Source organism: Oncorhynchus mykiss, chromosome 6 (genome assembly GCF_013265735.2).
Source record: "Oncorhynchus mykiss isolate Arlee chromosome 6, USDA_OmykA_1.1, whole genome shotgun sequence".
Lineage (NCBI taxonomy): Eukaryota > Metazoa > Chordata > Actinopteri > Salmoniformes > Salmonidae > Oncorhynchus > Oncorhynchus mykiss.
In genome coordinates this window covers 40,460,067-40,603,256 of record NC_048570.1, presented here as the reverse complement: position 1 = coordinate 40,603,256, position 143,190 = coordinate 40,460,067, and the positions used below count along the sequence as shown (strand labels likewise).

General features: G+C 42.3%; 8 protein-coding genes and 1 long non-coding RNA gene across 27 annotated transcripts in view; 2 read left to right on the top strand and 7 right to left on the bottom strand.

Annotated features, from left to right (window-relative positions):
* Positions 1-34,620, bottom strand: part of fbxl17 (F-box and leucine-rich repeat protein 17) — a 317,791-nt gene extending 283,171 nt beyond the window's left edge. The window contains exons 1-6 of one of the 4 annotated variants that reach the window (XM_036980121.1): positions 34,385-34,620; positions 28,799-29,286; positions 28,176-28,529; positions 27,850-27,972; positions 27,227-27,484; positions 26,856-26,987 (exon numbers count right to left, since the gene is read on the bottom strand). In XM_036980121.1, the coding sequence (XP_036836016.1) occupies positions 26,856-26,987; positions 27,227-27,484; positions 27,850-27,972; positions 28,176-28,529; positions 28,799-29,266 (1,335 nt within the window). In that variant the 5' untranslated portion in view covers positions 29,267-29,286; positions 34,385-34,620. The remainder of the gene's footprint in view (positions 1-26,855; positions 26,988-27,226; positions 27,485-27,849; positions 27,973-28,175; positions 28,530-28,798; positions 29,287-34,384) is intronic. The other 3 variants (XM_036980122.1, XM_036980120.1, XM_021606509.2) reach the window with 3 other exon arrangements.
* Positions 34,621-41,639: 7,019 nt separating this feature from the next.
* Positions 41,640-58,407, top strand: LOC110525965 (dual specificity protein phosphatase CDC14A). Of its 14 annotated transcripts, none has more exons than XM_021606502.2 (17): positions 41,822-41,927; positions 44,223-44,313; positions 48,178-48,253; positions 49,552-49,644; positions 49,811-49,887; positions 50,118-50,184; positions 50,317-50,379; positions 50,466-50,553; positions 50,861-51,091; positions 51,220-51,358; positions 51,614-51,776; positions 51,902-51,999; positions 55,417-55,461; positions 55,740-55,862; positions 56,173-56,320; positions 56,713-56,778; positions 57,061-58,407. In XM_021606502.2, exons 1-17 carry the CDS (start codon positions 41,822-41,824, stop codon positions 57,079-57,081), a joined length of 1,695 nt encoding a protein of 564 aa, XP_021462177.2. In that variant the 3' UTR covers positions 57,082-58,407. The 14 variants fall into 14 exon arrangements, 13 of the variants coding, with proteins under 13 accessions (XP_021462180.2, XP_036836009.1, XP_021462181.2 ...); XM_036980117.1 differs by having other exon boundaries at positions 56,173-56,395; XM_021606505.2 differs by lacking the exon at positions 56,173-56,320 and having other exon boundaries at positions 41,640-41,927.
* A 6,456-nt stretch (positions 58,408-64,863) lies between these two features.
* On the top strand, positions 64,864-69,936 carry LOC110525962 (zinc finger protein 367). Its single transcript, XM_021606495.2, has 5 exons — positions 64,864-65,217; positions 66,110-66,260; positions 66,760-66,879; positions 67,016-67,154; positions 67,265-69,936. Exons 1-5 carry the CDS (start codon positions 64,900-64,902, stop codon positions 67,515-67,517), a joined length of 981 nt encoding a protein of 326 aa, XP_021462170.1. The 5' UTR covers positions 64,864-64,899; the 3' UTR covers positions 67,518-69,936.
* Positions 69,413-75,419, bottom strand: slc35d2 (solute carrier family 35 member D2). Of its 2 annotated transcripts, XM_036980113.1 has the most exons (12): positions 75,129-75,419; positions 74,907-74,940; positions 74,584-74,670; positions 74,338-74,405; positions 74,063-74,134; positions 73,893-73,961; positions 73,604-73,706; positions 72,859-72,951; positions 72,683-72,750; positions 71,330-71,408; positions 71,004-71,086; positions 69,413-70,889 (listed from the first exon to the last, which is right to left on the bottom strand). In XM_036980113.1, exons 1-12 carry the CDS (start codon positions 75,263-75,265, stop codon positions 70,742-70,744), a joined length of 1,041 nt encoding a protein of 346 aa, XP_036836008.1. In that variant the 5' UTR covers positions 75,266-75,419; the 3' UTR covers positions 69,413-70,741. The 2 variants fall into 2 exon arrangements, with proteins under 2 accessions (XP_036836008.1, XP_021462171.2); XM_021606496.2 differs by lacking the exon at positions 75,129-75,419 and having other exon boundaries at positions 74,849-74,940.
* Positions 75,420-78,974: 3,555 nt separating this feature from the next.
* ccl27a (chemokine (C-C motif) ligand 27a) lies at positions 78,975-82,283 on the bottom strand. Its single transcript, XM_021606494.2, has 3 exons — positions 82,143-82,283; positions 80,309-80,426; positions 78,975-79,455 (listed from the first exon to the last, which is right to left on the bottom strand). Exons 1-3 carry the CDS (start codon positions 82,240-82,242, stop codon positions 79,356-79,358), a joined length of 318 nt encoding a protein of 105 aa, XP_021462169.2. The 5' UTR covers positions 82,243-82,283; the 3' UTR covers positions 78,975-79,355.
* Positions 82,284-83,717: 1,434 nt separating this feature from the next.
* avp (arginine vasopressin) lies at positions 83,718-85,666 on the bottom strand. The gene is made up of 3 exons (XM_021606493.1): positions 85,491-85,666; positions 84,723-84,927; positions 83,718-84,539 (listed from the first exon to the last, which is right to left on the bottom strand). The coding sequence occupies exons 1-3, from the start codon at positions 85,608-85,610 to the stop codon at positions 84,394-84,396; spliced, it is 471 nt and encodes a 156-aa protein (XP_021462168.1). The 5' UTR covers positions 85,611-85,666; the 3' UTR covers positions 83,718-84,393.
* Positions 85,667-97,144: 11,478 nt separating this feature from the next.
* Positions 97,145-102,600, bottom strand: LOC110525959 (RING finger protein 37). 2 transcript variants are annotated; one of them, XM_036980111.1, is made up of 7 exons: positions 102,445-102,600; positions 101,312-101,379; positions 100,446-100,547; positions 99,585-100,318; positions 98,669-99,441; positions 98,318-98,509; positions 97,145-97,679 (listed from the first exon to the last, which is right to left on the bottom strand). In XM_036980111.1, the coding sequence occupies exons 1-7, from the start codon at positions 102,545-102,547 to the stop codon at positions 97,408-97,410; spliced, it is 2,244 nt and encodes a 747-aa protein (XP_036836006.1). In that variant the 5' UTR covers positions 102,548-102,600; the 3' UTR covers positions 97,145-97,407. The 2 variants fall into 2 exon arrangements, with proteins under 2 accessions (XP_036836006.1, XP_036836007.1); XM_036980112.1 differs by lacking the exon at positions 97,145-97,679 and having other exon boundaries at positions 97,759-98,509.
* A 10,804-nt stretch (positions 102,601-113,404) lies between these two features.
* LOC110525957 (leucine zipper putative tumor suppressor 3) lies at positions 113,405-127,220 on the bottom strand. Its single transcript, XM_021606490.2, has 7 exons — positions 126,927-127,220; positions 123,905-124,342; positions 123,522-123,689; positions 123,250-123,378; positions 122,983-123,174; positions 122,544-122,774; positions 113,405-116,179 (listed from the first exon to the last, which is right to left on the bottom strand). The coding sequence occupies exons 1-7, from the start codon at positions 127,035-127,037 to the stop codon at positions 115,313-115,315; spliced, it is 2,136 nt and encodes a 711-aa protein (XP_021462165.1). The 5' UTR covers positions 127,038-127,220; the 3' UTR covers positions 113,405-115,312.
* Positions 127,221-127,348: 128 nt separating this feature from the next.
* Positions 127,349-133,786, bottom strand: LOC110525958. Its single transcript, XR_002473848.2, has 2 exons — positions 133,590-133,786; positions 127,349-127,781 (listed from the first exon to the last, which is right to left on the bottom strand). It is a non-coding gene; the product is annotated as an uncharacterized LOC110525958 (long non-coding RNA).
* Positions 133,787-143,190: the final 9,404 nt, after the last annotated feature.

Genomic DNA, 143,190 nt, shown 5'->3' with positions numbered 1-143,190 from the left:
CCCACGTGGGTGATTGAAAGACAAACTGTTTTGCCGGTCGTCGTGGTAACACTATGAAAGTTTAGATGCCAAACACTATATAAGTGCAAAGATGAAAAAGCCTGGAAGGAGGAGAGATGACTAGAAACAATTCGGTTGACCGTTTTATGTGTGGATTAATTGTCGGAGTAGAGGGCCTTGTGCATTTAAGGTAAAATAACAACTCAATGTTTATATCCCAGGACAAATTAGCTAGCAACAGCAAGCTAGCTAAATAGGACAAATTAGCTAGCTAGCTAAATTGCCATACATGTTTAATGCTTTTCTACCTGTCTAAAATTAATGTAATTGGTTCAGAGTTTTTGATACTTTAACCTGCGTGTCATGATCGCGTTTGTTGTAGGAGGACAAAACATTTTTATGCGTGCAGCCGGTTTGGGTTCCGTGTTAGTATTCTATGCAAATTGAAAATACAATGCCGCCTCACTGCGACGAGATTGTTGTGGCGCATTGTGTTGACGAGAATGTATGAACCCAAATTCCAGTAACAAGTAGGCATAGAGAAGGTAAATGCCGCCACATTGTAGCATGATAGTGGCACTTGCGTAAGGCAGGTAGCATTGTTAGCGCAACACATGAACCAGCGGTGGAGCATCGTAAGTGCAAGGCACGGATGCTGATATCGTTCATTACGATAAATAACCTATAGGGTCCTACTAGAGGACTATGAAGTTTGAAATGAAATAAGTGTGCTAATATGGATGATTGTTAATGGAACTATTGATAGCTTTAAAATTCAAAAGTAGCAGTAGCAGTTTTAAGGCTAATATTTCCAAAGATACTGTGATGCACATTAATGTTAGAAACGTATCATTCGATTACCGTGATTGTGATAATTCAGTCAATTTACGTGGATCTGTCCATATCATCCAGCTCTAATATACATACACACACACACACACACACACACACACACACACCAGATAAGCCTTAAGGGAGACTACAGCGCAGCCTCATGTCAGGTGTGTGGTACAACTCCAGATGAACCCGTCCTAGTGCCACCCAGCCGGTGTCTGTCTGGGGGAATGACTAATAGGAATTGATAGGCATGAACATGTTAGGCTTATAGGCTTTAAATAAAAATAAACATCAGATCTGTTAGAGGGAGCTTAATGGAAGAATCTACAGTCGCTGAGTTCTCTGAAAGACAGTGGTGTTTAGGTATAGTTGGCTGCAAGTATGTGTGTGCGTGCGTCCGTTGCAAAAAAAAGATATACTGCGCAGACACTTCACTCTGAGCGAGGGGGTGTTACTCAAAACCACCATCATTTAAGACGGTGAGGACCCATATCTATTCTAAGTAGAAAGTTTGATAAAAAAAAAGTTATTCCGTCCCTCCACTCAGTCATAAATCATGTTCAAAGTGCAGACTGTCAACACTGCTCCGTTGGACCACTACAGAGCTCACCGAACGCCGCAGACAAATGTGAGTGTGTGTCTAGGCTGTTTTAACTAGAGAAGGAGACTACAAGGCCTCCTGACACATTTACGTCTTGACGGACATCTGTATGACAAATTAGGCACAGACAGAACCTTCGTAGTTAATCTGTTAATTCACAGAAATCCATGAATTCAAATCAGAGTGAATCCTTAAAACGAAACAAACTAAATATGTAGAAAATGATACTGATGAGGAAAGGTTTTCATCCGACACCAGTCTCATTCTGCGCATTCTGTTCCATTCTGTTCTACCTACAGTACTGTTACAAAAGGCACACATGATCAAAAAAATGGACTATTACATTAGACGCCCACCATGAGCCTTTCAGTAAGGGCATTTCCATCTTAAAGGAACCAACATGTGAAGTTCAAATGAGCATGTCAAAATTGGGTGTGAAATGAAAGCTAAGAGACTATATTTGAGAAATTAATGGAAATACAGCGCAGTCAGGAAGTTATTCAGACCTAGACTTTTTCCAGTTACATTACAGCCTTATTGTAAAATTAATTAAATTGTTTTTCCCACCTCAATCTACACACAATACCCCATAATGACAAAGTAAATAAATACAGGTTTTTAGATTTTTTTTTATAGCAAATGTATTCAAATGTTGTTGTTTTTTTAAATATCACATTTACATAATTATTCAGACCCTTTACTCAGTACTTCGTTGAAGCACCTTTGGCAGCGATTACAGCCTTCTTGGGTATGACGCTACAAGCTTGGTACACCTGTATTTTGGGAGTTTCTCCCATTCCTCTCTGCAGATCCTCTCAAGCTCTGTCAGGTTGGATGGTGCACAGCTATTGTCAGGTCTCTCCAGAGATGTTCGATCGGGTTCAAGTCTGGGCTGAAGGACATTCACTGAAGGACATTCAGAGACTTGTCCCGAAGCCACTCCTGCGTTGTCTTGACTGTGTGCTTAGGGTCGTTGTCCTGTTGGAAGGTAAACATTCACCCCAGTCTGAGGTCCTGAGCTCTCTGGCACAGGAAATCATCAAGGATATCTCTGTACTTTGCTCCATTCATCTTTCCCTTGATCCTGACTAGTCTCCCAGTCCCTGCCTCTGAAAAACATCCCCACCACATGATGCTGCCACCACCATGCTTCACCGTAGGGATGGTGCCAGCTTTCCTCCAGACGTAACGCTTGGCATTCAGGCCAAGAGTTCAACCTTGGTTTCATTAGACCAGAGAATCTTGTTTCTCAAGTTCCCGAGAGTCCTTTGAGTACCTTTAACCAAACTCCAAGCGGGCTGTCATGTGCATTTTACTGAGGAGTGGCTTCTGTCTGGCCACAATAATAAAAGTCCTGATCGGTGGAGTGCTGCAGAGATGGTTGTCCTTCTAGAAGTTTCACCCATCTCCACAGAGGAACTCTGGAGCTCTGTCAGAGTGATCCCCGTGTTCTTGGTCACCTCCCTGACCAAGGCCCTTCTCCAGAGATTGCTCAGCTTGGCCGGGCGACCATAACTAGGAAGAGTCTTGGTGGTTACAAACTTCTTCCATTTAAGAATGATGGAGACCACCATGTTCTTGGGGACCTTCAATGCTGCAGATATGTTTTGGTACCTTCCCCAGATCTGTGCCTTGACACAAACCTGTCTCTGAGCTCTATGGAAAATTCCTTCAACCTCATGGCTTGGTTTTTGCTCAGACATGCAGTCAATTGAGGGACAATGTATGTGCACCTACCCAAATCGTGTCCAATCAATTGAATTTACCACAGGTGGACTCCAATCTAGTTGTAGAAACATCAAGGATGATCAATGGAAACAGGATGCCCCTGAGCTCAATTTCAAGTCTCATAGCAAAGGGTTTGAATAAATACGGTATTTCTGTTTATTTTTTGCAAACATTTCTAAAACCTGTTTTCGCTTTTTCATTATGGGGTATTATGTGTAGATTGATGAGGGAAAACATGCATTTAATCTATTTTAAAATAAGGCTGTAGAGTAACAAAATGTGAAGGGGTCTGAATACTTTCAGAATGCACTGTATACAGTTTAACCATTTTCCAAACAAAAAAATAGGAATGAGCAAAGGCTATGATTTCAAGTCACTTTGACGAAAAAGGGTCTTAGAAAACATCTACCAGAAAAAGTCTTAAAATGTATTAAAAATACATCAAAACGGCCTCCCGAGTGGCACAGTGGTCAACTAGCTGTGCCACTAGAGATTCTGGTTTCGAGTCCAGGCTCTGTCGCAGCCGGCCGTGACTGGGAGACCCATGAGGCGGCGCACAATTGGCCCAGCGTCGTCCGGGTTAGGGGAGGGTTTGGCCAGCAGGGATGTCCTTCTCCCATCGCGTACTAGCGACTCAGGTGGCGGGCCGGGCGCAGTGCACGCTGACACGGTCGCCAGGTGTACGGTATTTCCTCCAACACATTGGTGCGGCTGGCTTCCCAGTCGAGTGGGCATTGTGTCAAGAAGCAGTGAGGCTTGGTTGGGTCGTGTTCCGGAGAACGCACGGCTCTCGACCTTCACCTCTCCCGAGTCCGTACGGGCGATGACACAAGACTGTAACTATCAATTGGATCCCACAAAATTGGGGAGAAAAACAGGTAAAAAACACACACACAAAAAAGAAATACAGTGCCTTGCGAAAGTATTCGGCCCCCTTGAACTTTGCGACCTTTTGCCACATTTCAGGCTTCAAACATAAAGATATAAAACCATATTTTTTTGTGAAGAATCAACAACAAGTGGGACACAATCATGAAGTGGAACGACATTTATTGGATATTTCAAACTTTTTTAACAAATCAAAAACTGAAAAATTGGGCGTGCAAAATTATTCAGCCCCTTTACTTTCAGTGCAGCAAACTCTCTCCAGAAGTTCAGTGAGGATCTCTGAATGATCCAATGTTGACCTAAATGACTAATGATGATAAATACAATCCACCTGTGTGTAATCAAGTCTCCGTATAAATGCACCTGCACTGTGATAGTCTCAGAGGTCCGTTAAAAGCGCAGAGAGCATCATGAAGAACAAGGAACACACCAGGCAGGTCCGAGATACTGTTGTGAAGAAGTTTAAAGCCGGATTTGGATACAAAAAGATTTCCCAAGCTTTAAACATCCCAAGGAGCACTGTGCAAGCGATAATATTGAAATGGAAGGAGTATCAGACCACTGCAAATCTACCAAGACCTGGCCATCCCTCTAAACTTTCAGCTCATACAAGGAGAAGACTGATCAGAGATGCAGCCAAGAGGCCCATGATCACTCTGGATGAACTGCAGAGATCTACAGCTGAGGTGGGAGACTGTCCATAGGACAACAATCAGTCGTATATTGCACAAATCTGGCCTTTATGGAAGAGTGGCAAGAAGAAAGCCATTTCTTAAAGATATCCATAAAGAGTGTAGTTTAAAGTTTGCCACAAGCCACCTGGGAGACACACCAAACATGTGTAAGAAGGTGCTCTGGTCAGATGAAACCAAAATTGAACTTTTTGGCAACAATGCAAAACGTTATGTTTGGCGTAAAAGCAACACAGCTGAACACACCATCCCCACTGTCAAACATGGTGGTGGCAGCATCATGGTTTGGGCCTGCTTTTCTTCAGCAGGGACAGGGAAGATGGTTAAAATTGATGGGAAGATGGATGGAGCCAAATACAGGACCATTCTGGAAGAAAACCTGATGGAGTCTGCAAAAGACCTGAGACTGGGACGGAGATTTGTCTTCCAACAAGACAATGATCTAAAACATAAAGCAAAATCTACAATGGAATGGTTCAAAAATAAACATATCCGGGTGTTAGAATGGCCAAGTCAAAGTCCAGACCTGAATCCAATCGAGAATCTGTGGAAAGAACTGAAAACTGCTGTTCACAAATGCTTTCCATCCAACCTCACTGAGCTCGAGCTGTTTTGCAAGGAGGAATGGGAAAAAATGTCAGTCTCTCGATGTGCAAAACTGATAGAGACATACCCCAAGCGACTTACAGCTGTAATCGCAGCAAAAGGTGGCGCTACAAAGTATTAACTTAAGGGGGCTGAATAATTTTGCACGCCCAATTTTTCAGTTTTTGATTTGTTAAAAAAGTTTGAAATATCCAATAAATGTCGTTCCACTTCATGATTGTGTCCCACTTGTTGTTGATTCTTCACAAAAAAATACAGTTTTATATCTTCATGTTTGAAGCCTGAAATGTGGCAAAAGGTCACAAAGTTCAAGGGGGCCGAATACTTTCGCAAGGCACTGTACATCAAAAGTAAAGACCTCTTTCAACTAATATGAACACCTAGATTTAGATTTAGAAGAATGTATTTGCTTTCTGTAAGTTTAAGAAACATTCCTTGTAATTCCGCTTCCAAAAACCAACATATCTTAAGACAGGCCTATTTTCTCATTTTGATCCCTCGTGAGGGAGGGAGGATAATGGAAGTTCACAGAAGTACCCTACCAATTAGTTAGTGTTTTTACTGATATCAAGTTAAGTGATTCAAACACATAACTTTGTTTACAAATCATTAACAAAATTACTGCAATTGAATTGGCTACAATAGGAAATCATAGTATTCCAAACCACAGTTGGGTCACCTGCTACTGTCCTCCCTTCCACTGGCATACTGTTATGTTCAGCTCATAGGGTCTCCTGCTACTGTCCTCCCTTCCACTGGCATACTGTTATGTTCAGCTCATAGGGTCTCCTGCTACGGTCCTCCCTTCCACTGGCATACTGTTATGTTCAGCTCATAGGGTCTCCTGCTACTGTCCTCCCTTCCACTGGCATACTGTTATGTTCAGCTCATAGAGTCTCCTGCTACGGTCCTCCCTTCCACTGGCATACTGTTATGTTCAGCTCATAGGGTCTCCTGCTACTGTCCTCCCTTCCACTGGCATACTGTTATGTTCAGCTCATAGGGTCTCCTGCTACGGTCCTCCCTTCCACTGGCATACTGTTATGTTCAGCTCATAGGGTCTCCTGGTACTGTCCTCCCTTCCACTGGCATAATGTTATGTTCAGCTCATAGGGTCTCCTGCTACGGTCCTCCCTTCCACTGGCATACTGTTATGTTCAGCTCATAGGGTCTCCTGCTACGGTCCTCCCTTCCACTGGCATACTGTTATGTTCAGCTCATAGGGTCTCCTGGTACTGTCCTCCCTTCCACTGGCATAATGTTATGTTCAGCTCATAGGGTCTCCTGGTACTGTCCTCCCTTCCACTGGCATACTGTTATGTTCAGCTCGTAACAGAGTTTTTTCTCTTTCTGTCGTCTGGTGGTCAAAGGAAGACTGAAAACAGTCTGGACAACCCCTCCCTCTCAATCTCCCTCTGCCGCTCTCTCCAGTTAATGTCACCTCTCCCGGCTCTTACTGACACCTACCTTCTTTCCATTTACTGTAACAAGCATCCTCACCCACTGAGCACCGGCCCAAAACGGACGCCCATGGAAGTTGAAAAGTACTTGAAATTTGGTCAGTCCGCCCTGTCCAGAGCAAATCTGAACCAATCATAGACAGCACATTACAGTACAGTAGTGTTCAGTACAGTATAATGTACTTATCTACTTTATTGTACTCTGCTGTACTGTCATGTCCAAACTTCTGAAACATAGACGTCTATGGTTGGTTCAGATTTGGTCTGGCCCGGACTTTGTTTGGGGGCGGAGCTCGTTACAATAACAGACAGTGTGGAATAACACCCAATTATGCAAAATAATGATATTTGCATATTTCTACCTTTGCGTAACTACTCAGGATACATCACCATGAAGTGAATGTTATTCATATCCATAATTATGCATTTCTGTATAGTACAGATCAGGGACCCATGATGTCATTCCGTTATCAGATGTAAATCCACTTCACCTACTGTAGTTCCATAATCCCCCCCAAAAACGTACCCGTTCTTCCTGCAGACATCTTTCAATCTTTATTCAGAGTAGAAATCTAACGGAGTTTTAGAAAAAAGTGGCCACATAAAAAAAAAAAAACGTAGGACATTTTACTATTCTTCTGTTACCAAACTTTGCATCGGCACAGTTTTTCCAGTAAATGTGTTTTTTTGTGTGTGAAATGCTATATAAAATTGTTTAAAGTAGCCCCTGTGCAAAGAGTTGTATGGTTTGTTAAACTTTTAAAGCAATGTTTTTTTTGGTTTGGCATATATTATAAAGTGAAAAATCGGAGTCACCGGAGGCAGAAACCCTTGGAAGCTGGTAGAGTAGACGAGACAGTACGCCATACAGATTCCTCTTCTATTCATTTGGAGACAGTGGGCCAACGGTGGGCAGTGAACTGAATGGGCTGACTGGACACTTTCTAACCATTCAGATTCTCATCATGTGTTCTTATGGGATGAACTGAAGAGCTCTTTTTATCGACCTTCACTCTGTCTAGTCTAGTTCTACCGTCACCCTGAGAGTCATACATATGCTAGGTTGCACTGAGACCTGCCACAGAGTATCTGCAATGCAAACAGACTACACACTTTGCACTGGCAAAGTAATTGAATCTCCAAACTTTTCAGAGTTGTCTTTCCTCTCCCCCCTCGCCTCCCCACTTCTCTCCTCGCCTCCCCACTTCTCTCCTCGCCTCCCCACTTCTCTCCTCGCCTCCCCACTTCTCTCCTCGCCTCCCCACTTCTCTCCTCGCCTCCCCACTCACAGCTCAATCACATCCCAGCTACAACCTTCTATTAGTCCCCCTGGTTCAGAATCAGCAAGTTTCAATCGGAGTGCGAGCGGGTAAGAACCCGTAACAGGACGTTTGGGAAAGACGACGCAGACACACATGCAGTAATATCAGCTCTCTGTCCCAGACTCCCTTAAAGAGACCTGAGAGTTGCAGAGGGACGAGAGGGAAATAAATAATCGGCTTTATTGCTCAGAGACGGGGGAAGAGAGAGAGAGGCCATGAGAAGACAGAGAGAAAGAGCAGAGAGGCAGAGAGCCAGTGAGAGGAAGAAAGAAAAAAAAAATGGGGTGTGTTGAATTTGTCATTATCATAATTATTTTATTGAGAGAGAGAGAAACATGCACAGACAGCCTCCCAGGGTCGTGCAGTAACAGACCCGGCAGTGAAGGACTCTAATAAATGAGCTTCTTAATTCCTCCTGTCAGCAAACCTCACGGATTCCTGCTCACTAATATGCACACGGCTGACGAGAGAGAGAGAGATTTCCAACCTGACAGGAGGAAAGCAAGTCCTTCCTCTATACTCTCACTCCTCCTCCCTCTCTGATCATGAAGGAAAGGTTCAATTAGTGTGTTCACCACTCCTTGGTTCCGGTAGCTGCATCAATTTACAGATGACGCTTAGCAAAGTGTGTGTGTGTGTGTGTGTGTGTGTTACCCTGCAGAGGCATGCTGCTGTTCTCTCTCTGATGATACCTGTGTCACTCCGAAAGGATAATGAGACCAACAGGGATGAGCGGCCTGCTGCCTTCACTCCTCCAGCTCCCTCGCTCTCTCGCTCACCCCCTCCTGTCTTTGTCCAACCTAATTTCCTCTTTCTGTCGCTCTCTCGAGCTCATTCCCTGTGTCTGACTTTCTCTGCAACTCTCTCTTTGTTTCTCTCGCTCTCTTCATTCACACTCTCGCTCTCTCCATCTCACGCAGTCTTACACTGTGTTATGTTATTTTCTGTCACTATCCATCTCTCTCTCTGTCTCTGTGCTGGTGTTAAGTCAACTAATAGAGAGAGTAGTCAAGTGGGTGTGAGGTAACCACACAGAGAAGACACTAGGCGTTAGAGGGCCATAAGGTTTGAGTTTGTTGCAATATAAGATTCTAGCCTAATCAGCTTCACATCCCTAGTGCCCTAAAGCAGCAGGCACAATCTCTTCTTACTCTTCTCCACGCCCCTTGCAGTCATCACATTTAGCTTCCTTTAAATAACATTTAAAAAGGGATTCAATTAGGATCTACACAAGCTGCTCCACATTTTCAAAGTGATTGTTTGTTGTTGAAAATCATCCAAATGATTAAAAAAACACTTAAAATAAAGATGTGTTGATTGCACATTTTGCCCAGCATCGTCCGGGTTTGTCCGGGGTAGGCCTTCATTGTAAATAAGAATTTGTCCTTAACCGACTGCCTAGTTAAATAAAGGTTACGGTTTTTTTTATATATATATTATTTTTTTAAATAAAAAGGTCTTCACAACCCAAACGGAATACTTAATGGAAGTACCTTTGACAGCCAACACAGCTGTGAGTCATTTCAGGTTGATCGCATTCTTCATTTCAACGGTCCCATAATTCTTCATTATGAAGCTTACCGATAGTCCCCAGTCACGTGGGGTTTGTTTACAAGCACACAACGGCGTGAGATGGGAGCCTTGTCAGTCACGGTCTGAATTGTTCCAAATGCTTTGCAGTTGTGCATTCGGTTCGCTAATTTAGTAGCTAGTTAGCCATCTACCTGTGGTTAGCTTCTTGCAAAGTCAAGCTTTGTAGCAGTATAAATGCATATAATTCTCTGCACTGTCAAGTCGCATCGAATTGAATAAACGTGTTTGTTTTAACAGAAAACCAGAAGAAAACAAAATGCCCCATTTGTCACATCCCTAGTGTGTGTGTGTCCATGTACGTTATCTGCATGCTGTAGATGTGGCAATCCTACACTCCTCTGGTATATTTTTATTTAACTAGGCAAGTCAGTTAAGAACAAATTCTTATTTACAATCATGGCCTACACCGGCCAAACCAAACCCGGGCGAGGCTGGGCCAATTGTGATACAGCCTGGATTCGAACCAGGGTGTCTGTAGTGACGCCTCAAGCACTGAGATGCAGTGCCTTAGACCACTGCGCCACTCGGGAGCTGGTATATCCAGCTTTTCAGAGAGATGACAAGAAAGGGGGAAATAGGCAGAGGATGCATTTTCTTTACAGGGACAGGAGCACAGGGTGGATTATACACAGGAGGAATATACCGAGGAAGAGAGGAGATCAATGCAGAGCGGTACAGGAGAAAGAGAGAGAGAAGAGAGAGAATACAGTAGCCTTAGGCCTATTAGATACTACAGCATTATGGTAGTGGGCATAGTACTGACGGTATAGTACCTTATTCTCTAATTGAATCAAAGGAGAGAGGTACATTAGTTGGTCTCTCAGCTAGAACTGCTGCCATCGTTACTTCCCAACAGTAGAGCTAACACAAACCTTCACCTGCCACTGGTTCATATTTATGGCATTTTCAGACCATCTGACTGCTGTGGCTGTCCAATAAGCTGACGCACGCGCGCGCGCGCACACACACACACACACACACACACACACACACACACACACACACACACACACACACACACACACACACACACACACACACAGGCTATTTAAGCAGTCATGGTTCATATTTCCTTCCCTGACTCTCTGTCTGTGAAAGTAGGCCATCTCCTGCAGGTAATGGGGCGTGGGTGGGGGCCGAGGATTTAGCCACCTGCATCTCAATGACAACGTCATCTCTATGGAGATTTATCTACATGTAAATCAGCTGCTTTCACTCTGACACACACACACACACACACTAACACCACGCCCACGATCCACACAAAATGCACCCAGCTCTCTTTCATCTGTGCCCTATGGAGCAAATTCACTATAACCAAATGCACTTTTAATTGAGGGAACTGATTCAGCTTAACCCAAAATAACCTGGCGTAGGTAAGAGACGGGCTGAGGGGAGGAGGAGGAGGAGAGAGGGATTAGGGGAGAGGAAGAGTGACAGGTGACACCCCCCCCCCCCCCTTCGTCTCTCAGAGGAACAATTTGAAAAGAAAGACAAGGTGAATAAAGGTGAGAGAAACAAAGTTGGTAAAAGGAGAACAGTGTCAAAGAAAGCGCAGGGCTGGCACGCCTTGTAGCTTTCCACTGCCACGGAACAGCTTTACGTTCACGTCAGTGACGTAACGGTAAAAAATACAACTAAATAGGTGGGTAAACGCAAAAAAAAAAAGGGGGCTTTCGTCCCGAGTAAAGTAGCGCCCCCTATATTTCCAATGCATTTTTCTGCTAAATTTGCGTTTACCTTCCACTACACCACTGGTTCACATGGAAAGCTGGTGGTGGTCACTCATGATGATTACCTTGTAGAAAAAAAGGCAGGCAGGCAGTAAATCACCACTCGGCAAACTACAGCGTCTATAAAGCCAACAGCGCCTAGGAACTGGAGGCCCGGCTGGAAGGGTTCCTGTAAGAGATATATGCTACAGGGTTATCTAGGTACACTCTCCCTCTCTTTGACCCCCCCCCCCCCCCCAGTCCTACACAGCTGTTAATTAGCCTGGCTAAGTGCTCCATTAATCGATTGGTTGTCCAGATGCTATACCTCATAACGGGTGTTACACTCTCCAGAGAAATATGAGGCTCAGGAAGTCACACCGTCTCTGGTGAGTTAGTAGTCCTTGGTGGGAGCAAAGGAGTATGGGTAGACGGGCAGTCCTACGTAGGTCAGTATGGTGGACCAATGGACGATGAAATGACCACCCCCTCCCCTCCCTTGCAATGCGCAGCATGTAACCTACGGACAATACAGTATAGGTAGACATCCCCAAAGTGACAATTGTACAAATGAGTGACCATGGATTCCTCAGAGTTCAGTGTCAGAATATCTGAGAACAGTGTGTATGTGTGTTCCAAACATTCTACGTTACATTTCATATCTGACAGCAAGCGTAGGCCAAACTTTCCTTGCTGTCAATCACCGGTTGGTAGAACAGAAGGCCTACAGACAGCCAACCAGTCAGCCCTCCACAGTCCAGCCATTTAAAACATTGTAGGGACCTTGAAAGTATGTCTCTTCTCGGGAAGCAGGGTCCTTGGAAGAAAAAAAGAAGGTTTCTGAAGCCAAGTTCTCTTTCAAAAGATAGCCTGTCTTGTATGTTACTGTGAGAGAGCGAGAGCGAGAGAAAGAGACACGAAAAGACAAAAACTGGGACAGAGAGAGCGAGAGAGAGACCGATTACCGTGACCTCGTTAACCCCTCTGGCTCGTTAGCGTCTCGTTAAGGTGTTAGCGCTCTCCTGGCCAGTCGTCTGTCACACCTTCATTAAGCCCATCGACCCACACAGCTTATTAAACACATTCATTACAGCCCAGATCGAACCAATACCAGGCGGCCAGCACAGAAGCAAACACATTAGCAGAAGGGGGTGTTCCCACGTTCACTGTTGGAGACGGTGGAGATACGGAGGGAGGGAAGGAGGAGGAAGACAACACACACTCACTCAGACAGGCACACACCTCTGCTTCACATCTATCATTAGTAATGAAGCCAGTGGTTAGAGCCACTCTGGCCTCTCAATCAGCAGGCAGACAGGAGAGAGAAAGAGAGAGGAGGAAAGAGCCGGAGAAGTCCCGAAGAGAGAAAGAAGACAGAGAGGGAAGACGGGGTGAGAGGAGAGCAGACTTTACACGTCTCTTTACCTCCTCCTTTCTCCTCTCCCATGACCCTACAGATTCCAGTTTACCCAGAGCCATTTATCACCGACCATCACATCCCAGAGCACTAAAGACTTCCATCTCACCGTCAGGCTAAGGGCGCTCCCAACTCCGGGTTTAGATGATGATGTCATCAGAGCTGCCCTTGTAAAACAAAAGGAAAACCCATCACAGGGTGGATACGTGGGTGAGGGATGGTGTAAAGGGTGGGGGGGGGGGGGGGGGGGGGTAGCCCATGAATCATTTGGACACCCCCTGGCACAGGGTCAGGACCCCGTGACTGTCTGCCGGCCAGAGGACAGATGGGAGGCCCGGAATGACTCAGAACTACCAAGCAAAGACACAACAACTGTAACTAAATCTAACTTGAATCCTAATCCGTTCCATAAATCCTTGGATGTAACCAACTTTCCTTTGAATCATGCATTTATGTTGATAGTAGTTTTGGATGAAAATGTGTTTTACTCCTATAATACTACAGTGATACTCCTACTACTAGTGATGCTCCTACTACAGTGATACTCCTATACTACTAGTGATACTCCTACAGTTATACTCCTACAGTTATACTCCTACACTACTACAGTGATACTCCTATACTACTACAGTGATACTACTACAGTGCTACTCCTATACTACTACAGTGCTACTCCTATACTACTAGAGTGATACTCCTATACTACTACAGTGATACTCATATACTACTACAGTGATACTACTACAGTGATACTCCTATGCTCCTACAGTGATACTCCTATACTACTACAGTGATACTCCTATACTACTACAGTGAAACTCCTACAGTGATACTCCTATACTACTACAGTGATACTACTAGTGATACTCCTACAGTGATACTACAACACTACTACAGTGAAACTCCTACAGTGATACTCCTATACTACTACAGTGATACTACTATACTACTACAGTGATACTACTACAGTGATACTCCTATGCTCCTACAGTGATACTCCTATACTACTATAGTGATACTCCTATACTACTACAGTGAAACTCCTACAGTGATACTCCTATACTACTACAGTGATACTACTATACTACTACAGTGATACTACTAGTGATACTCCTACAGTGATACTACAACACTACTACAGTGATACACCTACAGTGATACTCCTTTACTACTACAGTGATACTCCTATACTACTACAGTGATACTCCTAGTGATACTCCTATACTACTACACTGATACTCCTATACTACTACAGTGATGCTCCTATACTACTACAGTGATACTCCTACAGTGATACTCCTATACTACTACAGTGGTGCTCCTACAGTGATACTCCTATACTACTACAGTGATACTCCTAAACTACTACAGTGATGCTCCTACAGTGATACGCCTATACTACTACAGTGATGCTCCTACAGTGATACTCCTATACTCCTACAGTTATACTACTACAGTGATACTCTTATACTACTACAGTGATACTCCTATACTACTACAGTGATACTCCTATACTACTACAGTGATACTCCTACAGTGATACTCTTATACTACTACAGTGGTACTCCTACAGTGATACTCCTATACTACTACAGTGATACTCCTACAGTGATACTCCTATACTACTACAGTGCTACTCCTATACTACTACAGTGGTGCTCCTACAGTGATACTCCTATACTACTACAGTGATGCTCCTACAGTGATACGCCTATACTACTACAGTGATGCTCCTACAGTGATACTCCTATACTCCTACAGTTATACTACTACAGTGATACTCTTATACTACTACAGTGATACTCCTATACTACTACAGTGATACTCCTATACTACTACAGTGATACTCCTACAGTGATACTCTTATACTACTACAGTGGTACTCCTACAGTGATACTCCTATACTACTACAGTGATACTACTACACTGATACTCCTACAGTGATACTCCTATACTACTACAGTGATAATACTACAGTGATACTACTACAGTGACTCATATACTACTACAGTGATACTACTACAGTGATACACCTATACTACTACAGTCATACTCCTATACTACTACAGTGATACTACTACAGTGACACTACTAGTGTACTACTACAGTGTACTACTACAGTGATACTCCTATACTACTACAGTGATACTCCTATACTACTACAGTGATACTACTAGTGTACTACTACAGTGATACTCCTATACTACTAGTGATACTCCTACAGTGATACTCCTATACTACTACAGTCATACTCCTATACTACTACAGTGATAATACTACTACTACAGTGATACTTAATAGAATACTAAAGTGATACTCCTATACTACTGTGATACTCCTATACTACTGTATATTCTAGTTAACAAGCTATGCTGCAGCAACCAGTGATACAGCACACAATCTGTTCATCCTCAGGGTTGAGTCGGTCCACTGTCCCAGAGAATTTCCTCCCCATTATTTATGTTGGGAGATGTTGAAAAATGTGCTTCGGTTCCACTTTGTGCTGCTAAAAAGCCAAAAGATGAACTTAAGGCCAAATGGCTGCTTATTTTAGGCATGTTTCCCGTCTTCATATACTGAAAAGGGGATTTTTTTTTTATTACTCTCTGTAGTCATCGAAGCAACACTGATATCCTGTTCAGAACCATTCTTACGGCGCCATCTGCAGGTCAAGGTATGATACAACAGCCTCAGCTACCAACACACTGCTGTGGATGTACAGACTCTCAACTCAATTCCTTTCTTTTGAGCTCCCAGCAACCCTTTACCCAGATGTTAACTGTAGGCCCACCTGTAAACAAATAGGCCTATCAGCTATATAAGAGTTTTAATACAGCTATAAACAAGCTCAAGTGGACACAAGGTGTTGGATTGAAAAATATCGTCGATCACTGTCAGTGATGTTTAGTGAATTTAGGTATTTCTGCTTTATATTATTGACAGGGCACTAGACAAATCATTCAAGTGACTGAGGCGGGTATCACGAATAAAGAGATGTAAACCACTTAACAGAGACAGAGGTTCACAGAAGACCTGGCAACGGTAGGCGGTGATAGAAAACCTTGGTGTTTCATCGTTCAAAAGCAACTTTGCGAGCTGGGTCCATGTCTGTTCTGTAACAAAGAGAAAAACAGCACAGCCTTGCCTTGTCTGATCTATGCTCAGAAAGAGTCCACCCGCTACAGAACAAACACCAAACCTTAACCTGAAGAGCCGCTCTCTAATCTCACACACTAGGCCATCTCCTGTCGCCACAAGGGAACCTTTATAAACCACGGTCCTTTCTTCCAGCCAGGGTCTTTGTCTGAGAAGGACGGTCACCGTGTAATCCCCTGAACATCTTTTAAGGGAAAGTTCACTCCACAGACACTCATATCTACAGGCCAGACCTGACATTTACAAAACTCCTCGCCTGGCGTCTCTCCATTGCTTCTGTCCTCTCCTGTTCCGGCGTTTTGTTGTTGTTGAAGGCCAGACGGCGAGGTGAACATACCGACAGCAGCGTGTCTGGATCCAGACAGCCAGGCCGTCAATGGAAGCACAGCAAACATTCAATAATGGACCTGATTACTTGTGAACCTGAGAGATGATCAACTGGATGACCCCCAAACATGGTCCTCGCTCATAACCACGGGACACAGCTTTCACATGCTTTCTGAGGGATGCGTAGCTAGACGTCACCGAGGGGGAAGGCAGAATGAGAAATAAGATGAGGTGAAGGAGAGAGATGGACAGGAGAGAGGGGGAAGTGTAGCAGCGAGGGTATACGAAAGAGGGCGAGAAGTAAAGGTAGAGCCAGTGGAGGAGAAAAAAAAAGGATGTGGCAGGAGAGCGAGAGAGAGAGAAAATAGTGGCAATTTCCACCTCGAGCACCTGGGGAGTGGGGGGACGTTTGATAGCCTGCTCCCCTGTGTTGCCAGATCGTCATCATTACAGGGACCAGCATCCCTACAGCTCAGAAACACAGCAGCTCTAACTGGTGGTTACCTCACAGATGGACAATCACAGCGAGAGGGTGGGGGAGACAGGGGCAGAAGAAAGGAAGAGCCGAGAGGAAAGAGCGAAAGAAAGCGAGACAAGAGACGAAGAACAGAGAGACTGGGCACATAGCAGCACAAATCATGTAATGTCTATATGGGAGAAGACTACGGTCATCTCATCTATGGTCTGGAATGGATGCATGTGGATAATGTAAAAAAAAAATTAAAAAACTTCACACTAACCAAACAACAACAACAAAAAACACCACTTGGAAACACGACGACACTGTTCTCTCTCCTCCTACTGACTCAAAGGCACATTTCTAAACCTTCCTTTCATATCACAATTTCATTCTGACAAAAACATCTAAATACAATTGTTGCATATATAGGAGGGCTGTAACGAAATTTCAAGACCAAGAAATAAGTCATAAATATTATAAATAATGGTAATGTTGGAGTCAAGATCAAATTGACAGCAGTTTCCCATTATGTATATCATTTGTATGAAACGGCATATTATTGATTGGTAAAACGATTTTGGATGACGTCAACATGATTGTGTCATCTTCGTCCCGCTCTCAATCTGAACGGCACGGTCACGACACAAGCTGGGCCGCTGGTGAACTCTCAGCCATTCACGCGGGTAGGACACCCCGCCCATTGTGACCCCACATCCAACAGGTCACTTCCTGTCCCTAGTAATACTTCAGGCCCAGTTGCGTGTCGTGTCATCCCAACATGCTCAAGCCAAAGTAGACGGATCCTCCATGTCACACAGAAAGGAGAACGCCACTGGAATGCTTCCTCTGGGAGGGAAGACGGCTGTGGAGAGCGTTCCTCCCGTCTACAGGTCAGGATGTTTCTACTTATCTCTAATCAATCCAAAATACTTCCCGGGACAACTTCTCAGTGGGAGAAAATTCTGTCTGGCTTGCCCAATATTTCCCATGTGTCTCCCAGTGTTTAAACTAGCCATGGGGGTGTCATGTCAGAACAGGTCTCCCATAACTGACAGCACTTGTTACCACTTCCTGTTCCCCGGTTCTCCCTTTGTTCGAGCTAGTTAAGTCTGATGTAGCATAAATACACAGATCACTGACTAATCATCCTGCCCTGGACTGTTATTGAACCATCGTGACCTCTAAAAACACTTCTCTGGCTTTAATTACACTGTAATGTTCACAAGCTGTCAACCTATCAGGGAGGGATATGAGGTGTATGTGACTGACCAATGGCTAAACAGACGCCAGTCATAGTGACACCACGTCACCCTGAGTGTTACGTGGTCCCTGTTCGGAGTTCTGTTCACACAAACACAGCCGTCACACGCCACCGTCTCCCAGGCGACGAGGATTAGCCAAGATGGACAGATTTCAGGGAAAAAGGAGAGGAAATATGAAGGGAAAAAGGGATATATGCAAGTAATTAGAGCTAAATTGAGGGCACATTGTAATCTATTGCAGGTCATCTCCAATTCCAATTACACATACACACATTTATGCTAATTAAAACTGGTTAATCAAAACCGTGTGTGTGTGTGTGTGTGTGTGTGTGTGTGTATATATATATATATATATATAAATAACAGACAGACACATGTTCCCAGGAGCGAGTCCAAGACAGACAGTTCCCTATGGGGAATTTTCATGGTAAAAGCCCCATGAGCACTAACATGTGAAGTTCAAGTTCATAGGAGCACATCACATTTGATGTCAAATGAAAGCTAAGAGTTCTACATTTTTGGTAAAATAAGGTATGTACAGTACATCAAATGTTTGACCATATTCCATCCTAAAAAAAAAAATAAGCAAGAATAAGCAAAGCCTTGATTTCTGGTCAAGTAGATGGAAAAGGGGGTGTTGGAAAACATTGAGTAGAAAAAGGTCTTAAAGAAGGTTTGAGAAACACATCAAAACACAATAATGTTGAAGACCCCTTCAACTATATAATATCAGCATTTCTATTGAGTTTTGCAGAAGACATTTGCCTTCTGTAAGTTAAATAAATATTGCCTAGTGTCATAATTCTGCTATTAAAACCCACATAACTTGAAGATAGTTGCACATTTCTCTCCCTCGTGGAGGGGGAGGATAATGAAAGTTCACAGAAGCAGTAAGATGCAAAAAGGCAGACGTAATAATTCGTTAGAATGATAACTATAGTGTTTAATGATAATTTGATTTAGGATTTATTAAGTGATTAAAACCTGTCATTCTGTTACCAAATCGGTAACAGAGTGACCCACCCGTCAAAAAAAATAAATAAATAAAATAAAATAAAAATCAGTAACAGTGACTGCAACTGAATTGGTTACATTGGAAATTCATAGCATTCACAAACCACAGTTGGGTCACATGCTTCTGTCCTCCCTTCCACTGGTATACTGTTATGTTCAGCTCATAACTGTTTTCTTTCTATTTCTATTGTGTGGTGGTCACATATTTTTGGGGGTTTTAAAGTCTGGACAACCCCTCCCGCTCTTCTCTCTGTGCAGTTAATGTCACCTCTCCCGGCAATAACACCTACCCATAAGCCCCTCTCTCTTTCCATTGACTGTAACCAGCCCTCTGCTCATTGAAGACCGACCAACAACGGAAGTCCACAGACATCGAAAAGTAGTGGAAATTTGGTCAGTCCAAATCTAAGCCAATCATAGATGTCTGTTTCACAAGTTTGGAAAGCACAATACAGTCAATTATACTGTACTCCACTCTACTGTCCAGTAATAAACTCTACAGCACAGTACTCTACTGTCCAATCTTGTGAAAGACATTTATGAGATGACATTTTTCTACCTTTGCATGTAGTTATTCATTATGGATCACCATGAACAGAACGACGTTAATAGATATGAATTTCTGTATTGTACAGATCAGGGACCCATGATGTCATTCTGTTACTATTATCCTGTTACCGGGTGTTAATCCACGTCACTTACTAAGTGATTCCTCATGATACAAAGACAAAAAAAGGCCACGATTTTGGAGATTTTTACTAAATGCAATCCCATAGATGACTAGTCCTTTGGAGGTAGAATTGTTGACATTTGTATCTAAAAACATAATTTTTGAAATAATTAAAGTTGGCACATTTGCGCCATTTTGGCCTCACCCAGGCCCCCTTCCAGACTCCATAACGGTTCATCTGTAGGTGCTACAAAGCAAATATTGGTGTCCTATGAAGCTTTACCACTTGCTGTGTAATATGAGTTATATGTTTCCATCTATTTTTCGACATAAATGTATGAATATAATAAAATACACATGCATTTAGAAAATATATATTTTTTATTTTTTATTTGGCACATTTCATTATATTACTTTCACATACAAATATATGTCAACAATCCTTCCTCCAAATGACTATTCTATGGATTACATTTGAAAATCACAACAACAAAAAATAGTATAGTTTTGTGAGGAATCCCTCTACTGCAGTTCAATAACCAAATGAGATGTTTTCAAACTCAAGGTGTCATATCATAACTGACACCCCATTCTTTCCGTAGATATCGTTGAATCTTAATTCGGAGTAAATATACAGTGGGGCAAAAAGGTATTTAGTCAGCCACCAATTGTGCAAGTTCTCCCACTTAAAAAAGATGAGAGAGGCCTGTAATGTTCATCATATGTACACTTCAACTATGACAGACAAAATGAGAAAAAAAAATCCAGAAAATCACATTGTAGGATTTTTTATGAATTTATTTGCAAATTATGGTGGTCATAAGTATTTGGTCACCTACAAACAAGCAAGATTTCTGGCTCTCACAGACCTGTAACTTCTTCTTTAAGAGGCTCCTCTGTCCTCCACTCGTTACCTGTATTAACGGCACCTGTTTGAACTTGTTATCAGTATAAAAGACACCTGTCCACAACCTCAAACAGTCACACTCCAAACTCCACTATGGCCAAGACCAAAGAGCTGTCAAAGGACACCAGAAACAAAATTGTAGACCTGCACCAGGCTGGGAAGACTGCATCTGCAATAGGTAAGCGGCTTGGTTTGAAGAAATCAACTGTGGGAGCAATTATAAGTAAATGGAAGACATACAAGACAACTGATAATCTCCCTCGATCTGGGGCTCCACGCAAGATCTCACCCCGTGGGGTCAAAATGATGACAACAATGGTGAGCAAAAATCCCAGAACCACACGGGGGGACCTAGTGAATGACCTGCAGAGAGCTGGGACCAAAGTAACAAAGCCTACCATTAGTAACACACTACGCAGCCAGGGACTTAAATCCTGCAGTGCCCGACGTGTCCCCCTGCTTAAGCCAGTACATGTCCAGGCCCGTCTGAAGTTTGCTAGAGAGCATTTGGATGATCCAGAAGAAGATTGGGAGAATGTCATATGGTCAGATGAAACCAAAATATAACTTTTTGGTAAAAACTCAACTCGTCGTGTTTGGAGGGCAAAGAATGCTGAGTTGCATGCAAAGAACACCATACCTACTGTGAAGCATGGGGGTGGAAAAATCATGCTTTGGGGCTGTTTTTCTGAAAAGGGACCAGGAGGAAAGAATGAATGGGGCCATGCATCGTGAGATTTTGAGTGAAACCCTCCTTCCATCAGCAAGGGCAGTGAAGATGAAACGTGTCTGGGTCTTTCAGCATGACAATGATCCCAAACACACCGCCCGGGCAACGAAGGAGTGGCTTCGTAAGAAGCATTTCAAGGTCCTAGAGTGGCCTAGCCAGTCTCCAGATCTCAACCCCATAGAACATCTTTGGAGGGAGTTGAAAGTCTGTGTTGCCCAGCAACAGCCCCAAAACATCACTGCTCTAGAGGAGATCTGCATGGAGGAACGGGCCAAAATACCAGCAACAGTGTGTGAAAACCTTGTGAAGACTTACAGAAAACGTTTGACCTCTGTCATTGCCAACAAAGGGTATATAACAAAGTATTGAGATAAACTTTTGTTATTGACCAAATACTTATTTTCCACCATAATTTGCAAATAAATTCATTAAAAATCATACAATGTGATTTTCTGGATTTTTCTTTCTCATTTTGTCTGTCATAGTTGAAGTGTACCTATGATGAAAATTACAGGCCTCTCTCATCTTTTTAAGTGGGAGAACTTGCACAATTGGTGGCTGACTAAATACTTTTTTGCCCCACTGTATCTTTGAATCTTAATTCGGAGTATATATATATATATATATATATTTAACAGAGTTTTTGAAAAACGTGGTCACATAAAATGAGGGAGATTTTACCCTCATTCTGTTGCCAAACCTCATCTGCACTGTCCTTTGAGTAAACGTGTTTTTGTCACATTTTCAGGGGAAATTGTTCAAAGTAGTCATTGTGCATAGAGTTGGATGGTTTGTTCAACTTTGAAAAATCTGTGATTTATGTTTGGCAAAAACCTTTTATTCCCCCAGGAAAGGAGAGGAAGGAGAAGCAAAGGAATAGGGATAACAAAAAAAAAAATGTGTCTAAACGTTTCTAAAATTGCGATACTCCTGTGCAATTGTAAGGAACTAATGGAATATAATTATTCATGTAGAAGAATGGAGTGCGATCCGTTGAGCTGATAAGCCTGCACAATACTTTGTCTGTATTGACAAAACTCTCAGCTCAACTTCCGGGACGTCCCTCTCCTAGCCGAGGACACATTCATATGACAAGAGGAGGAGTTTGGTATTATATAAGTCTTTGTCCTCTGAGGCAGACAGAGAGAAGACAGAATATGAAAGGCAAAACAACAAGAGCTAAAAAAAAAACATCTGAAAACTGACTGAAACAATGCCTACAATGGCAGAGATTCGCTATATATGGACAAGATAAATAGAGTATGAACACACTCCATTTTATTCTTTACTTACACAGGTGAGGTGATCCCATTAAAAAATGTTAAAAAAAAAACACTTTTCTAGTCTGAGAAAACTTCTGGAAGATTCTCTCTATTCCTCCTCCCACACAGCAGCCTAAGCAGAGAGAAACATTCAGCAGTTCAAATCAGCCAGTTCACCTAAGTACTGTGTGGACACAGAGAGCTGTCAGGGAGATGGGGAGAGAAAAGGAGAGAGAGTGGGTGGGGGAAAGAGAGCGAGAGAGAAATAGAGAGCAACAAAAATATATAATTTCTTTTTTTAAAGATAAAGACCCAACCATCAGAGCTTCACCTGAGAAATCACCGGAGCCCAAAAATAGTAATTCTCAGCGTCTGTACAGACTCCACTGGCCAACACCCACAGCCAGCCCAGGCTAACTAGCTGAGATCTGACAGGGAAACGGAAGGTGAGAGCAGTGACTCTAGCCAGTCACACAGGCCATAGAAGTCATTATTCCTCGACTTCTACACACGGAAGAATAGTCCTCCTTACAACACCCAATATAGTTTCTTATTTTTCATTTTTTTAAATAGCCTAGCTAGAAAGAGAATTGTGTACTTCATCAGCTTAGTGTGACAGACTCCCTTCGCGAAATGATTCACTTTTCTTTCTTCTAAACTGTTAAAGACTTCCAGACTAGATACTGTATGTTGATGAGAGCAGGAAGCCTCGAGCCAAAGAAGAGAGAAACCACCATAAGTCGATCAAGAGAAAGAGAGAGAGAGCACAGAAAAGTACTCCGTCTTTTTTAATTATTAAATTAGAAGAAGGCCAGAAAGGAGGGGAGGAGGAAAGGAAAGGAAAAAGGACAGAACACCAGAGTCGAGGGATCATCTCCATTCCTCACTGATTGAAAGGGACAAGATCCTGTTACATTACATTAGGGGAAGGGGGGGGGGGGGGGGCGCAGGAAAAGAGAAGGAGAAAGGGAGGCAGTGGGAAAGATGATGCATGCGAGCGAGAGAAAGAGAAAGAGAAAGGACCTGTCAGTGAGTGAATTGGGGGCCGTTGTGATAAAAGATGTTTCGTAAAGGCTTCAGATGTCAGAGTAGACCTGCCGGTGCCTGGCCTCCTAACCCCACAGGACAGAGGGAACTGTACACGCATCTCCCGCAGACGGACAGAGAGAGAGAGAGAGAGACAGAGAGAAGGGAGGGGGCAGAAGACCAGGGATAAGAGAGAGAAGAACTGACAATGCTTTCTAAACTATGACCTCAGAGGAAGATGAATTTGTCCTGTGAAAAATGAGGTGAGAGAAAGAGAGAAGGATAAAGAGAAACCGAACATGTCCTATTCTCATTGAGAGAGGCCTACACTGCTACACACAGCAGATAAGAAATATTCCACTAGGAAACAAGTCAACTAAATTCTCTCATCAAAACACTTCATAAGCTAGATTCCGTAGGGCACATATGACTTAAGTCAAAATATGTTTATCCTCAGTCTCACACTAAAAGTCTGTAAATGTAAAATAGTTAATTTATGTTTTCGAACTAAACACAGGAGAAAACATGAAAACCAGCAGCCAAATTCGAATCCCGAGATATAGAGATTACTCCTTAGGCCTACAAGACAACTGTAAACAAATCACAATTTTGCCCACTTTCCCTTCTTACAGAGATTAAATCAATTCTTTAATCTGGTCCAAAATGTCCAATTAGAAAAGGGAATTACTTATCGAGCTATTGCATTTGATTCCTCAAAACAGTTGGAGAGAGAAACTCTAGCAGGCAATGCTGTGAGAGAATGAGAATCCTCTACGGAGAGGAGAGAGGGTGGAAAGTGTTCCTGTCCTTAATACCAGGCAAACTTAATGACAATATCAGGCCAAAGCAATGAGAGCGGGTAGACATAACAACTCCTAAAAATATTCACCACCCATTTTTCCGACGGCATGATATGAAGAGGAAGCCAGAAAAACGTCACGCAATCTCACGTCTGAAAAATGACTGTCTGAAATTGATACTGCCGCGTTGAAATATCATTAGCACCTAAATGAATCGCTCACCTCGCTATAATCGCTATTTTCATAACTATTCAGATGATGAACGGCATTTTAACAGACTGAGCCATTGTTAATAACTTTAAGTGGACTAATTCATCAGGACCATAATCACTCAGAGGAGAGAGAAATATTTTGAGGAAAAGAAGACCAAGCCATTAGGCTCGAGAATAAAGAGGGTCGGATTATGATGAAACGCTATTCAATACACTTGGAAACAGAACTCCTTTGCACATCTCAATGCATACAAATCCAGAGAAGCTTTTCATGGAAGTGACAAATGTAGAGGATTCTAGCCAGCCTCTGTGGCTTTGTTAAAAAGAGCACACTTTATCTAGCTCCGGCAACCTTGGTTGGCCACGCTCAATAGTGAAGTGCCACTGACCTCTAGCGGTGAAGGGAAGGCACTGTCAGGGATCGTTCAACAATCACACTGGGGAATAAGTGCATCACTGGGGGAGACATGTCAAACTGGGTGGGTTATGGGCAATTCCACGGTCGTGGAATTACGCTGAGACTCCGATTTCGCACTTTAAAATGTATGCCAAACAAAAACCATTGATTTCAAAAAGTTTAACAAACCCTACAACTCTATGCACAATTACTACCTTGAATAATTTACATAGCAACAAAAAAAATAAACACAATGTACTGGAAAAACTGTGGTGATGCCAAGTTCAGGAATAGAATTTGGGTAAAATCTCCCTTAGTTTTACCATAGTTACCAAACTTTCAATCTGCACAGTTCTTCCTATGAATGCGTTTCTGTAAACTTTTCAGTGGAAATTGTTAAAAGTAGTACTTGTGCTTCCGTGGAGGCTGCTGAGGGGAGGACGGCTCATAATGGCTGGAACGGTATCAAACATGTGGATTCCATTGGTTGATACCATTCCAGTGACTCCATTCCAGCCATTACTATGAACAGTCCTCCCTTCAGCAGCCTCCACTGTTGGACATAAAGTTCTATGGTTTATTAAACTTTGAAATCAATGGTTTTTGTTTTGGATACATTTTAAAAGGGGAAAAAAATCTGTTTTAGTGTAATTCCATTACCATACAATAGACAGTCATCAAGCATTCTAGTCACTGAGGCTTTTTGATAAGCTAATTTAGGAAAAAAGTGGACACTTCAAATATCCAACAGGCTTTCAAAGCCAGAGATTCGGGTTGTCGGGATGTCCAAATCCCCTGCAGAACATGAACACAAGCCAAAATGTGTGTTCAACCGACGACGAGATGTATCACTGCAGTGTTCTAGTGTTAGCAGGCCGCTGTCAGAACCAGTGACTACTGGTACAACACAGACACCCAACTAAAATGAACAAGATTCCACCACAACCAGAAATGCAAAGTTCCGATCATTTTTCCCAAATTCTCAGGTTTTTACAGAATATCTGGTTGGGAGATTCCTGGAATCAGGAGGGAATGAGCTGGAAATCTGGGAATCCTCCACATGAAGCTAGCTCAGGGACCCCAGCCAGAGTGAGTGTGAGTGTGTGTGTGTGTGTGTGTCCAGGGATTATTAATAGTATAGCTGGTATTGCCAGCTGGCACACAAACCAAGGGGTGCAGAATATCCATCTTCATTTTGTTGTGTAAGTGCAGACCCCCTGTGTTGGAGGACTTGGCCCATCCTCACACTGCACTCTAACAGGGACTGTCCACAAAACACCCTGGCACCACCAGCAGACACACAACAAGCATACTTCAAGAAATCAAACCTACACAACCAAAAATGCATGCAGTCCTCTCCTTCAGCATAAGCCTCTTCGCATATTTTCAACAGATTTGACTTGGAGTTTGGGGTTTGCCTTTCATTTGAAACAGATGGATCACGATCCTTCGATGCCAACAGCAAAAAAATACACCACAACCCCTCTATCCAACACACACACACACATCACCCACCTAGGCTGTTTCACATTACACATCACAGAGACGCCACTTAACGGTCCTCTTGTAGCCTTCAGGGCCCCAGACAGACAGTGTGTGTGTGATCCACACCCCCCCTCCCCCCCCTCCCCCCTCCCTAGATTTAAAGTCAAACATGTAGGCAGCGTTTCCCCTAACACTACAGAGACAGGGCGGGCCCTCTTACCTTGTTTTGCAGTCCAACAGGTGTCAATAGGAACATTGTGTTGTAGCCTAAGAACTGGGTAGGGTACTCACCAGTTTGTTCTCCTGCATGTAGATTCTCTGCAGCTTGGGACATCCCTTGGACAGAGCCACCATCCCCTCATCAGTAATACTGTAGCACTGACCCAGGTGGATGTCCTTCAACTCTGAACTGTGTTCTCCTAACTAGGGACACAAGAGAGAGAGGGAGAGAAGGGTTATAGATGACACACTCTGTCTGCCTGATAAACATGTTATAAATGCATTGTACAAAGTGTTAATGCATCAGATTGGTGGGTGAGTGAGTGAGTGAGTGAGTGAGTGAGTGAGTGAGTGAGTGAGTGAGTGAGTGAGTGAGTGAGTGAGAGAGTGAGTGAGAGAGTGAGTGAGAGAGTGAGTGTGAGAGTGAGAGAGAGAGAGAGAACCTTTTTGAGTGCGTCGTCTGTCAGTTTGTCCTGGTTTCCAACATGGACCTTGGCCAGCAGAGGACAGTGTAAGGCCAGGGAGCTGAGGGACAGGTCACTCAGCTGTTTACAGCGGTAAGCTGTGTACCTCTGAAGGCCCGGGCAGTGGGCTGCCAGGGAACACACACCGTGGTCCTGCACGCCACGACAGTCAGAGATGTTTAACTCCGTCACATTCTGCCTCCGAGACGCTATCTTCACCAGGAGGTCATCATTTACCTGAGGGGGGTGTGGGTAAACAATGAACAATACAAAAAAAATATACACACAACATGTAAAGTGTTGGTCCCATTTTTCATGAGATTAAATAAAATATCCCAGAAATGTTCCATATTCTGTCTGTAATAAAGCCCTTTTGTGGGCTTGACTCCACAGTGGGTAGGCCAATGCCTTACCAGGCCCACTCATGGCTGCACCACTGCCCAGTCACGTGAAATCCATAGATTAGGGCCTAATGAATGAATTTCAATTGACTGATTTCCTTATATGAACTGTAACTCGGTCAAATCTTTGAAATTGTTGCATGTTGCGTTTATATTTTAAATTAAAATGTTACAATAAAATGTCTCAAATGTTGTACTCACTTGTTGTAGGCCACTGAGGTCAATTTGCTTCCAGAACTGGAAGTCTAAGCAGAGGTCCCTCCAGTACTTACAGACCAGCGAGGCACACAGACAGCGCTCTTTCACCGACAGGTGGGAGAACACCTGAGAGGAACAGAAAACACATTAACAGGTTGTGTATCCAGCCTGTTGTTTGGCAATAACACAGAGTACAAGCAGTGGAGCTAAACAGACCGGTACCCAGGCTACATCCAGCCCATTTCAGTTAGCTTCAGTTAGAATAAAAGCTTTTGAAAGCATCCAATCAGGCCTCCCAAATGAACTGCACTCTAGTGGTGACCTCTGACCTTAAGCAGGATGGAGGAGGGGAGGCGGTTGATGCTGGATGTGTCAATCACGTCACTGCCTCTCCCCTGGCAGTCGTCATGGTGATGCGGACAGCAGGGGGAGGAGTCAGAACTCTGGGGCAGCGGATCACCATGGAGAGCCATCCCACAGCAGCCCTCGACAGACGAGGATGAGGAGGAAGAGGATGAGGGCAGGGGGCAGAGGTGGCAGTGGCCAGTCCCGGAGTTAGAGGAGGCATCCCCACTTCCTCCTCCTCCTCCATCCTCCACACCTCCCTCAGGGACAGGGAAGGCACATCGCGGCTGCTTACAGGGTGTGCACCTCTGCACCTCCGCACACTTCCTCTTACACACCTTGGAGGAAAGAAACAAGGATCAGACACAGATCACAGAGAACCACATGGAAAGGAATTCGACAGAGATGACATCAGAAGAGATACCAGGAAGTGTACGGTACGGGAGCAAACTGTTCAGATAGTGTCTGTTGATTTTCATCCTTCCCTTCTGAAATCAGGGACTTATTCAAACCTGGGACATCAAGTGAGTGGACTCTGGCTAATCAATGACATGAATTAAACAATTAACTCAGCAGCACTAGGAATAAACCCTTTCTAGTTTCTCACCATCTCAGCGTAGTCACTGGCACTACCAGGCACAGAAACAGCCACAGCTATGGGCACTGGAATCCCTGCACTCCGGAACAGCGCTGGCGGTGGAATCAGCTTAGCCGGCACGGCCGACAGTAGACTCCTCCCTTGGCCCTCCCAGATGGCTAGTTCCCTTGGCGACAGCAGGAACTTGGCACAGTCCTCAGGGGAAGTGAGAGCAGCGTACCGCCCAGCGAGCTTTGAGGTGCTTCCGATTCCGGTACCACCTGCGTTGCTGTGACAACGTCCTCTGCCTCCGCCGTTGACCCCGGTCTCAAATTGGTCGCTGTCGTCGTCGTCGAGGCCCCCGCTGTTGCCGTGGACGATGAAGCAGAGCATGCAGGGCCCCTGCAGGAAGCAGTTCCTCTTCTTCTTCTTCCTGTGGTGCAGCTTGCGTGTCCTCTTGTTCAGGCGGTAACCATTTTTCGAGAGAAGATGGCCCATATAGATGACTCACGGAGACTCTGGGTAAGGGAAGAAAGAAGGACATAAAATAATAGAATTGCACATGTCATTTCCATGTAAATGGACCCATGAGCACCAATGTGAAGTTCATAGGAGCATGTCAAATAAAAATGAAAGCTAAGAGTCTATGTTTCGAGAAATGAAGGCATATAGACATTTTTCAAACATATTCCATCCTAGAAATTAGGAATTAAGCAAATAGTTTGTTTTCTTGTCAAATAGATGGAAAGTGGTTCTTAAAAAATATCTACCAGAAAAAGTCTTTAAAGTTATTGGAAATACATCAAAACACAATCATTTTGAAGTAAAGACCCCTGCCAGCTAATAATATAGTATATATTTAGTTTAAATTTTTTATGCCTTCTGTAAGTTTAAGAAACATTGCCTTATGTCTTGAAATTCCGTTACTAAAAACCCACTTATCTAAGATATTTTCACATTTCTCTCCCTCATCAGGAGGGAGGATAATGAAAGTGCACAGGTAAGTGCACAGGTATTGGTAGATCTATCAATTAGTTATGTTTTTGCTGATATTAATTTTGTTTATGAATTATTAAGTGATTCAAACTTGAAATTCTGTTACCAAATCAGTAACGGAATTTCTGCAAATTGGCTACAATGGAAATTCATAGTAGTCACAAACCACAGTTGGGTCTCCTGCTACTGTCCTCCCTTCCACTGGCATACTGTTATGTTCAGCTCATAGGGTCTCCTGCTACTGTCCTCCCTTCCACTGGCATACTGTTATGTTCAGCTCATAGGGTCTCCTGGTACTGTCCTCCCTTCCACTGGCATACTGTTATGTTCAGCTCATAGGGTCTCCTGCTACTGTCCTCCCTTCCACTGGCATACTGTTATGTTCAGCTCATAGGGTCTCCTGCTACTGTCCTCCCTTCCACTGGCATACTGTTACGTTCAGCTCATAGGGTCTCCTGGTACTGTCCTCCCTTCCACTGGCATACTGTTATGTTCAGCTCATAGGGTCTCCTGGTATTGTCATCCCTTCCACTGGCATACTGTTATGTTCAGCTCATAGGGTCTCCTGGTATTGTCCTCCCTTCCACTGGCATACTGTTATGTTCAGCTCATAGGGTCTCCTGGTATTGTCATCCCTTCCACTGGCATACTGTTACGTTCAGCTCATAGGGTCTCCTGGTATTGTCCTCCCTTCCACTGGCATACTGTTATGTTCAGCTCATAGGGTCTCCTGGTATTGTCATCCCTTCCACTGGCATACTGTTATGTTCAGCTCATAGGGTCTCCTGGTATTGTCCTCCCTTCCACTGGCATACTGTTATGTTCAGCTCATAGGGTCTCCTGGTATTGTCCTCCCTTCCACTGGCATGTTATGTTCAGTTCATAACTTTTATTTACCTTTTGGTCATCTGGTGGTCAAAGCAAGAACTTCAAAAGTCTGGACAACCCGTCCCCCTCTCTCTCTCTCTTCAATTAACATCTCCTCTCCCAGCTCGTATTGACACCTACCCATGAGCCCCGTCTTTCCATTTACTGTAACCGGCATTCTCACCCACCGAACACCGACCGACACAGGACGTCCATGGACGTTGAAAAGTAGTTGAAATTTGGTCAGTCTGCCCTTGTCTTGATTTCAACGTGCAGAGATATCTGGACCGGCCTTCATTTGGCCCAAACATCTAGACGTCCATGATTGGTTTAGATTTGGTCTGGTCAGGTCTAGGTTTCACAACTTTGGACAACAAAGTACAGTACAGTTAAGAAAAGTACATTATAATTCAGTACAGTCCTGTGCTGTACAGTAATATAGAGTGGAGTAGAGTTAAGTACAAGTACACAGTAGAGCTTGAGCACACTATAATGTACTGTACTGAACTATACTGAGCTCTAGTGCGCTGTACTTTGATATCAAAACTTGTAAAACATAGATGTCTATGATTCGTTCAGATTTAGTCCGGTCCAACCACATTTGTTCTTGTTTGGTGGCGGAGTCCATTAAAATAATAGCAAGTGTGGAGAATAATACCTAAATACGCAAAGGATATTGTATATTTCTAAATTTGTGTACCTACTTAGGACACATCACCATGAAGAGAATGACATTCATATCCATAATGATGCATTTCTGTGTAGTACAGCTCAGGGACCCATGATGAAATTCTGTTACCCCATTCTTTCTGCAGACATCTTTGAATCTTAATTCGTAACAGATATTTAACTGCGTTTTTGGAAAAGGTACAAACTGAGGGGTATTTTACTGATTAATTTGACCAAACCTGCACAGTTCTTCCAGCAAATGTGTTTTTATCAAATTGTCAGTGTATTTTATTTAAAGTACCCATTGTGCATAAAGCTGTATGGTTTGTTCATCTATGAAATCAATGGTTTTTGTTTGGCATAGATATGAATTATAAAATCTGAGTCTCAGCGCAATTCCATTGCCATGGAATTGACCATGACAGTTAAAATGCCAGATATGTCTTGCATTGATTAAGAGCTAAAAAACCAAATAATGCAGAAAACAACACATAACGACTTCAGAAAGTATTCACACCCCTTGACTTATTCCACATTTTGTTGTGTTACAGCCTGAATTCAAAATGGATTAAATAGATTGTTTTTCCCTCACCCATCTACACACAATACCCCATAATGACAAAGTGAAAACATGTTTTTAGACATTTTAGCAAATGTACTGAAAATATAATACAGATATATCTAATTTACATAAGTATTCACACGCATGAGTTAATACTTTGTAAAAGCACATTTGGCAGTGATTACAGCGGTGAGTCTTTCTGGGTACGTTTAAGAGCTTTGTACACCTGGATTGTGCTATATCTGTCCATTCTTCTTTTCAAAATTATTCAAGCTGTCAAATTAGTTGTTTATCATTGCTAGACAACCATTTTCAGGTCTTTCCATATATTTTCAAGTAGATTTAAGTCAGAACTGTAACTCGGCTACTCAGGAACATTCACTTTATTCTTGGTAAGCAACTCCAGTGTATATTTGGTCTGGAGTTTTAGGTTATTGTCCTGCTGAAAGGTGAACTCATCTCCCGGTGTCTGGTGGAAAGCAGACTGAACCAGGTTTTCCTCTAGGATTTTGCATGTGCTTAGCACCATTCTCTTTCTGTTTTTATCCTGAAAAACCCGATCTTTAACGATTACAAGCATACCCATAACATGATGCAGCCACCACTATGCTTGAAAATATGGAGAGTGGGACTCAGTAATGTGTTGTATTTGCCCCAAACATAACTTTTTACTCAGGACAAAAAGTTAAATTGCTTTGCCACATTTTGCAGTATTACTTTAGTGCCTTATTGCAAACAGGATGCATGTTTTTGAATATTTTTATTCTGTACAGGCTTCCTTCTTTTCACACTAGGTTAGTATTGTGGACTAACTACAATGTTGTTGATCCATCCTCAGCTTTCTCCTATCACAGCCGTTAAGCTCTATAACCGTTTTAAAATCAACATTGACCTCATGGTGAAATTCCTGAGCGGTTTCCTTCCTCTCCCGCAAATGAGTTACGAAGGACGCCTGTATCTTTGTAGTGACTGGGTGTATTAATAAACCAACCAAAGAGTAGTTCATAACTTCACCATGCTCAAAGTGATATTCAATGTCTTATTTTTACCCATCTAGCAATAGATGCCCTTCTTTGTGAGGCATTGTAAAATCTCCCTTGTCTTTGTTCACTGCTCAACTGAGGGACCTTACAGATAATTGTATGTGTGGGGTACAGAGATGAGGTAGTCATTGAACAATCATGTTAAAACACTTATTGGACACAGAGTGTGTCCATTAGCTTAATCAAAATGCCACAAAGTACTAGCCTATGTAACAACATATTACTACAAATGTTGTAACTAGTGTGAGCTAATTAGGGTACAGTGCCACATAGGTATAAAAGCTGTTACGAAAGTGTTACCAAAACTCTTGCGAAGGCTGCTGAACCAAAATGTTTGCCTTACAAATTAAATAAAGCAATCGACAGCCTTAAGGCACTAGACAAGCTGCCACTCTATGTTCACAGCAAGTCAAGTTCCAAAACATTCCACTGTTCCACTGACCTGCATTAGATCTCATTCAAGCCAACACTGTAACATAACATCTGCACTATATCACCATAATAGGAAAATATGCCATTACATGAATTTCAAGAACTTCAAAAAGTGACAGTAACACAATCTTTCCCCCTGCTATTATATATGTGTGTGGTCTTTCATCACAAGTCATGGTCAAACACAACTATGATACTATCTGTGCCTAAATATAATGGAGCAGCTGGTGGTCAGTTCCTCGAAATAGAACGCTACTGTAAGGTCCATCTCGACGCACAACAGTGTTTCCTGTATATGCATTTAGCAGCTGCTATTATTGGTCAAGCACAGACAGTGACAATAGTTGGCAGTGTAGGTCTCTATAATATCGCTGTTTGTGTATTAAGGCAAGCAGCTACTTAATGTTTCCTACAACGCATTTGATTATTCTTAAGGTAGTTAGCTAGTGTTTGTACAGTGATGATAATGCCCAATAGACAGTGAGTGAGTAAGATGATTTCTGCAACTATTGGTTTCACTAGCTAGGAGGCTACATTGTAAATACAACTTTTGCGAGAGCAGAGATTAAATTGTAACGTAGCACGGAAGACTTGTAAACGAATTAATCAGAATAAACTTTACCTTCCATCAGCCTTAAATCATTGGTATATATATTGCGATATAGCTTACTCAATGATATCCATTGTGAGTTTATTTGCATTACCATTGACATGGCGCAAGCAGGTTTTGGACTCCGATGCTTTTTTGCAACAATGTGTATCATTACAGTGCCTGCCTTTACAACTGACTTGTCATGTAAAACACTTAGCCTGGGGTTTAAAATGGAAGAATAGCAAGCAAGCTATTACTATTGCTTTATAGAAAATGAAAATAACTTGTTAAATAATACATATCCAGCAATAGGCTACATGGTAAAACTACGGGATAGTAGCTAGTAGTAAAACAGTGGCTAGATCAGCTGGGTTTTAGATAGATAGCTAGTTAGCAACACGGATACTAGCTGAGGATGCATAGCTAGCTTCTAGCTACATTGTATTGCTGCTCACCAGTTCACGCTGTGCTCCCCCCTCCGAATGGTGCTCTCATAATCCACGCGTGCAACACACGGACGAGTATAGCGTTAAAATTTCAGGGCACAATAATGTGAAATTGGCAACAATTCAGGTAAAATATTCTTTATGGTGTTTTGGTCTCCAAAGAAAACACTTCCGGACTAAATAAATGCAGGGAGAGGAAGACGACAAAAACGCGATTTACAATCTGTTATTGGTGGAGCCAAATGTCAGTCTTTGCCCAGTGTGACCAATCCGTGATGTAGTCAACTTTGGACTGTACTGTGTATAAAAGGGGGTAGCGAATGACAATTGGAAATAAAATTGTGGAACGTGGTTGCAATCGGTTCTCAATTTGAGCCGGATCCGCACCTCTCAATTTAGGACTGTTCCGTTCCGGAACCCATTTGCCAGGATTCGATACCTCTCTTGGCATGAAAAATAATTGTCACCGTTTGTAATGTAAACATTTGATTAAAAACAATCAGAGTTAATTCAAGTTGCCTCCTCCTTCCTAATCCTCCTGACACCTAAAAAACGTCATGTGAAAACTTGCCTGATATTCTATGAATTGATTCGAGTAACGGCTCGATTACACAGACAGGATTATTGCGTTTTGGTACACCAGAAATACATTCATTTCCAATGGAACGCTGCGTTTTCCTTACAGCGTTGCAGAGGCAGTTGCAGTACATTTTGTGTTGTGCATACTTTGGATTTATCGAACATATGCATCAAACTGTATGCGTAAACTGCTTGACATAAATGGTAGCAGAAGGTGAATGTTGAACTTTTGTTGCACACATATCCAGATTATGCAGAGTAATATTTTACGCATAGAGGCGTTAGGCCTGCCAAGTTTATGGTTTGCGCAACATTGTAGCCTATAGACCAATGCATGGCCATTACTGTGGTGAGAGAGCGAATCACGCCTGTATCTCTCACATAACTAGAATGACATTCACTATTCACTTTCTATGATCTCTCTGCTCTGATAGACGAGCCAACTCCCATCTCTCCAGCGTTGCACTTATAGAAGGGCTCACGAGTGGTGCAGCTGTCTAAGGAACTGCATCTCAGTGCTAGAGGAGTCACTACAGACCCTGGCTTGATCCCGATCTATATCACAACTGGCTGTGATCAAATAAGAATTTGTTCTTAACTGACTTGCCTAGTTAAATAAAGGTTCAATTTAAAAAATCATAGATGCGGGGAAGGTGCTAGAGATGCCGCAGCACCCCTGATGAATTGAAATACATTTGCCAAAGTTATAGAAGTACTGCTGTCTGTTCAGAAATAAATTAAATAAATCAGAAGACTACACCAGGAGTAGGCCTATAATTTAGCCATCTGTCCTTCTTCTGTGGGTTTTATGCCGGACTACAACCAACTGGATGGGTTGAAACCAAAACAAGGTAAAAAGTAAATCCATATGTGATAGGGAAACTAACTTAATCCACCCAAATAAAAATAGTACATTAACAAAACAAAACTCCCACTTCCTTCTTTCAACTCTCTATAGCTCCCTCCTCAGGCTCTAGGGCCTGAGAGGGTTGTACAGTTTGTGACAATATTTCATGTAACTCCTTCACCGAGAAATCTTTCAGCCCATGGAACTGCTCTGCCGCTTCCACAATGATTTCTATCTTCCTGGACCTTCTTTCCACCTTGGCAGAGCTATTTATCACCATAGCTATAAAGGCCACAAAGTACACCTTCTTCACCTTTAAAATGTCAGGGTCCTGCTGGTGAAAGGCAACCTCTGCAGCCTGCAGTGAAGGCCTATCCACCACCAAACCCTCAACCCTTTTAATAGCTGCTGCATATTGTAATATTTGTGTTGTGGAGAAATGACCAGGCAGGAGATACAGTTAGTTTTCATTTAGTCAAAACCCCTCGTGCTCTACAGTTCCCGGCACCCCAGTGCGCATGTGCATTTCCTATTAGGTGTAGTAACGTAACACTGCCGTAATGCATTACTGCTTAGTAACAGCACAGTAACTAATATAAACAGATGTAGATCCCAGATACTACACTCCTCCCCCATAGTGTTTAACTCCCAGAGAACAAGGTAAATATGTTAGGTAACTACTAATGCAATATCTGAACAATGCATTCTTAAACATTTTTCAACTACTGGGTTGAAGCAGACTTTTCAGAGCCCAGCACAAATCCAGGGGATTATTCTGCCCCGAAGATGGAGTTTGTGTCCTAATAACTAACCCAGGTAATGTCCTTTTTCTTTCCTTTTATCTAGGACATATTAAAGTGTTTGTTTTACTGTCCGTTACCACCTTAACCAGCTCAACTCACAGGTCAAGCTTTTTAGGTGCCCTTCGCTGTCGAATAGGGTATCTCCGCTCCTCCTGGGCTTCCTGTGGTGGGCCAGGTTCGGGTGGAAGGTCAGGCTCTGTCTCTCCCGTACGTCCACAGTCAGGAGAATAGTCCTGGGGGTCGTTATTGTTCTTGTTCTCTCGGCATGTCTCTGCTGGGGCGTTGGACCGTAGCAGATGATCCACACATATGATATGCACTGGATAGCCCTGACTTTGGCCACCTCATTCTCTTTCACCCTTGTGTGGCATTCGAAAGACGTGTCTGTCACATTTTCATCACTTTTATAACACATACTATTGTCTTTTTCACAACTTGGACATCTCAGCTTCTCCCTTCTGCAAACACTTGAAACATGACCAAAAGCTTTGCAATGATCACACTGTATTGGACTTGGGATAAAAGCTTGGACTCTGTAGTTACTATACCCTAACTGCACTTGAGTAGGGAGAGACTCCATATCAAAAAACAAAAGAACAAATAACCTCAATTTTTCTTCATTCACCACACAATCGCGGGAAAACACAGATTGGAAAGCAAATGGCTCCTGCTGAAAAGAGAAAACTAACCTGCTTGTTGGCTACCAAATTTGTTATCAACTTCCAAATAGGCCTATTAAGTGAACAGCCTTGTTTTACAAAGTAAAACAAAGTAAAACAAGCAAGAGGCTTTTGACAATGGCATCAGTCATCTCCAGTGGGTGAGTGGTGAATCAGTGAAACTGGAAAGCTTTATTATGGTTATAATTTCCTCCTCATATTGTACAATATGTGTGTCTCCACATTCAGCCCCATCGGAGATATTAGTTAAAGATATAGGAATCCCATTGGGCGATGAATGGAGGAACAAAAGAGGAAGAGGCCCAACTAGGCTGAAAATCTGTTTCCCTCCAGCAGGTGGCGTTTTTTGTTGTTTCGCCCACCGATCAAGGAGTTTTTGTATGGAGGTCAAAGAGTTTCGAATTGGGTCCCAAAAAAATGGCTAATGGTCGTCTTGCGCCGAACTGTGGGTGTGCAGGTCAAATCAAAGGCACTGCTTCGATATTAAGTTGTTTTTTGACGAAAATGAAAACGTTTCAGTTTGTGACTTTTATGAGGTTGGAGCAGTGGTGGAAAAAGGTCCCAGTTGTCATACTTGAGTAAAAGTAAAGATACCTTAATAGAAAATAACTGAAGTAAAAGTGAAAGTCACCCAAAATACTGATTTAGTAAAGTCTAAGTGTTTGGTTTTAAATATACTTAGCCTAATAAGTACTTTTGGGTGTCAGGGATAATGTATTGAGTAAAAAGTACATTATTTTCTTTAGGAATGTAGTGGAGTGGAACAGATACCCCCCAAAACTACTTTAAAGTATTTTTACTTAAGTACTTTACTAGGTTGGAGTAATAACATGTTCAACTACTTAAGACATTGGCTTGAATCAAGGTTGTGCCTTTAGATTTGAGAAAAGTAACAACTAAGGAAGAATGTTTCACTTCTCTCACTGACCTGACCCTGACCTGGTCTGTTTGGTCTATTTTGCAAGTGTTCCAAAAAGTTTTGTGATGTTGGACTCCCGAGTGGCGCAACGGTCTAAGGCACTGTATCTCTCAGTGCAAGAGTTGACAGTCCCTGGTTTGAATCCAGGCTATATCACATTTGACTGTGAGTTCCATAGGGTGGAGTTTGGCCATAATTGTAAATAAGAATCTGGGTTTAGATGTGTAGTGTTTGTAACACAAGATGGAGGACAGCCTGTCTCTCTTCAGAGATTGCATATATTTTGACCTTTTCATTCAAGACAGGATAAATATATTGTTCCAGGTGACATATAACTCCAGGTTTAGTTACTTTTTCCTCAACTTGTTTCTCTAACTTTATAGCAAGTCAAGCTAGCTTGCGCTGCAGACCAGCTAGCTATTTAGCTAAAAGCTAGGCTAGATTGAAGATACCATTGTAACTAGCGACCTCCACTTAATAATTATCATCAAATACCATGGGGTGACCTGGGGTGCTCTGAGGTACCCGAACGCATGAAAAAAAAACCCGTTATAATTAAAGCATTGCATTATTTGTTCGACTGCAACTTCTGGGGTAGCTAGCTTTAAATCAAATCAAATCAAATGTATTTATATAGCCCTTCGTACATCAGCTGATATCTCAAAGTGCTGTACAGAAACCCAGCCTAAAACCCCAAACAGCAAGCAATGTAGGTGTAGAAGCACGGTGGCTAGGAAAAACTCCCTAGAAAGGCCAAAACCTAGGAAGAAACCTAGAGAGGAACCAGGCTATATGGGGTGGCTAGTCCTCTTCTGGCTGTGCCGGGTGGAGATTATAACAGAACATGGCCAAGATGTTCAAATGTTCATAAATGACCAGCATGGTCAAATAATAATAAGGCAGAACAGTTGAAACTGGAGCAGCAGCACGGTCAGGTGGACTGGGGACAGCAAGGAGTCATCATGTCAGGTAGTCCTGGGGCATGGTCCTAGGGCTCAGGTCCTCAGAGAGAGAGAAAGAAAGAGAGAATTGGAGAGAGCATATGTGGGGTGGCTAGTCCTCTTCTGGCTGTGCCGGGTGGAGATTATAACAGAACATGGCCAAGATGTTCAAATGTTCATAAATGACCAGCATGGTCAAATAATAATAAGGCAGAACAGTTGAAACTGGAGCAGCAGCACGGCCAGGTGGACTGGGGACAGCAAGGAATCATCATGTCAGGTAGTCCTGGCGATGGTCCTAGGGCTCAGGTCCTCCGAGAGAGAGAAAGAAAGAGAGGAGAGAATTAGAGAACGCACACTTAGATTCACACAGGACACCGAATAGGACAGGAGAAGTACTCCAGATATAACAAACTGACCCTAGCCCCCCGACACATAAACTACTGCAGCATAAATACTGGAGGCTGAGACAGGAGGGGTCAGGAGACACTGTGGCCCCATCCGAGGACACCCCCGGACAGGGCCAAACAGGAAGGATATAACCACACCCACTTTGCCAAAGCACAGCCCCCAAACCACTAGAGGGATATCTTCAACCACCAACTTACCATCCTGAGACTTTAGCTTGGTACCTAGCTAGCACCAATACTTTTTTGTTTAAGTTTTTTTTTTTTAGCTAGCACCAATACAACCAGCCTGAAAACAATGACCAGTAGAAACTGCAGTCATTTTCATTATTCTTAGCAACGATTTAGGAATCATTGTAAGTAAGTATTAGCTAGGTAGCCACTTGTTGTTCAACTATTGAAATTGAACTTCAGTTCATGAAAATAAATAGCTAGCCAGCTACTTAACCCTGTTGCCCAAAGCTACCGCTATAAGCAGCCAGCTAGCTTTATCAGGCTAGTGAGGCTCGACCGGACCAGGTTATATGTTGTGAAGCTAGCCACAATAAGGATTAGGCACAATAGTGGAATTTGGGGTTTGCCTTCAAAATAAAAGTACGTCTTTGAAAGTTGTGCAGAGGTGACAATTGGTGGAATCATGCCATATTTAGACTAGATAATGTTAAACAAGGTTGTGACAGATGAAATACGAGTGATAGTGTAATCCATGTGTAATAACTACGTAAAAAATGCATGAACGCGTTAAATTATTATGTGATGTGCAGTCATATTCAGGTCCTGATTGGTCAACAAGCTAATTTGACATGTATTTTTTTGACATGCGAAGACCCAAAAGCCGTTCCATAATTGCATGCATTGTAATCTTTTGCATACTGGCATAGAGCTGTAGAGCATAGGTGCTTGCAGAAGTTGCACACATGGTGGAAAAAGTTTGTTGCCTAGGGTCCGGGAAATTGTGGCCTTTTATAAACTGTAGCCCTGGCTATGGAAACACAATTATCCTAATATATCATACGGGTGTATACGCTAGTCTGGTATAACACTGATGTTACAATGTTATATCACATTAAGCATCACCAATTCAAAATTAAATTTAGAATCGGCTTCCTATTTCGGAACAAAGCATCCTTCACTCATGCTGCCAAATATACCCTTGTAAAACTGACTATCCTTCCGATCCTTGACTTCGGCGATGTCATTTACAAAATAGCCTCCAACACTACACAGCAAATTGGATGCAGTCTATCACAGTGCCATCCGTTTTGTCACCAAAGCCCCATATACTACCCACCACTGCGACCTGTATGCTCTCGTTGGCTGGCCCTCACTTCATATTCGGCGCTCCAGGTCATCTATAAATCTTTGCTAGGTAAAGCCCCGCCTTATTTCAGCTCACTGGTCACCATAGCAGCACCCACTCATAGCACATGCTCCAGCAAATATATTTCACTGGTCACCCCCATAGCCAATTCCTCCTTTGGTCGCCTTTCCTTCCAGTTCTCTGCTGCCAATGATTGGAATGAATTGCAAAAATCACTGAAGCTGGAGACTCATATCTCCCTCACTAACTTTAAGCACCAGCTGTAAGAGCAGCTCACAGATCACTGCACCTGTACATAGCCCATCCAACTACCTCATCCCCATACTGTTATATATGTTTTTCTCCTTTGCACCCCAGTATCTCTACTTGCACATTCATCTTCTGCACATCTATCACTCCAGTCTCTATCACTCCAGTGTTTAATTGCTAAATTGTATTTATTTCGCCACTATGGCCTATTTATTGCCTTTACCTCCCTTATCTTACCTCATCTGCACACACTGTATATATACTTTTTTTTATATTGTGTTATTGACTGTATGTTTAGTTTATTCCATGTGTAACTCTGTGTTGTCATTTGTCGCACTGCTTTGCTTTATCTTGGCCAGGTCGCAGTTGTAAATGAGAACTTGTTCTCAACTAGCCTACCTGGTTAAATAAAGGTTAAATAAATTAAATAAACAGTCGAAAAGCAGCATAATAATAATAACAGTAACTACTGAGGGGCAGGCAACGTCTTACGTCACAGAAAGGGATTCAGAAACTTGCCCTGCTCACAGACGTCACCAAAGGAAAAACTGAGCAAGAGCGAACAACTGCGCTTCGGATGACACCCTAGCTGGAAAGCAAGGATCGACATTATAAAGCACCGAAAACTAAAACAACCGCAGGGCAGACAGATCTCACTGTGCCATTTGGAGATGCTCGCAGTGCATGCATAAAAACAAGAATGAAGCGCAAAAGCGAAAAAAGGCGACCTGAGTCGATGAAAAAGCGCCGTGCAGCTCAGAGAGAGGAGGCGGAGCTAAAGTCAGATATTCACATTAGTGTATCAGGTAAGAAATTGCGGATGAACCCTTCGTAGATTACATTGAGCGAGTTTGGAACATAGACCGTAGGCTACGCTGGCCTTGCAGTGTCTGAATGCAGATTTTATGATGTTGCTGACTATTAGACCTACCATTGATTTCCCTGCAGCTTTTTATCTAAAATGGCGACACCATCGGTTCCTAATCATAAGCTATAGTATTGACTTTGCTACATATTATGCGTGTCAGCTACCTCAATTTATGCATTTTCATACCCTTCAGGCACGTCAGTTAAGAACAAAGTGTTATTTACAATGACGGCCAAACCCGGAGGACGCTGGGCCAATTGTGCGCCGCCCTATGGGACAATCACGACCGGTTGTGATACTGCCTGGAGTCGAACCAGGTTGTCTGTAGTGACACCTTTAGCACTGAGATGCAGTGCCTTCGACTGCTGCGCCACTCCGGAGCCACAGACTATGTGCATCACAGGATGCAGAATTCCTGTTTACCCCAAAAAAGAGGATAGGCTACAATACATGCATTTTGCCTGATTCAAAAGGCTGATCATGTGGCTGTTTTTATAAGCCAAACCACACTAAAGGAAATTGTCTCACTTGTTATTTTTCAATGAGAATGGGCGAGCTTTTTGCACACAAACAATGGGTGTACTGTAGGCTATTTGTCGGGTTACCTCATAATGCATGATAGGCTAGTCTACAGCCGTGTATAACCAACCAAACATTGTCGTTTTGTAATAACTTGGTAAGAAAATGTTTGTAATCAATTCAAACCTTACCGGTTGTTCCAACTATCCCTCACTTGAGGACTACAATGTAAGTGTTCCGTCAAAGTAGAAGATGCATTTCTATTGGCCGCGCGAATCTATTCTCCTAGCAACGGCTTGGGCATCGTTCCAATTAGAATCTCGAATGTCTTCCCAGGCAGAATTTTAAAAATGAGGGGATTCGATTAATATAGCCCGGGCACCCGATACGCATGTTTTTAACAGGGGGAAAGTTGATTGCATTCGTTTTGGAACGGGGCAACCACCCGGGCGTACGCCAGGTTCAAAGTCCACGGCGAAGTCAGCTCAAAACAAAGGGGACGTTATTAAGCACGATAAGTAATGAGTAGGATTCTCTGTTTTCACATGCAAACGTGATTGTTTTTGATAAAAACGTATTATCTGCATTAGTTATAGTTCGACAATTCAAAGATATAAGCTATTTGATGGAAATGGGATGTATGTTTCTGGACGGTTCACCATGTTGCATTGTTAACAACATGACCGAGTGGCTCAGATTACTGTTAGATTTGAGAAGGGCGCTCCTGCCTCAGTGCATTGGACGTTTACGTCACGGGCCGTGGTATGGTGCCCCGTGGTTCAACATAATCGAATCCGCCCAGTCCTTCGTTCAGTGAAGTAGAATGATTGGCATGCCAACCCTGCAACAGTGTAGCGTTCACCGTTTCATTGAACCAATAACGTTGCGCGAGAGCATTACATTGTTGCAGTGGGTGGTGCTTATGATTTTATTTCAAAACTATTTTTGAGCAGAGTACGTAGCCTGTCTATGCGGCCTGTTATTTTTTGTCACTAAGCAAGTTGAGGGTTAATTTGTCATATCAGTATATTTTTTTCAACGGAGACAGACACATTTATAGACCTTGCCCAGCGACGCATTATGCTACTTCAGAAAAATATTTGCTTCACTTTCTTTTAGTATTTGAGGGGTAGAAAATACCACATTTTGCTGTTCGCTTCTGTGGGGCGTTTTAGTTTCATGGGATAAAGAAAATATATTTTTCTTTAATGAGTGTGTAGGCCATTGTGCTGGACTGTATGTTAGACGTTTTCGTTATTATTTAGGCGCGTTTATAGTAAGACTGCAGTGAAAACAAGCCGTTCAACTTGACTTGCAACTAATTCAACTTGACTTTAAACTAATTGTTGGCTAAAGTCGCTATCAGAATGACCGAGGACAATGTCACGAAAAGTATTGAAATCATTAAAGGTAAGTGCTGTTCTGAAAGCAAACCATATATTATCTACTGTAAATTGTTGCACTATTGATATCCGTCGGTCGAAACATTTCCGGGGGAAAGGAAATTCAAATTCAAACTGGCATGTGCCATTTGTTTTGCCCGCAAAGTGCGGCACAATTAACAAGCATTAATTTGTAGCTAACGGTACTTTGCATGTTTGTTTGACTGTCCATAATCAAATCAAATCCATGATGAAACTCGAACAGAACACCCCCTCCCCAAGACCACGACTGTGTGCCAAAAAAGCTTTTAAAACCCCCTTCTATTTTTCAGATCAACTGTATTTCGCAGTACTGCAGCAGAAGATAAAAAGCACAGCTGACAGACATTGCTTCTGCATAGATGATGAGCTGTCATATGAAAAGTAAGTGCTTTTGTATTACAGGACGTTCATAGGCCATATGAGTGATTCCTCGTGAAACCAGGTGTGTAGTCATTTCTCCAAACATTTGCAAAACTTTTTGTTTTGCCACAGAAACTAGCATTTCTATTGGAAAGGTTCGGCAAACAGGCCGGACCTACCCAAATCTGGCTAATAGAAACAATAGTTTTGGTTGCAGAACTGAACATTTTGCAAATGTTTGTAGTAATGATTATACCCCTGGGAAACCCAGCCCTGGTTGGATTTGAGATGACTCATGAATTGGAGCCCTGCCAAGTGGTCACTATAGCTGGCACGGCCACAAACTCATGAAATCCGCTTTTAAATCTTAACCACACTGCTAAGCCTAATCATAAATTAAGACCAAAAATCATATTTGTGGTTTCATACATTTTTACAATATAGACAATTTTGACTTTGCAGCTTAACATTTATTTAACATTTGTATGTAAAAGCATAATTGAGAAATTATAAATAAATGTTGGTATTTTTGGCCTTACCCAGGCCTCCTCCTGTGTATGACTCCATAATGTTTCATTTGTAGGTGCTACAATCAAAAATATGTAATATGAAGCCTTACCGCTTGCTCTTTAATATGAGTAGTATTCATATTTTTTTTTTTTTTTTTACATTCGTTTATGAATATTGAAATATGTTTGTGTGTGTACACATACTACCGGTCAAAATAAACACCTGTGTGCCTTGAGAGGAGCTGAGGATATGTTTATTGTGGAGGTGTGTCTGTGAGCGTATATGACTGTTCCTGTCTTAAACCATACAAAATATATACTTTTACATTTGAGAAAATAAATGTTTACATACAGTGTATATATAGAAGAAAAAGAAACGCACATCTATTTAGGCGAGGTGCTGGCTAGCGGAGCAGAAAACTTAAGAGAGCCGCACACTCTAGGAGCTCAGATGCAAAAATGTAATTACCAACGTTTCGACAGCCAAACTGTCTTCATCAGGGTATAATCACAAACACTGCGGGATGACTCGTTTATATAGTGTCTGTAATCATGGCCAAGAGTGGCCTAATATCTTTGGTTAATTCTCAAATATTAAAATGGCATACAAAGAACAGCATACAAACAACAAATGGATAGCATACGATCATAGATTCATTTTAGACTACACAGGCTTACAAACAATTACAATGGCAAAGTCACAATAATCACAAGAATGGCTTCAGATCAAAGTCTACTTTGAGACCGAAGGGAGCAAGGGTCTTTAAGTTAAAGATCTAGGCGGCCTCTCGTTTTAACAATAAATGATCAAGGTCACCCCCTCTCCTAGGGAGGGTGACATGTTCGATGCCAATATAACGCAGAGACCAAATCGAGTGGCCGGCCTTCAAAAAGTGGGCCTCAACTTGGTAGGTCAAGTTTTTGCACCTAATGGTGCTACGATGCTCTGAGATACGTACTTTTAATTTGCGCTTTGTTTTACCCACATAATTTTTTACCACAAGGACAAGTTATAAGATAAATAACTGCCTTAGTGGAGCACGTAATAATACCTTTGATTGGGATCGATTTCCCTGTTTGTGGGTGTTTGAAGAATCTACATTTATAAGTGCCATTGCATTGAGCACAGCCATTACACTTGTAATTTCTATCCAGTAGGGGCGCAAATAGACGTTGTTCAGGAATATCTTGGGGTGGTAAATCATTGTGTACCAATTGGTCTCTGAGATTTCTGCCCCACGAGAATACGACCAAGGGAAGGTCCGAAAACATTACCGAGACTATCATCGGATTTTAGAATGTGCCAATGTTTGTGAACGATTCCCTTAATTTGTTCAGAACACTTTGAATAGCGGGTAGTTAGAACTCAAGAATGCGTCTTTTTGCGAGACTGACCTTGAAAAGGTCTCGTTTTGTTTTGAATATTAATCTGATCATTTTTGTAGCCCCTCTCCTTGAACTTTCTTTGCGTCTCAGACATATTTCTGTCGAAATCTGATTGTTTTTTGCAAATTCTTTTGATTCGACGAATTGGCTGTAGGGCAAACTATTTTTCATGGGAAGTGGGTGACAATTATCAGCTCTCAACAAACTGTTACGATCAGTAGGTTTCCTGTAAAGATCAGTGTATAGAACATTATCTTCACAGACGATCAAGAAAACTGATTTGACGTGTATCAGATTGCATAGTAAATCTCAAATGATCAGAACAGGAGTTAAGAAAAGCATAGAATGCCTGGAGCTGTTTTGCATCACCCCTCCATAGAACAAAACTATCATCAATATACCGTTTCCAAATAATGATGTTAGGCAAGAAAACATACATACATACATACATACATACATACATACAGTATATGCCAAGACTACAGAATGAAATGTGAAAGTGGATGGCATTTAATCTAATGTGCTATCTGATATACAGTACCAGTCAAGTTTGGACACACCTACTCATTCAAGGGTATTTTTTAAGCTGTGCTTCAATAGGTTGGTCGTAGATGGAAGGTTGTGTTGCCCAACAGAGATCTTCCTGTCCTCTGAAGAATGTATGGTAGAATAGATGCGTTGTAGTAACGTCTTGTGTTTGGTAGAAGAGATACTTTGTCCGTCCCTTCCTAGCCCACGTTTACAGCTGCTGCTGCTCACTCAACGGCTAGGAGGTATCACTTCTTTAGTGAATAAGAGTTCAAAGTTCATACCAAGTTGCCATACTTTAAGCTCACGCTGAAGTTGGCTTAGTTCTGTAGTTTGATATTAGCCCTTTTAACATATGGACCGTCGTCCTCGGGAACACAAATGTTACATTTTCGTAAAGGGCTTATATAGTAGTGGAGAGAAGGGCGTGTTTCATAGTTTACAACCAATGTCTGTTACATGGGCAGGGCCACTGAGTTGAGCCTAGTTCACTTATGAAAACCAATTCTCTCATTTAGAAACTAAAATTACGTTTCATCTCTTCACAAATAGTTTCATATTTAAACATTTAAATTGCACAACAATTCCATGTGAATCTGATAACTTGAATGTGTAGACTTTCCAAGATACAGTTTATGGCATCCTATCATCAGTAATAATGTCTCAGATGACAACTGATCTGATATCATATTCTTTAAGTACCAATGCATATTTTGAACTGGTTGGATTACCGAAATATGGTTCTGGTCCCCAGCCTTTTGATGTTTTCAGACTCTATGTTAACAAAGGGCTTTCCAAGAGTAACTCTGTAGAGTAGAGAGAGAGAGGAAGGGGGGGGGGGGGGGGGATTTATGGGGGTTATAAACCTGACTAACAGGCCAACTTCATGACAGTGCCCTTCCAAATCATGTCCAATCAATTGAATTTACCACAGGTGAACTCAAATGAAGTTGTAGAAACATCTCAAGGATGATCAATGGAAACAGGATGCACCTGAGCTCAATTTCGAGTCCCTTAGCAAAAGGTCTGAATACTTATGTAAATAAGGTATTTCTGTTTTTTATTTGTAATAAATGTGCAAAAACTTCTAAACCTGTTCACTTTGTCATTATGGGGTATTGTGTGTAGATTAAGGGACACAAAAATATTTTATAAATTTTAGAATAAGGCTGTAACGTAACAAAATGCGGAAAGATTCAAGGCGTCTGAATACTTTCTGAATGCACTGTACGTGTTGAACATTAATGAATAGCAGATGTGGATGTCCAAGTATGAATGTTCATCAGCAAAGAGGATAGTTCACACACAGTGTAACATATGTCTCCACCCATTAGGTCTTCATCAGAGGCATAGGCCTGTTTAGGAAAGCTGATTTATTGATTGACCTGCAATGTTCTGAACAGTCTAAAGAAACTTCACTTTAACAGTCAAACCTGCCTGTGCCTTGTTCTCTCTTCTCCAGCTTCTATGCAGACTTTGGCCCGCTCAACCTGGCCATGTTTTATCGCTTCTGTTGCAAGCTCACTAAAAAGCTCAAGGTAAAGGAACTCTGTAACCTTACACATACACACACACACGCACTGACAGAGGACTTGGTCAATTGATAGTCAACTGTTCTCTCAGCCTAACCAAACAGAAGTTATGTCACACTAGTCAGAAATGGGTAATGTTTGTAGATTATTGAAGAGAATGTTGGAAGGGTTTTAGAACTCATGATTTGCAGAGCATTGTACTTTTTCGCCATCTTTGATAAGGGGGGGGGGGGGGGGGGGGGGGGGCGGTTGGGGTGGGTCCTCTTCAGACAGACAACTCTCCCAACAAATCTCGAGGCAGACATGCCAGAATGTCGGGATTCGAAACCAAAGTTTGCAGGCAAAACCTTTTGCAGTGGATTTAGTGAAGGTAGTTGATTCAAACTAGCCACTTGCGAAATGCACTCATTAAAAAATAACCTCTGTGATCTCCGTCTTGCTAGCTACTATTTAGTATTTTATTCAAGCGAATAAGGTCGTGACGCAGTTCCTCTATGCCAAACTGAAGTTCTATTGTTAAACCGGAATATTATAACATTTTGGGAGGAAACTCGGCATGTCTAGAGAGACTAAGAGCATTGAGTTCAGAGATCTCCTAATCCAGTCCTGGACAACTTAATGACAGTCTGACTTATAGCAGGCCTAGGCCTATTGGTGTAAGACAATCTCATATGGAAAAGTTGTGACAAAAGAAAAACTTTTTTTTATACTGTTCTGACTGTCGTAGTCAGGGATCAGGATTGTTTTGTGTAGTGATGTGCAGTATGAGCGTCAGGTAGCCTAGTAGTTAAAAGCGTTGGGCCAGTAACCGAAAGGTTGCTGGTTCAAATCCCCGAGCTGAATAGGTGAAAAATCTCTGTGCCCTTGAGCAAGGCACTTAAAGATGCACTATGCAGAAATCACTCCACCATTTCCTGGTCACTAAAATTCTAATAGTTCGCCTCATTTCAGTTTGTGACAAAACAAGCAAGTATAGTATAGAGAATCATTGTACAGTCTAAACTGCTGTGAAATATATTTTTCAGAGCGGAAAAATATTATACTTCCAGCTGTTTGAAGCTGGTGTACAAAACTGAAAGTAAAAGATGCAAAAAAGAAACATAAAATAGCGCACATACAGATCTACCACTTCGTAGACTTGTTTTCATTGAGAATAACAGATCTATAACACACATTTCTATGTGAATTTGGTCGGGTCGCCCAAAAAGTTACATATTGCAACTGTAAGTCACTCTAGATTAGCGTGTCTGCAAAATTACTTAAATGTAATTGGCTAATTGTTATTTTGTTGTCGTCTGGAGCAGTCATGCACACTAGCAAAGAAGAAGATAGTCTTCTACACCTGTGGAGATCAAAAGAAACAAGCCAACGCTGCTTATCTCATTGGTTCATATGCAGTAAGTATTTCTCCCTCGGCAGAGACGTCATACTGATTGATAGCCCTGAACCAGTGATAGATTGTGTGTTACCGGGTAATAAAAGTGCTTGTGAATCTTCATTATAATGTCGCTGCTGTTCTCCGTTAGTCGGTCCTCCGTAATGCTGGCCTGTGTTTGTTTGAAGGTGATGCATCTTCAGAAGACGCCAGAGGAAGCCTACAGCCTACTGGTGTCCAGGAACTCTACCTACTTACCCTTCAGGTAAACACACACACAAATACATGCATACATATACAAACACAGAACTTCTAGAGAGAGAAACTCCTCAAGAGCACACATTAGAAAGTAGTGCCAATCACAATTGATCAACGTCGTATTGTTAAGATTTTATGACCCTGTATTTATTTAGTCCTTATAAATGTGATATGAATGCTTTATGCAGATGGATTTGAATTGTTTCTAAATGTAATTGTTTTGTCTGTTTTGAACAGAGATGCCTCTTTTGGAACCTGCATGTACAATCTGAACATTCTAGACTGCCTGTGCGCCATATACAAGGTACAACGCTTCAGTCAGTCCGATGTTAGTCTAACAAGTTCATTTGCAGCTGCACATTTTATGAAATGTAACACATTTTGCATAGTGTTCCATGCTCCAAATGAAATGTACTCCCATAAAATGTATCTCCAGGCTCTGCAGTTTGGCTGGCTTGATTTCTCCCAGTTTGATGTGGAGGAATACGAACATTACGAGGTACGTTTATCGCTATCGTACTTCAGAATGCAACTTGGGTAAACACAAAGGATTCGTAATTGTCTGTCTGTGTCTCTTTGTTGCAGAGAGCAGAAAATGGAGATTTCAACTGGATAGTTCCTGGAAAATTCCTAGCGTTCAGCGGTCCTCATCCAAAAAGCAAAATGGAGAACGGTAGGTTGAAACCCTCCAGATTAGCTTTCTTCAATCTGAGCTGTAAGGACATGTTTGCATTTTCTATGTTTTAATACCAATGTGGAACACGCTGCCACATTGATCTTTTCCCCGCTAAGAATGACTGGCAAATGAACTCCCTTACACTGTGTAGCCTATACTTGCAAAGTGGACATCGAAAACATGAAGCATTTCAGTCACAGAACTTACAGGCGTACACTCCCCCCTACATGCCGTGTACAAATATATGTGACTCCAGGTGTGCAGAAGTAAAACAATTTCTACAAAAATATTTTGTTCTCTCCAGGTTACCCTCTTCATGCCCCCGAGGCCTACTTTCCTTACTTCAGGAAACACAATATCACAACCATCGTCCGTCTCAACAAGAAGATGTATGACGCCAAGCGTTTCACCGACATGGGCTTCGAGCACCACGACCTCTTCTTCGTGGACGGGAGCACGCCAAACGACTCCATCGTCAGGATGTTTCTCAACATCTGTGAGAACGCAGACGGAGCTATTGCTGTTCACTGCAAAGGTACATTTACTTCATTACATTCACGCTCCAGTCCTAATGAATGGGAAAGATTGGCAGCGTCACTCTGATCAAACACTACATATCCCAATACAGATCAGATACACAATACAGATCCTAATGTTTTTCAGCTGGTCTGGGTCGAACAGGCACCCTGATAGGCTGCTACATGATGAAGCACTACCGCCTGACTGCGGCTGAGGCCATCGCCTGGATGCGGATCTGCCGGCCCGGATCAGTCATCGGACCACAACAAAACTTTGTGGAAGAGTATGTGTCTGATTTTCTCTAGATTCAATCCATTGTTGTGAAGGTTTTTGCTGTATAGATCAGTGGTCACCAGCTGTAGTCCTGGAGAGCCACAGGCAGACAAGCTCCAACCCAGCACTAACGCACCCAATTCAACTCAAGTGTTTCAGTTCTGGGACATCTTGGATTGAGTTGAGTATCAATTGTTGAATCAGTATCAAAGATGTTTTGTAGGGAGTTGTGCAACTTGAATTCTGTTTTCCCGTTATGCTGCAGTAAGCAGAGCAGTCTGTGGTCGGAGGGCGACGTGTTCCGGGAGAAAATGAACGAGCAGGAAAACGGCAAGCTGGCTGTCACCAGGATCCTGTCGGGGGTTGATGACATCACCATCAATGGCAGCAACAAGAACAAGATGTCAAAGAAAGAGGAGGCGGAACTGGTAAGAGTTTTGGAAATCCTGTCTGGTTACTTTGATGTCAAGAAAGGAGGGAGGGAACAGTGAGTTAATGGATTCCTCTGTCTGTGTACCTCGTTTTTTTACACGTTTTCTTACATCTCCCTCAGTATAATGACGATGAGGAGATGAATGGCATCACGCAGGGTGATAAACTGCGAGCCCTGAAAAGCAAGAGACAGGCCAGAGCATCCACAGGCTCCCTATCGTAAGTATCCCATCTACCTTCAACTCCCATCATGCATCACACTGACTTGTTTCAGGACACTGAAATAAGTGAACCCCAAATTCCCTGCATTTGGTTGAGTTATTGAATTGATTAAATGGGTTTATTTTGTCCTTAAAGTTCATAGAATTGTAATTAGGGGAGGGGGGTAGGAACTGGCTTTGTAGTCATGTTATCCAAGTCATTCATTGTATTGATGTTCAAAGAAAGTTGAGGTTTCATTAGGATTCTAACTTGAGATCATTTGGTATTGTAGTTTCCTTTTTTGATGTCATTTCATGCTCCCCCATTCATTCTTGGGTGGCAAGGATTTGATTTTAGCCGAATGATAGTTGGCCCATTACCATTACATTACTGTACTATGGGTTGTAAATACAGGTTTTGGGTTGCAATAACAGTCCACTTGTTGTTCTGTTGGTGCCATGCATTTGGTCTTGTAGTCATCATGGTTTATTTTTCATTGTCTGCCTCAAAACCATATAATAGCTGCAACTCATGATTCTAACACTGATTGACTATTGTTGATGATGAGAAAGTTGGCTATGTAGAATGACTGAAAGTAGTGTCTTACAAGCCCATATGGGCTGGGCACATGGCACTATTTAAATGAGCGCCAGATTTACTATTTTAATGGGCGTCATGTTCCACTGAGAATCCAAATGCGAATGTTGTGGAAAATGTTGGTGCCCACATGGAGGACAGTTTGTCGACCTCTGTGAACACCTACGGCTGTGGGTTTTGTTATCCCGTGGCAGGCAGGCGGTAGTATACTGCTGGAGCCTCTTAGGCACCGTGTGGCCAGAATGCTGTCTGGATTGTCTGCCTTTCAAAATGTAGCAGAGAGAGCAAGACAGAGAGGGGGGAAAAAAACTGAGAGAAAAACTGAGAGAGGAAGTGAGGTTTTGTATCATGGAGGTAAGTGCATGTCACTTCTTGTCTGACTAGCTTCCTCTTCCCGTATAAATGGTCGCCATGCCAATGGATGTATGGCTTTTGGGTGACTGCAGTACGATATGGTGTCCTGTGGGTGGATAATGTGATGAATGATTTTGGTCACCTGCTCGGGCACGTGCTGCTTTGATATGCACAGGCTAGCAAGGGTGAGAACTGGGAATCTCCAGTAGACAGGGATTCCGAGGTCTACTCATACTATTGATTGAGACAGCTGCTCAACAGAATGTGGTTTCTCCATCGTCACGGATACAGTGATATGCTCTGAGATTGGCCATTCATGGAACCCCAAACCTTGCCCTCCTATTATTTTACTCCAGCATAGTCTAGCTACCATTTAGTTTTTCTCTGTGAAAGGGACTGAAATGGATAATGCAACATTGACTGTGGGCACGTGTGATCTATTTTTACCTCCTATGCATGACTCACAAAAAAGCATGATTTAACCTTTTGAACATGCATGGCCTCTGTATTGTACCTAATATGTTGTAAGTGTTGGGCCAGGTTGAATGTAAAATGGCTGTTCTTTTTCCATTGTGTTAGTGACTGGGTCAGTGCCTTCCCACTGTCCGAGCCTTGCTTCTTCCTGCCTAAAAATCCTCTTCTCTACTGAACCAAACCCACATTTATCTTGCAAGAATCCCTCATTGACTCTTGTCGTAGTAAGGGTCCAATCACCATAGGCCACTTTCATCAGCGTATTGTATTCATGTCTTGAGAATGATGTTGCTAATTATTTTCATGAAAGTCTCAGTTTCTTTCCGCCAGTATCTTTCACGGGCACAGTTTATGTTCTAGATTCCAGAGTGTATCCTGCACATGACTGTCAAATGCACTTGGTGTTCGCTGTGAGAACACTCCTCGAGACGACATTTGGGCTTCTGGACTAAGAGGTGTATAAGCCCAGTTATTTTTAGGTGATGTATTTACACAGTCAAACACACGTTGTGTGAAGCTTTTCTTCTGTTGTCCAGGCCTATGGAGGTGCCTTTGTTCTTGCACCGTGTCCTTGATTGCCTTCTCCATTGATGTCCGTCTTTTAGAGTAAACTGGAAGCAAGCTTTGGTGTTTCCTTACTGATTCTCAATGTTGAACCATACTTAGGGCTATAACAAACACCGGAGTTGGTAGACTCTGAAATGCGCCACTAGACCACCATTTGGGGAAACCGTTTTAGCATGCTGTGGAAAACAAGTTGTGTAAAATCAATGCAAGAACTTGTGGAGGTGGTGAGACTTGAATTGGTGAACTTAGCAGGTACCTTTTCTGCTATGGTGAAAAGACTTTACTTTTTATTTTATTTTGTAGCCTGGGTGCCTAACTGTTTCAGCATTTAATAATGCCACTTTGCTGCCTTGTCAAGCAAGATCACAACCAGTTGGCTGAAGTGGAAAGGGTCTGGTGCCCAGGCTAGTGGATATGTACAGTAGGACTCAGGACGGGGCGTTGCTGTTGGGTAAGCCTGACCCAGTTCCAATGGAAAAAAGAACGAGTGAGATTCTCTCCTCTGGATGTCTCTCTGTCTATGCTTCTTTCTGTCATGTTTTTGTTTCTGTTCTGTTTGGATGTTTTCCCCCTCCTCCTTTAGATGGTTGGTAGCCATGCTGCTCTCGTCCCTGTGTAGCCTTGCCCTGTGGTGGATTGTGTATGGCTTCCCTTCTTCCATCCTGCATTTCTGTATAGACGGGTTAGGATTTCACTGAGCTCTCCTGTCCGCCCGTCCCCCAAAACTCTTCCCCCTTCCGGAGTCTAACTGAGAATGCTGTAAGTGTGCCCCCTCATCTAAATAACCCCCTCAAGAGTTTATGTGCCGGTGTCCCCCCTCCCGTCCACCATCCTCACCTTTCTTTACACTTCTAAATATCCTTCAGAGTTCTGGTACAAGTTTTGTCACAAACTGGCTGCAACCAACTTTTTTTTTGCAAACGAGGAGAGTAGGGATCACGTTTCTGTGATGTGTTACTTAGCCTTTGTCAGTCTTGGAGAGTTTTGGAAATGCTTTTTTTTGCTTTTTAACTTCAAGCACTGCCAGTAATAACCGCTTCCTGCTTATATATTTCACTCCTTGAATCTCTGTTTTGGAATCATTTTACCAGTAGCTGCATATCAGCAAAGCCAATGCAAATCACTCCCACCCCAACAATATTGATCCAATTCCTAATTTAAGTGCTACAACCAGCTTATATTTGACCTCTGGCAAGCCTCCAGCACCTGAATAACCAACAAAGTGCTTATTTTGCCTCACATTCAACTTTGCATCAAACTCTGAGCCAGGAGAAAATGTAATGCTCACCATCTTAGAATGTTATGGATTATTCTGCGGCTGCTGCCTGTTTGCTCTCTCTGTCTCTGCATCTCCAAGCTGTGTGGTCTCGATCTCCTCCTGTCTGTCTTTCTCCCTCCCTTGCTGTTGATGTTGAAATATGGTGTGTGTTTGTGTGTTTACAGACAAGAAGAAAAAAACATCCACAGCAGGTCATCGCAGTCTTTAAGGTACTTAAACGCTTCCTGATTGAGAACTCAACTAGACCGATTGTCCGGCTGCACAATATGGGGCCGCTTGTTCACTTGCTGTCGGCGTGGTGTGTTAAAGAAACCCCCCGCCGTTGGCAACTGAAGGCCGTCATGTTCGCCTGTTTCTACGTGTAGCATCGGTTTACAAATTACGGCCGGCACTCTGTTCAGAGGGGCTAAATACTCTCGGCCGGCAGGCGCTTGACAATCCTACCAGTCTGTCCGTTCTCTAAGTATGTGATCTCGCTCTGCTCCAGGATTCTCCTTCAGTCCAGTGGGCAGAGCTGTAAAGCTGTGGTGAACCCCTCCCATCTCCCTGATGCCTCCGAGAAAAGGAAGAGAACCAGAACCTCACTGCCTGCCAATAGTGTGGGGGGCAGGTTAGTGTCAATGTCTCCAATAAGCCGTACTATTGAATTCCAACTAGTACTTTCATCGACAGCAGTGCAATATTAATGTGAAAGTCTGTATACGGTGTGGGTAACTCAAGTTAGGATTTGTCAGAGGTAATGCTGATCTAGTTTGCTCTCTTTCTCATATTTGTTAGCTGAATATTCTGTCAAATGTTTGAAGGTTATATATACTCAGTCATACAGAAAATAGTTACTTCTGTGAAGTAAACTGGACAGAATGAGCCTTAGCCATACATGGTTTATGATGACTCGATGAACCCCTTCCCTCCTCTGCCAGCTCCCTGTGCCACTCCAGACTAGCCAGGTCTCTAGACAGCATGCATGTAGTGACCAGTGACAGAGAGCCAGTGTGCCGTGAGCCCAGTTGTTGCCGTAGAGACACAGTCAACCTGCCCAACCTAAACATGCTGCAGGCCCCTCGGAAGGCAAGCCCCTCCTCAACCCTTTCTCTGGGCTCAACCTCACTCTCTCCTACTCTGCGGGTCCCCCACACACCAAGGGTCTGCTTAACTTTACATTTCATATGAGCAAACGCCTTCTATATCTGTTTGTACTCTAGGCTTCCGACACTCCGGCTCAAACACTTGAACAGTCTCTCCAGCTCTTTACACTCCCTATGGCTTTTTGCATGTCCTGCTGGAATGGATGATTCAGGAGTATGACTGGCTATCGCTTCTCTGGGCTTTTACTGCTCACACTGTGTCTCCTTGCTCCTTGGCTGTTGGTGATTCTGCTGAGAAGTCATTGGGGAATCAATCATATAACCCTTTCTTTTACCTTTCACCCTTTTTTACTTTTTAATTTTCACTCCTAACAGACGCACTGTGTCCAGAAGACGGAGAACTCGATGCTCTTTACAATCAATGCGCTTAACGAGACTATGGTATCCGTTTCCCTTTTCTATCCCTTTTGTATGGCTCATTGCTCAGCTATGCTGTTGTGTGTCTCCAGACAACCTGCACTCTTAATTGCCCACATCTCTAAGTCCTTTATAAGATTAGAATAGACTGACTGCATGCATAGTAGAGTCTTGCATATTGTGTTTTTGTAACCCCTCTTGAGGGTCTTTAATGAATAGAATACATTGTAGTATTGTTGCGGTGTATTATCTGAATGTCCCATTTCTCTCTGCCTGGGTGTAATTGTGTGCTTTTTGTCCCTTCAGTCACTCCATACCAAAAGCTAGAGCTCCTCTACTGCGCTGAGCCTCCGGTCCCGGAATTCTAAGAGTGGACTCCTGTAGAAGTCTACCCTACAGCTCCTAAAAATGGAGATTTTGTTTTCATTTCTTAAAAGGGACTGTTTTTTTTTTTTTTTCTTGAACCAGTCCAGTCGATTTTTGATAAAGGGATGATGTTCGATGAGGAAATGATGCCTCTGATTGTGAATGGGAAGAACGAGTTATCAGATATGATTAAGATGTAAACCATGTTTGGTTGGTTTGGAATTAATTTGCCAACTCTCTTTATCAAAAGGCACTTCTTTTATTGTATATTTCACTGTTTATCGTGGAAGAAAATTTAAAAAAGGTTGTGTGCATCTTAAAATGAAACCCTGTTCTCTATACATTAGTCCTGGCCATAAGTAATGGGAATAGAGTTCCATTTCACACATTTGTTGCCTGCTTGTTTACATACTAGTAGAAGGTTGCCATAGCAATCCAGGCTGATCCTGAACCATCAGACTGTCAATCTGCTTTTTTGGTGTAGGTCCTCCAGAGGTAGGCACCGTCCACTTTTCTTAACCTGTTGTATGATCTAGATCAGGTCATGTCCAGCTGTTTGGAAGTTGAGGTGTTTTGTAGATGAAATCATTTGTGAAAAGCTCATGTCGGCCCTCTTGAACATGTCGGAAAAGCTCATGTCGGCACCATGTCTACTCTAGGGGGTATGCTCTTTGGGGAGCATCTTTCAGAATGTTATAGACAGAAATGTAATGCACAGAAGTAATACAATGCCACCCTCTTTTTTTTTTTAAATAATCAATGGTTTTTCCAGAGTTGTAAATCCTAATTTCGCTTGTTGTATTTCACTTGGCTCTATTCAATCCGTATCGCGGGAAGTTCAAAGTTCCCGATTGATTGAAATTGAATGGCAATGTTCCCGCGTTAGCAGACACTGCATTCACGGTAAACTCTGCATATGTCCGTTCAATCAGAAATGATCTTTACGTTTCTAGCGCTTCAGCGACGCAGACTGAATAGCACCCTTAATATGCTCCAGCTTTCTTTCATTCTCCAGTGAAGCTTCTAGTTGGTTGTCTTTTTTTGTTGAGCTGCTGTACTTAAACTGTAAATAAGTCAACATTTTGATATACTGAAAAATGTATTTGTACTTTGTAAATATTTTTGTACTTGTTATGATCAACCATGCTATCAATTGTAATCAGTCTTACATACAAAATGGTCCTAAAGGGGCCTCATCTCATTCATAATTATCGTGCATTATATATCTGCTCGGAGCACATGGAGTATACCAGCTTTCTAAAATTAAATGCCACTAATTATACTGACCATTGTCTTTGATCATTTTTGGTGACATCCTGCTCATGTGCTACCACAGCAGCCAAATTAATTTTCAGTTTATGGACACCCTTGGCAAGCACCATTCACTACTCACCATTTTCAAGCTTTATACTTTTAATCTTGTATACTTTGTGCTACATTAGAGCCACTGAGAACAGTAGCTTGATGGTGATTGATGACCACAGAATAGTCAATTATTCATGTTCATAGTGTGTGCTGTGGTGAATTATCTGAATGTTCAGTCTGCAGCTGTGTATCTTCGAACTCACCACTGGGGGACATATAATGTAGAAAACCGCTAACTAACTGGTTAGACTAAGTGTGTGAAGGACAAGAGACCAACATCAGTGGTGTGCAGTAGATCACCTGCTGGGTGTCATCGAATGGTGGCAATTTAACATGTAGAATCAGAACATTACTGCCAATATTCTGAGGATGCGCATCGACTGTGCAAGGCCTGTGTTAGTGTTGGTATGTTGTGTCCTTCAGAAGAACAAAGACAAGGCAAGCCATCTGCAACAGTACATCTATTGTCACAGGACTTATTGAACATTGCCTTCTGTGCTTCCATAGGAACACAAGGCGGGAGGAGAAATAACACCCAAATGTGTTAGAATATATATATTTTTAAATGTAAGTGCAACCCATTTCACCAGGAGCCAAATGCAAACAAAAGGAATTCCTTTGTAGTTTTGGTAAAAATAAGTAATCTCCCCACATGCTCCTAGAAAGAAGTTTCTTCACCTCACAAAATGGTCCCCACCAAATGTGTTATGGTTGTCTAAAAATAATTTTGTCAATTTTTTACCAAGACACATTGCCTTTGGTGTTCACTTAATAGAACTGCTCTGCTCTGTAGAAAACTAATATAAAAAAGCCTCTGCCCATACAGTGCCTTGCGAAAGTATTCTGCCCCCTTGAACTTTGCGACCTTTTGCCACATTTCAGGCTTCAAACATAAAGATATAAAACTGTATTTTTTTGTGAAGAATCAACAACAAGTGGGACACAATCATGAAGTGGAACGACATTTATTGGATATTTCAAACTTTTTTAACAAATCAAAAACGGAAAAATTGGGCGTGCAAAATTATTCAGCCCCTTTACTTTCAGTGCAGCAAACTCTCTCCAGAAGTTCAGTGAGGATCTCTGAATGATCCAATGTTGACCTAAATGACTACTGATGATAAATACAATCCACCTGTGTGTAATCAAGTCTCCGTATAAATGCACTTGCACTGTGATAGTCTCAGAGGTCCGTTAAAAGCGCAGAGAGCATCATGAAGAACAAGGAACACACCAGGCAGGTCCGAGATACTGTTGTGAAGAAGTTTAAAGCCGGATTTGGATACAAAAAGATTTCCCAAGCTTTAAACATCCTAAGGAGCACTGTGCAAGCGATAATATTGAAATGGAAGGAGTATCAGACCACTGCAAATCTACCAAGACCTGGCCGTCCCTCTAAACTTTCAGCTCATACAAGGAGAAGACTGATCAGAGATGCAGCCAAGAGGCCCATGATCACTCTGGATGAACTGCAGAGATCTACAGCTGAGGTGGGAGACTCTGTCCATAGAACAACAATCAGTCGTATATTGCACAAATCTGGCCTTTATGGAAGAGTGGCAAGAAGAAATACATTTTTTAAAGATATCCATAAAAAGTGTTGTTTAAAGTCTGCCACAAGCCACCTGGGAGACTCACCAAACATGTGGAAGAAGGTGCTCTGGTCAGATGAAACCAAAATTGAACTTTTTGGCAACAATGCAAAACGTTATGTTTGGCGTAAAAGCAACACAGCTGAACACACCATCCCCACTGTCAAACATGGTGGTGGCAGCATCATGGTTTGGGCCTGCTTTTCTTCAGCAGGGACAGGGAAGATGGTTAAAAATGATGGGAAGATGGATGGAGCCAAATACAGGACCATTCTGGAAGAAAACCTAATGGAGTCTGCAAAAGACCTGAGACTGGGACAGAGATTTGTCTTCCAACAAGACAATGATCCAAAACATAAAGCAAAATCTACAATGGAATGGTTCAAAAATAAACATATCCAGGTGTTAGAATGGCCAAGTCAAAGTCCAGACCTGAATCCAATCGAGAATCTGTGGAAAGAACTGAAAACTGCTGTTCACAAATGCTCTCCATCCAACCTCACTGAGCTCGAGCTGTTTTGCAAGGAGGAATGGGAAAAAATTTCAGTCTCTCGATGTGCAAAACTGATAGAGACATACCCCAAGCGACTTACAGCTGTAATCGCAGCAAAAGGTGGCGCTACAAAGTATTAACTTAAGGGGGCTGAAAAATTTTGCACGCCCAATTTTTCAGTTTTTGATTTGTTAAAAAAGTTTGAAATATCCAATAAATGTCGTTCCACTTCATGATTGTGTCCCACTTGTTGTTGATTCTTCACAAAAAAATACAGTTTTATATCTTTATGTTTGAAGCCTGAAATGTGGCAAAAGGTCGCAAAGTTCAAGGGGGCCGAATACTTTCTCAAGGCACTGTATGTTGTTGGTTTCCAGCATATTTTCTAAAGGATAGGATACCTACCCTCTGAGTCTTCTCTGCTCTCTCAGGGTGACTAGTTTTCCCCCCTTTCTCCCCCTTCGACTGGGGCGCTGCAGGCTGCCAAAGTTGAACTCCAGACAGGAAGTGATATCACTGGCAGACCTGCACAGACTGGAGAAGTGGCTGTCCTCTTCTTCAACAGACTCCGCCTTTGTGTTCTAGTGGAAGAAATGCCAAATATGAGCAACAATAGAAGCACATCAAACTTAAACACAAATAAATGCCTAATTGTGTATCCATTTATGGTCCTGCCAAAGGTCAATCTCTGCAGCACTAATCTGAATCACCTCAATGTGTTTGGACTTTATGCCTTGGAGGGCACCTTGCTGTCCAGTTTACGGAGGTTAAGCTCAGCTTCTGCAGGGCCTTCCACTCGTCCAGAGACACTTCTCCCTCTGGCTCTGATGGTCTGTGATGAATGGGAGGGATGTATAATACACACATTACCAGTACTAAAAATATAACTATACATCTGTTGCACTATGCATCTTCCCAGTATCAATCAATGTTATTACCCCCAGAAATTGTTGAGTGCATTTGTTGTATTCACTGGTCCACCCACCCCATTTATCGTGTGTGTGTGTTGGTTATCCTATCCTCGTCGGGACCTAAAATCCCCAATTGTCCCCACAAGTATAGTCAAACAAGGAAAACTCTCCCTCATGGGGACATTTCAAAGTCTATTTTAAGCTTGGGTTAGGTTTAGGGTTAGTGTTACCATTAGGGTTAGAAGGGGTTAGGGTTACGGGTTATGGTTATGGTAAGTTTAAGGGTTAGGGAAAATAGGATTTTAAATATAAATTAATTGTAGGTCCCCATGAGGATACAATATGTGTGTGTGTGTGTGTTTTGGTTTTGCTATCCCTGTGGACCAAAAGCCCTCACAAGGATGGTAAAAAATTGACATTTTGGAAAAGTGGAGACATTTTACCGGTCCGCACAAGGAAAAAGTATATTTAAGGCTTATGGGTTAGGTTTAGGGTTAGGCTTACAATTAGGGTTAAGGTAAGGCTTACAATTAGGGTTATGAGTTAGATTTAGGGTTAGGAGTAAGGGTTACATTTAGTTTTAGGGTTTGGGGTTAAGATTAGGTTTAGGGAAAATATGATTTTGATTGGGATGAAATGTTACGGTACCCACAAGGATAGTGAAACAAATGTGTGTGTTTATGGTGTGTGGTGACTCCACCTCAGGTGGGATTCCTCCTGCATCAGGAGTCATGTCCATCACTACAGAGGAGACAGTAACCAGGCTAAATCATCCATCACCAATTTTAAAATTGCACTTTGTGCATTCCACTATTACAACTTCCAAGAGTAAGTTGAAAGGTGGATGGGGGGGGCGTAGTATGCTTAGCCTAGCCTACATAGGCTATATGGAGGCCACACTTGCACTGCAGAAGAACTACTGTAGTGTCATGTTCAAGAGGAAATTAGAACAGCACATGGAACAGATGTTATATTTACATAGAGGAACTATTGGTGCAATGGTCTACTTTTGTGGAGGAGAAAAAAACATTTTGGGGTGCTGCAGCAAACTTCCTTTAAAACTGCAAAATGTTCTCTATGCTGAAAATGTACACGGCTCAAAAAAATAAAGGGAACGCTTAAACAACACAATGTAACTCCAAGTCAATCACACTTCTGTGAAATCAAACTGTCCACTTAGGAAGCAACACTGATTGACAATAAATTTCACATGCTGTTGTGCAAATGGAATAGACAACAGGTAGAAATTATAGGCAATTAGCAAGACACCCCCAATAAATGAGTGGTTCTGCAGTTTCTGCAAGAGGAAGGCATTGATGCTATGGACTGGCCCGCCCGTTCCCCAGACCTGAATCCAATTGAGCACATCTGGGACATCATGTCTGCACCACAGACTGTCCAGGAGTTGGCGGATGCTTTAGTCCAGGTCTGGGAGGAGATCCCTCAGGAGACCATCCACCACCTCATCAGGAGCATGCCCAGGTGTTGTAGGGAGGTCATACAGGCACGTGGAGGCCACACACTACTGAGCCTCATTTTGACTTGTCATTAAGAACATTACATCAAAGTTGGATCAGCCTGTAGTGTGGTTTTCCACTTTCATTTTGAGTGTGACTCCAAATCCAGACCTCCATGGGTTGATAAATTTGATTTCCATTGATAATTTTTGTGATTTTGTTGTCAGCACATTCAACTATGTAAAGAAAAAAATATTTAATAAGAATATTTCATTCATTCAGATCTAGGATGTGTTATTTTAGTGTTCCCTTTATTTTTTTGAGCAGTGTACTTTAAAACGTACCTTTTTCTCTCAGCTGTCAAGGGGGTGCCACTAAAAAACTGTGACCACGTGGTGAGGGAGGCTCCCACCAGGCGAGTGAAGAGCCCGGACACAATCTCACCTGTTTAGAAAGCCCTGACACAATCTCACCTGTTAGAAAGCCCTGACACAATCTCACCAGTTTAGAAAGCCCTGACACAATCTCACCTGTTAGAAAGCCCTGACACAATCTCACCTGTTTAGAAAGCCCTGACACAATCTCACCTGTTAGAAAGCCCTGACACAATCTCACCAGTTTAGAAAGCCCTGACACAATCTCACCTGTTTAGAAAGCCCTGACACAATCTCACCTGTTTAGAAAGCCCTGACACAATCTTACCTGTTTCAGAAAGAGTTGATATTAAAACATTTGCCATACAACCTACGTTCACAATTTATGCTTACATTTTGCTCATATTTCATCACACAAAAAAAAACATATTATGCATGGGATCTGATGTGAGGAGGCACACCAACCAGAAGGGGAAAAGGAGGCAACAACACACACTGTCTGTTGAACTTTATTTCCTTTACACATGTAGGCCTACATGTCCGCACATATCCCATAAGAGCCATGTGCATATGCACCCAGAGTAAAGTAATGAATCTGTTTTCATTATCGTTTTAAAAACGTTACAATGCCAGTCTTACATTGGACAAACAGTCCTCTGATAAACAACAGGTTCATTTAATTTAATAGTCCTAATGTAATAATATAGTAATAATTGTATAGTGTAGGACTATTCTACTAGGCATAGGTTAAATGACTGACTGAAACCTTTTTTCAGTTTCATTTCCTCTCTGGTGGCTTGATTATGCCTACCTACGTAACTTTGGCGCCTTTGACTCACTCGTTCCCTTTAAATCGTTCCAAACAATGTAATAATATAAACATTGGCTACTTTATGCGAGGGAGAGGCTTCTGATCCGAAGCGGTCCAATCCCAGTCCACTGTAAAATTAACCGCCCTTCATTGCTATTGGTTTAAGCATCTCAGTGTCTGGAGCGGTTTTATGCGTTATGCACATTGGTTCAATCTGCTGTCAATCTGTAAAGGCGCGCTCTAGAACGGTTCAAACATTCATTGGATAAAAAGTAGCAACCAATGAGCGAACTTTGAAAGTTCCGATGATGACCATTGGTTACTGTGTTGCTCTCGTTCGGATTTACCTCATGCTTTGACCCTTGTAATAGGTTATTTCCCATACATGTGGTAGGAGGATTTAATTTACCTTCAACTGATTTGTCAAATGAACCGCCCAGGCGCGATTTGCAACGCGGGAAAGACTTACAGAAGTAGGAGCTGTATCCACATTGACCTTGTGAACATCGGACTTTCTATTTTTGTAAATTAATGAATATTTGTGCAATTTTTAATAGGGAATTGTGGCGCGGTTTTCTACGTCGCTGGAAATGAAGAATATTTTCACTCCTGATTGAGTAGCTGAATTTGGTTGGACACTTTCAGTCGTATAAGCTGCCTAACCCAACTTCTGTTAGAAGGCTATTTTGCTAACGTTAAGCTACTTGATAAAAACGTGTTTAGCCTATCTTTGGATGACAAAGTGATTCCTGAACACCATTGTGATACAATTTGAGATGTTATCAGTTTTGAACAAATCGGTCTTCATCTCAGCGATGGCCGAGAACAAGCACCCTCAAGTCATTTTTTGCAGCGACTCCCCAAAGAGGGTCCTGGTGTCTGTGATCAAGACCACCCCGATCAAGCGCAGGAAGAGCGGGTCCCTGATGCCGACCAGCCCTGGATTCAGCGACTTCATGGGGTGCCCGTGGGGGTGGGGGGAGAACGCCCATAATGTGAGTCTGAGCCCAGGCTCGGTGAACGGGGCTGCCTCACCTACCGGGACCAACACCGCCAGCGAGGCTGACCTGGCTGCCTCCTCTGACCAGTTTAAGGTAGGATAAGTTGGAAGTTGTTGTTCATGTTGTTTACCCTAATAACGTTGTGTTGAAGTTGAAATCATATCTAGTAGGCTAGGATAGTTTTACTGACTAGAAAGTAGCCTATACATATAGCCTACTTAGACGTTGCATTAATTGTGTGTCTGTTAGTACACCGTAATAAATGCATGAGCATTTGCATGTAACTTTCAGTTGTTTGTTGTAGTTAATCTTTTTGCAATGAATGATAGGTTACATTGTTTCAATTTGACAATATAAGATGATCATGTTACATTCATCGGAAAGGCCAGATACAAATTAACTTTAGGCTACACTGAATCATTGAATGACGCAAAAAGAGAAATGTAATCGGTTTTTTTTTTAATGAAACGGCAACTAGGAAAAGTGGGTTTTTAAAAAACGCCCGCGCTCACGGTGTGACATGATGAATTTTAAAACCCAGTCACTTCCTACAGTAACATCTGTCACACGTTATGTCACCTCGCGCGGCAAAAAAAATTGTTACCGGATGTGCATGCAATGAATGAATGCATGCACCTTGCTACAATGTTTAACTGCTTGTGGCCCTGGCACCATTCATTTGTACCAGACAAACAAATATCCCTATTTGACAGTGATCATCAAGTTGATTTATATAATGTGTGGCAGCAATGATTTGAAGTTGGAATTAGACATTGAGGGAACTTTTGCTTTGAATGAAGCCATTCATAAAGCATCGGTATAAGACGACATAACAACTAGTTACTGTTTTAGTAAAACAAACATTGTTACTGGAATAATGCTGCATTCCAAACAGAAAGTATGATGTTGTAAGCCACCATGAACTATTCAGAAAGTAAAGAAAGATGCATTTGTTCATTTAAACTGTAGTTAACTTTGTTTCCAGGACGGTATTCGGCGTGGCCGCCCGCGTGCTGACACTGTCCGTGAGTTGATCAACGAGGGGGAGAGCTCCTCCAGTCGCATCCGCTGCAACATCTGCAACCGTGTGTTCCCCAGAGAGAAGTCCCTACAGGCCCATAAGAGAACACATACAGGTGAGAGCAGAGCACAGATGGCCCTGACACACGGACACCCAGCCTACCAGGACACTATGCTGTTCCCTGTGTTGCAACCTGCATTTGGGGCAACACCAAGACTCCAGCCACCCAAGTCATCGACTGTTCCTTTGGCTACCACCCGGCAAGCGGTACAGATGCACCAAGTCTGGAACAAACAGGACCCTGAACAGCTTCTATCCCCAAGCCACAAGACTGCTAAATAGTTAGTTAAATAGTTAACCAAATAGCTACCCGGACTCTCTGCATTGACCCTGCACATCGACTATGTACTGGAACCTCGTGTATATAGCCAAGTTACTCATTGTGTTTATTCTTTGTGTTAATATTTTTATATTATTTCTGAACGTTTCTCTCTGCATTGTAGGGAAGGGCCCATAAGTTAGCATTTCACTGTTAGTCTACACCTTTTGTTTACGAAGCATGTGACAAATAGCATGTGGTTTAAGTTCAACTCCCCGTCTGTGTTGTCTCTCAGGGGAGAGGCCATACCCGTGTGACTACCCTGATTGTGGCAAGGCTTTTGTCCAGAGTGGCCAGCTAAAGACCCACCAGCGCCTGCACACTGGAGAGAAGCCCTTTGTCTGCTCTGAGAAAGGTGAGCACACAACTAGATCGTCACTTTTGCCCCTTTACATAGGTGGTACCTTGAGACCTTTCATATAGATGGGATGCAGAATCTACCAAATGGAAAAGCATTGACACTAACTCGGATGTTACTGTTATCTCCGCAGCCTGTGGCAGTCGCTTTACCCACGCTAACCGGCACTGCCCAAAGCACCCGTATGCCCGATTGAAGAGAGAGGACCCCAAAGAGGGACCAGGCAAGGCCCAGTCTGTGGACAATAAGGCTGTGGCAGAGTGGCTGGCAAAGTGGGTGGCTCTGTAGGGAGGAAAGGCAGATCAGACGTATAGTACAAACTCACCCTATTCTGCACACCCCAATACTCACCATATCCCCCCTTGTCTCTGTGCTGTGGCAGGTACTGGCAGACCCGTGAGCAGCGTGCCCCTGTGCCCACCAAAGGGAAAATCCAGGGCAAGGGTGGGGTGGAGGACCAGGAGCAGCAGGACCCCCGGGAGTTTCTCCAATCAGGCGAGGAAGAAGAGGAGGATCCAATGGAGGAAGAGAAGGGCAACGGGGGTGGGGCTGCCAGACGGCGTCTCCAAGAGCAACGGGAGCGTCTTCATGGTGCCCTGGCGCTCATTGAGCTGGCTAATAACCTGTCTGCCTAAATCCCCGCCCACATCCCAGTCCTGAAACCTTTCCCAGTCAATCCCCTTCTGCCTCCCTACGCAATATGCTTGGGATAGAAGTTTGCCTGTAGGGAAAAACATCTAGGATAAGCTCACCCTCCCCAAATACTTAACCATTAGTGGGGTGGGGGGGCTAAGCTGACCTTAGATTAGTATGTGGAGGGAACTCCTCCACCTGCAGTGTGGGGCAGGCACAAGCTTAAGCACCTTATCCAGCTTCCAATGTTACCTTATTGGGCTGCTATGATTGTAGATGTCATTATTTGATGAATGTTTTACTCTCCTCTGCCTTCTAAAGAAAGGAGGAGAGAGGAACTTTGAATGTTTTTTTTGTTTTGTTTGCACTTTGGCGGTAACGAGTTATTTGCTGTCTTTTACTTCGGAACTTAAGCATATTGTGTGCTTGTGATTGTGTGAAGCATATTGTGTGCTTGTGATTGTGTGAAGCATACTGTGTGCTTGTGATTGTGTGTCTATTCATATAATGGATGTATATGTGGATTATAGCTCAGATGGAAGGAGTGGTACAGGGTGCGTTCAGACGTAGGATGACTTAGGTGTATCTAAATACTCTGATCTGAACTGTGACAGGATACAGTAGGTGAAAAAGAAATGCTGTGCAAGCCTATCAGGGGATTTTGCTTCTACCTGTCTAGTTCTTTCAGATCAGTGCAGATGAAGGAGAGTAGATGAGGGGAGAAAGTCACTGTAGAGACTATTGGGATGCAACCCACTGTTAGAAGAGGTGGTCATTGCAAGTCCACTCTAGAGTAGTAGCTAGGCACAAGCTTTCACAAGAATCCAAGCTCTGACACCTTCACCTGTCAAACGAATCCCTCCCAGACCTGTAGCTCTAACCCAGGGGAGGGACAACTTGGGTCCTGGAGAGCCGCAGAGTGAGCAGATTTAGCTCCATCTCAGCCCTTAACAAACCTGATCCAAATGGTAATCTTATCATGGCAGTTTAGACCACAATCAGTCGACCCGGGTGTGTTAGAGCTATGGCTGTGCAGGCGTTGACCGTCCCTGCTCTAACCAAATCACATCGCCGGACAGAAGGAAGAGGAAGACATGCAGAGCCAGGATATGTAAAGTCAGGAGTGCTGCCATCTTTTATATTAAAAGATGCTAGCTGGTTGGAGATACGGACGTGGCAGCGTTCATTGGTGGTGTACGTACAAGCCTTCTTTGCAATCAACGCTTCCATAGGTATTTATTTCATCATGTTTATTTGACCTTATTGATGACAACGATTTGCTATCACAAGCTTTCTCCGAGTACGGACATACTGAATAAATCCACTGAGCAGTATTGATCATGTCCCTCCTCGGTCATTTAGTATATCCATGTCAAGTAATAGCAATTAGAATGTCACACCCCTTTGCAGCAGAACTAGTATCTATCTGCTATTAAGTTTTGCCTTTATGGATTACGTTTTCAATGTAACGTTTCCACTTATCAGACCGGTCTAGAGAAATGTCTAGAGGATGTAATGATTGCTTGGCTTTGGCGTTTTATTATTTGTTAGCAACACTACATCTTTTAACATTGTGTAAAAGTTTTATGATCAACGGTCAATTGTTTTTAAATATATGTTTTGGTTGTTTGATTAGGTTTGTGCTTCTCGCAATACCCAGTTCCTTTATTGGCCATATGTGATTCAATATGTTGTATCCCACTGGGACACAAACTGGTTGAATCAATGTTGTTTCCACAACATTTCAATTTTTTATTTTTTTATGCAATGTTATGACGTTAAATCAATTTGGAAAACTGTTTGGATTTACAAGAAGTCATCAACATTAAGGAATTTTGGTTTGTATTTTTTTCACCCAACTTTTAACCAATGACATGGTAAAAACAAAAAAAAAAGGTTTCACATTGAATTCACTTTACTTTACAATTCAAACAAATGTAATTAAAAGTAGACGTTGAGTGGACCACACTGTCCAGTGAGATAACGTGTCCTATACATCTTTTGATGGAGTACAGGCTAATCTGGACAACAGTCAAAGCACCAAATTATGTGTTATTATACCCAAGTATAATGTATATATCTTGTTTTTCTAACTCATTGTTTATTATTTGGTTTCAAAATGTTTCGTCAGTTAATATATTCCCTAACTTGTTTGTTAGAGAAAGAGAAGGAGAAAAATGACTGCACACAATCTACAGTACAAGAGCTTGAAGTTCATGTGTAGATGATTGTGAAATTCACTTTCTCTCCCACTGTGTTAAACAGACCATAGTCAGAATTGGTGTGTTTTAGGCCTTGATAGGAAATGTTCTGACTTGCTCTGTGGAGATGACATTGTTGGTGTTTAAAGCCGAGATTCTCTTTATAGGCAGTCCACTGTTGGTACTAGTTGGTCTTCAATAAACACCATCATTGATCATGGTCTAGGAGCTAGTTTCATTTCTTCACGTTTATAGTTAGGTTCATTGATTGTTAAGAGCTGCATCACTAAACTATAGTTTAGTTCTCATTGAACATACAGCTCTATACACTACACTACAGTATGTCTTTCAGTCACACACATTGGTTTCAAGAGGTGGTTAGTAACTACTAGTGGTCATTGCTATTTACATGTGTAATAATACATATAGTATTGCTATTTATATGTGTAATAATACATATAGTATTGCTATTTGCATGTGCAATAATACATATACTATTGCTATTTACATGTGTAATAATACATATAGTATTGCTATTTGCATGTGTAATAATACATATAGTATTGCTATTTGCATGTGCAATAATACATATAGTATTGCTATTTACATGTGTAATAATACATATAGTATTGTTATTTGCATGTGTAATAATACATATAGTATTGTTATTTGCATGTGTAATAATACATATAGTATTGCTATTTGCATGTGCAATAATACATATAGTATTGCTATTTACATGTGTAATAATACATATAGTATTGCTATTTACATGTGTAATAACACCTATAGATTAGCTAAACCCTTGACAAGACAATTGAATTGCAGGTTTCAACTTGCAACACAAAATAATGAACATTGGTCAAAAATATGATTATAATTTAACATAATGATCATTTAAGTCTACAAAATGTTATAACTTTTGCTCCACTATGGAGCCGATACCAAAGGCAGTGTTTACTGCTTACAGTACAGAAAAAGACTACGGCATCATGTCTCACCTGGTTCATCACAGGTTTATTCACTTATTTCACAGGGAGTCTGTCTATGGAATCTTCCATCATGGGAATGATCAGCTGGTCCTGGTTTCCCTTTATTCCGCTTTCATCGCTTTGGGATGGTTTGCTGCTGCTGTGGAACGTCAGGTAGGAATACACAAGTCCCCCTGATATACTGACGAGAAGAGAGAACTATAGAGTTGGACTTTGGCAATAACTTAAACAGAATGGAATAGCAACAGTGTTCTTGAGCTAATGTGTCACGGCTTGGAAACTCATCCGCTCTTACCAAATATTTAACCCCAGGAAGTTGGTCCATGAAAACAGGTAGTCTCCACCTAAAAACATGCCGATGTAGGCCACAGCAACGTTCTGCGGAAAACAATTGATCTTGATACACTAGTTTCCTTGGCATTATATTCATGGATATGTGGACTTGTGAGAAGGACATGATCAGAAGAGGATTGTGCATTTAAAAACAGTGCATTTAAAAACATCCCCCCCCCCTCCATTTTGTGCTCACTGAACCTGACCCAGCTGTGTCAACACAGCCCCGAAAAGTTAGGAACAAACATATTGACCCACATGTTACTGGTCCACATGTGTTCTTCTTACCTTAATTGCTCCCACCACCGTGGTGGTCAGTGCAGAGTTGTAGTGGCTACACAGCACTATGGAATACATCAGCACAAACCTTAAACAGAGGCGCAACATTTTTATCATGGTATACTTACATTTCATATGATTTTTAGGATTATTATTTATTATAATATAATAAGACCCCCCCTTTTGTTTTTTTTTAACATAGATTTATTTTTCAAGTTCAAATATACATTATAGAACACCATGTGAACGATCATACTTTCTGGAAGAAAACGGAAACATCCGTAAAAGGACCAAAATAAGTAATAATGCTAATAATTACAGGAGTTTATTTCAGTATCATTAAATGAAGGGAATTATTCTACAAACACATGTCCCCCTTTTTGTCTATTATTGGGCAAGGTACAATCTGTTGGGAGTCCATTTCGACAGAAAAGTACCGATCTTTAGTTGTAACCTGGCTGTCATATTTTCCATAATTGTCCTTTTTTCCCCCGTTGACTTACAGTTGGCGGCTGTGGTTTAAGCCAATTAAACATAATAATTTTCTGTGCAATCACTAACAGTGCCCTTAATATTAATATGTACAGTTGTTTTTTTTTATCTTCCAGGTTACAAGGTATTATACCCCTAATAAAATGAACGTTGGTTCCAGTGGCAACTCAATGTCTAGGAGTGTCTTAACTTATTGTTTTTAATGCTCTTCCAGAACCCTTGTAACGTTGGACAGTACCAGAAGATGTGTGTGTGGTCTCGTATTTTTCCACACAGCGACTCCAACATCGTGCCGAAGCTTTTTGATCAAATGTTCGATGTCAACAAAGGTGTTTTAAAGCATCTCATCTTCACTTACCAGTCAAAATCCCTCCACGCTGGGCTACTATTGCATTTGTGACTGCTTTCACAAATTCATTTTTTAGTTCACATTTCCCTTTAACATCCCACGTGTGTTCAGAAGTGGTCATTTGAAACCTTTTATGTAACTGAGACACCTCTTTTTTGGCTGCTACTTGCCCTTCCAATATGTTTATGAAATATTGCTCTACAATGAATGGTAGTAGGGGCCTTTTGTATGACTTTTTTAATATGTTCTAAGATTTGTTAGGGGAGGTTGTGTTGGCAACGATTGAGCCCAATGGGACAACATCATGGCTAAAGTGGGACGTGTCTCAGTGTTCTGCTCCGCCTCCAGTTGTTGAGGAAGGATATCCTCATGGAGACTACACTTCCTTGAGACACATCTTGCTCTTACAATGTTGAACCACAACATATCAAATTACAGAAGTTGAATAATCCCCCTTTAACAGCCATATAAAAAGGGATACGCTGCCAGTTTCGTTTTGAGTCATTTGTACACTGACTTACCCCATGAGGCAGGAAATAAGGAAGCAGGAAACAAAGGGGGCATTCAACCAGTGTTCATATGTGATGGCCTGTCAACGGAAAACAAACACACAGACAGCGGGTCAGACAGACAGACAGACAGGAATGAACTGATCTAAAAGCGATGCTTATCCTGAGAAAACAAGAAATCCATTTACCTTGTCTAAATCCCCAGTAAATGCACTTGCCAGAAGAGTTGGGATGACGATGATGAATGCATTGTAAAATAAGATCCCATATTTTCCAAGACCCTTTAAAGAAATAGAAAACTTTATTTCATGTGAATCCGAATTACACAAAACACTTCGCAATTCAACTCCTCAAATGTTCAACCATAAGAGGATAGTGTTGCTGGAGCGTAAAGATCCAGGGATCCACAGTGGAGGCAGGTTACGCATTTTGCAGTGTTTACTTTAAGGGTGGGCATCCAAACAAATGAATCAACGTCACGTAGCCTGGCCACGTTTAGGTGAGTCGTTATCTTGCAAATTCAGACCCTATACATTGTGAGCGATAGAACAAAGGTGACTCTTTCAGCAACACCTCACTTCACCTTTCCTCACTTGGCTGGAATGTAAACATGCAGGATGTAAATGTATCGATTGTTGCAAAGCTAAGGGCTAAATTCATTCAACCTGTCGTGGAATTATGTATGTATTCTCCTGTGCCTGTTTAAGAATCTCTTAATCTGAAAACGGGAAGTATCTACCTGTAAGGAGAATGTAGTCCAGGTGCTTGGTATTGTCACAGTACCCAGACCCATTCTGGGAATTGTTTTATTTGACGACGGGGTAAAAAAAAAAAAGAGGTATGTTTACGTGCTTAAATCAATTCTTTATCCCTTCTTAATCGCCCTGGTCTACATGTTAATAGGGAAAACAAGTGGAGGACTTGAGGTCCTACCTCAGTTCCAAGCTTCTTCTTGGTGTACACACCACTGGCAGCAGTGAAGACATCATTAAGCAGAATGAACGTGTAGCCCTCTGCATCAAAGGCCAAGTCAGAGCTATTGGAGAAAATCAGTGGTGCATTTGAATCATAGTGGTAATGAAGATAATCAGTGATTCATTTGAAGTACTATAGGTGTTTTCAGAGGTAATATCTGAGGGAGGGTAGCTCACCGGACAGGAACATGTTAACCGTGTGAAAGTGTATTAGTAGCATATCAGGGTTGGCAATCTGTTGGACCTACCTGGCAGCCACCAAAGCTCCAAAAATGATGGCCAGAACACTGTAGATAAGACGATTAGGGAATGTTTTTCTGGAGAGGAAATGTAAATGAACATGTTAATACTTTAAGGCCGAACTGTAAAAGATTTGCAGTTATTACAGTGCAGTAGACGTGGAAAAATGGCCACAAACCTCAATAGCCTTGCTTCCATGATCATTGTCATCAATATGGTGAACTTCCTTAATACCGTGAACATGGGTAAGCTGTAAAAGGATCAATGGATCAATCAATCAATCATTCATATTTGATCTGCTTTTTTATAAATGCATTTGTCACAAAGTGCTTGGCGCCCAGGCCTAAGTCCCCTATGAGTAGGGAGTGTTGTTTACATTGTACAGACTGTAATTGAGATGATATCTGAAACTAATGCATTAAGTTTCACTCATGCATTTAGACTCCATTGTACCTTAACTTCTTTGTACTAGCCAGTCCTGTTATGTGGTTTCCAACATACAGCAAAGGTAGGGGGAAGATCTGTATGTCCATAATGTATTAAATGAATTAAATCAAGATTATTATATTGACATGTTGGCAAATGGCAAAATTATGTTGTTTTTTTTTAACATTGGCTCCTTTTGTGGCTCATTGTGGTTCACCTTTGTTGTATGCATATGTGACAGACAGAAGATGAAAATAAAGGGAAATCACTTACTTTGATGAGAACACTTCTGTCAAAGTCTTGGAAGTGAACTGTTTGGTTCATTTTAGCAAAATAGAGAATGAGGATTGTAGTAGTCATCTGTAAAAAAAAAAAAAGAAAGAAAGAAAAAAAAAAAAGAAGGGGGATCAATGTTTATGAATAGATGGCAATTCCACACTCAATGATGTAGTTGATGTTACGCTACTGATAATGGTCAGTTCTTATTTCATCAACAGTTTGATTTTGGTTATGATACGGGAAGGTAACCTGATCCTACATCTCTGTGGTGCAACTTCTACCTCAAGAATCGTGAATTGAGATACAGTATAGCCTACCTGGCCAATTCCTAGAAACATGTAGGAGGGAAATCTAAAAGCAAGGAAAGTAATGTTATTGGATAATCAAGATGTCAAGATGTAGCCTATAAACAATACAATACAGAATGTAACCCATGCTAACTGGCTGCCTGTTTGAGCCTCAAATTGTCATGTTAATTTAGCATGTTTTTGTTGAACCTCTCTCTGTACACAATAATTGCAGTGACGAAACGACCTTACCTGTAGTTTGTGAGAATCGTTTTGTTCACAACAATGATCAAAAAAGAACTGACAGCGTAGAACGCAGCAGATAAAAACTTTAACAGTCCGGAATGTTCGGGTTCTGGAAAATTAGCTGAGGTAGACATGGCAGACATTAGTTCAAGAATAGTTGTTATCGCAAAAAATATATAATGATCTCGGTTGCTTTCACTTAGGCTTTGTCGCGATCATTTGGTAAAAGGGGAGGACGTTAATTAGAGTGGGCCGGGACCGTTCAAACAGGCTGAAATTTGCGAAGGGAATTACATAATTCTGGAAGATTATAAACAATATCTTTACTTTTCCTTTTTTGCATGGGAGGGAGGAGATATCCGTATAGTGCCAAATATAGACGTTATGCCATTTTGCTGAATCATACTGCTTGATTATTCACTATTCATTTTCATGGATTGTCAAAATTGTCTTTTGTTTACCCTATAATATAGACCTAATCTCTTGTAAGTAAAATTACATGGAATTTCAATGACTGCCTGAAGTACGACTAAGCATAACACACACACAGTCACACAGATAAGGATTGATGTAAATATAATAAATCAAGGGAAAGGGAAAGGGGATTATTTGGATACTGTGCTGCTATGATTATTTTATTGCACAATGACACAGTAGTTTACGATTTATGACCTATTCCAGCTGTACAATTCTCACTGTCATTATTCATCTTCAGAAGGAAGGCAAGTGGTTGTTAATTCCTTTAGGGGGCGCCATTGTGTCATTTTGTTTTATATTGCTACTCTTGCAGCCTGTAACTTTGCACCTCTCTTTTTGTAGCCTGGGATCAGATATCTGGTCTAGTCTGGTCCCAAATGGGATATCTGATCTGGTCCCAGGTTAGATCAACCTGTAGGCTGCAGGCTGGCAGAGAGCTTGGGAGTCAAAAGTGTTTGTCCCCTCCCTAATATATCTCTTTCGATCTGTCTGTCTGAGTCCACACTTGTATTTTCTCTTGACGATCTAGAATGGGATAAAGAAGGATTGGACTGTGCTGCAATGAATCTCAATATTCACCCGGAAGTGAAATGGAAATTCAGTGAGTCCATTTGAGTCTACACAGGTTTGTAGGCAGGCGATAGATAAGTGAGTTGAGCTGAGCAATATGCTAAAAGGCTATGTATTCCTCTGCTCAGTGTCTCTCCCAGGGCCGACTCCAGGTATAAGCAACATAAACTTTTTACATTTTATGAAAAAAATTGGAACTCATTCGGTGTCTCAACTTACTGTGGAGAGTTAGAATAGTAGAATACGTAAGGTGCACCATGACACAGTAGTTCATGATTTATTACCTATTCCAGCTGTAAAATTCTCACTGTCATTATTCATCTTCAAAAGGAAGGCAAGTGGTTGTTAATTCCTTTAGGGGGCGCCATTGTGTCATTTTGTTTTATATCGCTACTCTTGCAGCCTGTAACTTTGCACCTCTCTTTTTGTAGCCTGGGATCAGATATCTGGTCTGGTCTGGTCCCAGGCTAAGAGTTAGAATAGTAGAATACGTAAGGTGTAAGTTTGAAATTTGGATGTGCATCAGCCAGGGGGACCCGCATTGATTTTGCTCATCACGCTCACTGAGATATCATTAATATGGCATAAGTCATGGCAAAATGGGTAGAATTGCAGGACATTCGCCACCCGACTCATTCTCTTAGGGCCTCCAAAAGGCTAGAGCCAGCCGTGGTTTCTCCTCCCTTTCTCTCTACTTCCTGCTTCTCCAGCCTCACAGACTTAATTAAGCACAGCCTCCACATCTCTATCCCTGGAAGGAAGAATGGAATACCAAGGTGGGTCTAAATAGTGACTTCCTCTCCTCTCCGTCTAGATTGATGTGAAAGACATGGACACCTGGGTATCCATCTACCGTATTGCTTTCACATGTTTTGTTGATCATTGCAGATGAAGGAGAGGAGGCATTTTTTTTGTCATTGAATATATTGTTTTGTTGCTCATGCACTGCTAAATTTGGTCATTTTGGTCCTGGAGGTAAAGTATCTTCCTAATTAGTAGACCTGTGTTCTCCTCCTTCACACGTGTAGAGTAATCACTCTGAAGCAGAGGTTACTTATCTTGTTTATCCGGTCTTTCTCCTCCACCCCTAGCAATAAATCTATGTGCTTTGGCAAAGTTGTGAATGAGTTCTGTTAAGTAAGGGACGCCATTTTACTCACAAGCAGCTGGCTTTGCTATGAAGGTCACCTTCTTCCTGGACCACCTCAGCATTTTCACAGGTCATAGTGACCCACAGAAACACACCACAACCAAATGTCACTCCTCTGAGTGCCCAGATACACACGTAAGTTGCGTTTATTCATATGTGTGGTCATTGATGTTTTCTATGTATACATGGCTCTACTGGTGTCTGTACGTGCCTCTGTTGTACACCAGAGCTGGTGTGTTAGCAGACGGATTGTGTGTGGTCTTGGTTTAAGTGCTGTTGCTAGGTTGTAAGGCAGTGGTCACCAACCCAGGTCTTGGAGAGAGAGATTGTTGGGTGTTTGTCTCAGCCCAGCACTAACACATCAGCTACTCAACAAATTATCAAAAACCTAAATTAGCTGAATCAGGTGGGTTAGTGCAGGGCTATAGCAAAAGCCTGCACACCTCTTCAGAATGAGCGTGACTGACTGATCGCAACGCAACCCTTACGGAAAGACTGCATGATTTCACACGTGACAAATCACAGGTTTTGCCCATGTACAATTTTATTTCAGATGTGAAATTTCTGATGTGAAATCATGTGAAAATGTGTTTTTGGAACACTTTATATGTGATGATATTTCAGATAACCTTCCACATGTGAATTAACATTTTCACATGATGCCCTGCAAACAAAAATGAGTTGTTAGGATGTCTCCGGAACATAACGAAAAAAACACAGTGTTTTCAAGTTACATATTTGAATGTTTATACATAAATTATCATTCAAGGTGTCATCACCTGGGATTTGAACTCACATCCTCCTGGTTCACAGAATTCCAATATTCCTGCTTTGCCACCATGTCTGTGTCAATCACTGACTTCATCTGTATTCCTACACTTTGGCCTTCAAAGTAAATCTCAGCTTTGTAGAACACGCTCAAGAAAAACTATTATATTTATCATAGTGATTCAGGAATAGCATTAAAACAGAACAATATGCTCCACCAACATTAGACAACTATACAGAACCCCTCAAATTGATGGCAGTCTTTTGCTAAGTGCAGAGATGTATTATAGGTAATGAATGTGCACTTTGTCACATGTAAGGAGAATAACATGTTTTCAACTTTCACTTGTGAAATTGCATGTGAAATAAAATGAGCATTTTCACATATATGTGAAAATCAGATTTGCATTTTCACGTATAAAACATTTGCACGTGAAAATCGTAGTCTCTCATGTGAAATAGCATTTTCACATGTGAAAAACTTTCACATGGAAATCGAATTTTCACTTTCACATGTAAAAAAACGTTCAAATGTTGTCACGTGTAGTTTCCTGGTATCACGTTTAAATGTTGCATCCCAAATGTTTTCACAAGTGTAGTTTCCTGGTATCACGTTTAAATGTTGCATCCCAAATGTTGTCACGTGTAGTTTCCTGGTATCACGTTTAAATGTTGCATCCCAAATGTTTTCACAAGTGTAGTTTCCTGGTATCACGTTTAAATGTTGAATCCCAAATGTTTTCACATGTGTAGTTTCATGTTATCAAATGTTGCATTTACATGTTGTCACATGTTATGTAAAACACTAGATCACATGTGAAATTCATGTGGCTTTTCTACAAAGGAATATAATTGCAGGTTATACAAAAATCAACAACACAAGAATGTTTTGGGATAAGTATAGATTTTATTTCAGATATCACAGCTCTTGATTATTTATACAAAGAATAAGTAGAAAACAGTTTTGCGAATGCTATAGATTAGTTGGTGGATTACATGTTGACATGTATTAGATTTTTATTACACACACCACAGGTTTCTGCCTCACACACATAGTAATGCTTTTACAAAACTCCTCCAAAACACATAATGATATCCAAGGAAAATGTCTAAAAAGACATGAAAGAAAAGTCAAGCTGCTGCACATTAATCTCAGTTAACCTAGAAGTAAAATGTTGCATAATTTTGTCAGGTGCCAGTTATGTTTACGTAGTCTGTCCACAAGGGGATTAGCCGCACATTAAAAAGTTCCCTCACTTCACAGAGCACTAATGCCTTTTCTGTTTTCCGTCCTTTTTTCTCTGCATCCTCTTCAGCTTTCTCTTTACCTTCGGGTGGGCACATAACTTCTTCCCTTTCACGTGCAGCCTATGGGAATGGAGGAGAAAAGACAGTCATTGTCTCAGGTCACCATCTGACATAGAGGGTCTTCAAAGGTCCTGAACTGTCATTCTGAAAAATACATTTTCTTTCATGGCTAACTACCAGGAAAGTATGAAAAGACAGGCTGAGTGAGCAGGGAGCTTATGTTCATGAGCTCGCCTTTACTGACAGCTCTTTGAAACGCCTATGCCAAGTAACTTGGATGCAGTGAGTAGCGTTGCAGTAAAATGATCCCCAGCAAATTTGTTGATACACAAAGCAACTCAAATAACATTGAAATTGCATCAAATGATACAAACAAATGTCATACACATCTCCTTTTTGGCATGTCATTTGTGATGCGATTCACAGCAGCACTGACAAGTGAGTTGACTTGACAACTGCGTATGTTTTGAACAACCCCCCCTTTTTGTTCCACGCTGGCTGAAGACCTAGCTAGCCCAGAAGCTAGCTAACGCCAGACACAGATGAAAGGGGAAACAAGGCGGTAAGAGATACGAGAATATCATGTTGCCATTGGTGTATTAAAATGAGAATTAAGGTGATGTCTACTTGTCCCTTTAATGATGAAGCTAAGTGTTTGACATGGGGGAGGGGACCAGTAACTTTATGATAAAAGGTTATCAATGTAGAAGTGACAGTCATTTTTCATACTTTGATCATCATACCTTCGAATATCATCCAATTTCATGAAAAACATCATTTTGACTGTTCTGAACTTCAACATAATTTATATCAGACAGTGGAATACTAACACCATGACAGTTTTCAATGATAGTAAATGTGTAAGTGGGATACTACAATTAGTCTACTCTAGTCAGTATTGTGATGAACTCACACGAGTGCGTTGATCTCACAGGCACCATTGTTTCTCTGCATCTCTGCTCTCTCCACCTTCCTCAGCACATTGGTGGGAATGTCCATAGATGTCGTCACACAGCATTTAGGAATGCCCCCTGCAATGTTTACCATCAATTGTAAGAGTTGCAGTAATAGTGGCCTAAGTGATGGTAGTGGTAATTGCAGCAGCTCTACTGGAACTTGTCGTGGTGTACAGATGTAGGATCTTAATTTGATCACTATTTTGTTGCTAAGAATTTTCCCGCACAGCAGGAAATGCAAACCTGTAGTATATTCAAGGTTTAAAAAGGCTTCAATAGTTAGTAATTGTAGTAATGTATCAACCCCCTACAAAAAAAGGTCCATTAATTACTGTATAATCCACATAATAATTAACATTACCTGTTGCTGCAGGATTATTTCCCTGCTGTAGCAAACTGGCTCAAATCAAGATCATACATCTGTAGTAGTGGCTTCAGTAGGCATGGTAATAAAATGATATCAGCAGTAGTAATAATAATAGTAGTAATAGTTGTAGTAGAACAGGTAGGTTTTTCAAAGAACAATGAGTTGGAGAGGTAGCTGAAGTAGTAGTTTAGGTTGCTCCAAGAATCACAGACTAGTAAATTCTCCTTAAACTAAAGTGACCTGTGTTGTTTTAAACTGTGACTATGGAATGACAGTAGAATGACAACCTAGTGGTTGATGAATGTCAACTGAAAGTAAGCGAGTCACAACAGATAAAACCCACAAATGATAATCCTGCCTGTGCCACCAAATAAACAATTTTTGGCAATACCATTCAGGGAACATAACTGCCAATCTCTCTCTCTCTCTCTCATTCTTTCTTTCTCTTTCTCTTAATCGCATGTGCGCACACACACACACACACACACACACACACACACACACACCACAAGCTTCAGCATGAATACTAACATTTCCACTGAGCTCTTGTGTCTACTGTCACACAGCCCCAAAAAATGAACATTCAAGGCAGCTAGCTACTTATTGAGTCCTATGCAAAGGAGTGATGGTTTGATGACCGACCAATAGGTAAAAGTCATTGGTTACTAGATCACTGCTGTTCTGATTTGTCAAATATCAATATTTGTTTTTCTAGCAAGAACTACTGCAAAATGTTCTGATGATAGAAGTTCAAGTGGCAGGGGGCCATATCCTAAAAATGTATTAATTTATACTGGTCCCTTTGATCAATTCTATACATGAATAAAAGATTCTGCATGTGAATTTGGCCAGAGCATTTGTATGGTTTAAGATACAAAAGATTATGACCGCATTCCTGAAAGCTACAACTCTAAGGAATACCTACGTGCCTTCTGTTTCCATCTCTGATACTCACAAGGACTCTGTTAGAAGGGAGTGTGACAAAAAAACGAATCTAATGACTGAGGGAAATTAATTCAAAGCATACTGTACTTCCTTCAGACTGGAATTTGGCATTACCTGATTTGTGTTATTTATTGCGATTCTTAGTTTTCAGATTATTTTAAAATGACCTCATTACTTTTAAGAGGCTTTTGAACAAAATAATGGTGAGCAAGCTTTGCACCTTTTCCTTTTCAATGATGATCAAATGATTTGGTTGCACCTCGTTGGTTGAGCGCCCTCCACTTGTTTCCTAATTCGTTTCAGCAACATTTAATTTGAAGAAAAGTGCTTTATTGGTGGTTGCGTTGCTTTCTTATACAGTTCGTCCAAAGAATAATCGCACGTGGAAAATGTCCGGCCCCTCTGCAATTGACCTTTTGTACATCTGCCCCCCCCTAAGAATATAGTTGAATAGACCTGTTTTACAGTGTCTTCCTTACCTTCAGTGGTTGTGATGGCCAGAGCACACAGAAAGAGCAGCATCACCATCACTCTAAGATCCATGGTGACAGCGGGAGTGAGAGAGAGAGTGAAACTCATCAGAATTTATACCGAATTCCTCCCCCCTCCTATCGCTGTGGGTTGTTGGTATTGGTCTGGCAGGTTTTAACAGGTTCGATTACTACTACATTTAACTTAATGAAAGACTACAACAACCTCACAATGCTTTGTGTGAGCCATCATGTAGAATTGATAATAGAATATAGGTCGGAAACCAAAAACAGAGATCTAGGTGGAGCAGCCGGGTTAAAGCCAGGGTAAACGTGAGGGCAGTGCATACCAAACCAACACAGTAAATAAAGGGGGCTATACTGTCAATATAGCGCAAATAATGCAATTTAAGGTTGAGCTGTGTTGTCAACAGGCGTTGATAGAACTCACATCTTTTTCAGTATGTATTCTGTTGTTCCATCAAAGAAAGTATGAAAACACCCCTCAGTGAAATTGCTAATAAATCGATTTGCTGATAAATTGAAGAGTTCTATACTCCAACGCTATACTATTCCCAGAAATCTTCACATGGTAGAATTCCCACTGGGGAATTCTATGGTGTGATACAGTCAGTAGTTGATTGGTTTGTCTGGGAAAACATGCTCAGTAAGAGCAGAGCTATCAAAGCATAGATGAAGAGAGTTTGTTTAGCACTGTGACAGACCTGCTAAATCATCTCAACACTGGTTTGACAGTAGTAAACTGCTAATGACTTGCATATGTTCCACCCCCCTCTCTTTCACCACCAGGCAATTTGCAATTACCTTATTGCAAAATCACATATGTGACGACCCTCCCACTCTGTCTGCCGAATTCTTTCTCTTTGCTATTGTTTTCCTTAATAAGATGGGTAGTCAGTGAAATGGAACACACCTGGGCTCGGGTGTGTCCCAGGGATAAATACACCTTTCCCCCATTCATTAGAGAGACTCTCTCCATGCAGACACACTGTATTTTTGGTTGTGGCATTTTGTGGCTTGTTTATTTTGGCACCGCTCAACACCCCACATTATCACTACCTTTGCACGCAACCACTCACTTACGCTACTGATTACTGCCTACACACGCACCATTGTTAATTGTATATAGTTTACTTTATTTAATAAACATCTTTTTGTTATTCCGTTATCTCTGCGTTGTCTCCCTCTTTGTTACGGGCTACGAGCCGGTTCGTGACACATAGGTGTCTTCTCAAACCTCCTCAGACCCTTTATAATGAATTATCCAGGTATTGGCTGCACATACCATCCTAGAAAACTTATACACACACACACACACACACACACACACACACACACACACACACACACACACACACACACACACACACACACACACACACACACACACACACACACACACACACACACACACACACACACACACACACACACACATTGTAGAACCAGTCAAGACGCATCCGTTTCTTTCAGTAAATCAAAGCTATGAGACAGGTATAATTACTCTGTAGAAGTACAAAACCTGGCTTGGAACTGGGTACAAAAGACAACCGACAAGTTTGGTTGGTAGTGATTTCTTGATATCTTTAATTCAATTATACAACAGCAGTGATTCTCAGTAAATGGTGATTCATAATAGTAATATCTGTAATGCACTGCATTAATGTAGTGATCTACAAGCACTTCACATACTAACAACAATGATTGTTGAACATTAATCTGATCATTCTACAACACTGCAAGAAAACTATTTATTTCCTACATATTTAAATATCTGTATTTCTGTGGTGTATACATGACCTATTTATATTGAGGCATTAGGAAAAACAATGCCTTGTAGAACTTAAAACGTATATATGTAATGTATGTATGTGCATATACGTTCTTAGGTGGAAAAAACACTCTTTTGTTGACAGTTCATAACTTGTATCCATTTTATCCTGTTATTTCTGTCAGTTTAACCATTTTGCCTGATTCCAAATCGACCGCTGGCCCCTAGCCTAGGTACTGTATAGATGTAAAAGGTTTTGATAGTAGTGGTCAACAATATGGCAAAATCGCCATCACTAGGCAAGGTGGAACAATTACCATATTGCTAAAACCTATCCAATTACTTGAAGTTCCTTCTGAAAAAATAAAGTAATTCATTTCAATCTTTTCAGATCTACGAGAAGTGTCAAAGGCTAGTAAGGGTTGATTTGGAATTAGGGAACATGTAAATGAATCTCTGGAGTTACTGTTAGTATTCACTTTGCCCCCTGGTGGCAAAGTGTAGCAGGCGCAGCAGCAGTTCCCCCGGTGAGTCACTTGTGGCGCCAGCGCTGTGATCCGCAGGAGAGTGGTACTGACTCTCCGACAAACAGTCTGGATCTAGAAAACAGCTCTCTGTCGACATACATACAATGATGAAAGTTAGAAAGCGAATAAACATAGCATTTATTGTGCAAGTATACACCGGTATGTACAGACAGACAGACAGACAGACAGACAGACAGACAGACAAGCGCACAACCACACACACACAGACGAAAGACAATAGACAGAAATGAACAATGACACCTACTGTACCTGAGTCACAGCAAACACCTGGTGCAGCGCAGCGTCCTGCATCAGATCCACAAGGTCTCCCTCCTGTCTGGCATGGGGTGGGCAGGTAATTCTCCTCAAAGCAGCGTGCTGTCTCTGAGGAGCCCATCCAGCAGCCTAGCCCCTCCCCACAGCAGATACTGGGGCCAAAGCAGCGGCCCTGGTCCCCTGGTCCACATGTCATGCACTTCAGGCGGAGAGACCAGTTAGCTGTCTTTCTATTGTTTTTATGCTAGTGGAACCTCAATGTGTCATTTGTTTATGATTCAATTATTGATAATAGTTGGTATTGGAAATACAATGATCCATAAAAAATGTTTTAAATGTTTTCATTGTTGTAGGCCTATGTGTGTTTTCAGGAGCACTGGAAGCACAGATGTACTCCAAGAAGAAGAAAAAAGAATAGCCTACAATTATGTAGGTTCAATCTAAATTCCATTCTGCATTTATTATGACCGTGTAAATACCGAATTGTATTAAAAAATAGGCTCTATATTGATGAGTTGTCAACATAACAGTATGACCATTAGAAAAAACATAACTGTAAAATGCATTAGGTGAAATAAATTACTGCACCCGGTCATTTTCAAATGGTCATTATCCAAACCTTTAGGCCTATGGATTATAATGAAGTTGTGTGGTGCGTAGTCTATCTACTCTGGGGGGAGAAAACAGTGCAAAAAGCATAGTGTAGCCTATATAGAATAAAAAAGAGGACTCGGAAAATAGAAGTCTGTAACGTTGGCCTACCTGTCTGATGCCGGTGTCCTGTAACGCGCGCTTCCCGCCTCTGGGACAGTTCTGGATGTAGCACGCAGAGGAGAACGCTAGGAGTCCGATGACGCACAGTAGAAGCGTGGAATGTGGCATTGCAATTGTGCAGAAAAAGCGCACCTATATTCCTCTTGCTGCTTCACGGATGACTGACAGATATTCGATGCTATCCGTTACTTATATGGGATGGGTTTGTCATTCAAAGTTGTTTGACGTCAGAGTTTTTTCATACATTTGCCTTTAGTGATGGAGTTAGGGTACTCGGGGGTAACTAGCCCCCAGGGGTAACTGCCAACCCCCTGTAATTCACATTAAGACCACAAGATGTCACCAAATTATTTCCCCAACATTTTCCCTGGCTGCCACTGCTCTTGCTCAACAAAAAATGTACTCTGTGTCATCACAACTTTTGGAGATATTTCAACAAAATGGTAAGTTAATTTAAAAAAAACAAATTTGAAAAAGTTGTAGTTATATTCCAATGAAGTTAGTTCTATATATATATATTTGTAAATATACAAGTAGGAAAGCCTTAACATAATAATCCACTTGTTTAGAGAGGAAAATTTAGATAATTTGTTTGTAAACTTTCTAGCTAGCAACTTCACTAGCAGTAAATGCTAGCCAGCTAGCTAGTTAGCATAAGCTGCTAGGAGTGCTAGCTAGCAATATTACTACCAGATCGTCTGAGGTAAAAATACATTTAAAAAAAAGATAAAGTAACTTAATTGCAGTTGTAAATGTTTCCACTAATGACTGACAGTTTTACACTAAATGCTACTTTATAGCCTTTCAACTATTTTACATAGCTTTTTATGTCATATAGCTAGATAGCTACCTACGTTTTTGAGCTTCTTGTTTATTTTTATTAATTAACGTTTCAGTAACAGTACCGGTTTTAGCCAGTCGGCTAATTTTCAACTGAAGTCCCTGAGCAGGTTTTCAGAGAGAGCTCTTTCCTTTTTTCAGTCACAGGTGGGGACTGGATAAGGTGTGAGCAGTGAAGTGAAGTGAGCAGGCTCATGAGTTGTGCTGCAATTTTACTTGGGGGAAAGATGAACGGCCCAGCCAGAGTGGCCCAGCCAGCCAGAGCTCGGTCTTGAACCCGATATAACATCTCTGGAGAGTCCTGAAAATAGCTGTGCAGCAACGCTCCCCATCCAATTTGACAGAGCTTGAAAGGATCTGTATAGAAGAATGGGAAAAACTCCCCAAATATACAGTTGATGTCGGACGTTTACATACACTTATGTTGGAGTCATTAAAACTCATTTTTCAACTACTCCACAAATTTCTTGTTAACAAACTATAGTTTTGGCATTTCGGTTAGGACATCTACCTTGTGCATGACACAAGTCATTTTTCCAACAATCGTTTACAGACAGATTATTTCACTTATAATTCACTGTATCTCAATTCCAGTGGGTCAGAAGTTTACATACACTAAGTTGACTGTGCCTTTAAACAGCTTGGAAAATTCCAGAAAAATATGTCATGGCTTTAGAAGCTTCTGATAGGCTAACTGACATAATTTGAGTAAATTGGAGCTGTACCTGTGGATGTATTTCAAGGCCTAACTTCAAACTCAGTGCCGCTTTGCTTAACATTATGGGAAAATCAAAAGAAATCAGACCTCAGAAACAAATTGTAGACCTCCACAGGTCTGGTTCAACCTTGGGAGCAATTTCCAAACGCCTGAAGGTACCACGTTCATCTGTACAAACAATAGAACGCAAGTATAAACACCATGAGACCACGCATCCGTCATACCGCTCAGGAAGGAGAGAGGCGTTCTTTCTCCTAGAGATGAACATACTTTGGTGCGAAAAGTGCAAATCAATCCCAGAACAACAGCAGAGGACCTTGTGAAGATGCTGGAGGAAACAGGTACAAAAGTATCTATATACACAGTAAAACAAGTCCTATATTGACATAACCTGAAAGGCCGCTCAGCAAGGAAGAAGCCACTGCTCCAATACCACCGTAAAAAAGCCAGACTACGGTTTGCAACTGCACATGGGGACAAAGATCTTACTTTTTGGAGAATTGTCCTCTGGACTGATGAAACAAAAATAGAACTGTTTGGCCATAATGACCATCGTTATGTTTGGAGGAAAAAGGGGGAGGCTTGCAAGCTGACGAACACCATCCCAACCGTGAAGCATGGGGGTGGCAGCATCATGTTGTGGGGGTGCTTTGATGCAGGAGGGACTGGTGCACTTCATAAAATAGATGGCATCAAGGGAGGAGAATTATGTGGATATATTGAAGCAACATCTCAAGACATCTGTCAGGAATTTAAAGCTTGGTTGCAAATGGGTCTTCCAAATGCACAATGACCCCAAGCATACTTCCAAAGTTATGGCAAAATGGCTTAAGGACAACAAAGTCAAGGTATTGGAGTGGCCACAACAGAACTGAAAAAGTGTGTGCGAGCAAGGAGGTCTATAAACCTGATTCAGTACACCAGCTCTGTCAGGAGGAATGGGCCAAAATTCACCCAACCTATTGTGGGAAGCTTGTGGACGGCTACCCAAAACATTTGACCTTTTAAACAATTTAAAGGCAATGCTACCAAATACTAATAGAGTGTATGCAAACTTCTGGCACACTGGGAATGTGATGAAAGAAATAAAAGCTGAAATAAATAATTTTGTCTACTATTATTATGACATTTCACATTCTTAAAATAAAGTGGTGATCCTAACTGACCTAAAACAGGTCCTTTTTCTAGGATTAAATGTCAGGAATTGTGAAAAACTGAGTTGAAATGTATTTGGCTAAGTTGTATGTAAACTTCCGACTTCAATTGTAGGTGTGCCAAGCTTGCAGCATCATACCCAAGAAGACTCATGACTGTAATCTCTTCCAAAGGTGCTTCAACAATGTACTGAGTAAAGGGTGTGAATACTTATGTCAATTATGATATTTCATATTACATTTTTTTTAATATAAATAAGCAAAAATGTTAAAAAAAATCTTGTTTTGTTTTGTCATAATGGGATATTGTGTGCAGATTGATTTAGGGGAAAAAACGATTTAATAATTTTTAGAATAAGGCTGTAACGTAAAAGTCAAGGGGTCTGAATACATTGCGAAGGAACTGTATATTCCATTCCAAAATTCCAATGAACCTTTTTTACATAAATTTAAAACTATTGAAAACCTTTCGCTCCTGAATGTCATTTTAAAGACTGCTGGGATTTAAAATCTTGCATTATTCAACTAATATGTAGTGCAATTGTACATAATGGACTGTATGGAAAAGGAACAAAGGAGAAAGAACAAATAAAATGAATGTGCAGGTGAGTTAAAAAGAGGATATTTACATAAAATCTTCTTATACTGCGGATATTAATGGTGACATGTGCAACACCATTTCCCCCCCATATTTTATAAAAAAGAATTCAAATAAGACAACAATACTTAGCTTTTAAGTATTGCATATTAAAGAATTTAAACCCCACCCATTAAATGGATTTTAACACACTTGTGTGAAACCCTATGCCATTATCTTCTACAGGGGTTACTGGCAACCCGGTACTGGCTAAGTTACCCCCAGTACTTTTAAAAAACACCCCTTTTCTAAAAACAACATTTCATGAAATACCTTAAAAAAAAGTGTAAACTGTAGACATTTATTTCTCTTTATTGTTAATTTGCCTAAGCATGACCTTCATCCACATACCATTTTTTTCCCAAGGGTTGCTGTTTTGTGTTAGCAATTAGACATCGATCATAGGGGGGTGCTAGTTACCCCCTAGTATCCTGCAAATTAACAATTCCCATTAGCCTAAGCCATACCATATTCTATTTTGCTTCTCAATTCAGTTAGACTTTTTGTCCTTCCCGTGTGGCATAACCTATGCCACCATGATGTCCTTCCAATTGAGAGTTTTTCCTATTCCTTTTCTGTTTTGCCTCTGATTTTAGGATGGTGCTGTTGCATGTTCTTTGAGAGTTGTAGGTTGCCCACATTTAGAAGGAAGGAGAAAGGTAAAGACCACTCAGGATTAGATCCACCCTTTGTATAAAACAGAAATAAACAATTTGTTCAATAATGTTAGGCAGACAGAAAGTGCCCTGTTTGGAAACAACACGTATCCCCGGAACTTCATGTAGCCTATAGGCCACCTGTAGCTCCACATTGCTGTAATAATTGTTTGCTAAGATACAGTAAAGTTACACTAGCTAAATAATTTTTGGGGGTAACATAGAATTATCTGGTGATGTCATTGAGATCAATAGATACAATTCAATTGTCCTTGATATTCAGATGAGTTTCAAAGGAAGAAAACATTTTCATGCATTTTGGTGTAGAATGTCCCACCACAAGTGACCTTCTCACAGTCATTAACCCCAAAAATTCCCTGCTACCTATGCCACTGATGCTGAAGAATATCATATGGGAAACACTGTACCTATCCAATCCTTTTAGATCGGCATAAGTCAGAGCCATGCACAAGGGCCTGGGGGTTAGGGGCTAGAGGTTCTTTAAATGTTTCTGGACAGAGCCAAAGATAACCTGTTCTGATAGCTAGATAGCAGAACACTCAGTGCAGGGGTGAGATGTATAGGCACTGCCTGGCCAAGGTAGTCTATACAACTGGCACGTAATGGCCTTGACTGTATGACCCTACGAATAGAGCTGTGGAGGTGGTCACTTGTTTTCAGGACACCACAGAGCTTGGAGAGGGTTGATAGAAAGTTAATAGAAAGAGAGAACAAGGGAATGAGAGGGAAAGGGAAAGGGAAGAGAAAGAGACGTCACACAGTGTCTGTCTCTGCATCCAAAATTCTAAATTATCTGAGCAACAAAAGAGAACTTTGAACCTGGCAGAAGAAAACATCTAGTCTGTATTCAAAACTGCATGTACACTAATTTGATTTAATTTTTATGAATTATTTATGTACAAGTAACTGCCAAATGAATGGAAACACTTGAGAAAATGAGGGATAAAGTTGTCTATATTGAAAGAAGGTGCTTCCACACAGGTGTGGTTCCTGAGTTAATTAAGCAATTAACATCCCATTATGCTTAGGGTCATGTATAAAAAGGCTGGGCAGGCCACTATTTTGGCATCCCCATAGGATTACAATGCTCCCATCCACAGGACACGGGTGGTCATTGAATGGTTTGATGAGCATGAAAACGATGTTAACCATGTGACATGGCGGTTTCAGTCACCAGATCTCAACCAAATTGAACACTTCTAGAGCGGCGCCTGAGACAGTGTTTTTCACCACCACCAACAAAACACAAATTATGGAATTTCTTGTGGAAGAATGGTGTTGCCAGGGGAGAATGACTGCTCCCTCTCATTGAAGACATGGAAGTTAAAGGCCTACAGCTGTACTGCAGGCATTATTAGCAGAAAACAGGATCCCCACTATAGTGAATATAACATTTTAATCTTCGGGGTCAATCTTAGTGTAAAAAAAAATAAAAAATTGAAGACAACCATGGTACCAATAATTGCTTCTAATACACCAGATGTAGAATCAGAATCACATGTATTGTCCTTCAAGAGGAAACTATTGGCACAGCTCACACATGAATTGATAAAACAAATATGAAACAGACAAAAGGCATAAATCGGAGAAAATACATGGAATTTTTCACTATGGTGATACCATGAAACTGAAACTCCTCCCGAAACGCGCAGTGATGCCACTCTGACATTGCTCATCCTAATACTTATATATTCCTTAATTCCATTATTTGACTTTTAAGTTGTGTGTTGTGAGGGATCAGCCGGATCAAGTGGAGGTGAGCTGCAGTACAGTCACTACTGATGCGCTCACCTGAGGTTTGTAAACAAACTGGTAGGGATCAAGGGAGGAGTGGCCAGTAGGATGTTAAGAACCAGTATTTCCAAGCATTTCATGATCAGTGATGTGAGAGGAACAAGTCGGTAATGGTTGAACTCAGTCGGGGGAGACTTTTTGGGAATGGGGACGATGGTAGGTGCCTTCCATAGCGTGGGGATTGTGTATGTTATTGAACCGATTATTTTACAATCGCACACAGAAGAATTTATAAGGATAGGCCTAATTTAGTTGCTAATGGCAGCCTGCAGTACCCTGGGCGGTCTTCAACTTGAGTAAAGCCATGTTCACATTGGCAGTTTGAAATGACTCAAATCCTATTTTATGGCATATCCAATTAAAATCTGTTCTTCTTCCTTCAGTCTGAAGAGCTTAAAAGCACATGCAATCGGATATTTCAAGCCACATTTCAAGCCACCTTTGTAGGTTGTTTGAAGTCAGATACAAATCTGATTCCTGGATGGTCAAATCTGATTTAATTGCCCTCAAGTGGCTTTTAGAATGTTATTTTAATGTTATTTAACAGCTACCTAAGAAGCTAGTAGTCTGCTGTGGCTCACCAAAAATGACTTATTTTGAAAGTTGGATCATCTTATCCTGAGGCTTTAAAAGTGTATAATTGTTGTTGTTGTTTTGTATTTTTTGTACCCCTTTTTCTCACCAATTGGTCTTGTGCCATTGCTGCAACTCCCCTACGGACTCAGGAGAGGTGAAGTTGGAGAGCCATACGTCCTCCGAATCACGACCCTGCCAAGTCGCACCGCTTCTTGACACACTGCTCGCTAACCCGGAAGCCAGCTGCACCAATGTGTCGGAGGAAACACCGTCCAGCTGGCGACCGGAGTCAGTTGCAGGCGCCTCAAGGAGTCGCTAGAGCGTTATAGGACAAGGAATTCCAAAACCCAAACCCTCCCCTAACTCGGACGACGCTGGGCCAATTGTGTGCCGCCTCATGGGTCTCCCGGTCACGGCTGGCTGTGACACAGCCTGGGCTCGAACATGGGTCTGTAGTGACGCCTCAAGCACTGCTTTAGACCGTTGTGCCACTCGTGAGTCCCCTTGTGTTCTTACACTATGATTTTGAACATGCAAAGCAACTGGGAAAAGTCTATGGCAGGCATTGTCACCTTAGCTTGCTACATAACTTCTGAGTAGGAAGCACGAGCTACTACTGCACACACACCCAACGTTACAATGACAATTAGCGTAGCCATGTCAGCAAATGACGGCTGTCTGAACAGTCACTTGTTACTTGCTGTTTGGACAGTCAGTATTCCAAAACAGATTAGAAAAACAAAACTGATTTGAGCATTAAGGCCTGCAATGTGAACAAGGTTAAACAATGGAAATACCTGTCCTCACAAATGGAAGGCAAGCGGGACTAGGCGAGATCTGGTGGGACCATTCTAGCCCACGGGTTCTTAAACTTTTTCAACCTGGGACCCAAATGAGAAATTCTGTGTTTTCCTGGGACCCGAGCTTTTCTGGCAATTTTGCCAATGTTAAGACAACAAACCGTTATTAATGGCCTATTTGCGAGATTTACTTATATCAATAGGCATTGGCTAGGCATACTGACTAACATCTGGGTTTAAAATTGTAATTAAACTTTGCCATGGTATGCTGAGCTAGATGCAGGTAGCCTATATTATAGCCCCTGAAAAAGGCCAACATGTTATTTCAGAGCGAATTTATCTAAAGAGCTCTTGTGCGCCAAAAGTCATTCTCCAATGATTTTTGTCGCCATTATCGGTTCTAGTGCGTTAATGTTATACGGGAAAAGTGTGTCTCCATAATAACAAATCTAAGTAGCCTAGCTACAAATGGTACAAATTTAAGGCAGCGGCGAGTGGGAATGACAAGTCATTGGCTGAATGACAGCGCTGTAGCGTTCGGGTCGCGGAGTGATCTTCAAGGAAACTGCAGAAAAAATATCTGGTAAACCGCGAAGTACACGGGTATCTCCCTCACACTCGCGCAGCTGCCAAACTGACACCGCTAAACAGAGAGCTGTTGCTCTTGGTCAAAAAATATTAAAGTAATTCTAAATAATTATACATTTACTCTAACACGTCGACCCATACTTTAAATTAAGAAAGTCTGTTCTAGCAAATGAGAGGGCAGATACGTGTGTGAACAACGGGTAATAGAGATATCTTTGTATCTGCCATTATTGTGTCTGTAACAGCATTGACAGCGCCATTGAGGCTATCTCCATTTTAAAGAGGTCAATTTTCTTCTTCATTCCCGCACAGTTGACAACTTTAAAATGGTGCAATCCCTCAATGGCAATGTCCATGCTAAAGTGAATTATATCCCCGATGAGTCCTCTATCTGGCTCTATGACAACAAGCACTCCTCCGATATAATTGTTATTTTTAAAGTTGCCGAAATTCCACGTGCGTCCAGTTTTATCAGTGCATTCGTAACACCCTAACCGTTACGAAATAACCCCCACGTAGCAAATTAGTAAGTATATTTTTCGTTGACCAAATTCGACACTCTCATTGACCTCCATACAAAACTTCCTCACTTTGTGGGATTATTTTTGTGGACAGATTTTGGCCTATGTACAACCTCTCGCTTCGCTTCTTCCTCTCCTGCGCTATTGAGTCTTCACATATGAACGGAAAAACGTAATCGATGGTTTTGGCCATTCATTGAGTCTCACATCTAGTTACCACAGCCACACAGTCAAAATGGGCTATCGTAAAAGTTCATGAAAACAAACATTAGCTTTTTGGTCTTAATTAGATCAGCAGTGTGGTTAAGTTTAAGTTTAAAATCACATTTTAAGAAAATCTATTGTAGAAATAGTCAGGTTTACGACTTTGTGGCTGTGGTAACTAGTGACAATCCTCCAATAGAATTCTAGACCCTTGTAGAATCTATGCCACGGTGCACTGAAGCTGTTCTGGCTCATGGTGGGCCAACGCTACATTAAGACACTTGATGTTGAGATTTCCTTTATGTTGGCAGTTACCTGTATGTGGCAGCTAGCTAGGTGGCATGAAAGCAACCCACTGGGCATACACTGGTTGAATCAACGTCGTTTCCTCGTCATTTGAAGCAATGTGGAATAGACGTTGAATTAACGTCTGTGCCCAGTGAGGGGGGGTATGATTTTATTTGAACAAAATATCATTGCGTAATCATTGTTTAGGTATTTATATGGCATATTTCTAAAGTGTTCCTTAATACACTACTTTACATGATGTGGAAAGAAAAGTCCAAGAGGTAAAACAGACTTAAACATGATATCACAGCGAACGTGTTCCATGGACAATGTGACAAATAAGTTTCCCTTCAGATGTGTTTCTATTTATTGATGTCTGAAGAAGCAAAACATGTCTGCCAATATAGATTTGCATCTCAAACTGACATTTAAATGACCAGATTAATTATTGTATTCTAGATGAGAGTCTTGATGCATGCTTAGGTTGGTGTTCTTCTTATAAACTGTCATTATGTTGCTGATTAACTTGTAAATAGCAAATGAAATTAAGCAGGCAGATTGTTCAGAAATACAAAAGGGCAAAAGATGCTTAGTAGGAGGGTAACTGTGTTCTTGTTATCTTCCTGAGAGTGATAGGGAGTTGAGGCTGGTCCTCTGATAAGTAGAAAATCACTTCAAGATACCTTCGTAAAAACAGGTCTATACATTATAAGTACATTACCTCATTCTGCTATACTTTCAAGTGTATGTGGTTGAGGTGGTTCAAAGGAAGGTTTACATGTGAGAGCATGTTTAATATATATATATATATTGTAGCCTATCAGCCTCATAACAGCAGTACACATAATTTGTGCACTGTTGAAGATTAGTTTGACTGGTGTCTGTCTGCATAGACCTTATGATCTCAATGTTTAGTGAAAAAACTATCTCCAATTCTACCCATATAACCCCAAAATGAGTGTCAGTGAGAGAGAGAGAAAGAACACCAGCATTGCTGTCTGCCAAGTCACTCATTACAGAGAACCAGGGACAAGACACTTGTCCAGCTTTACGTTGCCCTTGCAACCTCAACTTCCTAACTCCTTTACTTTGTAAGGATTGCGGTGTGGGGATCACAAAATGGTCTCAACGTAAACTTTGATCTGAAGCCATTCTTGTGATTATTGTGATTTTGCTATTGTAAATGTTTGTAGGCTTATGTAGCCAAATTGTATCTATGATCGTACGCTATCCATTTATGTTTTTTGTATGCTATTTTAATATATGAGAATTAACCAATGATATCAGGCCACAACTGGCCATGATTACAGACACCTGTGTGTCTCTTTTGACACTATATAAATGAGTCATCTCAATAGTGTTTGTCATTATACCCTGATGAAGACAGCTTGTCTTTTGACATGTTGGACATAAATATTTTTGCATCTGAGCTCCTAGAGTGTGCGGTTCTCCTTTATTTTTTAAAGTGTTCTACTCTGCTTGCCAGTACCTCACCTAAATGGGTGTGTGTTTCTTTCGCCTCAGGATCACAAAATGCCCAGAGCTTTCTTCCCAGATTTGTATAACACCTTGTAAAATAAATAAAGTATACAACTGAATTGGATTGAATAAACAGGTGTAGACGAGTTCCATGTTGTACTGGCCTCCTTCTGTCAGTTGAGATGGTAGAAAGGAGGAGAGGGAGCAGAGGGATGTTGATCTAGTACAGGCCTCCAGGGGTCAGTTCAGCACATGGTTCTGCTTTGTTCCCTCACAATGACACGTCAGCCTTGGGAGCACTCTGTTCACTGTCACTTTCTCTACCTCTCACTCTTTGCCTAGAGATTTGAGGTGTTTTAGCCTTCAGCAAACAACTCAAGGGTCCTCACAATGAGACGGATGAGAGGAATAGAGAAGGCAAGGGCCTTTCCCTCAACTGTATTAGCTGAACTCATGCGTCCTCTGCTCCGTCCTCACTCACCTCCTTTTGAAAAAGGTAAATTGAGAGAAAGTGGACGAAAATATGAAATGAGACTCTCCTCCACTCGTGCGTCATCAAGCAAATTACTTTTACAGGGTGGATCCCAAAATGAATGTGTACAATTATAAAAACAAAGTTAGTTGCGCAATACATTTTCTAGATAAAAACAACATGCTACTTATCATTTTTAACATGAACATGTCCTTCTCTTACAAAACAATAGCTTATTCAAACGGGATGTGGCAGATTTCAAAACTGGACTCGGGCAGGATACACGACTGTCCTCGATGAAAGGTGGCTATCGGGGGGGGGGGGGGGGGGGGGGGAGACACTCTCGCGTTCACCTACTATCATATTGACACTATCCTCAACCACTTTTCAGTTTCCGGGTCACGGAGGAGAGAGGACGGACTTTTGCCCAAATGTGAAAAGGCCGAAGAGAATGAGGGAGAATAGTATAGATAAATCTATTCACCTATGAAGTTGCTTTAAATGACCTATGTATGAAGTCCCTGTCAATTAACATTTTTGTCTTTATGTTTGAGACTATTGTGGCAAAATATATTTTGAATCTTGAAAACAGGGGGGGGCGGGATCAGCAAAGAGGTTTTTCTGTACTGGCCACTCAGATACAGCAACCTTGGACCACTCTGTTCTCTCTCATTCTCCATCTCCCCCAACCTTTCTTTGTGACTGAACACACTTTTCTATTCCTCTCTGATCAATCTATACAAAGGCAGCTGACAAAAGGCTGTGGCGCTACAATATTGCCTTGTTTAGCAAGACAAGTTAGATAAAGCAGAAACACACTCTCCTTAAGTTATGACACTTGGGTGCAAGTACGACCCACATCACCACAATTAATAAAACAAACTAAAACATACATTTAAGAAGTTTAGTCTGTAAACGTTTTAATGACTTCTGTTGGAGAGTGGGGTAGAGGGGCAGCACAAGACAGGTGTATTTGCTTATCAAGGCCCAAGGGATAATAAAGAGTCCCATTGTAATCTGTTTCCTCCAATGTCCACCCCTCACATTTGCAGTGAAGAGCACAGGCATGTACAGTGAGTGGGAGTCCGGTGGTGGTTAACAACACACGTTTTCAGTGAGTAGGGTTGTTCAGTGGTTAATGCCACACATTTTTTCATTCAGTGATGCACGCGTGTGATGTTACTGGAAGAGGCAGGGATATTGCAGGTGGGACATAGGATGTGATTGGGCATTGCTGTGGTGACAAGTGGGCGGGACTTCCTGTGTAGGCAGGGGCGGCACAGGAAGTGACCACAGGGCAGGCGGTATGCTGACGGAGAGGTCGAGTAGACGGACAGAGAGCAGGAACATGAACCACACCTGTTCTCACCTGGGAGAGAGAGAAAGGGAAGGGGAGAGAGAAGGGGGGGAAGGAGAGAAATAGGAAAAGCTATAGAGGGTGAAGGAGAGAAAGAGAACATGTATTGAGCAGTACATATAACCTTGAATGAGTATCTGTTCCGTTTTTATTTTCTCTCTCACAGACCACTGTATTCACTCTCCATCAACTGAAACATTATTGAAAAAAGGCTATCAACAAACTACAGGAATTACAGCAATGGAAATAACGCTTTTATGGCAAGTCGCAGAGGATCCAGTATAAAGAAAGACCCATCTTGACCCATCTCTGCACACATACTGTAGGTGAAAATAACAAACTGAAAGACCTTGGTACAGTGTAGTAGGCCTGAAAATCCTGCCGTTGGACTGCCTCTATGTTTTAAGTGTCTTTCTCCCTGGTAACTAGGCAACATCCCACTACTTAACCATCTAACTTGTTCAACTAATGACTAGTCAACTCAATACTTTTCTCCATCATTCATTCGTACTCTCAACCCTGAAGTTGATGGAAAACCTTATAAAAGCATTACAGCCATTTTAATTGAAGTAATCACTTTTCTGAACGGGATTGGAGAAGAGAAAAAACAGGATTCCACTGAATTGTTTTTCCTTGTCAGATCAGTGATTACTTAGAGGAAAAGATACATCTTAGCCATATTCATACCAGCCACTAGCCGCTGCTCCTACCTGTTGGGGTGTCAGCGGGTGTGTCTGTGTGTTTGTGTTGGACCTGGGGGGTTTGGGATGTGTAGGAGGTAAAGGAGGGTCGACCCTGCAGGGCTGAGAGAAGGGCCTGGTCTAGACTGGCAGACAAACGCTGCTCATGGTCTAGACTGGCAGACGAACAATGCTCATGGGAGCTACCGCTGGGAACGGTGGCTGGAACAAAAGGAATAACACAGCAACTCTCATGAGTGACACATTCAAATATTTGATAGATCCAACTTTCAATAAAGGCCTTTGAACTAGCAAGAGAATGAATGCCTTGATGTTTTGCTCTCAAGCTTTTTGAATTGTCTACACCAGTTTACCACTTACCTGTGGAGATAGTAGAGTTTGTGTCTGTTCTTAGTCTTTTCGAGTCAGGAAGTAGCTCCTTGGCGTGACCAGCACTAGCAGAGGCTGCTTTGGCCGCGGTGGGCTCACCCTTTCCCTTAGAGCGGATCAGAGTGGCCCAAACCTCCAGCTCTCTCTTCCTCCTACTCCCCAAATCTGGCCCTATATCCTGGGGACTCACTCTATCCACTACCCCTTCTTTATGACCAACTTTACCAGCACACCGGTCCTTCCCATTCTTCACCCTGTTGTTAAAAGCTCCGGTTCCCCTTTGCTGTGTAGAGTGGCTCCTCTCAGTATTTACACTTTCTGCACGTTTTTGGGTAGTCTGTGCGAGTGTCCCACTGTTTCTGCTAAGTGCACCCTGGTGGTTGGCTGACTCTATAGCAGCAGCAGCAGTAGTGACAGCAGAGTCCCCACTGTCCCCAGTCCTCTCTGGGGGTATGAGCCTGGAGGTGTGCGGACTCTCCCCCTGGACCTGCCTCCCCACCATCCCCTCCCTGACCTCTAACCCTGTCTGAAGCAGGAAGCGGTCGATGCGGCTCTTCAGGTGGGGGTTGGGGAGGGCCTGTGCCTCAGGGATGAAGGGGACACCGGTGAAGGGGTCGTTGGGGACACGACCCCAGGTAGCTTCCCTCCTCTGGTACTCCTCCAGAGTGGAGCTGTCCACAGACACTCCGCTGGGCAGCAGCATAGGGAGCAGCATCACTTCCTGGGTCAGGGGGTCCAGGAAATCCTCAGGGACCTGCAGAAGGCTGGGAGGGGGGTTGGACCGAGAAAAATACAGAACATTATTATCGTCCCAGAGATCTTGCCTTTGGCTTGTGGAACAGAATTACAATTCACCTTGCATCATATATTGTGTTGAAAACAAGTCAGCATTTAATACACACTTTACCTAGTTGCTGTTGTCGTCTGTGACAGTGGCTGTGGTTGAACGACAGGTGGAGACTGCGCTGATGCCAAGTGGCTAAGCTGTGGCGCTGGTCTCAGGCTAGCATTCTCATGTGCTATTCTCACCCTCTCCGCCTCCTCTGGGGGGCAGCAGCGAGAAGGCAGCCCCCACACTGCCAGTGCCTTGAGCCCCATCGCGGAGGCACCCGCACCGTACGGCACTGACACACGGAGCTGCTTCACAGAGCCTAGTGAGAGCGGCCCCCTGCTCCACAGCTCCTCTTGTCTACACCCCTCTCGGGGGGGCGGTGGCAGGGAGGGAAAGGGAGGGCGCGGGCGGAAACAGGGATGGGAGAAACTGACATGGGTCTCTTCTCTTAGTTCACAGCGTCCCACTAGGCGGAAATCCCCCTGGCTGGTGTCTGTGTGACTCTGAATTTGGCCACGTTGGGCCCATTGCTGGCTCTTCTCCTGGCCTTGTAGGCTCCATTGTTGGGCCTGGAGGCTCCATTGGTGACCTTTGAATTGGGACTTGGCTTGATCCCATTGCTGGCCCTTCTCTTGGCCTTGTTGGACCTGACTTTGGCCCTGCTCTAGGCTGTGGTTGTGAGGGAGTGGGGGATCAGAGCTGGTGCTGATCTCCAGCCTCTTGCAGGCCTGTCCACGGTCCATCCCCCAGGGCCACAGCTCCACATCCACCCGACACACTTCCACCTGGAAACCAAACTGCAGTGTCACCTAGGGTCAGATAAAGGGAAGATTAGACAGAAACACGCCCAAAATGACCACTTCTCTAGAAAGAGATGATGAATAAGACAGTAATGTCCTAAGATTAACCTCTAAATATTCTAGAGCGTAAGCTCACCTGAACAGGTGGCCGAAGGAAGTACTCCAGCTTAAAACCCCGCCTCCGGACTGTTGGGTCGGCCGATAGGAGGTTGGTGACGTCATACCCATCTGCACACAGCTAGATGAGGGAGAGTGGGAAAAGTAGAGAGGAGAGAGGAGGGTGAAGAGTGAGGAAGGGGAGAGGGATGGAAAGGAGGAGGAGAAGGAGATAGGTAGGGTTGAAGAGAGAAGTTATGAGGGGTAAAGTGAGGTAAGGGAAAGAGGAGACAGGAAGGGCAAAGAGGTGGAGAATGAAAGGAGAGGGAGAGGCAAAAGAGAAAAGGTTGAAGATTCACTCCCAGAACAATAATAAGGACTAGCCAAGAGAGTATCATTCAGCCTATAATACAAAGCGAGGAACAGAGCAAGGTCAGCTGTGATTCAACCTCCCACACTTGTCCCTCTCCTCCCAACCTCTTCCTCTCATTCTAGCGCACATCTCTCACCCTAGCTCTTTTTCCTCCTCCTCTCCATAATACCCAGAAGACAGAACATGACCACAGATGTATTAAAGAAGGAGAAGAGGGTGAGACGAGACAAAAAGTAAAGGTGGCTTTTTCAGTTGGATGCCAGGTTCGCACCCAGGAGGAAAGCAAGTATCTGAACTTTTCCAATAAGAATGCTCATTATAGATGTTTTACTTAGATGCGCACCCCCCCCCCCCCAACTTGCCTAGTTCATTAAATGGTTAAATCATATTTTTATTTTTTTAAATAAAGCATACAACCTTTGTTCAGATTGTTAGCCGACACGTTGAACCAACGCTAGAAAACAACCCATGGAAGCGGGGATAATGTCAGCTCCGGTCCATACAATCCTAACGCAATGTAAAATGTTTTGTACCTTGTCACACTGGATGGTGGTCTTGAAATGTGGCAGGCAGAGATTCACCACCATGGTCTTCACACTTGCTGAAAGAAAAAAAAAACTAAAATCAATGTTAACTTCTACACTAGAGATTGCTCTCCTCATAAGGGTTACCAACTTACTCGGTGGAATTATGAAAATCTTTCAGACAAGTCTAAACCAGGCGTAGCAAAACAAGTGCCAACCCTACTGATCACACAGGGCAGCACGTGTGTGGATGTATGACAGAGATTAATAATTCCATTAAATTGCCTGGATATTTATTGTCCCTAAAGGTAAATTCTTGTTCAGTGTAAAAAGAAAAAAGACATACATCTACACAGCAAATATTTCTTACAGTGACAAGGGGAAGAGTAAGGCCAGTGTGTTGTGAATCATAAACACACAATGAAGTTCTATACAGGCAGTAATAGCTACAAACTGAACGAAATTGTTTCTCTTCAGAATTGCAATAACCCTTGACCTCTCTCCACTGTGAGCGGTCAGGTGACCTTGTCCTAGAAAGTGGCACTTTTATTTAGTTTCACATTAATTTACAACGATTGTTTCCTTGAATCAAGTAGGCAATCTCTTGGGAAGCAATATAACTCATAGCACTATGTTACATCCAATAAATCGTAAGGAGGATGACACTACATTCTAATAGAACACAAAGAAAAAGGACATAACAGTAAAAAATATATATATATACACAATTATGCCATTCAGTAGCCTATCTGGAGTTATATAGTCATGTTCAGTTAGCCTAGCTATTCCTCCACAACATAGACACGTTAGCTAGCTAGATAACGCTACAGAGGCATATATGCTAGCTACATAATAGCATTTGAACACATTATAGCCTATTCCACATACAAACGGTCGACTAATGACAATATTCTGTCATTTATGTTGGCCCTTTCATCTCTAAAGATAACCAACTAGTTAGGTAGTACTTCATTGGTTGTTTCCTAGCCATAGACCCGACGATGGGGTCTCTCTGGCTAACGTTGGTTGCTTAATTGCCAGCGAACGTTCGCTAGCTACCTAGCTAGCTAGGTTTTGTTTACAGAAACCGGTCTAACGTCAACTTCTTGCAGAAAGTTGGCTATCAAGCTATCTGAGTTTACCGTGCTTCCTGCTAATGTTCTCGTAGAAGAGCTCACACGAACTGTCTGAAATATATGAAGATACAATCACTTGAGCTTTTCTCTGGAGGGACCACTTTGGCATACATTTAACCAAAACACTGACTACTAGCTAGCTAGCTAATGTAAGGAAAGAGCAGAGGGACAAATTTCACTTCGTCAACTGTTTTCACGATTGCTACTACCTTGTGACAGTTCTAATAAAATGGCTCTGAGTATGGCACTATGATGCCAAAAGCAGATAGGCCTACAATGTTAAAGCTGTTCTTACAGCTTCTCTGCTATGAATTAAAGTATTTTTCTTAATTCTAAATGGTTAATTGTTTCGATGTGGCAAGATAGGTTTACATCAGAATAGCAGCAGTACCTTGACAGATTTCTTAGATAATGGTGCCTAGGGGAGATTGGTGCAAGTTGAGCCACTATTGTTTCTAGGGAATCAAACACAAAATTAATAATTTTAACAAATATTTAGGAAAAGGTAATCATTTCATGGAGTCTGTGAAGTAAGAAACCACATGGGAAAAGTGGTACGCAAATTAGGTAAAAAAATAATAATTATGACTGGGGAACAGGGTCCGGCCTATGTTAAGTGTTTCCAAAAAGTTTGGGTTTGTAATTTGTTAAGCCTGTGTTAAAAGTTGCTTAAAAGTATTAAAGGCAAAAAAGCGTTGTGATTGCATTGAATTGTGTTTGGGAAATGGTTTTAAAAGGTAATTTTAATACTTCATTAAGTTAAAAAAATGTGTAAGCAGCTTAATTTACTCTGTCCCATGACTCAACTTAACCCATTTTTTTTGGACAAGCTATGCTTTCAAACCTTTAATGTTTACATGAATTCTGATTATTTCCAGGGATACACAACATCCTTAAATATATGTTCATATCTTTGTTAGAAAGAATACTATATTTCCCTTGACCTGTGGTGTGTATTCATGGTTGCCAAGGGAAGCCAAGCTTGTTGAATTGTTGCATCTCGTTGTGTCATTGTCCTCTGGTGGCTAGCTAGCTAAAATGGGCCCTTTCCTAAATTAGCCATGGATGGAGATAGGGATTTGGACTAGATGTAGTAGGCTAATGTTAACCAGATGGCTTATCGTTGCCCATGAAAGGAAGTTAGGCTAGTGAGAAAGCATTTTAACCAGGTAGCCTAGGACAACAAAAACTAAAAGCATGCACTATATGACAGTCATAGACTGTTTCGTCAACATGAAAGAGTGGAGGATGGCATTGGCATTTCTCTACAAGTAGGGTGAGTCAAAAAAAATACATACTTGCACACATCATGGTGGCAAGGCATATGAACTAACAGGTTATAGAGCAAACAACGCAATTATCACACCACATAGGTTGTAATATGGCTTCTGGGGGGGGGGGGGGGGGGGGGCTTGGCTTCCCCGGTGATTTTACCCACGCACAGCTACTGCCCTTGACCGTGTCTCCCTACCCCTCCTGTCTCAGCCTCCAGTATTTATGCCGCAGTAGTTTATGTGTCGGGGGGCTAGGGTCAGTCTGTTATATCTGGATTATTTCTCCTGTCTTATCCAGTGTCCAGTGTGAATTTAAGTATTCTCTCTCTTTCTCTCTTTTTTTCTATTTTCCTCTCTTTCTCTCTTTCTTTCTTTCTTTCTTTCTGTCTTTCTTTCTTTCTTTATTTCTCTCTCTCGGAGGACCTGAGCGCTAGGACCATGCCTCAGGACTACCTGGCCTGATGACTCCTTGCTGTCCCCAGTCCACCTAGCCGTGCTGCTGCTCCAGTTTCAACTGTTCTGCCTGTGGTTATGGTACCCTGACCTGTTCACTGGACTTGCTACCTGTCCCAGACCTGCTGTTTTCAACTCTCTAGAGACAGCAGGAGCGGCAGAGATACATACTCTTAATGATCGGCTATGAAAAGCCAACTGATATTTACTCCTGAGGTGCTGACCTGTTGCACCCTCGACAACCACTGTGATTATTATTATTTGACCCTGCTGGTCATCTATGAACATTTGATCATCTTGGCCATGTTCTGTTATAATCTCCACCTGGCACAGCCAGAAGAGGACTGGCCACCCCTCATAGCCTAGTTCCTCTCTAGGTTTCTTCCTAGGTTCTGACCTTTCTAGGGAGTTTTTCCTAGCCACTGTGCTTCTACACCTGCATTGCTTGCTGTTTGGGGTTTTAGGCTTGGTTTCTGTACAGCACTTTGTGACAGCAGCTGATGTAAGAAGGGCTTTATAAGTACATTTGATTGATTGATTGACCGAGTTATGCTGAATGTTAAAAAATGGCTCAATTTACCCCACTCTTCCCTACCTAAAATAAATGCAGGCATGTCTGTAAGTTGCTTTGGGTCCCACATGGCTCAGTTGGTAGAGCATGGCACTTGCGAGGACAGAGTTGTGCTTGATTGTCAAGGGGGACCAGTACGGAAAATATATATGCACTCACTGCTGTAAGTCGTTCTGGATAAGAGTGTCTGCTAAATGACTCAAATGTAAAAAAGCCTCTTCTAAATGGCACATATTATAAAGGTGGATGCTGGTTTTCCTGCCAGAAAACTGCTGATATTGACATGGCCTTGACTGGTAAGCTTCAATTCTTATATTTTTTGTAAACTGAAATAAAATTATTAACAAAACCATACTTAAATTATTATCTTTGACTTCAAAAATAAAATCATCATGAATTATGTTCAGTTTTAGTTTTTTTTACATTAGCTATCACTAGCTAACAGCGGGGGAAAAAGCTAGGTAGCTAACTAGATTTTTCTTACTGTCAGGTCAGAACACAAGTCTGTAGTATAAGCCTGTATGGTATATGTAAGTACAGTGGGAAGAAAAATTATGTGAACCCTTTAGAATTACCTGGATTTCTGCATAAATTGGTCATAAAATGTTATCTGATCTTCATCTAAGTCACAACAATAGACAAACATAGTCTGCTTAAACTAAGAACATACAAACAATTAAAAAATGTCATATCTTTATTGAACACACATTCACAGTACAGGTTGGAAAAAGAATGTGAACCCTTGGATTTAATTACAGGTTGACCCTCCTTTGGCAGCAATAACCTTCCCCAAATGTTTTCTGTAGTTGCAGATCAGACCTGCACAACGTTCAGGAGGAATTTTGGACTATTCCTCTTTTCAAAACTGTTTCAGTTCCACAATACTCTTGGGATGTCTGGTGTGAACCGCTCACTGGAGGTCAAGCTACAGCATCTCAATCGGGTTGAGGTCAGAACTGACTGGGCCACTCCAGAAGGGGTATTTTCTTCTGTTCAAGCCATTCTGTTGTTGATTTACTTCTGTCTTTGGGTCGTTGTCTAGTTGCATCACCTAACTTCTGTTGAGCTTCAATTGGCAGACATATTGCCTTACATTCTCCTGCAAAATGTCTTGATAAACTTGGGAATTCATTTTTCCGGCGTTGATAGCAAGCTGTCCATGCCCTGAGGCAGCAAAGCAGCCCCAAACCATGATGCTCCCTCCACCATACTTTACAGTTGGGATGAGGTTTTGATGTTGGTGTGCTCTGCCTTTTTTCTCTCTCCACACATAGTGTTGTGTGTTACTTCCAAACAACTCAACTTTAGTTTGTCCACAGAATATTTTGCCAGTAGCGCTGTGGAACATCCAGGTGCTCTTTTGCAAACTTCAGATGTGCAGCTATTTTTTTTTTGGTCAGCAGTGGCTTCTTCCATGATGTCCTCCCAAGAACACCATTCTTGATTAGTGCTTTATGTATTGTATACTCGTCAACAGAGATAGAATTTTCCAGAGATTTCTGTATGTCTTTAGCTGACACTCTAGGATTCTTCTTAACCTCATTGAGCATTCTGCGCTGTGCTCTTGCAGTCATCTTTGCAGGACCTCCACTTCTAGGGAGAGTAGCAACAGTTCACATCAGGTAATGCTTCTTGTGAATAGCAAACTCAAATTTTGTGAGTTTTTCATGGGGTAGGGCAGCTCTAACCAAAATCTCCAATCTCGTCTTATTGATTCAACTCCAGGTTAGTTGACTCCTGACTCCAATTAGCTTTTGCAGAAGTCATTAGCCTAGGGGTTCACATACTTTTTCCAACCTACACTGTGATTGTTTAAATTATGTATTCAAAGTAGACAAGAAAAACACAATAATTTGTGTTATTGGTTTAAGCACATTGTTTGTCTATTGTTGTGACTTAGATGAAGATCAAATTTTAGGTCAAATTTATGCAGAAATCCATTTAATTACAAAGGGTTCACATACTTTTTCTTGCCACTGTATGTACTATATGTATGTATGTATGTATGTATGTATGCATGTACTGTATGTATGTATCAGTGGAGGCTGGTGGGAGGAGCTATAGGAGGACAGGCTTATTGTAATGGCTGGACTGGAATAAATGGAACAGAGTCAAATGTGGTTTCTATATGTTTGATACCGTTCCAATTATTCCATTCCAGCCATTACAATGAGCCCGTCCTCCTATAGCTCCCACCACCAGCCTCCATTGGTATGTATGTACAGTTGAAGTCGAAAGTTTACATACACCTAAGCCAAATACATTTAAACTCAGTTTTTCACAATTCCTGACATTTAATCCTAGTAAAAATTCCCTGTCTTTGGTCAGTTAGGATCACCACTTTATTTTAAGAATGTGAAATGTCAGAATAATAGTAGAGAGAATGATTTATTTCAGCTTTTATTTCTTTCATCACATTCCCAGTGGGTCAGAAGTTTACATACACTCAATTAGTATCTGGTAGCATTGCCTTTAAATTGTTTAACTTGGGTCAAACATTTCGGGTAGACTTCCACAAGCTTCCCACAATAAGTTGGGTGAATTTTGGCCCATTCCTCCTGACAGAGCTGGTGCGTCAGGTTTATAGGCTTCCTTGCTCGCACACACTTTTTCAGTTCTGCCCACAAATGTTCTATAGGATTTAGGTCAGTGCTTTGTGTTGGCCACTCCAATACCTTGACTTTGATGTCCTTAAGACATTTTGCCACAACTTTGGAAGTATGCTTGGGGTCATTGTCCATTTGGAAGACCCATTTGCGACCAAGCTTTAACTTCCTGACTGATGTCTTGAGATTTTGCTTCAATATATCCACATAATTCTCCTCCCTCATGATGCCATCTATTTTGTGAAGTGCACCAGTCCCTCCTGCAGCAAAGCACCCCCACAACATGACGCTGCCACCCCAGTGCTTCACGGTTGGGATGGTGTTTGTTAGCTTGCAAGCCTCCCCCTTTTCCTCCAAACATAACGATGGTCATTATGGCCAAACAGTTCTATTTTTGTTTCATCAGTCCAGAGGACAATTCTCCAAAAAGTACGATCTTTGTCCCCATGTGCAGTTGCAAACCGTAGTCTGGCTTTTTTACAGTGGTATTGGAGCAGTGGCTTCTTCCTTGCTGAGCGGCCTTTCAGGTTATGTCAATATAGGACTCGTTTTACTGTGGACATAGATACTTTTGTACCTGTTTCCTCCAGCATCTTCACAAGGTCCTCTGCTGTTGTTCTGGGATTGATTTGCACTTTTCACACCAAAGTATGTTCATCTCTAGGAGAAAGAACGCCTCTCTCCTTCCTGAGCGATATGACGTCTGCGTGGTCCCATGGTGTTTATCCTTGCGTACTATTGTTTGTACAGATGAACGTGGTTTCTTCAGGTGTTTGGAAATTGCTCTCAAGGATGAACCAGATTTGTGGAGGTCTACAATTTTTTTCTGAGGTCTTGGCTGATTTCTTTTGATTTTCCCATGATGTCAAGCAAAGAGGCACTGAGTTTGAAGGTAGGCCTTGAAATACATCCACAGGTACACCTCCAATTGACTCAAATGATGTCAATTAGCCTATCAGAAGCTTCTAAAGCCATGACATAATTTTCTGGAATTTTCCAAGCTGTTTAAAGGCACAGTCAATTTAGTGTTTGGTAACTTCTGACCCACTGGAATTGTGATACAGTGAATTATAAGTGAAATAATCTGTCTGTAAACAAATAGTTGTACTTGCCAAAACTATAGTTTGTTAACAAGAAATTTGTGGAGTGTTTGAAAAACTAGTTAATGACTCCAACCTAAGTGTATGTAAACTTCCGACTTCAACTGTATGTCTTGTATATATGTATGCATGTATCACAGGAGGTTGGTGGCACCCTCATTAGGGTAGGACCGGCTCGTGGTAATGGCTGGAGCGGAATAGTTGGAATGGTGTCACGTTCTGACCATAGTTCTGTTATTTTATCTTTGTTTTAGTATGGTCAGGGCGTGAGTTGGGTGGGCAGTCTATGTTTGTTTTTCTATGTTTGTTTTTGAGTTCGGCCTAGTATGGTTCTCAATCAGAGGCAGCTGTCAATTGTTGTCCCTGATTGAGAATCATACTTAGGTAGCCTGGGTTTCAGTTTTGGGTTGTGGGTGTTTGTCTTCCGTGTCAGTGTTTGTCGCCACACGGGACTGTTTCGTTAATTTCACGTTTATTGTTTTGTATTTTCGTAGTGTTCAGTTTATGTTTAAAATAAACATTATGGACACTTACCACGCTGCGTTTTGGTCCTCCGATCCTTCTCGCTTCTCCTCAGAAGAGGAGGACGAGATCCGTTACAAATGGTATCAAACACATGGTTTTATTATGAGTCGTCCTCCCCTCAGCAGCCTCCGCTGGCATGTGTATATATTGTTTTTAAAGCATTGGATTGGTGTAAACATTTATTTTAAATCCAAGTTACATCGAGATTGGCTTTACAATTTAAACCTAACCTAAAGTAACCTATGACCTGACCCCCCACCTGTCCCCCGGCCCCAGTGGCAAGAAGAGACATCCCAAAAATCACACAAAACTACAGTATTTAACACAAATGGCCCCTCCTATGCTCCCACACATACTTTCTGTCCCTAACACTAAAACCAAAAATAATATAACAACTAAAGATGTATTTGTATAGAACTAAAACTAAATAAAAACCAGCAAATCAGGTATAAAAACTGAAACTAAATTTAAAATAAAAAAACTGAAATAATAACAAATTTAAAACCACAAAACTACACTGAGTATACAAAACACTAGGAACACTTGCTCTTTCCATGACAGACTGACCAGGTGAATCCAGGTGAATATGATCCCTTATTGATGTCACTTGCTAAATTCACTTCAATCAGTGTAGATGGAGGGGAGGACACAGGTTAGAGAAGGACTGTTAAGCCATGAGACATGGATTGTGTATGTGTGCCATTCAGAGGGTGAATGGGCAAGACACAAGATTTATGTGCCTTTGAACTGGGTATTGTAGTATTTATTTAACCTTTATTTAACTAGGCAAGTCAGTTAAGAACAAATTCTTATTTACAATGACGGCCTACCAAAAGGAAAAAGGCATCCTGTGGGGACAGGGGCCTGGCATTAAAATAAATAAATAAATACAATATAAATATAGGACAAAACACACATCACAACATTAGAGACAACACAACACTACATAAAGAGAGACTTGAGACAACAACATAGCAAGGCAGCAACACATGACAACAGCATGGTAGCAACACAACATGACAGAAACATGGTAGCAACACAACATGGTAGCAGCACAAATCATGGTACAAACATTATTGGGCACAGTCAACAGCACAAACTTCAAGAAGGTAGAGACAACAATGCATCACACAAAACAGCCACAACTGTCAGTAAGAGTGTCCATGATTGAGTCTTTGAATGAAGAGATTGAAATAAAACTGTCCAGTTTGAGTATTTGTTGCAGCACCTTCCAGTCACTAGCTGCAGCGAACTGAAAAGAGGAGTGACCCAGGGATATGTGTGCTTTGGGGACCTTTAACATAATGTGACTGGCAGAACAGGTGTTGTATGTGTAGGATGTGGGCTGCAGTAGATATTTCAGATAGTGGAGAGTGAGTCCGAAGAGGATTTTATAAATAGGCATCAACCAGTGGGTCTTGCGACGGGTATACAGAGATGACCAGTTTACAGAGGAGTATAGAGTGCAGTGATGTGTCCTATAAGGAGCATTGGTGGCAAATCTGATGGCCGAATGGTAAAGAACATTAGCCGCTCGAGAGCACCCTTACCAGCCGATGTATAAATTATGTCTCCGTAATCTAGCATGGGTAGGATGGTCATCTGAATCAGGGTTAGTTTGACAGCTGGGGTGAAAGAGGAGCGATTACAATAGAGGAAACCAAGACTAGATTTAACTTTAGCCTGTATCTTTGATATGTGCTGAGAGAAGGACAGTGCACCATCTAGCCATACTCCCAAGTACTTGTATGAGGTGACTACCTCAAGCTCTAAACCATCAGAGGTAGTAATAACACCTGTGGGAAGAGGGGCATTCAGAACAAGGTTAAGGGTAGAGATTGTTGGACACTAAGAAATCTTTGTTGAAGAGCATTTAACACAAAATCCGGGGAGGGGCCAGCTGAGTATAAGACTGTATCATCTGCATATAAATGGATGAGAGAGCTTCCTACTGCCTGAGCTATGTTGTTGATGTAAATTGTGAAGAGTGTGGGGCCTAGGATTGAGCCTTGGGGTACCCCCTTGGTGACAGGCAGTGGCTGAGGCAGCCACAGTTAAACACTGCACTCTTTGAGAGAGGTAGTTAGCAAACCAGGCCAAAAACCCCTCAGAGACACCAATAACCCTTAACCGGCCCACAAGAATGGAATGGTCTACCGTATCAAAAGCTTTGGCCAAGTCAATATAAATAGCAGCACAATATTGCTTAGAATCAAGGGCAATGGTGACATCATTCAGGACTTTTAAGGTTGCAGTGACACATCCATAACCTGAGCGGAAACCAGATTGCATACCCGAGAGAATACTATAGACATCAAGAAAGCCAGTCAGTTGATTATTGACTGTTTTTCCAACACTTTTGATAAACAGGGCAACATAGAAATAGGCCTATAACAGTTAGGATCAGCTTGATCTCTCCCTTTAAATAAAGAATGAACTGTGGCTTCCTTCCAAGCAATGGGAACCTCCCCAGAAAGGAGAGACAGGTTAAAAAGGTTGGAGATAGGCTTGGCGATGATAGGGGCAGCAACCTTAAAGAAGAAAGGGTCTAAACCATCTGACCCAGATTTTTTGGGGGGGTCAAGTTTAAGGAGCTCCTTTAGCACCTCAGACTCAGTGACTGCAGGGAGAAACCTTGTTGCGGGGCAGGGGAAATTATGGAATAGCATCGGGGATAGTCGCATTAGAAGGGGTGGGAGATGAGGAAATGTTGGACGGGCAAGGAGGAATGGCTGAGTCAAATAGGAATCCTGACTTAATGAAATGGTGATTAAAGAGCTCAGCCATGTTCTTCTTGTCAGTAATAACCACATCATCAACATTAAGGGACATGGGCAGCAATGAGGAGGAGGGTTTATTCTCCAGGTCTTTAACCGTTTTCCAGAACTTCTTGGGGTTAGACCCACAGAGAGAGAACTGCTCCTTAAAGTAACTTACTTTGGCCTTCCGGATAGCCTGAGTGCACTTATTTCTCATTTGCCTGAACGATAGCAAGTCAGCCTGAGTATGCGTGTGCCGAGCCTTTCACCAAATGCAATTCTTGAGGTGGAGTAACTCTGCAAGATCACGATCAAACCAGGGGTTGAAGCTGCTTTTAATTCTCCTTTTCTTTATGAGGGCGTGTTTGTTAACAATACCACTGAAAATATAAAAAAAGAAGGTTCAAGTGTCTTCGACAGAGTGGATCAAGCTGATTCTATACCAGGTCAAGAAGGCCAGGTCAAGAAGGAATGCTTGCTCATTAAAGTTTTTTAGCAAGAGTCTATGACTCAGACTGTAAAACAGTGATCACTAAGGTCATTACAGAAAACACCAGACTGATACCTATCAGGATTATTTGTGAGGATAACATCGAGGAGAGTAGCTTTTTCTGGGTGTTTGGAGTCATACTTTGTGGGATTGGTGATAATCTGAGAAAGATTTAGGGAGTCCCATTGCTTTAGGACAGGTGGTTTAAGCATGTAACAGTTTAGGTAACCTAGCAGGACAAATTCAGACTTAGTGTAAAGGGGCCAGGAGAGAGCTTAGGGCAGGTAGGGTACAGGCCGGTGCTGATGGAGGAATATAGCACCCAGCAACAGTCAACAAAGAGTTATTTGAAAGTTTAATGCTTAAAACCAGCAAATCAAATAGTTTGGGGACAGACTTGCTGGGGACAACCGAGCACTGAAGGTGATCCTTGGTAAAGATTGCCACTCCCCAACCTTTGGAAGATCTGTTTTGCCGAGAAAGGTTATAACCAGAAAAGTTAACATCAGTATTCAAAACACTCTTTCTTAACCACGTCTCAGTAATGAGCAACACATCTGGATTGGAGCTGTGAACCCAATTGATCAATTTTTAGGTAATAAGCTTCTAGTGTTAGTGTGCAGAAAACCCAGGCTTTTATGAGAGCAGAAATCAGTGAACCAGATATCACAGCACAAGTCAGAATTTGGGCAAGCAACAGTAGATGGGCCAGGGTGTACATGCACATTTTCAGATTTCATCAACGGTAATATAATCAAGGCACAATCAAGGCAGGGAGAGCTTTGCAGTGCTGTTTTATGACATCTGAATGTGCATCAGATGGCATCAAGATCATATTGTAGTAGGTGCCAGGTGCACCGGTTTGAACGTGTCAAGAACTGCAACGCTGCTGGGTTTTTCACATTCCCTTGTGTATCTAGAATGGTCCACCATCCAGCCAACTTGACACAGCTGTTGGTCCACCACTCAAAAGACATCCAGCCAACTTGACACAACTGTTGGAAGCATTGGAGTCAACATGGGCCAGCATCCCTGTGGAACGCTTTCGACACCTTGTAGAGTCAGGCCATGCCCCGACGAATTGAGGCTGTTCTGAGGGCAAAGAGGGTGTAACCTAATATTAGGAAGGTGTTCCTAATGTTTTGTACACTGTGTATAATCACCTTATTGGAAATGAAGCCATGTTTATTTACTTGCATCTTTATTGATTCCGTTTGATTTTACCCAGGAGTGATCTTCATCAAGCCATTGCAGTAACATAAATTCAAACCGTTAAAATAAGTACAAAAACATTGGTGGCAATTTCCTCTCTAAAACAATACAGTAATTACGTTGACATCACCAACAAGAAAAAAGAAACTAACAATGGCTTTGGATATAGTTGATATTGTTAGTAGTTGATGTTCGACATATTCTTACAATATGGTTGAGCCATGTAGTAGATCTAAACTAGCATTCATATACAGTTAAGAAACATTCAAGAAAAGCTTATAATACTTGTCCGATTCACAAGAATAATAATAACAATTGTAATAGTAATAATTTGATTTCATTAAATATTCACACGCAGTGTCTTGGTATGCTGGAATACACATGAACACATAAAAGCCATACTATTCACATCTAATTGAGTCTACTTCCGGTCTGATCTCCTCAATAGGACAAAGTGCAGTAAGTCTGAACCCTACCTCAGGAAGGCAATGTCTTCCTTTGGGATGCATCCCATTTTGAAAACTTGCACCTTTGCTGATTTGAAAGGGCTGGGTGGGTGAAAGTTAATTCAGCCTTTCTCTGGACCAAGCCTCTCATTCTTTCACTATTGTACTCTCACTTGCCTCCTATTTTTACATATGAAGGCAGTTTCAGCCCCCGTCCTCACTTTTTTCACCTCATTCTTTCTACTCACTCTTGTCACTTGGTCTTCTCCTCTCCTCCCACTCTTGGTCATAAAAGCATGATCTGAAAGTATAAATAATGACACTATCCGAGTAAAGCCAGTGTGTTTCTGTGTCTCTTTCGCAGACCCCGGAATAAACAGTCATTTTCAAGTAATTTTCTCTGCTGGTGGGGAGCTCTGACACAGCTCAATGCTGACCCCTTGTGTTCATCTTTAGTCACCGCGGACAGTTTGTAGTGCCAGAGAGCCAGCCCACTGGGCACATACTAGTTTAATCAATGTTGTTTCCACATCATTTCAATGAAATGACGAAGAACCAATGTCGAAGAGACGTTGAAATGACATCTGTGCCTAGTGGGAGGTTCTCCAATATCCCTGAATCTACATTAAGAATCATTCAGAGTTCGACTAAATTTAATCTCAAGCCACTTCAGGAAATGAGCTGAAATGGAACCAACCAAACAACTACCAATCAACTATACTACTATTCTCCTAATTTCCTCCTATTAAAAAACACTTTTGATTTTTCATCCCCAATTGTCACTTTCCGACACATCCACTTTCTCATCACAATCCTCTCACACACCTTCTGAGAGAAACATCGTCCCAGAAATGGAAAAGACAAGCACATTCTGCAAAACATCGCCCCTGATTATCCTCTAAAATATGATTCTGGTTTCCCCGACTTCATGTCCCATTATCATAGACATGCAGTTTGGCAAACTACCCTCCAGGTTGGTACCAAGCCTTCCAGAACAATAACATGATTATTTGCATTCAAACTAGAATGTTATCATCTTGGAACTTTTGGTGCCAATCTTGCTTCCATTTTGAGTGTCACTGCTTCCCACCAAGACTGCCTGGTAAGCAATGGATACTCTATCATTGACAGGATTGAGTAGTTTAGTTTTAATATTCAGATATAGTGTACTTTTCTTGTAATGTAGTTTATATTGCATTCTATAATGTAGCCGCTGATTTTATTTTTCTGTTGTTTTCTTTTAATACTGTATTGTAATCAATTATAGTTTGTGTTCATAGTCTAAACTCTATTGTATTGTTCTCTGCTGTTCAGTTTGCATTGGTTGTTTTAACTGTACAATATTCAATGGTACAGTTTGCGTTGCAGTTCTGTTTTGTAGCTTAATATGTCTTTTGTTGTTTGTAATCAAGTTGATTTTCAGTGGAATGGAGCCTCTCTAAATCTCAGTGGACTCTATCCTCTCCAGGCGCGAGGGACCTGCCCAGGGTGGGGGCAGCTGGAGGAGGGAAGGGGGGCCTTTCTGGTCCTCACAGTGCGGGGGTGAGAGGGTGAGTGCAATGGGGGCTGGGAGAGGGACTGAGGGCAGGGGAGGGAGGGTTGACAGTGCTGGTGGTGGGGGAGGGGAGATGGAAGATGAGGGGGAGGGGGTAAGTTTGGTCCCCAGCTGTCCCACCTGTTGCTCTAGAGCCTGGTTTTTCTGTAGAGTCTCCACATAGCTGACCTGAAGCTGCGCCTGGTATTTCAGCACACGCTCCTTCTCGTCAATCCAGGTGTGTCGCTCCTGGTCAAAACTGTGGGCCTGGAGCTCTCTCTGCTGACGTTCTAGACGTAAGGCCCCCTGGAGCTGTTCCAGCTGCTCACGCAGGTTCCCTGATTCCTCCCACTGGGCCTCCTGGCGCTGCTGCTGCTGGGCCTCCTGACGCAAGTAGGCTTCCTGACGAAGTTGAGCTTCCTTACGCAGTTGGGATTCCTGATGGAGATGGGCCTCCTGGCGTGGCTGCATGTCACACCACTGGGCCTCTTCACGCTGCTGCCTCTCCTGTCTCTGTGTCTCTTGCCTCTGGGCTTTTGCCTCATCACTCTGAAAGCTGAGCAGGGCATCTGAGGTGTGGGTAAGGGGGGTGGATGAGGGCTCAGTGGGGGTGCGGAGGCAGTATGGAGCCCCCCAGGGGGGGAGTAGCCTTCCTGCTGCTAGGGTTTGGGTTATGGCAGGATCAACCGCTCCGCCCAGCTCCCCAAGAGTTCGTTTAAGACCCAGAACCTCAGCCTCAAACACACCCAGCTTCTCCCTCAGGATAGACACCTGACAAAGAAAAGGAGGTTTTAGTGTGCGTTAGTGCTGTCTCTGAGCTTTTTGAGGTTGGTTCACTGTTTTAAATTTTGATTATTTGGCTTGAATGCTGTAACAACACACAATAAAACAATTCGTAAAAGTCCCATGATGGTAGTGAATGTCCATTACTGCACATCACTTATTAACCATAATTTATTCATAGTACTTAAAAAAAACAGTTGTTGTGCATATTACGTTTGTTTTATTTGATTCCAAGTCATCATCTCATCTCTATAGAGTAGTGCTGAGAGATTCGTTCTTTTTGAGGTTGGTTCGGTATAAAACAATATTTCAACATTTAAAAATAATCCCGGTTTTCAATTTTGGCTAAATTATTTGGGTTGAATACTGTAACAACACAGAATAAAACAATTAATACAAGTCCAATGATGGTCGTGACTGGGTTTCAAAAGGTCGGAAACTTTCTGGTAAATTTCCCTGAATTTTTCCAGAAATTTTCCATGGGAAGTTAAGCCTGGACAATTCTAGGTTTTGTGGCATATTTTGGTTAAACTATCCCCAATTCAATGGAATTGCAACCCCCTGCATGCACAGTGTATTCTTCCATTCTTCCAGCTGATTCTCAAGATCTTGCACACTAATGAGATGCTATTGAGCCCACACTACTACACTGTCTGAGTCAAGGACTACATGCTGTCTGATAAATTTTGATTACAATACTGGGTGGGGTGAATATACACTGCTCAAAAAAATAAAGGGAACACTAAAATAACACATCCTAGATCTGAATTAATTAAATATTCTTAATAAATACTTTTTTCTTTATATAGTTGAATGTGCTGACAACAAAATCACACAAAAAGTATCAATGGAAATCAAATTTATCAACCCATGGAGGTCTGGATTTGGAGTCACACTCTAAATTAAATGGAAAATCCACACTACAGGCTGATCCAACTTTGATGTAATGTCCTTAAAACAAGTCAAAATGAGGCTCAGTAGTGTATGTGGCCTCCACGTGCCTGTATGACCTCCCTACAAAGCCTGGGCATGCTCCTGATGAGGTGGCGGATGGTCTCCTGAGGGATCTCCTCCCAGACCTGGACTAAAGCATCCGCCAACTCCTGGACAGTCTGTGGTGCAACGTGGCTTCGGTGGATGGAGCGAGACATGATGTCCCAGATGTGCTCAATTGGTTTCAGGTCTGGGGAACGGGCGGGCCAGTCCATAGCATCAATGCCTTCCTCTTGCAGGAACTGCTGACACACTCCAGCCACATGAGGTCTAGCATTGTCTTGCATTAGGAGGAACCCAGGGCCAACCGCACCAGCATATGGTCTCACAAGGGGTCTGAGGATCTCATCTCGGTACCTAATGGCAGTCAGGCTACCTCTGGCGAGCACATGGAGGGCTGTGCGTCCTCCCAAAGAAATGCCACCCCACACCATGACTGACCCACCGCCAAACCGGTCATGCTGGAGGATGTTGCAGGCAGCAGAACGTTCTCCACGGCGTCTCCAGACTGCCACGTTGGTCACATGTGCTCAGTGTGAACCTGCTTTCATCTGTGAAGAGCACAGGGCGCCAGTGGCGAATTTGGCAATCTTGGTGTTCTCTAGCAAATGCCAAACGTCCTGCACGGTGTTGGGCTGGAAGCACAACCCCGACCTGTGGACGTCGGGCCCTCATACCACCCTCATGGAGTCTATTTCTGACCGTTTGAGCAGACACATGCACATTTGTGGCCTGCTGGAGGTCATTTTGCAGGGCTCTGGCAGTGCTCCTCCTGCTCCTTCTTGCACAAAGGCGGAGGTAGCGGTCCTGCTACTGGATTGTTGCCCTTCTACGGCCTCCTCCACGTCGCCTGTGTCCTGGTAGCGCCTCCATGCTCTGGACACTACGCTGACAGACACAGCAAACCTTCTTGCCACAGCTCGCATTGATGTGCCATCCTGGATGAGCTGCACTACCTGAGCCACTTGTGTGGGTTGTAGACTCCGTCTCATGCTACCACTAGAGTGAAAGCACCGGCAGCATTCAAAAGTGACCAAAACATCAGCCAGGAAGCATAGGAACTGAGAAGTGGTCTGTGGTTATCACCTGCAGAACCACTCCTTTATTGGGGGTGTCTTGCTAATTGCCTATAATTTCCACCTGTTGTCTAATCCATTTGCACAACAGCATGTGAAATTTATTGTCAATCAGTGTTGCTTCCTAAGTGGACAGTTTGATTTCACAGAAGTGTGATTGCCTTGGAGTTACATTGTGTTGTTTAAGTGTTCCCTTTATTTTTTTGAGCAGTGTATTTTATATGACATACATGATGATTTATTAACTAGTAAATAGTAGAACACAGAAAAGTGTGTTAAAATAATTTCTAACTTGTTAACAATTTCTGCTAGTTAGTATTTGCTACCATGTGGGTTTTAGCTTGCTTGAGCCTGCTAACTGAGGAGTGTTAATTCACCTGTTTCCATACATGTTTCATTTTAAAACATTTATCTTACAAAGGAGTTGTATAATCTAATTGCTTAACTATTTATCTGTACATGGAATTGGATTTGTTTTTTATTACAATTTTTTTCCCTAATCTTGACAGGAAAATGCAACGGGCACTATCTGATGTGTGGAGACATTTCACTGCAGCTAATGTAGAAGGAAAAGCTGTGTACATTTGCAAATACAGTGCCAAATCATACGTGAAGAATGCAACAAAGATGCAGACTCATCTGGCCAAGTGCATATAGTTCCCTCAGCGCTCACAACAAGCAACCTCTGACAAAAGTCCCTCTACTTTTATTTGAGGTGAAAATGATAAATCAGACACCTTATCGATAGCAATAGTTCATGGTCTTCCTGGAATTAGACGTTTTTTTGACTCAATGGAGTGACGTAGTCAGAGAAATGCTGATGAATGTCTTGCTCGAGCTGTGTATGCAACTATGCAACTCTGATGCTCACAGGCAATGTGTATTGGAAGAGATTTCTGAATGTTCTTCGCCCAGCATACACCCCTCCAACCAGACATGCTTTATCTACTAATTTGCTGGGTGCAGAGTTCAACAGAGTTCAAGTGAAGGTCAAGAAAATCATAGAGAAAGCAGACTGTATTGCAATCATCTCTGATGGGTGGTCGATTGTTCGTTGGCAAGGAATAATTAACTACAGTGCCTTGCGAAAGTATTCGGCCCCCTTGAACTTTGCGACCTTTTGCCACATTTCAGGCTTCAAACATAAAGATATAAAACCATATTTTTTTGTGAAGAATCAACAACAAGTGGGACACAATCATGAAGTGGAACGACATTTATTGGATATTTCAAACTTTTTTAACAAATCAAAAACTGAAAAATTGGGCGTGCAAAATTATTCAGCCCCTTTACTTTCAGTGCAGCAAACTCTCTCCAGAAGTTCAGTGAGGATCTCTGAATGATCCAATGTTGACCTAAATGACTAATGATGATAAATACAATCCACCTGTGTGTAATCAAGTCTCCGTATAAATGCACCTGCACTGTGATAGTCTCAGAGGTCCGTTAAAAGCGCAGAGAGCATCATGAAGAACAAGGAACACACCAGGCAGGTCCGAGATACTGTTGTGAAGAAGTTTAAAGCCGGATTTGGATACAAAAAGATTTCCCAAGCTTTAAACATCCCAAGGAGCACTGTGCAAGCGATAATATTGAAATGGAAGGAGTATCAGACCACTGCAAATCTACCAAGACCTGGCCTTCCCTCTAAACTTTCAGCTCATACAAGGAGAAGACTGATCAGAGATGCAGCCAAGAGGCCCATGATCACTCTGGATGAACTGCAGAGATCTACAGCTGAGGTGGGAGACTCTGTCCATAGGACAACAATCAGTCGTATATTGCACAAATCTGGCCTTTATGGAAGAGTGGCAAGAAGAAAGCCATTTCTTAAAGATATCCATAAAAAGTGTCGTTTAAAGTTTGCCACAAGCCACCTGGGAGACACACCAAACGTGGAAGATGCTCTGGTCAGATGAAACCAAAATTGAACTTTTTGGCAACAATGCAAAACGTTATGTTTGGCGTAAAAGCAACACAGCTGAACATACCATCCCCACTGTCAAACATGGTGGTGGCAGCATCATGGTTTGGGCCTGCTTTTCTTCAGCAGGGACAGGGAAGATGGTTAAAATTGATGGGAAGATGGATGGAGCCAAATACAGGACCATTCTGGAAGAAAACCTGATCGTCTGCAAAAGACCTGAGACTGGGACGGAGATTTGTCTTCCAACAAGACAATGATCTAAAACATAAAGCAAAATCTACAATGGAATGGTTCAAAAATAAACATATCCGGGTGTTAGAATGGCCAAGTCAAAGTCCAGACCTGAATCCAATCGAGAATCTGTGGAAAGAACTGAAAACTGCTGTTCACAAATGCTTTCCATCCAACCTCACTGAGCTCGAGCTGTTTTGCAAGGAGGAATGGGAAAAAATGTCAGTCTCTCGATGTGCAAAACTGATAGGGACATACCCCAAGCGACTTACAGCTGTAATCGCAGCAAAAGGTGGCACTACAAAGTATTAACTTAAGGGGGCTGAATCATTTTGCACGCCCAATTTTTCAGTTTTTGATTTGTTAAAAAAGTTTGAAATATCCAATAAATGTTGTTCCACTTCATGATTGTGTCCCACTTGTTGTTGATTCTTCACAAAAAAATACAGTTTTATATCTTTATGTTTGAAGCCTGAAATGTGGCAAAAGGTCGCAAAGTTCAAGGGGGCCGAATACTTTCGCAAGGCACTGTAAGTGAGAGGAATAAGAGCATCACATTGAAGCTGCCCAGCAACACCCATTAGGGTGGTTTTGTCATCATGTTTGACAGTCTCCTGGAGGGGAAGGAGTCTCTCCAAGAAATGGCCATATCACATATGGATGAGGGCAAGGTTCTTGGCAGTCTGGCGAAGTACACTTCCAACAAGGGCTTTGGGATGGAGATGCAATATGGCAATCGTGCCAACATATCTCATCAGCTACCTGATGGAAGGGACTTTTGTGAATCTGAGGTTCTTTCTTCTGTTGCCTCCATCATCCTCCAAATCCCACCAACATCAGCCGCCTCAGAGCGCAACTGGTCCTTGTTTGGGAACACACACACCAAAGAAAGCAACAGGCTGACCAATACAAGGGTTGAAAAATTGGTGGCCATCTGGGCAAATTTGAGGCTTTTTGAGCCTGACAATGAGCCATCCTCAACAAGGTTGGAAAGTGACAGTGAAGATGAGGCTTCAGAGTCTGATGTTCAAGAGGTGGACATTGACAAGGTCCAGGGAGAAGACATGGAAGCCTGAGAGGCAGACAACCAAAGCTTTAGTTTCTAGACTCTCATGTTGAAAACGTTTTTGGGAGATGCGATGGATCATTGGGGATCATTCAATATTCCCTTTCTTTTGTTGTTCAGTGAAATCATCCCATGTGAAGAGTCAACTCATTTAATTAAAGTTCAATTCCTAACTAAATAGTTTTTAACATTTATATCGGAAGGATTTAATAATTTGCAATTATGTCTACTTATGATAAGGTAAAAGGTTTATGTTTCTGTCTCCATATGATATGGTAAATATATCCAATGCAAAAAACATCTATATTTAAATTATATTAATATTAATTTGCATATATTTCTGTTAATTCCCATATATTCCCGTTAATTCCCATATATTCCCGTTAATTCCCACGGAAAGTTTCCACCTTTGAATATTCCCCCAAATCTGAAACCTTAGTAGTGACTGCTCATTACTGCTTACTACCATCATTTATTCACTTTGCTTTAATAAAATTGTTGTGTATAGTACATTTGTTTTATTTGCTGACTTTATCATTTCATTCCAAGTCATCATCTCATCTCTATAGAGCTGCTGCCTACACTGTCTGACAAAATCACTGTTTTGTAGTTCTTCAAAGTAAATAAGGCATACTTTTAAGACTGCTGAATACCAACTATCAATCACTTAGAGCATGTATTTTCAGGTAGAGACACTTTGCGAAGCAACAGCTTCTCTATATATCACGTCACGATCACACATTCTTCTGTTCCTCTCCGTGTCTGCACCACACTGACCTAACTTAGTAGGCGTAAATGAACTGTTAAGTTTGGATCTCATTTGTCACTAAAGGAACTGTGTAATGTGCACATTGAGCTCACAGAAAAATAAATACATCAAGGGAATTCAAATAATTGAACCGACGTCGGTCAATGAGTTGTTTAATCACTCAGCACTAGTGTGCATATACTGTTTGTGTGTGTATGGCCCCTAACTCTAAAACAACAGGATATCCCATCTAGTGTCACATATTTGTGTCATCAGAAATTTGACTTACAGGTCTGTATGTGTATAGCTACCTCAGTCAGCGTCCTTCTCAGCTCTCCCTGGCAGCGCTCCAGCTCCAGGCTCTTGTTGGTGTAGGAGTCCTTGAGGCCCAGCATGACCTCCTCCCGGTCTCTCAGCTGAGCGTTGGCCTCTTTCAGCTGACCCCTGAGGGCCACCATCTCTCCCGCCCGCTGGGTCACCTCCACCTGGCTCTCCCTCAGCTGCTGCTTCAGCAGGGAGATCTCCCCCGCTTTCTGACATACCTGGACCACACAGCAGGGAAAGCATATAGTGTTGTAAGGTAGAGCTGCAGTGTTATGGGGCTGTTCACACCGACGCACCATGCACAAACACACACACACACACACACACACACACCCACCCACCCACCCACCCACCCACCCACCCACCCACCCACCCACCCACCCACCCACCCACCCACCCACCCACCCACCCACCCACCACACACACCTCCCACTTGGTCTCCTCCAGGCGTGGCAGTATGTCGGCCTGCTCCTTCCTGAAGTCCAGACACTTCCTCTCCAGCTCTTCTCTCTGGGCCAGCAAGGCAGGCATCTCCTCCTGCAGGCGCCGCTTGTCCTGCGACAGACGGGTGATCTGGGCCTGCAGGGCATTCTGGGAGCGCTGGGCGCGGCGCGTCACCTGTACACAGAGGAAGAGATTAACAACATTTGGTGGATTCTTATTGGTTAATGCCGCTGTGGAATGTGTGGTCACCTGCTGCAGGCGGGAGGCATAGTTCTGTCTCAGCTCTTCCATCTGTCTCTCCCACACGCGCTGCTTCTCCTCAAAAACCTGGACGATGGCTGCCTCGCTCTGGTCCAAGTTACGATGCATGTGCTGCACCTGGGAGAGGGGAGGAGAGGAGAGAGAGCTCAGGAGAGGAGGGAAGGATTGTTGGCACTGACTGAAGCAATGATAATTGCTACATCCATGAAATCTACTAAAATAAATCACCCTTGACCACTAAATGACCTTTCACCTCTCACCTCTTGCTCCTTCTCCCAGAGCCGGTCCTCCAGGTCTTGGATGACGTCATCAGAGGAAGGCGAGGGGCGAAGGGGTGCTGGGGTGTCCCCCAGGTGGCAGAGCCTCTGATAGGATGAGGAGCTCTTTCCTGAAGAGGAGTGGCCACTGTCCGAGGCACTCAGCCCATTCTGGAATAGTCTCACATAGATTCATATACAGTCCACACTGGACTGATACCAAACTGGATAGGTGCAGATACCCAGAGCAAGTAAAAACAATGTACGGTATATGAATTGCTGCTGGTAAACTGCACTACGCTAAAAGTATGTTAATGCTTATTAAATGTGAACTCATTTGGAGTCGACTGCAGTGTCTGTAATTATGTTCAAAAGACCCTACCCACCTGGTAGCCTGGTTTCTCCAGCTTGTCCTGAGCCACTGCAGCTCCAGCTGTGGTCCCCAGTCTGTTGATATGGCTGGTAGAAGCACTGAGAGTACCCAGGGCCGCTGGGGGCACATAGCCCGACCCAGAGCCTGTGTAGGTGGGCAGGCTGGTCAAGGAGTTTCTCCCCGAATCTGACATCCCCCCCTGGACCCCTCCTTTACCCTCACCCACTCCTGCTCCCTCTGCCCGGAAGCTGCCTCTTCCTGGGCTGTCCTGGTCTAGAAGGAGGGCCTCTGGAACTGCCCCTGGTTCTCCTCCCCCTGCTCCTCCTTCTCTACGCCCCCCCGCACCCCTACCCTCACCACTACTGGTTTGGCCTACGAGGTTCTGCATGGAGTGAAAGCTTTTGGGAACCACTGGTTTGAAGGCAGAAGGACGAACCAGCCCGGAGTTGTTCTAAAGAGTTGAAGGCAAAGGGGGAGGAAGGAGAGAGAGATTTGGGTAAAGAGCGATACGGGTAGAGATGGTTATAAAGAAACAGGAGAGGAAACTGTTAGCAAAACAACACATTAAAGGGGAATAACAGCAAATTTCAAAGGAAAAAAATTCTGTCAAAGTGCGAACCTCTCTCACTCAGAGAGAGCGAGGTAGAGGCAGAGCAATGTCACAGGGTTAGACATCCCACACTCATTGCAGCGCTAGAGAAAACTTTGTGGAATAACGCAAATCTATGAAAAATATAAACGTTCTGTCACAGCAAAAATACTACATTTGGGAAGTCCAATCGATTGTGAGATATGTGATAAATTTGGCTCGCTGGTTCACAATTTGACCTTTTCTGAGATCTCTGCCAAGCAAAGAGGAAAGGAGCCGACCTAATCCCGCCTCACACCCCATTGGACATAATTTAACCTGCCTGTCAACATTGTCCATCTTCCCTCTCTGACTGTAGGCTACATCCCTCGTTGCATGGTGTGATCAGATCATTACAGCAAAATATATCTACTAAAAGGAGAGGGAAAGACTACTGAGTGTGCCACATAATTGTCTACTTCATAGCATGACACATATGGGCTAAAAGGCTAAGTTATGCAACAAATGTTTCATGACATTCTAACTTTTCTACAGTAGCCAGCTGACAGCAAACATATCATTGGAGATATAGATTGATAGATACAGTATGTGATTGATGCTCATTGGGGTAGATCAAATATGATTTATTTACATTTATTATGAGCCTACATTTACAAATTGGTAGAATAATGACAATAATTTACAGAAATTATGCAGGAGATTACGTTTGCAAGCAGGGACAAATTGCCTTCCTCGAGCGAGCAAGAGAATGTGAAAATGTAGGCTAATTTTATCAAATGAACAGCCTATGTTTGCATCAAATACCCTACTCCTTCAAAGTTGTGTATTGATTATATATAGCATATGTGATGAATAATGATCACTGCAATCAACAGCTGCAGTGTTTGTCATTGGATTACCCCATGTCATGGAATAGGCTATGTACAAGTTTATAAAGACAAAAGGCAGACACATGGAATTATTTGATTTGGATGGGTGACATGACAAAGCTAGGTGGATACTTTCTAAACGAAAATGTGGGTGAAACACCTCCAGCGGTCTAAGGCACAGCATTGCAGTGTTGCGCCGTCACTACAGCCTGGAGTTTGATCCCAGACTGTATCACAACCGTCCGGGATTGGGAGTCCCATAAGGCGGCACCCAATAGGTCCAGCGTCATCTGGGTTAGGGGAGGGTTTGGCCGGGGGGGCTTTACTTGGCTCATTGTGCTTTAGCGACTCCTTGTGGCGGGCCCGGGCGCCTGCAGGCTGACTTCAGTCGTCAGTTGAACTGTGTTTTCTCTGACACATTGGGGCGGCTGACTTCCGGGTTAAGCGAGCGGGTGTTAAGAAGGATGGTTTGGCGGGTCATGTTCGGCAGGACGCATGACTTGACCTTCGCCTCTCCCGAGCCCGTTGGGGAGTTGCAGTGATGAGACAAGATCGTAATATCGGGAAATTGATGAGAAAAAAAGGAGGTAAAATTACAAAAAATATATAAAAAGAATAAATACAAATTTGGTTGAAACTTTGCTTCAGCTGTGTTGTTTCGCTTACGGGACTCGAGCCTGGATAGACTCGAAACTGGTAAAAACCTTATATATTCCAAAATTCTAACAAAATGACACCAGCGACATAATTTAGGAGATAAAGGTTGTGATCAGTGTTTCCGATGAGATCGACAATGGTCTTCTATTGTATTTGTGTGGCTACAATACCATCTTTAGTGCACATCATTTTCTGATTGGTTTCCAGAGCAATGAAAGAAGACAAATGAAATAGGCTACTACTGAGGGGTGTTGTGTTGGGTCGGGTGATGTGCTAAAGTCTGATTTGGGCTATTTTGAAAACTGCCGGTGTTGTGTTCATGAGGAGCAACCCTCGTGCGTGTGTTGTTGCAGGAGTTAGCTGCGGTTACCGCCTTGCTTGGCAGAGATCTCAGAAAAGGTCAAATAGTGAACCAATGACCCAAATTTATGACGTAAAATGTATATGCCATATCTCACAATCGATTGGACTTGCCGAATGGAGTATTTTCCCCGTGACAGAGCTAAGTTCTATCTAGAGCTGAAGTGAGCGTTTTCTCCGAGTGACCGAGATGTGCGTATTTGATTTTCGAAATGTGCCGTTATTCTCGTTTAAAGCATTAAAGTCAATGTCTAAAATCAGTAAACACTAGAAATCATTATGAAATACTATGGCAATATTTATTTGTAAGACCTTTTCACCATGTCAAATTCTATTTCATCAGTTATTATAAGATAGTCAAGTAATTATATAACAGTGTAATTTTACAGTCTTTATGTAACTGCAATGATATAGGGATACAGCAGAGTATGTGTGTCCCATGCAGGAATCAAACCCACACAACCCTGGTTTTGCTGTGATCTAATTGTGAACTAACTCACTATGCCAATAAGCCACATGACCCTAGCTACAAACATAATTGTTTGAGAAAAGGAACATACCTGCTCTAGTTTGCCAGAGACAGGCAGGATTTTGGGTGGGTTGTGGTTTGGAGGGTTGTTGTGATTGTCTGTTTTGGTCCCTCCAGTGTCTCTTTGTTGGTGGAGGGTCATCCCAGTACCAATATCCTTTCCTCCCAGTCCCACCAAGTTACTGCATACATCCAGACTCACAACCCCTCCTCGTGGCTCTCTTTCCCTCACTCTCTCAACCCTCTCTCTCGTCCTCTCTACCCTCTCTCTATCCCTCTCCCTCTCTACCCTGTCTCTATCCCTTTCTGCCCTCTCCTTTTCTCTTTCCCTCTCCCACTCCCTTTCTCTCTCCCTCTCTTTCTCCCACTCTCTACTCTCCCTATCCTTCTCTCTACTCTCCCTTTCCCTCCCTCCACTCTCCCTCCCTCCACTCTCCCTCTCTCCACTCTCCCTCCTTCCTGCTCCATTTCCGTATCCCACCCCTGTATCCCCCCGGTCACAGTTGGATGCAGTTGTAGTGGTACGGTCTGTGTCAGAGTCCGGAGGCCGGTCTTTCCCAGTTACGGTCCCAATACTAATACTTCCTCGTTCTTCACTAGACGCGGTTCCCTCGGAGGCTGTCGCTGGGGGTGGGGGGAGTCGTTCGGCGCTGCAGCTACGGTCGGCGGGGCAACGGCGAGACAGGGGCGGAGCGCGAGGCAGGATGGTCCTAGTGCCCACGGACTTCATGGCAAACTCCTGCTCCCCTGCCACTCCACTACCCACACTGCCCATGATGAGGGGTCAGGGGTGAGGGGTTAGAGGGGACAGAGAGTCACTCAGCCTCACACACTGGGAAGCAGTGTGGGTCATCAAGGGCTAAAGGAGGTACTGGAGGCACACACACTGAGGAGGAGGAGGAGGAGGAGGAGGAGGAGGAGGAGGAAGAGAGAGAGAGAGAAGTTAATAATGTGCTCTTCATAAGTACCCTCATGCAAATAGACTGTTCATCCAGATGGTAGCAGAAGGCAGAGGCAGTAATACAGGTATTTACACTGACGTCTATGAATGAGGTTGGATCATCTGTCTAAACAATTATGCTACACAGTGAAAAACAATGTTTAAAAATATAACAGTTCCGGTCAAATGGTGCTGTAGTACAGTGGTTCGTCCTTTAAAAGTTGCAGCCTACTGCAGCACAGCTTGCGTGGTGCCGCAGAATTCTATGGCAGGTTATTTAAGTGCCAACCACTGGTACCATTATTGCTAGTTAGTGCTAGTTTGACCACCAGAGGGCATCTATGAGAAGCATTTGATAGTCTTCAATAGAGGCTGTACTAGAGAATGTAAAACCTTTTTTTGTAAGAACAAAGTATATGGGACTGATTTTAAGAAATGTTGCTTAATTAATTAGATTAATATTATGGTGTTTCTATTCCAAGAAAAACGAACCCTCCGGAAAATATTTTGCTGTACAATGTGATGGTCGGGAGTAGACTACAGTACTACATTTAGCTAAAGAATCCCTGTGTTGTGGGAGACTGGGGTTCAATTTCCCCGACAGGAAGGAAGGAGTAGGCTGTCATTGTAAATAAGAATTTGTTCTTAATGGACTTGCCTAGTTAAATAAAGGTTACGCTAAGAGCATAACATTTCTACACACACATTTTCTAAATCTAGTCTAACCAATATCCAAACGGAGATTCAGTGAAAATAAAAATCTCATTGATTTATCAAGACCAGTCCCCATGCTTGTCTCAGAGCAGTGCAAAATGGTGCTAAAATAGTTGTAGGCTATTGCTTTAAATCCTTCTAGACTTCAATATGCTCTTTAAAAAAATAAGACCTACAACACTTTTAACAGCACATTACTCAACACGAGTGAGACTCATGTCGCCTACGGTAGGCCTACAGTATATTGAAAAATATGACGTGACTCTCCGCAAATAATTACATATAGAGGATTGGAGGATTCTAAATTAAAACCAAAAGCCGCCTCATGGGTCTCCCGGTGGCGGCCGGCACGGGTATCTGTAGCAACGCATTTTGTATTGCGATGTGGTGACTTAGACAGCTGCACCACTGGGGAGGCCCCATCCACAAATGATCAAAATACAGACAGGTGTTGGTCAAGGTATATTGTCATGCTAATAGCCCAAAATGGGTTATTATAATACTGTGCATGGTGTCCAGGTCAGAATAACCAAAACATTTCTTTGCTAAAGACGATCAGAAAGAATGTTGGTACTTATTTATTTTGATCCAAAGCCATGAATGAGCGAGTCACTCAGCTTTATATAGGTGCCGCCAAGTTAATAAACAGATCACTGACCATTTCGAATCCCACCATACCTTCTCCGCTGTGCAATCCGGTTTCCGAGCTGGTTACGGGGGCACCTCAGCCACGCTCAAGGTACTAAACGATATCATAACCGCCATCGATAAAAGACAGTACTGTGCAGCCGTCTTCATCGACCTGGCCAAGGCTTTCGACTCTGTCAATCACTGTATTCTTATCGGCAGACTCAACAGCCTAGGTTTCTCTAATGACTGCCTCGCCTGGTTCACCAACTACTTCTCAGATAGAGTTCAGTGTGTCAAATCGGAGGGCCTGTTGTCCGGACCTCTGGCAGTCTCTATGGGGGGTACCACAGGGTTCAATTCTCGGGCCGACTCTTTTCTCTGTATATATCAACGATGTCGCTCTTGCTGCGGGTGATTCTCTGATCCACCTCTACGCAGACGACACCATTCTGTATACATCTGGCCCTTCTTTGGACACTGTTAACTAACCTCCAGACGAGCTTCAATGCCATACAACACTCCTTCCGTGGCCTCCAACTGCTCTTAAACGCTAGTAAAACTAAATGCTTGCTTTTCAACCGATCGCTGCCCGCACCCGCCCGCCAGACTAGCATCACTACTCTGGACGGTTCTTACTTAGAATATGTGGCCAACTACAAATACCTAGGTGTCTGGCTAAACTGTAAACTCTCCTTCCTATTTCACATCAAAGCCTCCTTCACTCATGCCGCCAAAAATACCGTTGTAAAACTGACTATCCTACCGATCTTCGACGATGTTGTTTACAAAATAGCCTCCAACACTCTATTCAGCAAATGGGATGCAGTCTATCACATAGCCATCTGTTTCGTCACCAAAGCCCCATATACCACCCACCACTGCGACCTGTATGCTCTCGTCGGCTGGCCCTCGTTACATATTCGTCGCCAGACCAGTAAAGCTCTGCTTTAACTCAGCTCACTGGTCACGATAACAACACCCACTCGTAGCACGTGCTCCAGCAGGTATATCTCACTGGTCATCCCCAAAGCTAACACCTCTTTGGTCACCTTTCCTTCCAGTTCTCTGCTGCCAATGACTGGAATGAATTGCAAAAATCGCTGAAGTTGGAGATTTATATCTCCCTCACTAACTTTAAACATCAGCTATCGGAGCAGCTAACCGATCACTACAGCTGTGCACACCCTATCTGTAAATAGCCCATCCAATCTACCTACCTCATCCCCATATTGTTTATATTTACTTTTTTGCTCTTTTGCACACAAGTATTTCTACTTGCACATCATCATCTGCACATCTATCACTCCAGTGTTAATTTGCTAAATTGTAATTACTTCGCTACTATGGCCTATTCACGCCATTTGCACACACTGTATATAGATTTTTTTTCCTATTGTGTTATTGATTGTGCGTTTGTTTATTCCAAGTGTAACTCTGTGTTGTTGTTTATGTCGCACTGCTTTGCTTTATCTTGGCCAGGTCGCAGTTGTAAATGAGAACTTCTCAACTGGCCTACATGGTTAAACTGGCCTACCTGGTTAAATAAAGGTGAAATATATATTTTTTTTAAATGACTGTGCCATCAACTTGATAATATATAACAATATTTTGGAGGTTATTTTGTTTTCAAAAAAACAAAAGTGAGCGATTGTAATCTGAATAATGGCCAAAATAATATTTGTAAAGGCAAAGTCCCTATGGGACTCCCAATCACGGTTGGATGTGATACATTATAATAATACATTTTGTAGTATTATTTGTTTAGTCTTTTCTGGTGGATTAAACTGAAATTGCAACCAATCATGGCCGGTTGTGATACAGCCAACCTAACTAAGAAATACATTTGACGATAGAGTTATCCCCCTACTCTCCTTCTAGGCAAGTCTATTGTCCAACTACCTGCTAATAGCCATAATGGCACTGTACAACGTGACCGTGTGAGTTTGAAAAAGTATTTTCCAGTAATCAACCATTTGTTTAACTGCATTAGACAACTTTGTTCCAATATTTCTGTAATTCAGTGATATTTATTCCCATAGTAATTCATTATGGATCCATAACTAAATAAACATCGGCTTCTGAAAGAGTATTTTTTATCATTATTTAATTAACGAAAGCATAAAGATGACATTATTAGTTACATTGTTTTAGTTTGACTTAGTGCAGACTGGCACTAAGAACAGCGGGAACATTTCCCTAGTCAGCTCCCTTACAGTGACCCTTACAGTGTTACTCTGTGCTACCCAGTGTGGCTCCACCCCTCCCCCTGCCTTCCCCATGGGCTAGATCCATCTTCTGTGCGCAGCACTGCGGCCCCTCCCATGCCCCCTGCCCTAGTGCCTTGAACCTTGCATGCTTTCAGTGGATACAGCTGGAGAAATGCAAGGCAATCCCATTGTGCGCCACTCATGAGCCATGACCAATATGACCAATATATATTGTCCTGCTAATAACAGGATTAATAATATATCTGTGAGAATATCTAATGCTTTTATATAATTCAAAATGAATAATAACAGTTTATTTAAAAAATAACAATATTTTGGAGATTATTCCATATAACGTAAAATGAGTGAGAAAAGGGCCATTCTTGAACATCGGGTGACATTGTTACTAATTTGTAAATAAAGCCAGTTTGCTATTTAGAATTATTTATTTATATCACGTTTCAGGTAAGACCCAGATGCAGACAATGTTGAATTAGCAACAGTTTATTAATCCAACAGGGGCAGGCAAACGACAGGTCAAGGCAGGCAGGGGCGGAGTAATCCAGATAGGTGTGGCAAAAGTACAGAAATGCAGGCAGGCTCAGGGTCTGGGCAGGCAGAAAACTAGAAAACAGGAACAATCGAGAGACAAGAACAGAGGGGAAAACGATGGTAGGCTTGACGAAACAAAACGAACTGGCAACAGACAAACAGAGAACACAGGTATAAATACAGGGGATAATGGGGAAGATGGGCGACACCTGGAGGGGGGTGGAGACAATCCCAAAAAGGCTAAACAGATCAGGGTGTGACAATTTATTTTTTTAGAGGGAGAGAAACCAAAAACCTACAGTCGTCTCATGAGTCCCCCAGTCAAGGCTGGCACAGGTATTGAACCAGCATCAGCACAGCTTGCACTGCTATGCAGCGTCTTAGACCGTTGCGCCACTCAGGTGCGGTCGGGAGTGGGCTACACTACTACAGTAAGAGCAAAATAATTCTAATAAAATAAAATAATAAAAACCTTAGTGTAACTACAGTTTAAGTAAGTAATACTGAAGTCGTGCACAAATATCAGTTTCTATTTAGGTTTATGTCACCCATTCATTGTCAGTTAGAGAGACAGTAGGCCCCAAAAGCATAATCAGTGCTCTAACTCCCCCTTGCGCTGGTCTGGAACAATGAAGTGATGACGCAGGGTATCGTACTAAACCATAAATTACCTCTTAAGTACAGCAGCATAATCGCAAATCTTTTAGTGGAGCAACCACTGTATGCAACGTCCAATATTTATATTTATTTTGCCTTTATTTAACCAGGTAAGACATTAAGAACACATTCTCTTTTACAAAAAGGACCTGACCAAGATTGAGCAATAAACTGTATAGAATAGCAAACATTCAGTTACTATTAGTTACTATTCAGGTTGTTTCTGAACTTATAAATTACTTGTGTGTGTGTGAATGTGTGTGTGTGTGTGTGCACGTGCGTATCTTTGTGCAGCTTGAGTGGGCGATTAGGTCCTGCCTACAAGGCAGTGAGTGAGAGCGCGGCAAAGAGGCACGTGCTGTTATGAAGTGTGGTTGTGTGTGCGTAGGTACACAATTGTTGACAACTACACTAGGTGACATCTTGCTACTCTTGCACCTTTCAATCTGCAATGAAATTTAGATGGAGCGATTGCTAACTAACTCTCCCCTGCGGTCAAGACATTACACACTGTAATGTGTGACGGCATACAGTATTCAATAGTACGCTCAATGCAGTGACATGAGAGAGGAAGAGAAGATAAGAGAGAGAGAGAGAGAGAGAGGGAGAGAAAGAATGAGTCGCTCCTGCCAGATAGGCTATAACCCCCACTCCATGTCCTTCAACACTATTTAATTCCACTCGGGTAAGCTATAGTAGCAGCCTAACTAACACACGGTCTCTCTACTGATATGGTCTCCTTTACTCTCACCCATGATTCTATCCACATCTCTCATCCCTCCCACCTTCTCTCTCCATCTCAACGTGACTATATCAGGATTCGAATAGCACGACTGGGTTTCCTGAAACATCAACAGTTATTATTAGATTGAAATGATTACAGTTGAAGTCAAATAACACGTATTTGTCATTATCTGAGCCGCTTTGATGTAGCCTGGGATACCGTATCGAACCATTACATCCGTATGCCCTGTCTATAACATAGCCTACTCACTGTTTTCAGCACCACTGTTGGTTTCGAGACACGATGATCGTAACAGGCGTTTGTTCGTTAAAAATAGCCTTGGCCCCGTTCCGGTCGGTTCTGAAGGATAATGAAATGTTGTCAGTGGATGTTTTTTTCCCCGATAATAGTCGCAGTCGGTGTTGTATTGATGATGGAGGCAGCGGATGTCGCGATAATCAGCTGTAACCAAACAACCAGACACGCCTCTTCTTCTGCACGACAGAAACGCCCCTTTTTGCACCACTCAACCATACAAGAGCAAAGACTACAGGCTACTGTCATCATCTATCAATCAAAAGTATTGGAAATAGCTGTAATCATATTTTCGACCACCTATAGTCCTTTAAATACAATTTGTCTGGGATGGCGCAATTAAAGGAAATTGGGAATATATTCCTACCAGTATTATTGACTCTAGGTGCATAAAGTAATTTGTGGTGTAACAGTATGTTGAAGAGAGAAACTCAAGTCAACACACAGAGTCTGAGACATGGACAGTGTTCATCAAGATGTCATGGCTGTTAAGTGACTGTCCATACTGCTACAGGGTTGAGAGGTTTATTGCTGTGTTCATAACACCTCGTAAATGTGCAAATACCAGCATACCACTGGGAATAATCCACTTGAAGGCCCCTCCAATTAGAAAATAATGGGAAATTCTTGCCATCGCTGAGCCCCACCCATAGAGAATGATAGAGGCCTCTAGTGGCAAAAATGCAATTTTAGCATGGGCAGGGCCTTTGAGGGCTTCCACCATGCCTCCGACATTTTAATTAGTCAAAGTAGTGAACTGGGGAGGGATTCCTATGAGTTATAGCCTCCACATGCTGCCCATGCAGTCACAGATGATATAATGCACACATTGTTGCAACCCTTATTACTAGCCTGTTCAACCTCTCTTTTGTATTGTCTGAGATTACCAAAGAAGCTTTCCATTGGAAAGCTGCCGAGGTCATCCCCCTCTTCAAAGGGGGAGACACTCTAGACCCAAACTGTTACAGACCTATATCTATCCCACCCTTAATTTCTAAGATCTTCGAAAGCCAAGTTAACAAACAGATCACCGAACATTTCGAATCCCACCGTACCTTCTCCGCTATGCAATCTGGTTTCCGAGCTGGTCATGGGTGCACCTCAGCCACATTCAAGGTCCTAAACGATATCATAACCGCCATCGATAAAAGACAATACTGTACAGCCGTATTCATTGACCTGGCCAAGGCTTTCGTCTCTGTCAATCACCACATTCGTATCGGCAGACTAAACAGGCTTGGTTTTTCAAATAACTGCCCCGCCTGGTTCACTAACTACTTCTCAGATAGAGTTCAGTGTGTCAAATGGGGGTGCCACAGGGTTCAATTCTCAGGCCGACTCTTGTCTCTGTATACATCAATGATGTCGCTCTTGCTGCGGGTGATTCTCAGATCCACCTCTACTCAGACGAAACCAGTCTGTATACTTCTGTCCCTTCTTTGGACACTGTGTTAACTAACCTCCATACAACTCTCCTTCTGTGGCCTTCAACTGCTCTTAAAAGCAAGTAAAACTAAATGCATGCTCTTCAACCGATCGCTGCCCGCACCTGCCTGCTCGTCTAGCATCACTACTCTGGACGGTTCGGACATAGAATATGAGGACAACTACAAATACATAGGTGTCTGGCTAGACTTTACACTCTCCTTCCAGACTCACATTAAGCATCTCCAATCCAAAATTAAATCTAGAATCGGATTCCTATTTTGCAACAAAGCATCCTTTACTCATTCTGCCAAACATACCCTCATAAAAATTACTATCCTACTGATCCTTGACTTCGGCAATGTCCTTTACAAAATAGCCTCCAACACTCTAATCACCAAACTGGATGCAGTCTATCACAGTGACACCCGTTGTGTCACCAAAGCCCAATATACCACCCACCACTGCGACCTGTATGCTCTCGTTAGCTGGCTCTCGTTGGCTGGCCCTCGCTTCATATTTGTCACCAAACCGACTACTGGCTCCAGGTCATCTATAACTCTTTGCTAGGTAATGCCCCACCTTATCTCAGCTCATTGGTCACCATAGCAGCACCCACCCATACCACCCTCTCCAGCAAGGTATATTTCACTGGTCACCCCCAAAGCCAATTCCTCCTTTGGCCGCCTTTCCTTCCAGTTCTCTGCTGCCAATGACTGGAACGAATTGCAAAAATCACTGAAGCTGGAGACTCATATCTCCCTCACTAACTTTAAGCATCAGCTGTTTGAGCAGCTTGCAGATCATTGCACCTGTACATAGCCCACCTGTAAATAGCCCATCCAACTACCTCATCCCCATATTGTTATATTTTTTGCTCCTTTGCACCCCAGTATTTTACTTGCACATTCATCTTCTGCACATCTGTCACTCCAGTGTTTAATTGCTAAATTGTAATTACTTCGCCACTACGGCCTATTTATTGCCTTACCTCTCTCATCTTACCTCATTTGCACACACTGTATATAGACTTTTCTATTGTGTTATTGACCGTACGTTTCTTTATTCCATGTGTAACTCTGTGTTGTTGTTTGTGTCGAACTGCTTTGCTTTATCTTGGCCAGGTCACAGTTGCAAATGAGAACTTGTTCTCAACTGGCCTACCTGGTTAAATAAAGGTGAAATATTTTTTTTAAATAAAAAGAGAAAAAAAGAGTCCTCTATATACTGTATCTCTATGGCTTCGACTCTCTCATGCTGAACTCATCATTTTCGGCAGTTATATGCAACAAAACATTATTTATAAAAAAACAATCAATTAATATGTTTTTTGAACACTATAATTTGTTTGCGAGCATGATAGCTATTGCCATTAGTCAAAAGCCATTCTCAACGGGTTCAAAGCACATGAACGCACACAACTCGTTACTCGTTTCCAGTTTCCAGTAATATTTTCTGAGTTTCCAACTTATGAACGCAGCATATGGATGGATAACCAGAAGCTGAGAGCGTGAGGGACAGTTTTGCCACAGATAGAACAATGAGACAGATATTTCACTGGATGTATAAATGTGAAGCATTCGGTTGGCGTTTCCACTCACTACCAAATATGGTGGTGAGAGGAAGCCCAGTGGCTGGAAGTGGTAGAAGATGGAGTGAGATGGATTTTGGCCGACATTCTGCAAATTTTCTCATCAGTGAATACAGTTTTTCAATACAATTTTCTGTTTCCAGGCCGTCATTTTAAATAATAATTTGTTCCTAACTGACTTGCCTAGTTAAAGGTTAAATACAAAATAAAAAATTTCCAAACTAGAATATGTTACAGAGTGGACAAATTTTTGTAGACTTTAACCTTTGCCAAATTCTCTAAAAAATGCGTTGTTTAGGAGTGCAAGGGCAAATTTAGTTATTAAAGGACATCATGCTAATTAGAAGCATGCTGGAAACCTTGTGGATGTAGCCTAATGTAGCAGAACGTTCTGATAACTCTATGGAGCCCTAATTGCTCTTAAACAGATTCTGTGTAAAACAGGCCGTGACAAACTTTCTGGAGAATTGTACTTCAGGGTAACAGAGATGAATGGAGCCCCAAACATGACAATCTCTCTCTCTCAAGTGATACCAACACGTTGGAGTTGCCATGGAAGCATGCTTCATCTGCTCTGTGATCATGTCAAGCAGATGGGGAAGGGGTTGCAATGCAGCAAGGAAGAGGAGAGGGAAGAGAGTGTATGTGAAGAAGAAGAAGAACGTATTGCCCAGTTTTATCTCGATCCCAAAATAACTGGATATCCTTTATGTAATAGAAATGAAGGTGACACTGAAATGTGACATAGCAGGGTTGACAGGAAACAAAGAGATCAGTGACAACCTGAAACCCGGAAATAATGCATTGTCTGACTGCACCATGTGTGGAGGCTGCAAATCTGCATGGTGACTAAGGCAGATTGGAGATGCATCCTAGGATGTGGTTATGGATACGAACATAGAAATGTTCTGCTATAAAAAAATTAATTGTGAGGTCAACATTGTTATATACGTAGCCTACAGTAAACACAGGCTGTTAAGTGAAAAAGTGAAATCCCATAATTAACTTCATTTGTTTACTAGCGTGTTACAGTCTAGCTACATAGTTTTTTTCTTTTTTTAAAGTTTGAAGTTGATGTGCCTCATGGTTTGCACTGGTCGTGTCAGTGTCCTCTATAGCTGGCAGCTCTGTTGTTACTGTACATGAAGCAAGGGTTATGGGACAAGAGGAAAGTGTGGGGGATCGGCACGTGAAAGTTAAAAAACTGAGTCTCAGCATCCCCCTGTTACTGTGGAATTGCCCATATCTCAAATAGGTCATACAGTATGTTAATGATACCTTTAAATATGTCATATCCTGTCAATTTCCTTCAAATCTGAGTCCCTTTAACACATTATTCACAAAATGAAAAATATTGTTTGTCAATTTGTTTGTCATGGATGAAAAGAATCATAATGTTTTCCCATTCCATGACACGTAACATTCTGTGACACAATATTAACTGGCCAACTATCAACATCTAATCGATATCTCAGGATGTATCTTAAGACATTTAGTCATGCAAAATATAGCATCCACACGAGATAGTGTTAGTTCTGCCAGAGTGCAATGTCCATTCCATCATAAAATACACTCATCTCTCATTGGCAAAACCCACAATCCCTCTCGTTGCATATTCTCCCTTCATCAGCGCTAATCTCTCTTTCTCTTTGTTCCTTTCTAGTCCGAGGATGCAGGCTGATCTAATGTCCATGTCCAACCTCCTCTTTTCTGACTCCAACAGCGCGGCTTTGAGTTCTTTCTTTGTTTCTGTCTGTCCATCAATCCATCTGTGGAGAAACCAGACCACTGTCAGAAAAGTACAGTAACTATAAATACTCCCCAATGTATTTGATCTACCAGGTGGTGTGCGAGGCTCCAGCCTGGCCCGGTCTTTCTCCTGGTGGCTCGGTCTGGGGACCAGCTAAGAATGCAGAGGGAGGATCTGGAGGATTCTGTGGTGGTTCAGGGGGGGCTGGTGGTCCGCTGTGTTCCTGCAGACCTGAGCAGGAGAGAGGGGGTGGAGGAGATTGGGTTGTCCGGGAAGAGGTCACTCTCGATATCGATCATGTGCCGCTCATCAACAACACCGGTGAGATGCCTTCTTGCTCTCTTCCTGTTTCTACTCTCTGCTGCTGATTGCTGGTGAGAGAGTGGTTATAATCAATTAGTGTTGAACACGAACTACAGAAAATTCACATGCAACTTGAACTATCACACAAATCTTGCACAGGAGATTTGCATGGATATTGGGGTAACTCATCTCTGTTCTCCATGCAGGCCTGCCTCCACTGGTGCTCTACTGTACAGGGAAGGCTGCCTGAGAGATGATATTCAGAGACTTGGCTGAGGAGGAACGAGGGTAAATACTCCCCAATGTATTTGATCTACCAGGTGGTGTGCGAGGTTCCAGCCTGGCCCGGTCTAGATATTACAAAGCAATAGACATTACAAAGCAATAGACATTACAAAGCAATGACTGGCAGCAAATGTAGGGTGTTAATAATAATCTGTCAGCATTAGCTGCAATTCTAAGGAATGATTCCTCAGATATCATCTGATTCCATTTGGCCCTACCCAAATCCCTCTGCTACTGTGTGTTCCCACAGGTCCTCTGGACATGTATATGCAGGCGGAGGCATGGCGGGGCTCATGGGATGTGCATCTGTCCTGGACCTCCATGAATGCACAGGGACAGCTGCTGACCTGGCCTTATGCTATCCTACTTGACACCCCACCTAGTCAGAGGGTCAGATATATATCAATAAATAAAAGAGAGAGAGAGAAGAGAGAGAAGAGAAACTGCCAGAACATGGTGGAGGAAAGGAGATAGTGGGTAATGGGTTAAAGTAAAGACAAACTATTGTAATTATACTGTAATAATACAAATTGTTTGATCACCGTATTGATTTATTAGTTACAGTATCTGCTACTACTGTACCATGGTTGTATTTACTGCAAAATATACAGTATATTCGGAAAGTATTCAGACCCCTTGACTTTTTCCATCAATCTACACACAATACCCCATAATGACAAAGGGAAAACACATTTAGAAATCTTTGGAAATGTATTTAAAATTAAAAAAAAACTGAAATATCACATGTACATAAGTATTCAGACCCTTTACTCAGTTCTTTGTTGAATCACCTTTGGCAGCAATTACAGCTCTGAGTCAATCAATCAATCACATTTATTTATAAAGCCCTTCTTACATCAGTTGATGGCACAAAATGCTGTACAGAAACCCAGCCTAAAACCGCAAACAGCAAGCAATGCAGGTGTAGAAACACGGTGGTCAGGAAAAACTACCTAGAAAGGCCGGAACCTAGAAAGAAACCTAGAGAAGAACCAGGCTATGAGGGGTGGCCTCTTCTGGCTGTGCCGGGTGGAGATAACAGAACATGGCCAAGATGTTCAAATGTTCATAGATGACCAGCAGGGTCAAATAATAATAATCACAGTGGTTGTCGAATGTGCAACAGGTCAGCACCTCAGGAGTAAATGTCAGTTGGCTTTTCAATGCCGATCATTCAGAGTATCTCCACCGCTCCCGCTGTCTCTAGAGAGTTGAAAACAGCAGGTCTGGGACAAAGTAGCACGTCTGGAAACAGGTCAATGTTCCATAGCTGTAGGCAGAACAGTTGAAACTGGAGCAGCAGCAGGACCGGATGGACTGGGGACAGCAAGGAGTCATCAGGCCAGGTAATCCTGAGGCATGGTCCTAGGGATTAGGTACTCTCAGTGTAAGAGAGAGAGAGAATTAGAGAGAGAGCATACTTAAATTCACACAGGACCCCAGATAAGACAGGAGAAATACTACAGATATAACAGACTGACCCTAGCCCCCGTGTCACGTTCTGACCTTTATTCCTTTGTTTTGTCTTTATTTAGTATGGTCAGGGCGTGAGTTGGGGTGGGCAGTCTATGTTAGTTTTTCTATATTTCTGTATTTGGCCTGATATGGTTCTCAATCAGAGGCAGCTGTCTATCGTTGTCCCTGATTGAGAGCCATATTTAGGTAGCCTGTTTTCCTTTGTGTTTTGTGGGTGGTTGTTTTCAGTCTTTGTGTGTTTGCACCAGACAGAACCGTTTCGGTTGTTTCTTTGTGTTTTTGTTATTCAGTGTTCAGTTTTGAGTATTATTAAAAACCATGAACACTCACCACGCTGCACCTTGTTCCTCACCTTCTTCCACCGACGACAGCCGTTACACCCCGACACAAAATACTGCTGCATAAATACTGGAGGCTGAGACAGGAGGGTTCGGGAGACAATGTGGCCCCGTCCGACGATACCCCAGGACAGGGCCAAACAGGCAGGATACAACCCCACCCACGTTGCCAAAGCACAGCCCCCACATCAGAGGGATATCTTCAACAACCAATGTACTATCTTAAGACAAGGCCGAGTATAACCCACAAAGATCTCCACCACGGCACGAACCCAAGGAGGGGGCGCCAACCCGGACAGGAAGTGACTCAACCCACTCAAGTGACGCACCCCTCCTTTGGACGGCATGAATAGCATTAGTAAGCCAGTGATTCAGCCGCCGTAATAGGGTCAGAGGTAGAGAGTCCCAGCGGAAAGAGGGGAATGGCCAGGCAGAGACAGCAAGGGCGGTTAGTGCCTCCAGTGCCTTTCAACTCACCTTCACACTCCTGGGCCAGATTACGCTCAATCATAGGACCTACTGAAGAGATTAGTCTTCAATAAAGACTTAAAGGTTGAGAGCGAGTCTGTGTCTCTCATATGGATAGGCAGACCATTTCATAAAAATGGAGCTCTGTAGGAGAAAGCCATGCCTCCAGCTGTTTGCTTAGAAATTCTAGCGACAGTAAGGAGGCCTGCATCTTGTGACCATAGCGTACGTGTAGGTATGTACGGCAGGACCAAATCGGAGAGATAGGTAGGAGCAAGCCCATGTATTGCTTTGTAGGTTAGCAGTAAAACCTTGATATCAGCCCTAGCCTTAACAGGAAGCCAGTGTAGAGAGTCTAGCACTGGAGTAATATGATCACATTTTTTGGTTCTAGTCAAGATTCTAGCAGCCGTGTTTAGCACTACCTGAAGTTTATTTAGTGCTTTCTCCGGGTAGCCAGAAAGTAGAGCATTGCAGTAGTCTAACCTAGAAGTGAAAAAAGCATGGACTAATTTTTTTACATAATGTTTGGACAGAAAGTTTCTGATTTCTGCAATGTTACGTAGATGGAAAAAAAGCTGTCCTTGAAACAGTCTTGATATGTTCGTAAAAGGAGAGATTAGGGTCCAGAGAAAAGCAGAGGTCCTTCACAGTTTAATTTGAGACAACTGTACAACCGTCAAGATGAATTGTCAGATCCAACAGAAGATCACTTTGTTTCTTGCGACCTAGAACTAGCATCTCTGTTTTGTCCGAGTTTAAAGTTAAACATTTGCCGCCATCCACTTCTTTATGTCTAAAACACAGGCTTCCAGGTGAGGGAAATTTTGGGGCTTCACCATGTTAAAAGAGGTAGAATATATAGTGAAAACAATAGTGGTCCTAAAACGGAGCCTTGAGGAACACCTAAATGTACAGTTGATTTGTCAGAGGACAAACCATCTACAGAGACAAACTGATATCTTTACGTCAGATAAGATCTGAACCAGGCCAGAATTTGTCTGTGTAGACCAATTTGGGTTTCCAATCTCTCCAAAGGAATGTGGTGATCTATGCTATCAAAAGCAGCACTAAGAGGAGCACGAGGACAGACGCAGAGCCTCGGCCTGACGCCATTAAAAGGTCATTTACCACCTTCACAAGTGCAGTCTCAGTGCTATGATGGGGTCTAAAACCAGACTGAAGCGTTTTCTATACATTGTCTTCAGGAAGGCAGTGTGTTGCTGTGCAACAGCTTTTTTTTTTTTGAGAGGAATGGGAGATTCACTATAGGCTGAGAATATTTTATATTTTCTCGGTCAAGGTTGAGTGTCTTGAGTGTCTGCCTTGATCCTAGGTCCTGGCAGTGTTGTGCACAACTCAGGACAACTGAGCTCTGGAGGAATACGCAGATTTAAAGAGGAGTCCGTAATTTGCTTTCTAATGATCATGATCTTTTCGTCAAAGAAGTTCAGGAATTTATCACTGCTGAAGTGAAAGCCATCCTCTCTTGGGGAATGCTGCTTTTTAGTTAGCTTTGCGACAATATCAAAAATACAGTGCCCTGCGAAAGTATTCGGCCCCCTTGAACTTTCCGACCTTTTGCCACATTTCAGGCTTCAAACATAAAGATATAAAACTGTATTTTGTGTGAAGAATCAACAACAAGTGGGACACAATCATGAAGTGGAACAACATTTATTGGATATTTCAAACTTTTTTAACAAATCAAAAACTGAAAAATTGGGCGTGCAAAATTATTCAGCCCCTTTACTTTCAGTGCAGCAAACTCTCTCCAGAAGTTCAGTGAGGATCTCTGAATGATCCAATGTTGACCTAAATGACTAATGATGATAAATACAATCCACCTGTGTGTAATCAAGTCTCTGTATAAATGCACCTGCACTGTGATAGTCTCAGAGGTCCGTTAAAAGCGCAGAG

Coding starts and splice junctions, on each gene's coding strand:
- LOC110525959 (XM_036980111.1), bottom strand. CDS start 102,547: ATGCCAAAGTGGTCCCTCCAGAGAAAAGCTCAAGTGATTGTATCTTCA. Junction 100,548..101,311: donor CCACCATCCAGTGTGACAAG/GTACAAAACATT, acceptor TCCCTCATCTAG/CTGTGTGCAGATGGGTATGA. Junction 98,510..98,668: donor AAACTCTACTATCTCCACAG/GTAAGTGGTAAA, acceptor CTTTTGTTCCAG/CCACCGTTCCCAGCGGTAGC.
- LOC110525957 (XM_021606490.2), bottom strand. CDS start 127,037: ATGACCCTCCACCAACAAAGAGACACTGGAGGGACCAAAACAGACAAT. Junction 123,379..123,521: donor TCTGGGAGAAGGAGCAAGAG/GTGAGAGGTGAA, acceptor CCCCTCTCCCAG/GTGCAGCACATGCATCGTAA. Junction 116,180..122,543: donor TGAGAAGGACGCTGACTGAG/GTAGCTATACAC, acceptor TTTCTTTGTCAG/GTGTCTATCCTGAGGGAGAA.
- slc35d2 (XM_036980113.1), bottom strand. CDS start 75,265: ATGTCTGCCATGTCTACCTCAGCTAATTTTCCAGAACCCGAACATTCC. Junction 72,751..72,858: donor TTACTGGGGATTTAGACAAG/GTAAATGGATTT, acceptor TTCCGTTGACAG/GCCATCACATATGAACACTG. Junction 71,087..71,329: donor CGGTGGTGGGAGCAATTAAG/GTAAGAAGAACA, acceptor TGTTTTCCGCAG/AACGTTGCTGTGGCCTACAT.
- LOC110525962 (XM_021606495.2), top strand. CDS start 64,900: ATGTTATCAGTTTTGAACAAATCGGTCTTCATCTCAGCGATGGCCGAG. Junction 66,261..66,759: donor CCATAAGAGAACACATACAG/GTGAGAGCAGAG, acceptor GTTGTCTCTCAG/GGGAGAGGCCATACCCGTGT. Junction 66,880..67,015: donor CTTTGTCTGCTCTGAGAAAG/GTGAGCACACAA, acceptor TTATCTCCGCAG/CCTGTGGCAGTCGCTTTACC.
- avp (XM_021606493.1), bottom strand. CDS start 85,610: ATGCCACATTCCACGCTTCTACTGTGCGTCATCGGACTCCTAGCGTTC. Junction 84,928..85,490: donor AGGACACCGGCATCAGACAG/GTAGGCCAACGT, acceptor CTCCGCCTGAAG/TGCATGACATGTGGACCAGG. Junction 84,540..84,722: donor AGGTGTTTGCTGTGACTCAG/GTACAGTAGGTG, acceptor GTATGTCGACAG/AGAGCTGTTTTCTAGATCCA.
- ccl27a (XM_021606494.2), bottom strand. CDS start 82,242: ATGAGTTTCACTCTCTCTCTCACTCCCGCTGTCACCATGGATCTTAGA. Junction 80,427..82,142: donor GGCCATCACAACCACTGAAG/GTAAGGAAGACA, acceptor TAAACATTGCAG/GGGGCATTCCTAAATGCTGT. Junction 79,456..80,308: donor TGTGAGATCAACGCACTCGT/GTGAGTTCATCA, acceptor CCATTCCCATAG/GCTGCACGTGAAAGGGAAGA.
- LOC110525965 (XM_036980114.1), top strand. CDS start 41,822: ATGAAGCGCAAAAGCGAAAAAAGGCGACCTGAGTCGATGAAAAAGCGC. Junction 48,254..49,551: donor AGCTCACTAAAAAGCTCAAG/GTAAAGGAACTC, acceptor CGTCTGGAGCAG/TCATGCACACTAGCAAAGAA. Junction 55,462..55,739: donor AGGTCATCGCAGTCTTTAAG/GTACTTAAACGC, acceptor GCTCTGCTCCAG/GATTCTCCTTCAGTCCAGTG.